Source organism: Pinus tabuliformis, chromosome 7, assembly GCF_031772625.1.
Source record: "Pinus tabuliformis cultivar Carrire ecotype Pingquan chromosome 7, CPIR1, whole genome shotgun sequence".
In the NCBI taxonomy this organism is placed as follows: domain Eukaryota; kingdom Viridiplantae; phylum Streptophyta; class Pinopsida; order Pinales; family Pinaceae; genus Pinus; species Pinus tabuliformis.
Genome location: NC_142293.1, coordinates 2,051,119,295 through 2,051,263,473, shown reverse-complemented (window position 1 = coordinate 2,051,263,473; position 144,179 = coordinate 2,051,119,295).

Here is a 144,179-nt window from a genome sequence, read left to right as displayed (position 1 = left end):
AAAACATCATGTGGACAAAATTTTGGATGACCAGATAGTTTGAGTATGATGGTGCCAAGCCCTGATGGCTTGAGTTTTAACTTCCTTGCAAAGTATACTGCTTCATCAACATTATCAGTGAATTATTCCAAGAAATCTCTTCTGAAATTCATATGGCAAGTTCCTCCTAAATCAAGAAACCAGGTATATTTCCGTGAAGAAAGTGAAGCATTGAATAAGTCTTCAGTTACTCCAACGTTTCAATGTGCCAGAACATAATGAGGGGACTCAAGTGCTTTTCCTTTCCCTTTGTCGGGTGCTTTACCTTTTCCTTCATTTCTTTCCTACTCAATTATGTCCCAAGGAAGCTTACATGTCAAAACACCATATCCATCTCTATTGTATCGTATGCAATGAATATCAGACCTTTCTCCTTGGAAATGTCTTCCCCCCTTGCCTTTAAAATTATTCCTTCCTCTTCCTCTTCGACCACCTCTTCCTCTAGAAGAATATTGTGCATGATTCTTCTCTTTTTATGCAAGGAACAAAACTTCTCCATTCACCTGAGGAATTGTATTCTTCCTAAAAGGCTTCTCTCTCTCAACAAACTTCTTCTCAATGGATTCAAAGATAATCTCCTTAAGAGTTCCACTTGCTTGCAATGGCTCAAGATAATGTGAATAGGAAGGATATAATTCCTTGACATAAGCTATGAGAGGAGTATCTATTTCAACGCAAGTGGATTTTATGTCATGAATAATGGATCTTACTTTTGATGTTAAGGCAAAAGGGTCATAATTTTTTAATTCAAGATTGAAAAACTTAATCATTAATTGAACAACTTCAAGTTCAGAGTGTGAGTCATATGATTCCTTCAACTTATTTAAGGCTTCAAAGGCATTTGAAAATGGAAAAACATGACAACTCACCTCTTCATTTACAGATGCTACAATCAAGGCATAATCCATCTTGTTCTTGTTTTCCCAAATGACAAGCTCATTATTTGAGGTAGGTTTTTCAGGTGCATTGTCTCCGTCTCCTTCATAAATTCCTTTCCAAATTTCATTAAAAATGAGGGTGTGTTTTATTTTCTTGGACCAACGTATTCAGCTAGAGATTAACTCACAAATCCATACAGTCATTGCAGAGATAATTCAACAATGCATTGAATGCAGAGAATGGTTTGTCCAAATGCAGAGATTTGACAAAGAACATAGGGTAGGAAACTAAAAGGAGTTATGATGAAGAAAACTAATTTTGGGGGTTTTGTTTGATACCATGTCAGGGCGAATAACTTGTTTCATTTTCATTAAGATAGCATATGACTATATACAAGGAGACTGAGACTATTGAGTTTCATATCTCAATGTCTCTTCATCTTCCAACTCTTATTATTTTTCTATTTACAATATTTACGTAGGATTCCTAATCCCAAAGATTAGGCGTTCAACATCTTTTTTATAAATTTTTGTTTTTATTTTGGGTTTCACAATGTTAGGCCGCTATAATACTAGTGATTCCCCCATTACTATTGACATTGTATCCCTTATTGTTATTATTGTGCCCCTATTGTCCCCATATTGTTATTAGTATGCCCCATAGAAACCCCCTATTGTTATTTTTGTGCCCTTATGTTATTATTGTTATGTTGGCTTGATTATATTGTGACCCCTTAGACTCCTATATATAGAAGGGATGTTTAGTCATTTGTATCGTCCAAGAATTGTTCATTTGTGTAATGTAAAGGAGGTTTCCCCCTCGAAGAGGTTGAATTCTAAGGCATTGATTTATCTTTTCTATCATTTTGTGAGCTGGTTTCCTAACATTTGGTATCAGAGCTTTGGATTCTAGGATTTCGCTGTTCCAAGCAGGTCATCGTGGCATTTTCGCTATAATTTTTTTTCAGCGACGTTTTAGAAGCTGCAAAAAAAACACCCATTTGAGCCGAACTTGTTTTGAACTTCCAGTCCGAATTTCAAAGATTGTCTCGCTATATTTGCGGAGATATGATTTGAGAGCGTTAGTGTTTTTGCAGACTCCCGAATTACATTACAAATAGGTGACCTGGGTAAAATCGTCATAACCTTTTTTTGAGCATCAGATTGAAATTTTTTACGAAGTTTCAGAAAGAGGACGACCTTTAGTTTTTTGTTTATCAGTTTAAGGTACTAAGGTCGAAACAGTGACGCGTGGCACGTCATACAAGTTCTCTCTACTGAACTAGTCTATAATCAGGTCACCGTGGGAGATTTGGCATAACTCTTCCTTGGAGAATCCAATCTTGATTAGACATGTGGGGTTAGAAAGAGGACTCAAAGGGCTATTGCAGGACAAGATTTCAGATATTCGAGATTCACAGTTACAGAGATAAAACATATTCATATCGAGCTCTTACAAAGTGAAAATAAAAGGTGCGTAGTTTTTTTAAATTTTGCATAAGATTGGTTTGAAAAATTAGTTTGAAGGAATTCAAAGGGAATAGTGAAGAATTATTAGCATTAATTAATGCCCTGAAGAAAGAAAATGGAAACATGTAGTAAGCAACTTGAAAGCTCTAGCATGACTCATGAAGAAGAGGAAGAAATGCAACATGATATATCAAAATTACAAGACCAAGTACAACAAATTTCAATCTTACTAAAGGTAAATGAAGCCAATATGAATGGTGTGGAAGATAATATGAATGGCATGGATGCTAAGATGAATGGCATGGATGATAAGATGGAATAATTGAAGATAAATTTGAATAAGTTCCTACAAGAAATGGTCACTACTCGTGAAAGGGTAGTAAAGGAAACCCATGATGAGAACAAAAGAAATGTTAATGATGATTTCATAGACTCTAATGTTGGATTGAAGACCCACCATGTTCTGAAAATTGATATGAGGAAGTTTGATGGCAATGATACCGGAACATGGATACTACAGATGGAGCAATTTTTCGATCTCCATAATGTGCAAAACACACAAAAGGTACGTATTGCAACTTTATATTTGGAACCAAGTCAGGTTGTATGGTATCGATGGCTTTTCTCTCGTAAACAAATTGTCACTTGGGAAATTTTTATAGAAGAAATGATATCACATTATGAGGATACAAAAAGCAACACCTTTTTTAGCCAATTGATAAATCTCAAACAAAAGGGTTCAATGATGGAGCACATTGAGGACTTCTAAAAGTTGAACATAAGGGTAAAATATATTCCAGAGGAGCATAGGATTGATGTGTTCATAGGGACTTTAAAGGATAATATCCAACATGAGGTTCTTCTTTGGGAACCTAATTCATTGGAGAAGGCATTCAAGTTAGCAAGAAAAATGGAAAGCAAAATTATGGCAACCAGGAAGCCTACCAATCACAACTATAAATATGGAAGTGTTGTTTCCCCTAGCCTTCCACAACCTACAAGGTTGACACCACGACAATTGCAAGAAAAAATAGAAAAATGGCTTTGTTACAGTTGTGATAGCAAATACACTGAAGGTCATAAGTGTGCTGAGAAGAAATTATTCTACATAGATTGTGAAGTGGAAGAAGAAAAAGAACAAGAAATGTCAAAAGAAGAGGATATACTCCAGGAACAAACCCTAGATAAATAAGAAATGAATCCGACCATATCTTGTAATGCATTTGTTGGAATTACCACTCCTCAAACTATCAAGATAGAAGGACATATCAGGAAGAAAAAGGTAATAATGTCGATTTATTCGGGAAGTACCCATAATTTTATTCATTATAAGATAGCAAAGGAATTGAATTGCTTCCTATACCAGCACCAGAGTGTCAAGTGATGGTTGCAAGTGGAGGAATCATAAATTACTCGGGAAAGTGCCATAATATCAAGCTATCCATGGGAGAATATGTATTGAATATCTCAATGCTTTCCATTCCAATGGGTGGTGCTGATGTTGTACTAGGAGTCCAATGGCTACAATCCTTGGGTATAATAGATTTTAATTTTTAAGAACTTTTCATGAAATATTGTGTGGGCGGAAAGGAATCTGAATTAAGGGGTATTGCAGGGAAACTAGGAAAGGTAGTCAGCTCTAACGGTATGACAAAGCTTCTAAAGAAGGAACAACGAGGTGTAGTTGCACAATTATGTTCGCTAGAGATTCCCACATCGAAATAATTTATTTCTCTAGATCTCCAAAAAGTCTTGGACAATCATTCCAAGGTATTTGAGACTCCCAAAGGTCTCCCCCCTATTTGTGATCATGATCATGGTATTCATTTGATTCCAGGAAGTGATCCCCCAAACATTAGGCCGTATAGATATCCCTATTCCCAAAAGAGTGAAATTGAACGTATGGTTGCAGAAATGCTAGAGGCTGGTATAATTCAACCTAGTTAAATTTCTTTCTCTCCTCCAGTAGTATTGGTGGACAAGAAGGATGGTTCATGGTGCATGTGTCCGGATTATAGGGAGCTCAACAAGCTCACTATTAAAGATAAATTTCCCATTCTTATCATTGATGAATTATTGGATGAATTGCATGGATCAATTTACTTCACCAAGTTGGATCTTCATTCAGGATATCATCAAATCAGAATGAAGACTGAAGACATTCCGAAAAAAGCATTTAGAACTCATGAGGGTCATTATGAATTTTTGGTCATGCCTTTTGGCCTTACCAATGCACCTTATACATTTCAAGGTTTGATGAATTCCATTTTCAAACCCTAATTTTTGTTAGTATTTTTTGATGATATACTAATCTACAACAAGTCTTGGAAGGATCATGTTGAACATGTTGATAGGGTGCTCAAACTATTGGAGGAGAAACAATTATATGAAAAAATCTCCAAATGTTTCTTTGGAGAACAAGAGGTGGAATATCTGGGTCATATTGTATCTCATGAAGGTGTTAAGGTAGACCCTAGCAAAATTAAAGCCATTAAGGAATGGAAAATCCCCACATCCATAAAGCATCTGCGAGGATTTCATGAGTTGACAGGGTATTGTCACAAGTTTGTTAAGAATTATGGGAGAATAGCAGCACCTCTAACAACATTATTGAAGAAATATGCATTTTCATGGACTCCAGAAGCAACAAATGCCTTCGAACATCTTAAAGAGGCAATGTGCCAAGCACTGGTCTTAGCTACGCCAGATTTCAAAAAAACCTTTATTGTGGAATGTGATGCTTCGGGAAATGGAATTGGTGTTGTTTTAATGCAAGATAAAAGACCCATTGCTTTCGAAAGTCGTCCAATCAAGGGAAAGTATTTACACAAAGCTATTTATGAGAAGGAAATGTTGGAAATACTACATGCACTTAAGAAATGGTGACCCTACCTAATGGGAAGACACTTCAAGGTAGAAAAAGATCATGATAGTCTTAAATACTTTTTAGAACAAAGATTATTCTCTGAAGAGCAGCAAAAATGGGTCACAAATATGTTGGGTTGTGACTTTGAAATCATCTACAAAAAAGGGAAGCAAAATGTTGTGGCAGATGCACTCTCAAGAAAGGATGAGGATGTGGAAGCATTGTTGTGTGTCATTTCTATTATCCAACCAGATTGGATAAACGAAGCAAGGGAGGAATGGAAGAATGACGAAGAAGTGTGGGCACTCATTCGAAAGTTACAACAAGATCCCAGTACATCTAATACATGTAGATGGAAAAATGATTCGGTATGGTACAAAGATCGTTTATACCTATGTAAGAATTCCCAACTCAAACAAAAGATTCTTATGGAATTGCACACTTCTCCCTTAGGAGGGCACTCAGGATTTTTAAAAACTTACCATAGGGTTAAGAAGGAATTTTTTTGGAATGGCCTTAAATCAGATATTCAAAAGTTTGTGGCAGACTGTTTGGTTTGCCAACAAAATAAAGTTGAAACAATTAAGACCCCAGGTCTATTACAACCTTTGTCCATTGCAAGCCAACATTGGGAGGAGGTTTCAATGGATTTTATCACATTTTTACCCAAGTTGGAAGGAAAGAGTGTCATCATGGCGGTAGTTGACAGACTTACCAAGTATGCACACTTTTGTGCATTATCACATCCAGTTAAAGCCAGTATATTTTCTACTATATTTATGGAAACTATTCAAAAGCTACATGGAAACCCAAAGATTATTGTAAGCGACAGAGATCCCATTTTCACTAGAAATTTTCGGACAAAATTACTTTCTTGTATCGGTACTCAGTTAGCTCATATCTCATCTTATCATCCTCAATCTTATGGGAAAACTAAGATAGTAAACAAATGTTTGGAAGGATATCTTTGTTGCTTTGTATTTGATAAACAGATACGATGGGTCAAATTATTGCCTCTGGCTAAATGGTAGTATAACACTTCCTTCCGTACTGTAGCAAAAATGACCCCATTTATGGCACTTTATGGATATCATCCACCATCCATCACATCATATTTAAGAGACAATTCTAAGGTTCAAGTAGTGGAACATCACATCGAGCATCAACAACAAGTTCTCAAACTCTTAAAGGATAACCTCACGTTGGAGCAGAATAGAATGAAACAACAGGCAGATCAACATCGCAGCGAAAGAAGTTTTGATGTAGGTGATTGGTTATTCCTATGGCTACAACCATATAAACAAATGTCCCTCAATCAAGCTAAGAAGGATAATAAATTATCACCAAAGCATTATGGTCTATACAAGGTGTTGTAAAATATTGGTAATATGGCATACAAATTGGAGCTTCATGTGGCTTCTTGAGTGCACCCAGTTTTCCATGTTTCATGTTTAAAGAAGGTTATAGGTGACAAGCTCCCAGTTCAAACAATATTGCTAGAACTTGATGAGGAAGGAAAAATCATATTGGAATCGGAAGTAGTCACAGAAACAAAGAACTCCACAACTACGAAATCGATCAATTTAGGAGTATCTCATCAAGTGGAAGAACTTATCTGCTGAATATTCCACATGGGAGGATGAGGATTTTATACAGAAGCATGCATAACTACTCAAGCGTTGAGGACAACACTCTTCAGAAAGAGATAGGCATGTTAGGCCCCTATAATACTAGTGATTCCCCCATTACTATTGTCATTGTATCCCTTATTGTTATTATTGTGCCCATATTGTCTCCATATTGTTATTAGTATGCCCCATAGAAACCCACTATTGTTATTTTTGTGCCCTTATGTTATTACTGTTATGTCAGCTTGTTTATATTGTGACCCCTTAGACTCCTATATATAGAAGGGAGGTTTAGTCATTTGTATCATCCAAGAATTGTTCATTTGTGTAATGTAAAGGAGGTTGCCCCCTCGAAGAGACCGAATTCTAAGGCGTTGATCTATCTTTTCTATCTTTTTGTGAGCTGGTTTCTTAACACACAATTTTATTTAATTATGAGGTGGCAAGGATATAACTTTAATGTTATATTTTAGAATATCTAATTAGGCTATTTTTTCTTTTTAATTAAATTGATTAATTAAAAAAATGTGCTTTAAATAAGTAAGTTTTTTTTTAGTATATGGTATTGAAAGGCCATGCTATTGACCCATGGTATTCTAACAAAGCCTATTTACATATTAAGAATCTACATCATAAAGTAAGGATAAGGTAAATGTTTAACTTCTGTATATAATAATAATAATAATAATAATAATAATAATAATAAGAAGAAGAAGAAGAAGAAGCTATAATTTAGTTAGTTTTTATGATATTTTTAATTTTTACCTGGGTGAGATGCATAATGAAGTGTTTGGATGTTTATTATGGATTGATGACTATATATGTTTATCAATGATTTAATTTAAATAAGTTTGTTTTTTTAGTATCTGGTATTGAAAGGCCATGGTATTGACCTATGGTATTGTAACATAAACAAAGCCTATTTACATATTTAGAATCTCCATCATAAAGTGAGGATAAGTAGATGCATAATGAAGTAAGTGTTTGGATGCTTATTATGGATTGATGACTATCTATGTTTATCAATGATTTAATTTAAATAAGTTTGTTTTTTTTAGTATTTGGTATTGAAAGACCATGGTATTGACCTATGGTATTGTAACAAAGCCTATTTACATATTTAAAATTTCCATAGTAAAGTGAGGATAAGTATTCTATATAGAAATCAGGTTCCATGTTTATTTAAATGTATAAATGTTTAACTTATATATTATTTTTTATAATTAATAATAATAATAATAATGAAGAAGTTATAATTTAGTTAGCTTTTATGATATTTTTAATTTTTACCTCGGTAAGATGCATAATGAAGTAAGTGTTTGGATGCATATTATGGATTGATGAGTATTTATGTTTATGAACGATTTAAATTATATAGCTATGCTAGTTTGTAAAATTTCGTTTACTGACCTTTAAAGGGGTGTAGGTATGAAATAATTGTCTATCAAACTAAAACTCTAACTCTGGTTGTTTCAAATGATGTCAAATGCTTATAACCCTTTAAAATTAAATTGTATAATTAAGCCTCTATATAAAAACATGTCATATATTTTGACAAATGGTGTGGAATGTAACCATATCTCTTCTATCACATTCTTTCATCAAATATTATTTGTGCAAGTGCCATATATACTTGAATGTTATATTTTCAAGATATATTCAAATAAGTTTGAAAATATTTAATAAACGTTGTGTACAAAAAATTCTATTATATAAAGAATAATATAGTTTTTTAAGAAATGTATACATATTGCTAAATTCAAGTTAGAGTTAAGGTTTAGAATCCAATCAATTTAAGTTTTACTGATTGGTAAATTGAGGTATTTTGTTAATTATAATTCTCCATTGTGGTCGTGGAGAATCCAATCCTATCAAGTGACAATAATAATGTCTTAATCATGTTTTCTAGAAAGTTTTGCATTTTATGTAGAAAGTATAGATAGATATATTTTAAAAGGTAAGTGTTCTTTCTGTGAAAGATTGATTCAATATATATATAGATATATATAGATATATATATATATATATATATATATATATATATAAAAGATTGATTCAATATATTCTCAATATATATATATATATATATATTCAATATATTCTCAATATATATATATATATATATATATATATATATATATATATATATATAGAGAGAGAGAGAGATATAAAGAGTTTATTTATTTATTTAGCCATTTATTATTTGAATTGATAATGATTTTAATTTATTATTAATATTTTTTACGTAAAATATATAATATTTTTTTTAATATAATCTAAATGTTTTTGTAATTGAGAAGAGTCTTTTTGTAGAAATCACATAATAGAATTTTTGCCAATGCATTTTGAACCAAGTAGTGTGGTTCATCATCAGGACCATAATTTAATTGTTTTTGTAATGTTTAAAATTCGAAATCTTTGAATAACTCTAGAAGAGTCATATATAATTTTGATAAATTTTCAAATAATGTGATTGTGGTATAACAGATATTTATTCTTATTCTTTTGATAAATTTTTCAAATAACGTGATTGTAGTATAACAGACCTTTATTCTTATTCTTTTTTTGTCCATGAATTTTTTTCTCTTGTCCAAATCCTTTGTCCATGAAATGATGTGAGTTGGAATAAAAAATAGATTTCATAAAGCATATGCGGAGAAAACAAAAGGAGGAGTGATTAAGTTAGTAAAAAAAGACTTTGAAAATGAAAGGAGGATCAATTAGGTTATAAATATATTTGTGATTGGTGGAATTGGTAACGCGCTGACACTCATACTCGCGTGATACAGGCTCAATCCTTGACGACTACCACTATAACCTCCAGGTGCAACTACACCGCTCCCAAGTATAGTGCACAAGAAAGGCGAGGTTTGAACTTGTGACTTGCATAGAGGCATGAACGCCTTACCAGTACACTTGATGGCCAACAAGCTACACCCCTGGGGGAACTTATATATCATTTTTTTAATAATAATAATAAAATTTATAGTTTAGTTAGTTTTTATGGTATTTTTTATTTTTAACAAGGTGAGATGTATAATAAAGTAATTGTTTTGATGCTCATTATGGAATATGGATTGATGCCTATCTGCATTTATCAATGATTTAATTTATATGACTACCCTAGTTTTGTAAAATTTCATTTTCCAACCTTTAAGGGTGTTAAATTTTCTTAGGGCAATATTGTTCTTTGCTTTAGATAATTGCATTATTTCATTTTCATATTAAATTCACCCCACAACATCATATCATTATTCAAATTTACATCATTATTCAACAACATATGCAATTATATAAAAAGAATAATATCATCATCAATGCAATGGAACATTAGGGAAAAATAGAAGAAAAACATTCACACATAGAGACACTAGGATTTGCCAAAGACTAGGGAAAAGCCCACTACAAGGAAAACCATTTCAAATTCTTCTTCTTATTAGATTGTCGTTGAATGATTCAACAAAACAGAGTCAATGATACATATCTTCAACCATAATCCTATCCAAAAAAAACCTAAACAGCATCCATGAGATGAATCCAACAATGTTAATGATCAAAACCATGATTCATAATCCTACAATCAACTGTCAATGTCTACAGTCAACTACTGAGATCTGTGGTCAACTCACGAAATCTTTGGTCTACTATAAAATTCAAACCCTAACATCCAACCATGCGCATAGAGTGATGTGCATGCGGCTGAAACCCTCCAACCACACACATGAGATTTCCTTCCTACGGTTGCAATCAAAAGTTTCCTGAAGCATGTATGTGTCTAGAAACCAAAACCCTAAACACATGTGCAAGATTTAGACCCTGCAATCTCATACCTATACGAACCAACCTTCGTGACCCAGCCTTAGACCTGTGTGAACCAAACTAAAAGAAAGAAGAATCATCATCATAATGATGATGTCTAAATGAGGGTCACTTGACTTGTATTTATAGCCATCCATGGATGTCCAATTTCACTTTTTCGCTGACTTGTCCTTTTGTTCACATGTGGGCTTCAATTCAAAAATGCATTTTCCCTTGTCCAAATTGAGTAGCTCAATAGTCAAAATTGGTCCTCTCGAAAAGAGGAATCTAGTCCCATGATTAGAATTTGTCACTAAGGTTCCAAATTAACACTCCCTCTTAGTGTTACAGGGAAAAGTGTCTATGCAGAACTGCTAATCCCACTAAGGCTAGTGGCTACCTTAGAAACAAACAAAGTAAAGACTACTTTCGTTTTCCTTTATGAGAGATAGATGAGAGAAGAATAAAGGAGACCAACCTCTGTCTTGCGCTTGTCTCCTTACTCGATTCCCCTCTCTTCTGATAGTCCTTTGCTACTTGCTTCCTTGTATACCCAGCTTCACAGAGTACCTGTAGAATCAAAGCAGCACAATACTATATGAGAACATGGATCTATTATCATAAACAATCTAGGATCAGATGTAAATTGACAATCAAATGCATAAAACATAAATCACAAAAGAGTATGGAGGAAAACTTGAATAGCTTTATTGATAATCAAGAAAGAGCCGAGAGAGTTACAACCAGTTGTTCTGACCCAGCATCATCCTCTTAGCAAGAAGAAGCCCTTCTTCACCTCATGACAAGCTTAGATCACCCAACACTATGATCTCACACCAATAAACCAACAGCAATTCCTTACAAGATGCAAAATTCCAGCCTCTGGATATCTGAGATGAGGGATCCATATATAGATATCTGTAAGGGAGATGAGTCAACTTGTAATTTGATTAGTGTCTTCCCTCTGATAGTTCTTGCTTCCACTTGGAGATTGATGATCTCTTACTCATCCCTGGTCGAATTCAGAGAAGCAAGTGTCACAGGAGAAGTTTCTGGAAGATTCCATGCTTTTCCACCTCACGGATTGACACTGCCATTTGTCTCTTCTCACCCATCGCACCCCATAGAAGGGCTTTTTGAAATGCAACGCACCCACTGAGTGTACTTAGGTGAGATGCAACGCACTTTGCCTATGGAGCAGGTGAAATGATCCTGTTTTGACCAGTTCTAAGTAGTTTTTCATGGAGAACTTCTGGGAGAAGCTATAATCAGTTGACCTTGTTCCTTTAGGGGTTGGAATAACACTTTTAGGGACTTAGGAGCCCTTGGTTTATGGACATTTTATGCTTGGGGTTGCAGTGCCCAAAAATGTCTATAACACTTAGCTAGGGAGAAATTCCAATCATGTCATCATATCATGTCTTCTCTCAAGTATCTCATCATCAAATATCATCATTGTTCATCTCAGTTCATCTCTGCTTATTCCTTCTTATCTCTTCATTGTCTCTGCTCATATGTTGAACAATCTCCAATCTAAAAGAAGAAGAATTTGAATTTGGAGGGAAGCCCAAGCTATCACCCTCTATCCATCAAGGTGCCACTGCTACCACCCAGAATCACTGCTAGTGAGGAACCCAATTCTACCACCCAGGAAACATCAAAGAGCATATCATTGGGGAACCTTATTCAACTTGGAACCACATCGGGGAGCTCATCTCAACATTAAATCTAATGACAGTGAGGAATTTCCTATTGGAGACTCTCACCTCATGTCCATGATAGTGGGGAAATTCTTATTAGACACTCTCTCCCCATGTCATCTCATCGAGCAATAGGCGAGATACAAATTACCAAGCAACGATCAAAACCATCCCTTGATGTAATCAGTGGGTGAGATACAACTTTCTATGCAAGGTAAGGATCACAACCATCATATTTCTTGTTGATCTTCCCAACAATGACACTCAATAGTCATGTGGTAGAACACTTGCATCATAATCAACTTGGGTAACACACCTCCAAGCACTCTCTCAACTTGTTGGCCAAACATGGAGCGGTAATCCCAGCAAGCCCAGCTTGTGGGTATCATGCCAACTGGGTTATACTCTGCATAGACCAATATAGGGGAGCAACATCTCTGACCCGATCGATAACAGATACGGGTGATTAACTATTGTCCATAGATCCCTTAACTCCAGGAGCCCTCCATCTCAATTCCTTACCCTGGGAGCTCAGAAAGAAGGGAAGACTTGGCCCAGTATCCTCGATCAGTTATGCTTTATATAGAAAAGAAAAATATCATTGTGCTAATATCTAGTATCAAATTAAAAAACTCACTATAGGTTTCAAGCATAATGTCTCAATAGAAACAGTCTCTTGTTAATGAAGGACATCAAATCAAATATTATATTAGAACAAATATATAAATCAAGAAAATGATACCTTATTCATCCTCCCTCTCACAGAGGCAACAACCAAAAGCCTAAGCTTGTCTCGTACCAGAACATTATCTATATATATGAAGATATCTTAGTCCCAAATATATATGGGATTCTCTACGAATTGGATCCCACTCTTTATCATCATAATGTATCACTGTCACATCTATAATTTGTTCAAAATAACTCTCCAAAGAGTTTCTTCAACCTACCTCATAGCTAGCCATGCGAGTAACATTGAACTCAACCTCAGTCGTGCTTCAATGTTAGGGTCCAATCCTAACCCCTTTATTTATGTAATAAGCCCAAGGGGCCTGGTCAGAGTCATATTTAGGTAGTTGAGTCAATAAATCTCGTAAGTGGTTATCCGCATTAATAATAATTGTAAGTGGTTGACTTGCATTATAGAAAAGGGAGCACAATTAGTTATAAATGAGCCATAGTTAATAAATAAAGTAGTTAAAATGTATTATGCAAGGGACTACTAGTAGTTAGGGTTTTGGATGTCATAAGCTATAAATAGTCTTTATACCCCCCTCCTCCCACATATACCCAAGCAACATGCCAACTAGGGTAAACATGTGACGAGAGGCCACTGTGATATAATTTGACATCCTAAGTCATGTTAAGCAAGTGGAGCCAATGGAAACATACCATAAAGACATTCAACATCAACATTAGGACCCTCAGGAACCAATCCATCTTTCAGCCAAACAACCCCTGGGTCCCACTAAACTTTTGGAACACTTGATATTTGGACATTCTCATGCTATGAGCATGCCAGCGTCGAGGGACCCCTAGAAACTCACATAGTCCTGCAAGCCAACATCTAGGTGTTATAGACCATTTTGTGCCTTACAGCATTGAGCATGAAATGTCCATAATCTAAGGGATCCAAAGTCCCTAAACATGTTGTTCCTACCCCTAGAGGAACAAGGCTAACAAACCACAGCAATTCACAGAAGTTCTCCACCAGAAACTGCTCAAAAACAAGTCAATTCAGGATCATGTCAATGGCTCCACTGGCTGTCTACGCTGAATGTCAATGGCTCCACTGGCTACCTGCGCTGAATGTCAAAGCCAACACTGGCTACCTGCGCTGAGCGAGAGTGGACATGTGGCAAGCTCATTTCTCAAGGTGTCAAAACCCAGGAAGCTTCCAAAATGACACTTGCCTCAGGGAATTCGACTGGTGATGAGTAAGAGGTTCCAAATCTCCAAGTGGAAGCAAGAACCTCCAAGTGGAATCAAGAACTGACAGAGGGAGAGGACACTAGTCAGATCTCAAGCTGACTCATCCTCTCTCCAAACATCTATATATGGATCTCTCCTCCATGAGATCTAGGGGGCTGGAATTTTGTTATTGTAAAGAATTGCTGTTGGTTTGAGACTGGAATCATTGGGTGCTTAATGCTTTGAAGGGAGGTGAAGATAGGAATTCCATTTTGCTAGGAAGGAGATGCTGGATTGGAGCCCTCTGGGTTGTATCTCTTCCTGAACCTTGTTATTCATCAATAAAGCTATCTTGGTTTCCCCTATATACTGATGTATCTTTGATGTATGATTGCATTAGTATGTTTAGTTTACTTCTAATCCTGAACTAGTTATGTTTATGAATCTATGTCTTTGCGTAGTGTTCTTCTCTTGTAATCTTGCAGAGACATGTTGAAGCTGGGCGAGCGAGAAGAAAAGTAGCTGTGAACTCCCAAAGAGAAGAGGATCTGGATCGAGGGACAAACGGAAGACACCGGTTAGTCCATCCATCTCTCTTCATTCTTAATTCATAAAGGAAGAATACTAGAATAGCTGTCTCTGTTTGTTGCTAAGGCACTGTCACACCTTAGGTGGATAGGATCGTCCTGCATAGGCATTTTTCCCCACAACAAATTGGCGACTCCGCTGGGGAGATTTGTTTTAGTCATTTTATTTGTGTCTCTATCATTGTTTGCTTCATAGACTCAACAGCAACAATCGAACTGCTTCTGCTCTTCTCAGATGCAAAGTAGACTGTTGCTGCCTTGATCCAATCACTGGATTTGTCTATGATCTGAACAATGGACTCACAAATGATTTGATGATCCTTTGTGATAGATCTTAGTACCCCCTCAAAGCATCCCTTTGATTATACCTTGCTTGTGGTTTTTATTTGGCTTGAAACAGTTGATTAATTAGCAAACTGTGACCCAAAACCCAGTGAGAAACGAGAGTTTCTCCTTCAACGCGACCCCTGTGAAGGCATTCTGCATTTCAACGCAGGTCCCGTGAAGGCTACCTACACTGAATGTCAAAACCCCAGTGTTGAGGTTGCGCTGAACCAGTTTTGCCTTGTGCAGCTGGGGTTCTCTGCTCTCTGTTGCGCTGTTCTGATCTCTGTTTTTTGCAGCCTGTAACCAGCCTAGGTACCAGTCTGATAACTCCTTTTCTCTGCTTAAATTCCGCCTCCTTTTGTACAAAAAGACTGTGAGTGTTTTTATGTGTTTGTGGCGTCATTTACAGTTTTCCTTTGCATGAGTGAAATAATCATCCTGTAGCCCTTGATTCAGATTTGTCGATTGTGATCTTAGGAGAGAGTTCATTGGCTATTTACAGTTGATTATACATTTGCTTTTGCTTATTGGTTTGAGTTTGTCTCTTTTAAGTGTCGAAACAAGTGTTCATTTCGAAAGTCGTAAAGTGTTGTATTCTCTTCTACCCTTTCTGATTTTGAAAAAGTAAACTTGTTTGTACTTGTCATTTAAAAGCAAATTCAAAGTTGTACAAAAAGCTTTCTTTGTAGGCATCAATACTAAGAAAGCGGAAAACAAACACCTGCATTGTGCATTGGCATTTTGATAGTTTGCATGTTTGATTTAGGAAAAGTGCATTAGAGTGTGCTGACTGCTCTTTGAGAAAAGATGGTGTCTTTCTTTTCCCTTAGTAGCTAGGATTTTCAAAGTTGAAAAGATATAAAGCTTGCTTATCATCTTTAGACTGCATTTAGGAATTGTATCATACATCTCGTGGTGATCCAGAAAGGCAAACTTCTAAAAAAGATCAACTTAAAATAAACTGAATGAACTTAACAACGCTTTGCAACATAACGCACAACATAGAGGTCTAGGCTAGAGACGTGTTCCAGCGTCGTTAAGCCTGGTGACTGTCGATCTCGTTGAAGGTGGGTGATTCCTCCTGAGGGACGATAGCGCCAGTATAGATTGTGCTCCCACGTACCGTCGCGTATATATTGGGAGACCCCTATAGGCATAAAACCTTTATGCTTAGGAAGCCGTGTCGGCCGCCCTACTGATTGCAATGCACTGAACACAGCATTCAGGAAGATCGACCGCCCGTACCCTAAAAAGTATTCTGCGGTTTTGCGAAAAGTTTGGCACACCCTCTGCCTAGAACTCCAGAGCAGTTTCTTTTGGCCTTTTTCAGACTCTATAACAGAAAAAGTCCATCCGAGCATTTGTCACTTCGGGCTCGTTAAAACATCGAAGGAGACTAGAGTCATCTTTAGCTTTTTCTCGACTCTTTAAAAGTGAAAAAAGCAAGTTGTGTCTAAAGCGTCGTTAACAATTTATTTTAAACGGAACAATCACCCTTTATTCCCATGTTGATCTTTAGGTTGAAAAGATGGAGCCCACCAACCAAGGAATTCCCCTTGGTGGAAATCCTAGTCCCTTCTCCTCTTGGGGAGATGTTGGTGTGCCCCATATGGCCACATTGTCGCTTCCAAGACTGACAATTGGCCTGCCTGTCTGGCTCTTTTCAACCAATGTCGTTCAGAACACCACTATTCCTGAACAGTCGAGTCAACAGTTAGACCAGACCAGAGTTTCCCACCAGCCTTCTACTTCATCTTCCTCTCCTCCTTCCTCTTCGCTTGACGGAACTGGTAAAACAAAAAACCGAGTTCCTAAGGAGAAGAAGGAGAAGAAGAAGAAAGAGAAGAAGAAGAAGGAACCAAAAGCGACTGGGGGCAAACAGGTGTCATCTGACAAAAATCCACACACAGCACTGACCAGGCCTAAATCGCCATGCGTCATATGCAAGGGAGACCACTTCCACAGAGATTTTCCCTGCATCCATCGGATACTAAGGTACTGGTCTCCCCGTTTGCACAGTTCGGTAGCATCGACCTCTGATAGCCATGTTGACTGCTCACCGTCAACCAGTGGAAGTGAAGCCCCAGGACAGAGAGGGAAAGCTAGATTTCCCTGCAAACTATGTGAAGGCGATCATGCCATCCACCGTTGTCCCTTCTTAGACGAGGAAAAAAGAGTTCTGGAAGATTGCCCAATTTTACGAGCGCAACTTCCTCCTGGATATCAAAGACTCCTGCCAAGTCCTTCGCTAGTTGAAAACCCGGCTGGCCCGCTCAGGTGGTCAGCCGAAGCACCTGTCATTGAAGATGAACCGTCTGAATCCATACCTGACGAAAGTCTAAAGGTTGAAACGGCAATTGACCCGGTTTTGCCTTCAGAGGCTCTATCTTCGAATGATACCATCACAGAGGAGAATAAAGACGACACCGTCCAAATTCTCTTCATCAACACTGACTCTGATGAACAAGGGGGCAATGCACCCATTCCTTTATCGGAGGAAGGAAGTTCGTCAGAGCGATATCCAGCCGTATACTTGGTCCCACCACCAAGCAACCTAGTTGTCTCGTTCGACTGGAACCAACTGGGCAGACCCCGCTTGCCAGCTAGCATACCATTCAGAATTATCATTCAAATATACAGAATGGCAATGGCTGGCACAGTTATTGATGAAGGGGCATCTGTGAGTATCCTTTCCTCTATTGCTTGGAAAGCGCTTGGTTCGCCAGCGCTTTTGCCTGAAATGAGAAATCTATCAGGCTTTGATAAAGGAACCAGTTGACCTTTAGGGATCCTCCCCAACGTGCCTATCACATTGAAAGGGAAGACCGCTCAAATGAACGTGATGGTCGTTCAAGGACCCTTGGATTATAACCTACTCCTTGGACGAGACTATATATATTGCATGGGAGCCATCGTCTCCTCACTCTTTAGAGTAATGTGTTTTCCGCACGAAGGAAGAGTGGTCAAGCTCATGGACCAGCTTTCATTTCCCGGATCACGCATCGCAAATAGTCATACACCATCCCTAAACGGTCTCTTCACGCAAGAAGTGTCTCAACCCACAGTCCGTCCTCCTGATGAGCGCGAGTAATCCGGGAGGATATGAATGGAACCTAGGGGGCATGCATCCTGGTCTGCTTCGGCAGGAAGACTTTGGGTATAGGATAGGTTTGCGCGGGAGAATATGACTAGTCTGTACCCCGCCCATGCTGGAAGAGGGTTATTCTAGAATAAGATTCTTTTGTCAAAGTTATGTGAGTTGACAGATGGAGTCTCTCACCGTTGTCTATTTCGGTAGACATCGCTGAAGAAGTGTCTTGTTTGCTGTGCAAATGAAACAATCTTTGGGTAACTTGAAAGAGGTAGGCCTCTCCCGGTTAAACAAATGTTTTCCTGCAAATTGAGGGGTAACCTTGAAACTCTATTTTATGCCTGGGGGCATGCAAACCTTTTGGAGTGCAAGTAAGGGGCGGCTATTTATTTTTTAAATTTCTAGGACCTCTAACCCTTTAAACTCGTAGGATTAGTCATTTCCGAACTTGCATAACGAAAGGATCCGGAGCAAAGCTTTGTAAGATCTAAGCTCCCTAAAAAATAGCATCTGCAATGAGACATTCTTATCATATGACTGGTATATTCGAGCAGTTTTAGCACACAGTTCATGCTCGTTAAAAAATAAACGCAAGATTCGAGCAGTTTTAGCACACAGTTCATGCTCGTTAAAAAATAAATGCAAGATCCGAGCAGTTTTAGCACATAGTTCATGCTCGTTAAAAAATAAACATAAGATTGAGCAGTGTTTTTCCGCGTTCAAGCTCGTTAAAAAATGAACTATCTTCCGGTAAATAACCACTGTGAATGTAACCTTATCCGCCATTAAAGCCTTGGTCGTGTTTGCACCATCACCTCCACTTTTCATTTGGCCGATCGTTCACATCCATATGATTGTTTACCCATTTTGAGGAACAGCTGCGAAGAGTGATTTCACCTAGCCATCCTTGTGACACTGCCGTGATTGGAAAATTCCAACCTGTACCTGGAATCAACTGCTAACCTTGTTTATCACTCGTTCCTCAAAAGACGAGTCTTATTTAAGCTCTTTTCAACTGACTCGTAAAATATGAAAAGATTGCCGAGTTTTGGCCTTCCAGCTCGTTAAAGTGACCGGAAGTGCTATCCCTCCTCTAGATTTTAGTCTTTTTGGACCTGAGGGATTATTGCACAAAAAGATCGAGTGCTTGTTTTGTTCGGCTCGTTAAAACTATCGAAAACTCATCCCTTTTGTATTGTTTTATACTTTTTCGGACTTAAGGGATTAGATGACGAAAAACGACTTCTGGAGTTAACTTTATGTACCTTTTCAGACTCTCTAAAAATGAAAAGGACCGAGTTATCCTTGTTGTTAGACTCGTTAAAATCACTAAATAGCGACAAACTTGTCTTTAGACGAGAACGAGTTTCACCATCGCTAGGCTCGTTAAAACATAGCGATGGGCTTGCCCGAAGGGCAGGTTATAGAACAAGCATATGTTATCCTCCTCAAGCTTGACAAAAATAAAGAGGTACTGGTCAGCAATGACTGGGGAAAATTTGGGAGAAACTAAAGAAAACTTTGATGGTAGCAAGTCGCTCTTGAACATGACACTTTTCCTCCGTACCACAATCGGGTTGGGTTGTTTCATTCACCGGTCACATCACCATGGTCTCGCCATACCATCCATATTTGGGGTAATGCTACCAATCCATCGCATCAGTGTCGCCATATGTTCAAGAGAAGTCGTTCAGAAAGATTCAACCGTGTCCCATCCACTGCCATACATTATCCTTCATCCTTTCATGACCGCCACCCTAAATCATATGTCACAGATCGTTTTCACCTCCATCAAAATCATTAGCCCCGTTCTGTGTCACTGATGTGGGATTCATTAAGGCCCTCCTTTGATGGATCGCTTCTTGTCGACATCAGCTCATTATCCAAGAAGTTGATCTAGGAACAACCCCTTCAGTACTTTGAAGCTTGCATGCCTCAATGGCAAGTTTCTCGCTTCCGACGACAGGTATACATCAATGACCTTTGACCAGAAGATTTTGCATGGTGTTCGACGCCAAGTCCTTTATTCACACCACGTGAATTGTACTGCAGTACCTTGAGGGTCATTATCATTATCGGTGATTCCTCTCGCGCTTGTTAACGGTTTACCTCATTGACCGGTAATCAAGCGATGTCTTTCCATGTTCGACTTCAGAACAATTCTCACATGGATCGACTTGTACTTAGAGTGAAGATCGAACGAGTTTGAAGACCCCGGATCTAGTTTCATCCATCCGGGCTGCGATATATATTCAGGAAAGATAAAGGCATTTGACATGTACATCATTGCAGCAGATGATCATCCTACTCAAAGGATGATAATTTCATCAAAATTATCAGTCTACCATCAGACGATTGTCTGTTCTATGTACAGAAAAATGAATTTATAAAGCTGAGCATGGGAATGCCCGCCTCAGCTAGATCATGAAAGCAGTATGAAAAATAATGTATTGTATTGTATCTCATTACAGGTCTCCTCCCAGCATTGGATGAACTTCGGACCCTCCTGGATAAAGCATTTCACCCGATAAACGGCCTCATACTTTAGGGGGCAACTGTTATAGACATTTTTGTGCCTTACAGCATTGAGCATGAAATGTCCATAATCTAAGGGATCCAAAGTCCCTAAACATGTTGTTCCTACCCCTAGAGGAACAAGGCTAACAAACCACAGCAATTCACAGAAGTTCTCCACCAGAAACTGCTAAAAAACAAGTCAATTCAGGATCATGTCAATGGCTCCACTGGCTGTCTGCGCTGAATGTCAATGGCTCCACTGGCTACCTGCGCTGAATGTCAAAGCCAACACTAGCTACCTGCACTAAGCGAGAGTGGACATGTGGCAAGCTCATTTCTCAAGGTGTCAAAACCCAGGAAGCTTCCAAAATGACACTTGCCTCAGGGAATTCGACTGATGATGAGTAAGAGGTTCCAAATCTCCAAGTGGAAGCAAGAACCTCCAAGTGGAATCAAGAACTGACAGAGGGAGAGGACACTAGTCAGATCTCAAGCTGACTCATCCTCTCTCCAAACATCTATATATGGATCTCTCCTCCATGAGATCTAGGGGGCTGGAATTTTGTTATTGCAAAGAATTGTTGTTGGTTTGAGATTGGAATCATTGGGTGCTTAATGCTTTGAAGGGAGGTGAAGATAGGAATTCCATTTTGCTGGGAAGGAGATGCTAGATTGGAGCCCTCTGGGTTGTATCTCTTCCTGAACCTTGTTATTCATCAATAAAGCTATCTTGGTTTCTCCTATATACTGATGTATCTTTGATGTATGATTGCATTAGTATGTTTAGTTTACTTCTAATCCTGAACTAGTTATGTTTATGAATCTATGTCTTTGTGTAGTGTTCTTCTCTTGTAATCTTGCAGAGACCTGTTGAAGCTGGGCGAGCGAGAAGACAAGTAGCTGTGAACTCCCAAAGAGAAGAGGATCTGGATCGAGGGACAAACGGAAGACACTGGTTAGTCCATCCATCTCTCTTCATTCTTAATTCATAAAGGAAGAATACTAGAATAGCTGTCTCTGTTTGTTGCTAAGGCACTGTCACACCTTAGGTGGATAGGATCGTCCTGCATAGGGATTTTTCCCCACAACACTAGGGACTCTTTTTCATAGTGTTGTGCCAACATCCCTAGGATCTGAGCCAGTTTTCAGGCCCAGATCCCAAGTCACTACCAAAAATTGAATCACATATTCAGAACAATAAAATAACAAGGAAATGATAGTATAAATGCAAGCACTTGAATGACACCTTGACTAGACCCCTACTAGCCATGACATGTATTTCGTCATACATATCACGAATATGTAATCTACAGGTATAAATAAAAAATCTGAGCTTTGACCTCTCATACTTAGTTGAGAGTCGCTAGGTAACATTGATGCATCAACACATCAACTGCCATTCCATACATTAGGTCATAGATACATTGTCCATTAATTTACAAATAAAAGCATGACGAGATCTAAGCTACTATCATAAAACACATACATAACCAACATAATAGTAGCATAAATACCAATGAAATCACAACCATATAAACCACATATAGTCCAGTATAATACTCATATAAATACAAGGATAAATAATCTCATGTTGATGAAGCAAAATCCAAACCCAAGATGGGACTTCCATGTTTCGCTTGACTGTAGAAAGGTCGAGCCAAATATCTCTTCAGCCATTCACCCTCGTGCCATATTACAATCATGAATGTGGGATCTCATAGAACACATCAATAAAAAAACCATCTAGTGCTTCCAGAGGCCATCCACCTCAACCCATCAAACATTGATTCCACCTCACGGTCCGGTATCACAAAACTATCACCAGACCAGTCTTTATCCAAGCTTTCCAGGGTGCCGGAGCATTTTTCCAACCAATGCTCCAAGACTAGTAACTCAACCCATAGCTTTCACCTGGCTCCAAAGAGTTTGTCCAACCAAGGCTTGAGGACTAGTAACTCAACCCACCAAGGGCTCCAGCGTGTTTGTCCAAAAGGACCTCAAGAAAAGAGGGAGGCTCCCTAAGTAGTTGAAGGAAAAACATGAGAGGTGAGGGAGAGTCGTGAAGGTATAATCAAAGTTGGGGAATAATGAAGATAGTTTAAGCGCAATAAATGCTTTATATAGGAGGAAACACAGGTGCAAAGTCTCTAAAAAAATTGCAAGAGCAGGACAACACAAAGAGCATAATTGAAATTAAATTCAAAATTAAGAGTTGGGTACCTTTGTAAAACCAGAGAGCCCAAATTGGCATGGAATCTATCACACAACAACTTCTATATGAGATAAACTCCTCTATATAGAGAAAGGAGGGATGGGAACACATAGAGTGGAAGAGGGCCCAAATTTCAATAGAAAGAACAATAAAGTTGTCGTGAAGGTCCCCAAAATTGTCCACAAGATCCACTTAAGATACCACCTGCAAGCTTATGAATAATAGCTCTCGAATCCCCTTTTAGTAATATAAATTTTTCTTGTCAAAACCATGTGGGAGAATCTCTAGAGATCCAAATCTTAAATTACCATACCACACTTGTTGCATAACATAGAACAAGAATCCCTTGTTAATGGAAAATTGCTCTATAGCTTTGGAGAATATTTGGCATCCAAAAAGGCACACGAGATTCTCATACAAACACCAAAGGTCAAAATCCTTCATATTGATCACCCTCCCTCGCTTCATGTATGTATCCTCAAGGCCAAAAAATTCACACTCACATAAATCATATCGACCTTGAATACAATGGACTTGCACCCCCTAAAGCTTTCATAGATCCTGGTACGAGGGACGAAAAATAAATGAGTTGTCATCCTACAGTTGAGATTACTACATGCAAGGATTAAAGGGACATGTGACCTGCATGCCCACCTCCATCCAACTCATCCATGGCAATAGACCCACACCACATAACCACTGATTTATAATTCACAGTGTTGAGGGAAGGGAAGGACTTATAAATGAAATTCATAAAGTCCACCAAAAAATGGATTTCTCAGTGTACATACCCATGTACTCTTTTTTTTGAAGCAAAGAAAAGAGATCTGGATAGGGCTCTTCAAGGAAAATTTTTCTATCCAAACTTATTGTTGATGACTATATTTCTAGCTTCTAAGAGACTAGCCTTATTTGCCAGCTCATCAGATTCCTTGTTTTGAGTTCCTAAAATGTGACAAAAGGCCTTGTTAGGGAAGGAATCCAATATACAAAGAATTATGTGCTCTAGAAGACTTAGATGGTTGTTCGTAGGGAGAGAGCCATTTTGTAAATATTTAATGGTAATAAGAGAATCTCTTAGGATTGCTATGCTAGAAATTTCCACATCCTTGGGAAATGGAAGACCAAGAAAGAGCTCATACATTTCAGCCAAATTATTCATCCTTTTTCCAAGCCCTGAGGAATATAATAGAATTTTTCCTCCTCCTACCACTCCATAAATATAATAGATTTTTTACTTGGATATATTTTTTATATTTCTAGGTTACATGTATGGGAAAATCTTGAGCATTTTTCTCCATTTCAAGGATTTTTTTAAAATGTGAACCTTCTTTACAGTACAAAGTCATTTAACTGTAAGACTCAAAGTCATTGTGATAATATACTCATTATGAGATCAACATGTCAGTTGTGGGAATTGAACTTTAGTGGGGAGGATAATAATCAGTCCTCCCAAACCCCAAAATAAACTCAATTGACATTTCTTTTTTTCCCAAGGAAAAATCGTAATCTTACATTAATTTTTGAAAAATTACATATAGTAGATGCCATTGGCATATGCATAACTGCTAGCCAAAGCCAGTTAAAGGATCTATCAAAAATAAAAAGTTTTGCTGAAGCCATACCAAAAGAGAGTTGTACATATTCACCTCGCAGGGTGATCCGTGTCTAGCATGCAGATACAATTAAAAAAATAAATATATACATATAATGATATTGTGTATCAACAAAAATATATACCCATTCAAAATTTAGGCCCTGTCCACCCGAGGATATGCTCTATCTATGTATGGCCAGTGGTAATACTGATATTGTTCTGCTCTATGTTTTTCTTGTATTATCCACAAGCCTCTGGGTTGTGTAGGCTGCCTTGGATAATTTGTCAGCAGACTCGTTATGTTCCCTGTAAATGTGTTGATAGATGATAGCGTTAAATTGGGCCTTGAATACCACAATCTCATCTAGAATGTTTCTAAGTGTATGAGCATGACAGTTATTTATATTGTTGAACCAGTTTATGATGATTTTGGAGTCTCCAAATATCTGTAGATTATTGCATGAGTGTGCCAGTGCAAAATGCAATAGGTGTCTGAGTGTAATCAATTCTGCAAAATTGTTTGTATCCTCCCCCAAAACCAGCTTAATTTGGTAATGGTGTTGTTCAGATAGGTATAATAGGATACCGACACCACATCCATGAGATTGGGCTGCTCCATCAAAGTATGCACATGGGACGGATCGATCAATAGTTTCAGTGGTATGAGATTGTGATATAGTAGTCTGGGGCTCATTAGGGATTTCATGATAGGTGGCAATGATCTTTGTTGTTATGAGTGGCCAATGTGTCAGAGATCATTTGAAAATGATATCATTTATGGTCAACCAGATCTTCCAGCAAATGAGGAGAGGTAAGAACCGAGTCTTCTTATCGTGTTGCTCAACAATCCAATTGTTCCATGCTTCGGTGATCAAGAGGCCATGCCATCTGCCCTGCTTGGAGAGGAGGTGTATTACTTGTTGCGACAACTGAACATTGAATGGGCGTAATAAAAACAGGTGTTCATTAGTCTCCTCCACCTGAATACATAGGACACACCAATGCGGCCCATAGTGAGATCTGTGCATAATATTTTCTCCGGTAGGTGTCTTGTTTTTGAGAACATTCCACATAAAGAGTCTAGCTCGTGGAGGTGCTTTGAGGTTCCAGATTTTTCGCCACCAGTCTAGAAGAATAGGTGGTTTGCGGTCCAAGAGGAGGTTTGGATAGCCTGCTTTGGGTGAGTATTTCCCGTGTTCAGTCGGGGTCCATATGAACTCGTCAGGTCCCTCCTTAATGCGTACATGTGCTTCATTAAGGGAATTTATATATCCTTCCCAGCTCTGGTGCTAGTGATCGGGAATGCCCAGGTGTCGTGCAGATAACCAGGCTTGTTCAAAAATGGAACTGTTCTCCATGTCTGCAATCTGGCCAATCACCTTAAAGTGCCTCTGGTTTAGGAAATGTATGAGTTCTGGAGGTAGCTGGTGCATGTGCCCCCACTGGACCCTCTCTGATGCTGGGCATAGAATGAAGTATAGTTTTCCGAACAATAGAAATCCTTGTGCGAGGCCAGATTGGGATGTGAATCTAGTCCATGAGATGTTGTGGCTAGATGTATTTGTGGTATGTGACTTCGGTCCAGAGGTTCTGTGAAGTGAGCAGGGACCATCCCATCTTAGCTTCTAATGCATAAGCAAATGTAGAGAGGTATTTTAAACCCCAACCATGCCAGTTTTTTGGTAGAGTGATTTGCTTCTGATAGGCTGCTGATCAGACTACCTCGGTGTAACTATTTCAAACCAACTTTTAGCTGAGGCTTAGCCTCCTCAGCCTGAGAGGGCTCTCTCAAAGGTTAATGATAATATATATGGCTAACTCTATCTTGGTTTTTTGTGTTTGTAGGTTGAAAAGATGAAGGCTTGCTACCATTGGGCTATGGAGTCAACAAGTCAATAAATTTAGTGGCAAGGTTTCTTGACATGAAAGATGAGGCAAATGGGGTTTTAAAACAAAGATAATTCACTCAATAACATAGGTCAAATGAGTCATTCCATTACTAAAGGAAGTCAGAGCATAGGGTTATGAATTTTGAGTAATAGTAATGAAATCTACTGCTGATGGTTCAAAGGTGGTTTACTCACAAGATTATGAAAAAACACAGTCATCTCATTACTAAAGGAAGTCAGAGCATAAGATTATGAATTCTGAGTAATAGTAATGAGATCTACTGCTCAACACAATCATTCCATTACTAAAAGAAAATAGAGCACATGGTTGTGAATTCTGAATAATAGCAATGTAATCTAGTGCTGGTGGTTCAAATATAAAACACAGTCATCTTATTGTTAAAGGAAGTCAGAGCATTAGATAATGAATTCTGAGTATTAACAATAAGATCTACTACAATTAATTAAAATAACATATAGATCAAGAAAGGATTAACCCCATGAGAACTCAGATCTGTTCAGGAAAACCTCTCTGCATTACTGATTATAGTTCATAGCATAAAGCAGCAGCTGGGCCAAAAAGTCTTCAACCTCTCTCTCATTCAACCTCTTGCTTCATATATAGCATTTACAATATGGATTCCCTCATCCCTCATCAAGAGAATTCAAATTTTCTATGAGTGACACCTATTCTAACCATAAAACAAACTATTAAATACAAATGACAGCTAACTAGCAGTCTTAGAGTCCTAATACAATTCGGAGTGTAACTCCTCATTATGATTACAACAACCTTATCTAGGAATAAAACATTCCTTTTGACACCTACAACTCCATGAATTCAAATTTGATGGTGCTCATAACCCTCCAGCTGGCCCTTGATGCCTCATCCTTTTACTGTTCCTGGAAACTAGGACACTGTTCCTTGCTCTGTTCTGGCTGAAAAATAGGTGTCGGGACAGAGCTTGTATCTTCTCATACACAATGTATTTTGAAAAATTGAAGGAGGCTTTTGTGAAACAATCCGTGCTGAACAAAAACCTTTCTTGGTTGTTTGAAATAACTTTCCTACTACCTAGAATATGTCTTTTAAAAACAGGTGTTAAACAACAAAAGTTTGTTTGTGAAAAACTGCACCTACAGCAGTTTTGTAGTGCAAGTTCAACTATAAATTACTCCCACCTCAGAATGAATTTAAAGACACTGAAAGAGGTTTTTGTAGTTTAGTATGTTAGGAAGAAAAACCGCTTTCCATTTTCCAAAATATGCTTTCAGTTGCTCAAGAGACCGTTTGGAAATTGACTACTTAAAATACTTTTTCTGCTGAAAAAAAGGCTGCTTCAGTGATTTCGTAGCACAAAATTGGTTTTTTACACTGTCTGCGCTACGAAAATGTGGATTCATAGCAAGTTTCAAATTTTTTTCAAAATGGCTAAACACATGACTTTCAAAACATGATATGAGATCCATAAAGTGTAAAACAAGGTTGTTGAGCTTTATTTAATGATGGAAATGAGACTCTAACCCTATGACTTTGACTCTAAAAACCATAAAAGTGACTTAACCACCATCTAACATTATGACTTAGGAAAAAATGTAAAATGTAAACCTTGACACAAGCTTGACACATGGAAATAATGTGTGATGTGGGACCAGTGATGGGCAAGAACGGAGTGTTGACCCTATTTGACCATACCAACAAGACTCTTTTCTAGATCTTAGACACTAAATCAACCATGGAAAGACTAGACCAAGAACAACACCAATCTTTTGGAATAGAAATGATGCTTTGAATTTAGAAATCATTTCTTAAGTGATAACAGTGGCTCCACTTGGGATAGTGTGCCCCTGTGGTAGACTAAGAACTTGTAGCTCCAGTGCCGCTATCCATTCTCTAGAATAAAACTCTGAACTTCTGCTCAATCTGCTCCTCAAGCCTTTAATGATTTTTTGCAAGAAGAGTTCAAACTGCACCTACTGAAATATATGCTTAGTCAACCTACCCTGAGCTTATTGGCATCTACCTACCTACCCTATCAGCTGCAATCTCCACTTGTAGCTCAAGGAACATGAAACTTCCAATGAAGCCAATCATCGATCTGATCTGACACTTGAATCTCTTGACTATGCTTGAAGTAAAAATAAACCAGATACTGAAATAACCAAGGTAGCATGAGGTGTAACTGTTCTTCAAGATGAAAATATAACTGGAAGCCTGAACAGTAAATCTTTTCCATGTAATCAGCTATAGGGTCAAAAAAGACATGATTAGTTTGATGATCATCATAACATTCTATATCTTCAGACAATTGATTCTCAGCCACACAAGATTCTTTTGATATGCTATCCAACTTCTTTTCTACATGATTTCCACAAACAATGTAATTTTCCTCATTATTATAATCATTCTTTGAAGTAATCTGCTGCAAGGAATTGCATAAATGATCAACCTTTTCCTCTGCCTGAGGGTTATAAAAATTTTCTTCTAGTGTTTCTTCTTGGTGTTTGCAATTATTTTCATCTTCATTATGATCCGAAGAATGAGAAGTCTGCTGCATCTCTACATCATTCTCAGAGGATGTAATATGATTTTCATAAGTATGCTCTTGTTGATTTCTATGTTGCATGTCTTGGGATGTTATCCTTTCTTCTAGTTGTTGAAAAGTTGTTGAAAATTATTGTTATGAAGAGCCTCTAAAATTTCTTCATCCATAAATTCATCATCATCATAACAATCCTCCAAATACTGAATAAGACTCAAAGAATGTTTACAGAAATCTTTGACCAGCAATAAGGAAGGATGACATTCTTTATACATCTCATAGAATTCATCATGAAAATTAGCAAGCGGATATATTGAACCATTTTCCAAGCTTTTATACCAAGACCATGCTTTTCCTTCTAAAGTGGTCATAAAAATCCTCATGAGACAATCTTCAGGGAACTGAACCTTAAGACTGCGTACATGCATATGGAACCTAACCAAATGAAGAGCAACATTCTCTTTCTTTTCATCTTTGAATATTGGAAGATCATCTAACCAATCAACCTTTGGCATAGGATTTGGAAAACCAGGGATATGAAACTGATTCATAGGGGCATACCTGGCATTCATTCTTGCAATGGAACTCATCTTGAAACTTCATCAAGCTATTGATCTTCTAGCAGTGGAGTCACCTTCCAATTTGTTATTTGATTTGTGGAGTCGCCAAGGTAGTTTTGCAGCCTTAAAAAAATTCTGAGCTCCTGCTACCTTCAGAAGTTCAGCTTCTTGATTTTGGGAATGAATAATCTTCAGACTCCTATTTTGGTGATAACATTTTGGTGCGTCTGCTGGGAGTCTGAAGATTAGTCATTCCCGAAATCAAGAAGCTGAACTTCTGAAGGTAGTAGGAGCTCAGAAATTTTTTAAGGCTCAAAACTACCTTGCCGACTCCATACACTCCAAGTAGAATTCATCTCCTATACCTTCCGTTATGAATGCCAATGTCTCAAAGGCTACAATGTAGTCTTTTATTGTGCCTGTTTCTCGGAGCTTAGTGAGACGGACCAAAAAAACAGATTCTCTGTCAAAGCGGTCATAAAGGGCTTTTGAGAACATGTGCCACATTATGTTCTCGGGATAACATTTCTGATGCCACTGCCACCATTGCCATCTTTCTTGGTCCAAGTAAAGGGCTCCCATAGGTAGTTTAGTTTGATCATCATATATATCATTCAGGGTGAAATATTGTTCCATTTGTGCTACCCATACTGTCGGATTAGAGCCATCAAATTTATACATGTCCAGCTTGGGTGGCTGAGGGTGGGAATGTTGGTGATTTCCATGGAAGTGAATATGATGGCTGGATTCTCCTTCAAGGTGTTCATCTATACTAGGCACCTCCTAATGATACCCCATCTTGTTCTTGGTGAATTGTTCAAGCGTTTTTGTAATTTTGTCCAGTTGTTTCCTGAACGAATCCAACGTTGTTTCAAGGTGCTTGATCTTCTCATTGACCATGACTTGAGTTGTTGTTTCTATCATGCACAGATCTTGGTTACTTGAAGTCACTCCAAAAAACTTTGGGACCGCCTGAAAATTGAGGCGGACCAATGAATGGTACCACTGCGATCAGTTCTTCATCCTGAATATTATGCGCCAAGTCTCTTGTAAGCGTTCTGGGGAGGACTGAGACTTTTTTTTTTTTTAACTCCGAACAAAGTTTTACTCCCCGCGGATCAATACTACAGTGGCCAAATTCAAGAAAACTTGATCCTGCGCAATGTCCTGCGAAAATCGGCCAAGACTATAGCAGCAACAAGCCTCACTGCGCAGAGTTAGATCTGCCTGCGAAACCCCAACTGCTGAATGTGTGTTGTACTGCGGTGGCAATACCCCAACTGGTGGATCTGATTGGTGCAGCGGCGACAGAACCCCAACTGCTAGATCTGAATTGAACTGCGGCAGTAGAACCCCAACTGGTGGATCTGATCTGGCAGATAAGATAATGGCCGATCTTCAGAGAGCCAAGGGAACTATGGTCATAAAGGAGTGTCAGGTGCTACAAATCGCAATATACATAAGGGTCCAACAATAGTACTTAGCCCAATCTTTCAGGGCACTAACTAAGGAGGATCAACCGTACCCTTAGTCGTACTACCCGACTACCCTATCGTACACGCGAGTAATCTCCCTGAGTGTTGTTCTTAGTGTACTGTAGCAGCAAGACGACTGACGACTTATCTACAGTGAGGTTTCAGGTGAGCCTAGGGGGCTTCTGATATACCCAAAAGGTACGTGGAAGTGCAGTCCGTGCATGGTTTTGTCTAATGCGCTACTACTTGAAGGGGTACCCACAGGGGTTACAAGGGAGTCCAACAAGCGTGACCACCTCTTGTATTTCCTGCATGCATGCCTCCCCAAATCTGTCGATTTATGTGCTCTACGACAGATCCCGTGGTTTAAAGACGCAGGAACACGTCTCTAGCCTAAAAAAAAAATGCAAAAATAGAGGTACCACTAGCCCTAGAAATTCGCTCTCGTACCACTTGTTATGCTCTTGACTTGCGAGAAATCCCAGAATACCAAATATGCGAAGAAATACAACCCAGAACATAGAACAAAATGAGAAAACCAACAAGTATTTTATTATTCAGAGATAAAAGAAATGTTCACTTGCCTCTTCGAGGGGGCAACCTCTTTTAGAGCAGAGCTCAATTACAAAATAAGACTCGGTGATATTTCCCTTCTAACTATGACTATTTATAGGTAAATGACCTTCAACAACTTAACAACTAGTGGTCCTTTGCATAAAATGGGTTAACCACTTTATTTATTAATTATGGCATGTTTGCAACTAACTGTGGTCCCCTTTCTTAAATGCTGGTCAACCACTTACAATTATTAATACGGGCTTTATTGACTCTTTAAATAACTATGACTATGACTTGATCCTATTGGGTTTATTACATAAATAAAGGGGCTAGGGTTGGACTCTAACAAAGGAACACAACTTCTTTAGTAGCTCGATGAATTGTCTTCTTCCTAAAATCCTTCTCTCTCTTAGCAAACTTCTTCTCAAGGGAGTCAAAGGTAATCTCGTTAAAATTTCCACTTGCTTGCAATGAGTTAAGATAATGTGAATAGGTAGGATATAATGCCTTGACATAAGCTATGAGAGGAGTATCTATTTCAACGCAAGTGGCTTTTATGTCATGAATAATGGATCTTACTTCTGATGCTAAAGCAAAAGGGTCCTAATTTTTCAATTCAAGATTAAACAACTTAATCATCAACTGAATAACTTCAAGTTCAGAGTGTGAGTCATTTGATTTCTTCAACTTCTTTAAGGCTTCAAAGGCATTTGAAACTGGAAAAAAATGTCGTCTCACCTCTTCATTTATAGACGCTGTGATCAAGGCATAAGCCTTGCTATTCTTGTTTTCCCAAATGGCAAATTCATTATTTGAGGTAGGTTTTTCAGGTGCATTATCTCATTCTCCTATGGGATTACTTTGTATGGGTAAATGTTTTAAATCAAATATTTAAATAACTTAAAAGATTAATTAATTTAATATTTTGTCTTATTTGTGTTTAAATTTTTTTCGTGGACATGTCACTTATATGTCAACTATACCTCTTTAATGTAAGAGGATACAAGCAATATGCAATATGAATGCAAGTCCATCACTAACTCATGTCTCTAGAATTTTTATGTTTGGAATTGATTTACAAATAATCTTACCCACTAGTATCAACCCTTTGACTTTGAGAGTTGAGTGGACTAGAGGGATGTTGTTTGTTTAACATCCTCTCAGTTGAGTGGGCCAGAGGGATGTTGTTTGTTTTCGGAGAGGCTAACATCCTCTCAAACCTAGAGGATCGTTGTCCGTGTTCACAAACTCCTCTCGACCCAAGAGGATGCCATTAAGTTTCAATAAAGTTATTTAACAATTTCCCCGCGCCTTCTTGTCATCTTCGCGCCCAACCCGCTCAACCGTCCAATTTTAGATGTTGTGATTGAAGATTCCTCCAAAGTTTTCATATCGGTGGAAGACCATCACATTCTTTCGAGATGTGGTCCCTTAAAGTTTTTCCCTGCGCCTTCTTCTCATCTGGGCGGCCCAAACTTCCAAAGTTTCTACATCTCGTGGAAGACCAGCAGCCACCATATTGTCGTAATACACAGAAAAAAACAGAAAATCCGCATCGCTTAGATGAGAAAATGGAGTTTTTCCCTATTTTCGTAATACATATAAATATGCATATCTTAGTTGATTCAAGATACGTCAGAAAATGGAGTTTCTTTGTCCACCTATTCAATAAAAGAAGACTTTTAAACAATGGTGCGATTCAGTTATTTAACAATTTCCTACCCACTCAATCCTCCAATTCGTCCAATTTTAGTTGTGATTGAAGACGACCCCTAAAGATTCCTCCAAAGTGTTTCCATCTTCGTGGAAGACCCTCATGTTGTCGTAATACACACTAGAAAACAGAAAATCTGCATCTCTGAGTCAGAAAATGGAGTTTCTGTGTACCTATATCGCACCATTCACATAAGAAAATCTGGTCCCTTAATGATCCATTAATTAATGATGATCTTTTAATACGAATTTTGATAAAAGTAATGACAAAGTATTGGGTGGACAAGAGGGCACTAGCATAATCAAAAGACAATCTCTCCGCCTCTGACTCTCTTAAACGTTCAAGTCAATATCACCTCAACGTTAAAAAAATTGACAAATAAATCGAAAAGTCCATAAAATTAGTAAAAACACTTTAATCTCCAATTTTAGATGTGATTGAAGACGACCCGTAAAGATTCTTGGCCCAACCTTGCTCAAACCGTCCAATTCTAGACGCCATTGAAGACTGTTCGCCCAACCGTCCAATTTTAATTTTAATCTCCAATTTTAGATGTGATTGAAGACGACCCGTAAAGATTCTTGGCCCAACCTTGCTCAAACCGTCCAATTCTAGACGCCATTGAAGACTGTTCGCCCAACCGTCCAATTTTAATTTTAATCTCCAATTTTAGATGTGATTGAAGACGACCCGTAAAGATTCTTGGCCCAACCTTGCTCAAACCGTCCAATTCTAGACGCCATTGAAGACTGTTCGCCCAACCGTCCAATTTTAATTTTAATCTCCAATTTTAGATGTGATTGAAGACGACCCGTAAAGATTCTTGGCCCAACCTTGCTCAAACCGTCCAATTTTAGACGCCATTGAAGACTGTTCGCCCAACCCGCTCAACCGTCCAATTTTAAATGAGATTGAAGAGGACCCGTAAACATTCTTCCAAAGTTTTTCCATCTCGTGGAAGACCAGCAGCCACAATATTGTCGTAATACACAGAAAAAACACAGAAAATCTTTTATGTCCAATCTTTTAAATATATTATTTTAAAATGTAAATTGATCTGCATATATGTAAGTTTTAGTTGAATTTCAAATAAGACATATTTTTTAAAAAATTTATGTCCAATCTTAAATATATTATTTTAAAATGTAAATTGATCTGCATATATGTAAGTTTTAGTTGAATTTCAAATAAGACATATTTTTTAAAAAATTTATGTCCAATCTTTTAAATATATTATTTTAAAATGTAAATTGATCTGCATATATGTAAGCATTAGTTGAATTCCAAATAAGACGTATTTTTTAAACAAAAATTTAAAGCAAATGCATAATTCAAACCAAAAGCTATAAGCTCATTTCCGCTCATTAACCCATATTTTTTTAAGACATTAAATAAGCTTTTTGTTAAATTATTTCAACCTGCCAACAACCCAGTTAGTTCATTTATGCGGGTGTCAAAACACAATGATAACTCAATTATAAGCACACAAAAATATGAAAGCACTTTGATTAAATATGAAACCATTTTGATGAAGTTAATGTAATCATTCATTTACGCGGAAGTTAATGTAATCATTCATTTACGCGGGTGTCAAAACACTATGATAACTCAATTATAAGCACACCAAAATATGAAACCACTTTGATTAAGTCGAAACCACTTTGATTAAGTTAATGTATTGAATGATTAGAAAGCAAATGAAGCAAATGATATGATATACCTGCAAGGAAAACGTAATAAAACTTAACGCAATGATAACTCAATTATAAGCACACAAAAGAATGATTAGAAAGCAAATGAAGCAAATGATATACATGCAAGGAAAATGTAACAAAACACTAAGTTTTAGTGATGAAACAAGTTTATCACTAAAATGGTTATCATTATTCAAAAAATATGAAACCAAAACGTTTGAATAATATTGAACTTATTAAAATGCAAATATTTTATTTTTGGAATGACAAGAACGTTATGCATGCGAAGAAAAAGCAATAAAACAATAAACCTTGTAAAAACATTCAAAACACGCATATGATTAGACTAATAACTTCATTCCAATAGCATTACATCACAAAATTGTCGTAATACACCCAAACTTCCAAAGTTTTTCCAACTCGTGGAAGACCAGCAGCCACCATATTGTCGTAATACACAGAAAAAACACAGAAAATCTGCGTCTCTTAGATGAGAAAATGGAGTGTTTCCATATTGTGGTAATACACACGACAAAAGGTCAGAAAATATGCATATCTGTGTTGATTCAAGATACGTCAGAAAATGAAGTTTCTTTGTCCACCTATTCAATAAAAGAAGACTATTAACTTATCTAACAATTTTCTGGCGCCTTCTTCGCATCTCGGCGCCCTAAAGATGTGATTGAAGACGACCCCTAAACATTCCTCGCGCCTTTTTCGCATCTCGTGGAAGACCATCTTGTTGTCGTAATACACACGAGTCTACTATTCGCATAAGAAAATCACATTAACGATCTTTTCGAGATTAATTAATGATGATATTTTAATAAAAAAGTATTGCTTGGACAAGAGCGCACTACCATAATATTAATCAAAAGCCAATCTCTCCGCCTCTCACTAACTAACGAGAGTCTCTTTTAAACATTCAAATCACATTAACGATCTTTTCGAGATTAATTAATGATGATATTTTAATACTAATTTTGATAAAAAAGTATTGCTTGGACAAGAGGGCACTACCATAATATTAATCAAAAGCCAATCTCTCCGCCTCTCACTACTCTCCGCCTCTCACTAACTAACGAGAGTCTCTTTTAAACATTCAAGTCAATATCACCTAAACGTTAAATATCACACTGTGGCTAAAATAAATTTAAATAAATCGAAAAGTCCATAAAATTAGTCCGGAAACTCTTCTTTAAAGTCAGTGAAGGACGTTTAAATATAAAATACGGCATTTAAAAATAATCTCTCCGCCTCTCAGTAACTAACGAGAGTCTCTTTTAAACACTCAAGTCAATGTCACCTAAACGTTAAATATCACACTTTGGCTAAAATAAATTTAAATAAATTGATAAATAAATCGAAAAAGTCCATAAAATTAGTCCGGAAACTCTTCTTTAAAGTTAAAGTCAGTCAAGGACGTTTAAATATAAAATACGGCATTTAAAATAAAATAATTTTAAAAATCCGAACATTTCATAAATTAAATTAAAAATTTCAAAATCATCTCCTTGGGGTATTTTAGTAATGTTTATATATATTATTTTAGTAATGTTTATATGTATATTATGTTTTTGGTATATTTTGGGTTTTAATAATTTTATTTAATTAGGATGGTAGAGGTTTAACTTTAATAGAATATTTTTAATAGTAGACACAATCCAATGTTGATATTTCTTTTTAAAGTAGTTATGTTCTTTTTCTCCCTTTTAATTAAATTGATTAATTAAAAAAAGGGCATTAAAATAAGTTTCATGTGAAATGAGTTATAGCTTTTTTGGGGTATGTGGTATTGATAAGCTATGATATTGTGAGAAAGCCCACATTTACATATTAAGAATCTCCATAGTAAAATGAAGGCAAATATTTTGGATAAGAACCTTGTTCCATGTTTTTTTAAATGTATAAATGTTTAACTTATATATTATTTTTTTGTTTGTTTTTTTTTGTGATCGGTGGAATTGGTAACGCGCTGACACTCATACTCGCGTGATACAGGCTCAATCCTCGACGGCTACCACTATAACCTCCAGGTGCAACTGCACCGCCCCCAAGCACAACACATGGGTAAGACGAGGTTTGAACTTGTGACCTGAACAGAGGCATGAACGCCTTAATAATACACTCGATGGCCAACAAGCTGCACCCCTGGGGGAACTTATATATTAATTTTTTAATAATAATAATCAAAGTTATAGTTTAATTAGTTTTTATGGTATTTTTAATTTTTAACTAGGTGGGTTGTATAATGAAGTAAGTGTTTTGATGCTCATTATGGAATATGGATTTATCAACGATTTAATTTATATGACTACCCTAGTTTTGTAAAATTTCATATACCAACCTTTAAAGGTGTTAAATTTTCTATGGGCAATATTATTCTTTGCTTTAGATAATTGCATTACTTCATTTGCATATTAAATTCAACCCACAACATCATATCATTATTCAAATTTACATCATTATTCAACAACATATGCAATTATATAGAAAGAACATTATCATCATCAATGCAGCGAAACGTAAAGGAACAATAGGAGAAAAACATTCACACATAGAGACACCAGGATTTGTCGGAGACTAGGGCAAAACCCACTACAAGGAAAACCCCTTCAAATTCTTCTTCTTATTAGATTGTCATTAAATGATTCAACAAAAGAGAGTACAATGATCCATATCTTCATCCATAATCCTATCCACCAAAATCAACTAAACAACATCCATGAGATGAACCCAACAATATTAATAATCAAAACCCTGATTCATAAGCCTACAGTCAACTGTTAATGTCTACAATCAACTGCCAAACTCTGCGATTAACTAACGAAATATTCGATCTACTATAAAATTCAAATCCTAGCTCCCAACCACATGCAGAGAGTGATGTGCATGCAGCCGAAACCCTTCCACTGCACAAATGAGCTTGTGTTCCTACATTTGTGACCGAAATTTACCTGAAGCATGTCTACGTTTGGAAATCAAAACCCTAAACACATGTGCAAGCTTCGAGTGTTGCAATCTCGGACATGTATGAAACAACCTCCGCGACCCAGCTTGAGACATGTGTGAGCCAAACCCAAAGAAATAAGAATGATCATAATGATGATGTCCAAATGAGGGTCACTTGACTTGTATTTATATCCATCCATGGGTATCCAATTTCTCTTTTGGGTCAACCTGTCCTTTTGTTAACATGTGGCCTTCAATTCAAAAATACACCTTCCCTTGTCCAAATTAAGTAGTCCAATAGTCAAAATTGGGCCTCTCGAAAAGAGGAATTTAGTCCCATTATTAGAATTTGTCACTGAGGTGCCAAATTAACACTCCCTCTCAGCTAGGGAGAAATTCGAATCTTGTCATCATATCATGTCCTATCTCAAGTATCTCATCATCAAATATCGTCATTGTTCATCTCATTTCATCTCTGCTTATTCCTGCTTATCTCTTCATTCTCTTTGCTCATATGTTGAACACCCTTGAATCTAAAAGAAAAACAATTTTACTTTGGAGGGGAGCCCAAGCTACCACCCTCTATCCATCTGGGTGCCACTGCCACCACTCAGAATCACTACCAGTGGGTAACCCAATGCTACCACCAAGGAAACATCAAAGAACATATCATCAAGGAGCCTTATTTAACTTGGAACCACATTAGGGAGCACATCTCAACCCGAAATCCAATGACAATGAGGATCGTCCTATTGGACATTCTCACCTCATGTCCATGAGAGTGGGGAAAGTTCTATTAGACACTCTCTCTGTAAAAATTTTGAATAATAAACACATATTCAACAAAGATTATCCCGATTATACACTATTGCAGAATACATGCATAATACATAACCTCCTCTACGTTGATCATCAATTTAGCAGCATCAAAAACAATGAAACATCAATCACATGCACACATTAACACAGTATGTAACCCAGGGAAAGATTATAGCTGAAAACCCCACACTATCTGTATATTAATGATTGATAACATGTAACAATACATAGTACAATACTCCTCTCAAGTATCCAACACTATCTCCACCTGTTACACACAAAACTAGCTCAGATCCGAACAAGCCATAGGTTCAAATCTCCTCCGCTGCTTTGCCTGCCTCTTTTGCACAATACCAAGTGAAAATCACTCACTCTGGAAATCACGTGAGCACAGGCTATTTCACTGGGCATATACTGTGCAATTCTCATGGGCATACTCAATACATTGCTTGTGCAAGATCTCATGCACAACTATAGTCACAACTGATAGCAATCTCAACCTCTAACACCTGTCTCCACTGAACTGTACATGCACTGAGTTAATTGATGTATTCTTCAGTTGCATTATGAGTTAATAATTAGTGAATTAATTTAATTCACATCAGTCATCACTAGTCTATTTGCAGTTAGACTAATTACAACTAGTTTAACAAAGTCAAACTAAACACAACTCCATCAACTCCACATCCAACTCCACAGAACTCACATGCATGAGTTCTAACTGATGTCATGCATGCAATAGCTCAACTGACTCATAAGAAAAGCATATTTCCTTTTGACAGTTGCATGTGCCACATCTGTAGCTCAAACTGAAGTGCTCCAAGAGGATAAGATAATGTTTATAGTCTAAATATTATTATGAGACAATAATATTTGACTTTTCTATTTTTGACTAGCAGTCTAAAAATAGACTCTGATCACTCTTGCTATGATCCAAAAATAGAAGTCCATCTATTTTTCCCAACATGACCAATCATCCATAAACAGCATCCCGCAATTCATAGACCATGATCCATATGTCTAAAAATAGACATAGTCTAAAAATAGACTTTGTGCTATAATTTGCCTGCGGCCCCACTTAGTGAAGGCGATTCCTTTCCACTAAGCTCCATCATCTTGTTGCATTCTCAACAATCCCTCTCAACAAGATATGGATTATCAGCAACCCTTGTCCTGCCTCGGTGGTATTCGAATTTGCTCCTGGTGAGCGCCTTCGTCAAGATATCAGCATCCTGATCCTCCGTTGGAATGTATGAAAGTAACATGATTCTCCGCTACAGACAATCTCTGATATGATGGTACCTTATGTTGTCCGTTGAGCTCCCTGCCCAATCTACATCCTCCTGTCTGTACCAAGATCCATATCTCGATGTGCCTCTCAAATAACGCAATACATGCTTGCCCGCCTTCCAGAAGAGCTTGGTAGGCTTAACCATAGCTTGTGAAAGATGGTTAATAGCATAGCATATATCGGGTCGTGTATTGACCAGATACATAAGCGACCCCACCAACTGTCGATAAACTGTGGCATCCACTTCTTTTGCCGAAGTGGAATCCTCTTTCCTCCAACCTCCAGCAAGAGGAGTATCAACAGGCTTGCAGCCATGCATGTTGAACTTCTCCAGTATCTCTCGAGCATACTTACCTTGAGAAACAAATATTCCATCACTACGATGCCAAATTTCCAGTCCCAGGAAATAATGAAGGAGGCCCAAGTCCTTTATCTCAAACTCCTTAGCAAGATCATCCTTGCATGAAAGTATCAATAGCTCATCACCCGTTAGAATCAAATCATCTACATAAAGTACAATGATAAGCAACTTACCCTCCACCACAATCTGGTATAGGTTAGTATCCGCCTCACTCTTGGAGAATCCAAGTCCGGTGAAATAACTGTCTATCTGTGTGTACCAAGCATGTGGTGCTTATTTCAACCCATACAACGCTCTCTTGAGCCTCCACACATGCGACTCGCTGCTGAATATTTCAAAACCTTTGGGCTGCTCAATGTACATCTCCTCCTCAATGACTCCGTTGAGGAACGTAGTCTTCACATCCATCTGATGAATGTGCCATCCCATCTACCTTGAGAAAGCAAGAATCATCCGTATGGAAGAATACCTTGCGACAGGTGCAAAGGTCTCCTCATAATCGATCCCCTCTATCTGTGAAAAGCCTCAGGCAACAAATCTTGCCTTGTACTTCTCCACACTCCCGTCAGCTGCTTGCTTAACTTTGTAGATCCATCTCGAACCCACCACTGATTTCCCTTCTGGTCTAGGAACAATCTCCCATGCACTGTTTCTGACAATCGAATCATACTCTTCCACCATGGCATCTACCCATGCGGGATCCTCCACAGCTTCCTCGAAAGAGGATGGCTCAGTCACAACACATTTGCTCATAAGATCCATGTATCCAGTATACCGATTAGGTGACTGTCTCTCCCTGCGTTGGGCTTTAGGTGGTCCTACAACTTTCTCTGCATCTTGAGCCAGTCGCTTAGCTTCTTTCAAGCACTTTCGCCCTCTAATGGTTGGCACTGCATGAGTGGTCTCTTCCACTCCATGAACCTCGTCCTGTGGCTGATCCATGTCCTGAAGCTCATCCTTAGGAACTAATAGCTCCTCATCTGCATGCAAGTGTGGCTCCCTCTCAAGTGAACACTTCATGGCTTTCTCCTCCTGAAATTATATATCCTGTCACACAACAGTCTTGGCATTGTCTGGCAAATACACACGATAGTTGTGGGGCGTATCAGTGTACCCAAAAAATATCCCAACCTCTGCGGTAGACTCCAACTTCTTCCTGGCATCCTTCGTCATATGCATGTAAATGTTAGCAACAAAAATCCTCAAATGAGAAAGATCAGGCTTCTTACCAGAATAAGCGTCCTCGGGTGTACTCATGCCAAGTATCCTGTGAGGACAACGGTTCTGCACATAAACTGTTGTATTGCATGCTTTCGCCCACAAGTGAAGGGGTAAGCCTTGATCATGCAACATCGCCCGTGCAGCACCCACAATCGTTCTGTTCTTCCGCTCAGCAACCCCTTTCTGCTGTGGCTTATGGGGAGCTATGAGCCCTCTTCGAATCCCTTCTGCACTGCAGAAATCCTTGAACTCGCCAGAGATGTATTCACCACCATTATCGCTCCGAAGAGCCTTCACCTTCTTCCCCAACTCCTTCTCAACCAGTGCTTTGAACTCACAGAACTTTGAGTATGTCTCGCTCTTCTTTTGCATGAAGAAGATCTAGCACTTACGAGAGAAATCATCAACAAAAATCACATAATACCTATGCTTTGCTGTCAAAGCTACTGAGAAAGGTCCACACATGTTTGTGTGAATTCTCTCAAGGATCGTCGTGGCGTGACTATCCTTCTCGTGAAAGGTGGCTTTCACAAACTTTCCCAAGGTACGCCCCTTGCACTAATCTAACTGCGCAAGAGTGCCTTTAGGAAGCCCTGTAGTGATCTGTTGTAGTATCTTCAAGGCTCCATGGTGAAGGTGACCCAATCTCCTGTGCCACAACTCGCCATCATCCTGGTGGTGGGCTCCAGTATTGTAGCAATAATGCTACAACTCCTGGGGCTTCCTATCTCTAATTTTATCAACCCGGTAGTTCGTACAAACTTGGAAGCGACGGTGCTGTATGCACAAGTACTAGCTCTTGTCACAGCTGTCACTTGGTCAGCTGGCACAAGTCCGCTAGGGCTCAAGCCAACTTCTATATGCTCTCAGAAGAAGCTTGCTAAATGATGGACGAGGGCTATCTCAAAGGAAATTAATCTACTTTGAAAAAATGAACTGAAAGTCAACCAAAACATGGAAACCCTAGTAAACCCTAATCTGACTAGCTTAACCTCTATGATGCAATGGTGGGAGTGCAAGTGTCTGGGAATGATGCCATTACTTCTAATGATGTGAAATGCATGAAATTAAACTACTTCTATTGAAAAGAACATGTTTTTGTATTTTTGCTTAAATAGTTGGAGTGATTATGATTTTGTTTCTTATAAGGGTTTGGTTGTGCAGAGGTGGTGCGAAAGGAAGGAAAGCTTGGGAAAGGTCAGGGGGGCTAGGAGAGGTCCCAGGGGATCCTTAGCATCAGTCCACAGAAGTCCACAACGTTCGGATGCTTGGCAACCAAGTTTGCAGGCTTCTACAGGATGTCTGCAGGGGATCCTACAGGAAACTCAGGAATTCTACAGGAAGTCTGCTAACTTCTACAGGATGCTCTACCATGGGAGTTTTAGGTGATGGTGAAGTGATGGAGTGGTATGGGTGGATAGGTAAGGTGGAGATGGAGCTGTGATGGCTCAGGGATAGAGAAATAAGATGGAGAAAGAGTGCATGAAGTTGGTTGGTGGATAGAAGGATGGAAGCAACGAAAGGTCAAGAAAATGGAGTTACGTGGACAATGGAAGAGTTGGAAGGCAAACGAGCTGAACAGAGGTCAAGTAGATGGCTTTAGGTGTGGTTAGGAAGAAGAAGAAGGAAGTGGAATGATACTGAGCAGTGTAAATAAAACAAATTGCTTATGTCTTGTACCAAAAACGAGAATCCATTAACTTATGCTACCTGTGCTATTAAACCTATGAACAGCAATGTAAACCATGAAAAGAAGTCGTGCATGGAGTGAAAATGAAGAAGTATGGTTCGAGATCAAAGTGCATGGATGGATCTACAATTAAAATGACTATGTTGCAGCTTGCATGGAAGTAAAAGACTGCGTTCTTTTTGGTGGTTGGTATAGACTGCACCCCAATCCCTGAACAGAGATGGCAGTGAAGGCACTAACAACCCTCTTCTTGGAGCTCCAGTGAATTACAAACCTCCTATTCTGATCTAAGCAACTGAAAGTGATTTAACCATAAGCTAATCCTACTCAATTCTCATTAACTAAATCAAATCAGCAGACTGTGTTCTTGAAATGCATAGCAAACAAAGAAACAAGGTGCTGGAAAAAAAAGGCAAATAACATTACAAGAAGAGGAGGTCTATTGCTCTCAGGTTGGGCCCTAACCTGAGAGCTATAGCTCCCTTAAAAGCTCAGAATTAGATCCAAATTTGCTTGCCTTTATTCATAATCAAAAGTCTAATGTCATGCCAAAACTAGCTTACAAAACAAACAAACACCGAGCTGTAACTCGTGCTCAGAGTTTACAATAGTAATTCAAAAGGTCAAAAAGCTCCTAACAAAGGCTACGACCTTCATATTTATACACAATGAAGATCAAGCTGGCTTCCTCCATTCGTGGAGCTTGGCTGTCCAACTGAAAGTCAAACTGCTGTAAAACTGCTGATCCTGTAGAACGTGTTGGCTGCCTTTAAGCTCGGTGGGGAGAGCTGTTGGAGCTCGGAGTTAAGGTGAAAATCACGAGGGAAGTCATTTAAGGCTATAGACAACCTCCCTATAAACCTGCAATGTCACCTTTGCTGTCTCCTTGTCTCCTTCTGCGTGGTTTTTTGCTCTCTTTAATGCCAAAAACCTGAAATCATCATGTATTAGCCACATAGATATAATGCCTGCTCTTCTTCCTACAAACAACACGAATATACTAAGAAATGAATGCATAAGTGATAAAAGATGAATGGTTGAGCAAGGTAAGTAGGCCAATATGAGCCCAAATTGTACCAAAAATTGGGGCTCATCATCACCCCCCAGCTAAAATATTTGCTCATCCTTGAGCAACTTAGTCCAAATCTTCATCCTTCATTGCTTTTACAGCTTCCCTTACATCCCAAGCCTCTGTGGTAGTGTCCTCTTTGCTGATATGAAACCCTGCTTTCCTGTTCACCTCTTCCCATTGTTCACTGTCATCCTCCTCTGTATTGCCTTCAGTCAACCCTAGCAGTAGTGGTGGGCTGAGTTTAAGGCCAATCCAGCTGGCCTGGAGGCTTTGCATGGATTTCTTGTAAAGGTCTACCCTTGCCAAAGCTTCCCTCATCCGAATTGGGGTGTGGTATTCTCGGATTTTCAAACTGTGTGCCAAGGTATTCCATCTGCGTGTACATGCTTGGGCAGCACTTTCTCCTAACAATCTTTCCATTTCTTCAAAATGAGCTATGGCTTAGGCCTGTTGGTCCATAAATCTCAAGGAAGCTGTGGGATCAGTAGACAACTGTTGGTGTGCTGAGATGAGTGCAACCGGATCCTCTGGTTCTGCTCGAATGAGCAGTGGCTCGCTCAATTCTCGGTTCATGACCGATTTTGCTTAAGCTGCTCTTTGATCCTCATGGTTCAGCCATGAAGCGAACGCCATCAATTGCATATCACCCAAGGCAATATTGGGATCCTAGGAGACTTCATTAGGCAAAGCCAAATTGTGGAGGTAGAACTCTGCTAATTTGGCTTTGTCTTCTGACGAACTAGTACTGCACAATTCAGAAAATTGCTGGGGGTTTTGTATCTGAGAAATACCTCTTTGTGCCAAGGTGTTTATTTGGAACTGCAGCCATTGGTCTTTCAAGTACAAAGCATAGGATTTTGCAGGTTGTCTGCACCTTATTGCCTCCATGGCCCAACTGGCCATGCAGGCCAATTGTGCTTCCTTTTGTTGTAGCTGTTCCTTTAGAGTTTGCACTTCAATTTGGCCTTGCTGTTATGCTTCCTGTAGAAGTGTCATTGGCCCCTCAAGACTGGTGGTCAGCTCCTTTTTGCCCTGTTGTTCTTCTGTGGTGTCTTTGGAGGATGTACCTACCCCTACCCTTAGCTCCTGTAGCTGCAATCTTAGCTTCTGGTTTTCTTCCTGTAGAAGCACACGTTGGCAATTAGCCACATGCTTAGCCATGGCGAATTCACTCATGACCTCCTTGAGTTGCTCTTGTAAGGGACCTATGTCCGCCATACCCTTTGACTTAGCGATCTGCATCCATGTGTGGGTACGAACTCTTTCCTCCTCTAATGCGAAAAATAGAGGCACAATAAATTTCTGCGGTATGATTTTGCCCGCCTCTAAAAAGGTGTAGTATGAACTCAGACTAGGCGAAGGGCTAGGTTCTGGTATATGTTCTCTTTCTATCTCTTTAGGTGGCTCTACCTCACCCTCCCTTGGTGGTGATGAGGGTCCTTCTCCTTCCCTCTTTTCCGTTTCCTGTAGCCGGGCCAGAGTGTCTTGTAGAACATTTTCAGCTTCCTGTAGTCGAGTTTTTTCAGTCAACAGGTCTAACCTTTCTTGCCATGTATTTTTCTTTGGACTCCCCTTTTCGTAGGTGACTGTTATCCTTGAGGGGGACTTTTCCTTGGGAGAAGAAGGGGTATCTTCGATGACAATCGGGCTGCTGGACGGGGGCTGTGGCTTGCCCGTCTTTATCCTAACACTTCTTCGAGCTTTAAAGTATAGAGGGGTCTCCCTCTTCCTCTTTTCTTTTGGCTTAGGTGGCGTGCTGAGGCCAGCTAATACAGCTGCTGCCTCCCTTGCCAGAATGTCCACCTTCTTCTCCTTGGGTTTCACCTTTTCAGGGCTTCCTGTAGAAGCTCCTGTTTTGGTAATTTTCGGGCTTCCTGTAGAAGACCCTTTTGCCAATTTCGGGCTTCCTGTAGAAGACCCTTTCTCTGTTTTCAGGCTTCCTATAGAAGCCTGTTTCTGCTTTCCTGTAGACACAGGTGTCTCCACCTTGCCTTGCTTTGCTGCCTGGGTTTTGCTTTTTGGTTTGGTTGCAGGTGCTGATGAGGTACCTGGGCTGATGTGGACCACCTCAGCTTTGTCCGTTCTTCTCTTCAACCTCTTTTCTCTTGCTGACAAGATGGGTGTGTCACCTTCTTCTTTGTCATCCTTTTTCTCATGCTTCCTCTTTTGTTCTTTCTTTTGCACTGTGGTCGGGGTCTTCTGGCCTGTTCTTTCTTCCCCTCGGCCTCTGAGTCTTTGTCCTCACTGCCGGAGGAACCACTTTCTTCAGTGAGCATCCTTATGTCTCCATCTCTTGTTAAATTCCTGAATGATTCCCATGAGAGGGGAACCTTATATGAATGAAGTGCATCCTCCACAAGAATTTTGATCAACCCATGGTGGGCTACCTGATCTGGTATGCCTTCTTTTAGCTTTGTAGCACACTCAATCAAAGACTGTAGCAGGAAATAAGGAATGCTCAGTTTCTTTTCTACAGGAAGATCAATCCGGTGCCTCAATTCAGTGAGCAACCAAAAGTGATACCCGTACACGATGCTATAACGGCCTTCACAGGTTATATATTTCATGATTTGCAGGCTAACTTCGTTCCATGGTGGCAACAGACTTGTTCTTCGCACCCCATTTTTGTCGTCCGAGAATTCCTCCTCAGGTGGAAAGAATTCTTTCTTGGCCTGCTGGCTCAACTTCCGTTCTTCCTTATCCCATGGCAGACCCATTGGAAGTTCAGTGATTTGACTGATATTTTGCGGGGTGAGCTTGAGGCTTAGGCCCCTGAAATTTACTGTGGCCAGTGTCTTGGATTTCGGCCTTAGAGCCTGCAAGAATTCTTCAGCCACTTCATCGTCGTAACCCTGCAGCTTATCACAAAAGGATATCCATTGTGCTCGTGTGAAGAGCTCCACCACCTCCTGATTTTCCCTTAACTTGGTTGAATCAGTGGGTTCTCGTCTAATAAACCTACCCGGCATGATAACACAGTTTCCTTAACCAGAGGTGGTGATTGTGGAAGAATTTTGGTTCACTTAGACAGAGCGTAGAATGTCATGCACATAATCCACGACTTATCCCTGAGGAACTTAACACAATTTAATTACCCTGACATCCTGTAGAATGACAGTATAGGCACAGCAGACAATAATTTCACCAATTTCCTATGACCAGACTGTGGATGACAATTCTGCCACCTTTAATAACCAGTTGCATGAGGAGTTGAGGGTTACCTTTTCAATTTGCCACCTTTTTACGTGAGGCACCCGCTTTCCTGTAAAAACTGTGTTCCTGTAGGATGACAGCGTTCCTGTAGAATGACAGCATTCCTGTAGAATGCAGCGCGCGAGTTTCGGGATGACTGCAGTCGGTCTGCGCCTTGGGTGTGCTTCACAATCGTTCTGATAGCCAAAGGCTCGACGTATCGAACTGCAGAGAGATCATGATAGCCGCTTGAGTTCAAAACGGTGGTTGATAAATGCATGAGTGCAATCTAGCCGATTAGATTTTGAATTCGGCAGAATCCGTGGCGCGGGGGGTGAGCTGTCCCCGCCAGACCGTTGGGTGACGTCATCCCATCATTCAACTGCGCGTTCACTTGCTGCCGCATCAATTCCCATAGATCTGCCGCCGCCTCTTCGGTTAAACTCATTTTTTTCAACGGGATTGCTCTCACGTGCGTGCTGGCCATTCTTTTTTTGTCATGGCCACCACCCACACATTCAACTAGACCATTAACTGGCCGACGTGGCCGGCCAAATGGCCATACGGCCGCTCAACCCATTCACCTTTACACTTAGCAATCAATCAAAGTAACATTCATGCAATCTGATGGAAGGAAGGGTCGAGACACTTACCTGCGCAGCTGCACACGATGTTTCGGTTCTTTGGACGCTGATGAGTCGACTTACCTGCTGCTGGCGAACTTACATAGGCCCGAAGGTCCATGTTCACAAGCTGCCGATGATGGATGGGATGCTTTAGTTGCATGCGCCCACGTTTCACTGCATATGGCCAGCGCTGTGAAGAGTATACACTCTAGCGGGCTCAACTGTTACAGGACTCCCGCGGGATGTCTGGTAACAGTTCTTCCTCCTTGGGTGCATGCTGCACGACGATGGATGGCCTCCCGATCACGCTCTCAGGACTTCTGGATGACTGAGATGGATATGGTATGAGATCTCCAACATTTTTTCTGGTTTACAATTTGCTTTTTCCTGAGAACTCATCGATCTGCTTTGCTGGTGCAGGTAACTTTGTTGCATGTCGACAAGGATGTTGGACCAATATAAGAGCAATGTGCAAGGATGATAGCAGTGGCTTGCATGCGTCCAAACCGATCCTTAGCCATTAGATCTCTTCACGAAATGAATTCTAGGCCATTCTGGGCTTCTACAGGAAGTTTCCTGTAGAAATACAGAGCTTCCTGTAGAAAATCTGCATCTTCCTGTAGAAACTCTACATCTTCCTGTAGAAAATCTGCGTCTTCCTGTAGAAGACTCAAGCTGTAATAAAATTGCACATACCTTGGAGAAAACGAGTATTCTTGGAGGGGGTGCTGGTGAGGTGTCCTAACTGCATGATGAGGACCCTTGGCTTTGAGTTGAGAGGCTTCCTCTCCTCCATAGAACACCTGCATGCAATTTTACATAATGAATCTGCTGACCTTGTTTTTTCCTTTTCTCTTTTTCTTTTTTTTTTTCTTTTTCTTTTTTCTCTTTTTTTTTGAAAGATAACAGGGGCGCCTCAATGAGGTTTTCACCCTTGCCATCTGCCCTGAGCGCCTCGGAGAGGTTTTCACTCAAGGATCTTTTCAAATCTTTACTTTTTTTTTTTTTTGAAAAGACAATAGGGGCGCCTCAATGAGGTTTTCACCCCTACCACCTGCCTTGGGCGCCTCATAAAGGTTTTCACCCAAGGATCTTTATTATTTATTTATTTTTCTTTTTTTTCTCTTTTTTTTTTTAGATTTTTTTTTTTTTGATCTTTCAGGGTATGCCCAAAACAGGGGCAGAACCCTTCTTTATGACCAACACTGCCTTCTCCATAGTTTTGATGAACTCTTGTCTTGAGAGAGGCTTCCTGTAGATCTTCAATCGATGCCCATTGACAAGCATGGGGATGGCTTCCTCATCAATGGTACGAATAAGAACAGATCCATTGTCATGACATTTTTCCACTAAATATGGCCCTAGCCATCTGGTTCTTAGATTCCCCTTGAAATCTTTGTATCTGGAGTCATACAACAAAGCCCAATCTCCCAGCTGAAATTTCTTGTCATGGAGATGTTGGTCATGCCACACCTTTCTCTGAAGTTGAACCACTTCCGAGTGAAGGAGGGCCTGCATTCGGTGCTCATCCAGTCAATTCAGTTGCAATAACCTTTCTTGTTGTGCATGGCTGAGATCCAGGTCCAGCTGAGCTGCCATCCTCAAAGTGTTATATTCAAACTCAATGGACAGCAAAGCTTTCTTCCCATAGACCAGCTCATAAGGTGTGAAGCGGGTGGTGGTCTTCCAAGTGGTGTTGTAAGCCCATGTGGCTTCAACCAGGCGATCTGCCCAGTCCTTTCTGCTGCTGCTCACCACCTTAGTCAAGATCCCTTCTAATGCTCTATTGGTGACTTCCACCTGCCCATTTGCTTGAGGGTGATAGGGGGTGGAAGTCCTATGCTTGATCTTGTGATGAGCTAGTAGATCTTCAACCAGGTTGGATGTGAACTGGCTCCCTTGATCGGTGACCAGCTCTCTTGGATAGCCAAACTTATAGAAGATGTTTTCTCTTAGGAACTCGGCCACCTTTTCTTCTGTTGCTACTTTGATTGCTTTAGTCTCTGCCCACTTTGTCAAGTAGTCAGTACACACAATGATGTAAGATCTTTGCCTCGAAGGAGGGTTGATTGGGCCCACAAAGTCCATACCCCACTTCTCAAATGGCTCAAGAGTCACTTGAGGTTGGAGAGGCATCTCATCCCTTTGGGTCGGTTTCCCCATTCTTTGGCATTGGTCACACTGGCTGACATATCTTCTGACATCTTGATGAAGTGTGGGCCAATAGTAGCCTGCCTGCAGGATTTTGAAGGCAGTTCTCTTTGCTGCAAAATGTCCTCCACAAGGCCCATCATGACAAGTGAGGAGGATATCAAAGACTTCCTCCTCCCTTACACAACGTCTTAAGATCTGATCGGGGCCAAGCTTGAACAGATTGCCCCCGATCCATGTAAATGAGGCACTTTTTCTGATGATTTTGCTCTTCTCTCTTGAAGATAGGTGCGGAGGGAACTGTGCTGAAACAAGGTAGTTTGCTATATCAGCAAACCATGGAGAGAGTACTGAAATAGCAAACAGATGTTCATCGGGCATCTGGTCATCCACTGTTCCATCCTCATCTGCAGACAAATCCAATCTAGATAAAAAGTCAGCAACAACATTTTCTCTACCTGGTTTGTCAACAATGGTCAAATCAAACTACTGCAATAAAAGTAACCATCTAATAATACGAGCATTCACATCTGGTTTATTCATTAAATATCTAATTGCAGCATGGTCTGTATGTACAAAGGTTTGGTAGCCAGTAATATAATGTCGGAACTTGTTCAGTGCATGGACCACAACCAAGAATTCTTTCTCGGTTACAGTGTAATTCAGCTCAGCTTTGGACAAGTTTTTGCTAACAAAGTAAATGGCATATGGAAGTTTTTGCTCAACTTGTCCTAAAGCTGCACCTATGGCTTTGTTCGAGGCATCAATGTGGATGTGGAAAGGTAGGGCCCAGTTTGGACCTCTCAGTATTGGGGCTGACACCAACTTGTCCTTCAATTCATTTAAAGCCCTCTGACAATCGTCAGTCCACTTAAACTCCACATCTTTTGCCAACAGGCCAAACAATGGCGAGGCTAGCTTGCTGAAGTCTTTAATGAATCTCCGGTAATATCCTGCTAATCCCAAGAAACTCCGGACATCCCTTACCTTTTGAGGAGGTGGAACCTTCTTGATGAGAGCAATTTTGTTAGGATCCACCTGTAACCCTTGGCAAGAAATGGTATGGCCTGGCACGGTCCCTTCAGTCATTAGGAATTCACATTTTTCAGGACTAAGGGACAAGTTCATCTCAATGCATTTGGTTAGGACTTTTCCCAGGTTGGACAATGCTTCCTGGAAGTTGGCCCCATAAGGAGTAAAGTCATCCATATAGATTTCCACTGCATCATGGACCAGCTCCGAGAAGATGCTCAAGACAGCTCTCTGGAAGGTAGCAGGAGCATTGCATAGCCCAAAGGGAAGAACTCGGTAGGCAAAGGTACCCCAAGGACAAGTGAAGGTGGTCTTATCTTGGTCTTCCAGGCTGATTTGGATCTGGTTGTACCCGCTAAACCTATCCAGGAAAGAGAAGAACTTCTTTCCTGCCAGTCCATCCAACACTTGATCTATGAAAGGTAGAGGGAAATGGTCTTTCTTGGTAGCTTTGTTCAGTTCTCGGTAGTTCACACAGATTCTCCATTTCCCATTTTTCTTGGGAACCAACACCAGAGGGGACACCCATTCACTATCTGAGATGGGGTAGATGAATCCGGCATCCAACAGTTTTTTCAATTCTTCCTTGACGATGTCCTTAAGGGCTGGATTCATTCTCCTCTGAGGTTGCCTAACCGGTTTACAATCCTCTTTGATGTATATATGATGGGTACAGATCGAAGGATGGACTCCTTTCATCTCCTTATAGCTCCAAGCAAAAGCATCTAGGTGGCTGGCCAACAGGCTACACAGCTCCTTTTCCTGGGAAGGAGATAGGGAGGAGCTGATCTTCAATGCTCTCTCAAGGCCGAACTCCACATTCTTGACTCTGGGAGTAACAGGGTTGGTTGTACAAAGATCCACTAAGGTGCTAGCTTGGGCATCCTCCACCAATTTCTCTAAGGGTAGTGCACTGGAAGGTGGATTCTGGATCAAGGTCTCGATCAAGTCATCCTCGGTTTGGGGGTCTCTTCTAGTGGTATCTAAGGTGCACAGAGGTGCTGAGTACACCTCGTCTTCCTCTCCTTCTTCCAACCAGAGTGGTAAGTCATGCTCTAAGGAGGGTTGGGCAGGAGGGTATAGGACTAGCTGCTTGGACATGGGACCATTTTTGATGGTCATGTTTCCTGCACGACAACTTATGTAAGCATCTGCAGTAGCTAACCAAGGCCTTCTCAAAATGAGAGGATATCCAGTAAGCTTTGCCTTTGGTTGCAGAACCAGGAAGTCTGCAGGGTATTCCCAAGTGTCAATAGAGACCAAGACATCCTCCACAATCCCTTCGGGAGTCACGGTGGAGCGATCTGCTAGTTGCAGTACTGTCGAGGTCTTCCTCAAGGAACCCTGAAGATTAAGTTTGAGCATGGTACCCCTGGTCATCACATTAATGGCAGCCCCCAGATCAATCAAGGTGTGAGGTATGATGGTGCCATTGATGTGGACATCTACTACAGGACTTCCAGGATCTAGGTACTTTGGGCAGATGACTTGTCCTAGCATAAGGTCAGACAGTTGTCCTATGACATTAATGGTTGAAGCATCTTTCTTCCGCCTGCCTGGGTGTTTGAAGCACTTTTCCTTAACCAGTTTGTTGTATATTGGCACATCCTTGATGGCTTGGAGAAGTGGTATTTTCACACACAACTGCTTGAGCTCACCCAGAAGCTCATCCTCCTCTGGGTTGGGTTGTGTGGTGGCTGTTAGTCTCTCAGGAAAGGGTGGAATAGCCTTTGGTTCACTTTCCTGTTTATCTTCCTCATCCTCTGGGGGACGAGGTTGGTGATCTGGAAGAGTCTTTCCAGATCGAAGATTGATCTCCTGGATCTCCACAGCATAGGTAGGGCATGAGGTTTCCCCAGTGTATACCTGCTGAGCCTGTCTGTTGTTGGGGTTCGGGTTCGGTTGAGCAGGCATTTGAGGTTGCCTTGGAGGAGCAAGAGGTAAAGGCTGAGGTTGAACTGGTGGTGGAGGCAAAATGGCAGGAGGAGTGTTGTATTGGGGCCTCCACCCCGACTGAGGTGCATTCCACTGAGGCTGTGGCTGGGCATGCGAATGATATGAATGAGAAGTAGGTTGAGTAGGGTACTGAGGTGGATAAGACTAGGGAGGAGGCATGGACCAGGAAGGATGAGCAGGGGGACCCCAGGAAGGCATAGGAGTCGATTGGTTGGGGCTGTAATAAGCTTGAGGTGCCCCTTGCAATCCCTGCTGATAAGGTCTAGATCCTTGTGGCCTCCTTTGGTTGAGGTAATAGAGAGGTTCAATGGGAGCTTCTGTCCCTTGGTACATGGTTTTAAACCCAGGTAAGGTTGGACACTGATTTGTGGGATGGTCCTCCTCACAAACGAAACACACTTCAACCGAATGCAATGGGCATTCGTTCTTAGGGTGTCTCCTTGTGCACCTAGGGCAGAAGACAGCCAAGGCTCTCTCAGCTTCTTTCTTCTGCTGGATCCTGAATGTGTCCAGCTGCATGGCAATGGTCTGTCTCACCTCACTCTTGAGATCTTCTAATTGATTTGCAAGCTCATGTTTGGAGAAAGGGACACTAGTTGAGAGGAGGTTTCCTCTACCTCGTTTCCGAGCTACCCTGGAGTGGTTTCTAAACACAGTCTTGATGTCCTCATAAGGCAGTTGGTAAATGTCCCCCCCAGCTAACATGTGAAGGGTATCTAAGAGGTCTTCATGGACTCCTCGGAGCAGGACCAACTTGAGGGATTCAGGGTCAAGTGTGCACCTAGCCCGCTTATAGCTAAGTTGGAACCTCTCCTCATAATCCTCTAGGAACTCATCATTTCCCATGGTCATCCGAAAGATTTCTCCCTTGGTTTCCTTGGACCTACAGTAATCCCTGTACTTGGTATTGAAAGCTTGTTGCATCTGAGCCCAAGTGGTGATACTATTCCCAGGTAGGCCCATGAACCATCGTAATGCTGCATCCTTAAGAGTTGAAGGGAAGAGTTTCAGCTTTTGCTCATCTTCAGTATAGTCATAAGTTCTACAAAGGACAACAAACTCAAATAGGAAGGTATCAGGATCTTTAGTAGTCAGTCCATGGAAGTGAGGTAAGGTGGAGGGGCTAATGTTCTTCATTTTCATCTCTCCAGTGGTCTCTCGGATGGGGAAGGCACCTTCTATTCTCCCATCTTCTCTTCTATTGTCAGCCATAGCTTCGGATGGAGTGGTCTCTAACTCTTCTTCTTCTATAGGATCTTTGTCTATCTCAGGATGTTCACCTATAGGTTCTTCTGGGTCACTGTCACCAAAGAAGAGAGAAGGGTGATTCAGTGATGTGGTGGGGGTGTTGGGTAGGAATTTGCCTGATTTATCTCGGTTCCTACGAGGCATGAAATGGAAAAGACTTTCTTTTTCTTTTGATTGCTTTTGCTTTTTTCTCTTTGGTACCTGCAAAACTGAAACAGATTGATCTACAACTAACTATAAAAGATGCAGAATTAAACTGAAAGCAGGAAAGAACTAATCTACTTTGCTCAAATGAAATTGCAGGAATGGAAATGCTAATCTACGCTTGTAGAAATGAAATGCTAATCTATGAAAGCAGGAAATGCTAATCTATGAAAGCAGGAAATGTTAATCTATGAAAGCAGGAAATGTCTATGATACTTTTGCAGAATGGAAATGAAATAAACTACTTAGCAGAAGGCAAGAGTAAGAAAATAGAAGAAAAGCAACAATTAATAATACTCTGACGCTTCCACGGCAACGACGCCAAAAAGATGGTGGGCTCCAGTATTGTAGCAATAATGCTACAACTCCTGGGGCTTCCTATCTCTAATTTTATCAACCTGGTAGTTCGTACAAACTTGGAAGCGACGGTGCTGTATGCACAAGTACTAGCTCTTGTCGTAGCTGTCACTTGGTCAGCTGGCACAAGTCCGCTAGGGCTCAAGCCAACTTCTATATGCTCTCAGAAGAAGCTTGCTAAATGATGGATGAGGGCTATCTCAAAGGAAATTAATCTACTTTGCAAAAATGAACTGAAAGTCAACCAAAACATGGAAACCCTAGTAAACCCTAATCTGACTAGCTTAACTTCTATGATGCAATGGTGGGAGTGCAAGTGTCTGGGAATGATGCCATTACTTCTAATGATGTGAAATGCATGAACTTAAACTACTTCTATTGAAAAGGACATGTTTTTGTATTTTTGCTTAAATAGTTGGAGTGATTATGATTTTGTTTCTTATTAGGGTTTGGTTGTGCAGAGGTGGTGCGAAAGGAAGGAAAGCTTGGGAAAGGTCAGGGGGGCTAGGAGAGGTCCCAGGGGATCCTTAGCATCAGTCCACAAAAGTCCACAACGTTCGGATGCTTGGCAACCAAGTTTGCAGGCTTCTACAGGATGTCTGCAAGGGATCCTACAGGAAACTCAGGAATTCTACAGGAAGTTTGCTAACTTCTACAGGATGCTCTACCATGGGAGTTTTAGGTGATGGTGAAGTGATGGAGTGGTATGGGTGGATAGGTAAGGTTGAGATGGGGCTGTGATGGCTCAGGGATAGAGAAATAAGATGGAGAAAGAGTGCATGAAGTTGGTTGGTGGATAGAAGGATGGAAGCAACGGAAGGTCAAGAAAATGGAGTTACGTGGACAATGGAAGAGTTGGAAGGTAAACGAGCTGAACAGAGGTCGAGTAGATGGCTTTAGGCGTGGTTAGGAAGAAGAAGAAGGAGGTGGAATGATACTGGGCAGTGTAAATAAAACAAATTGCTTATGTCTTGCACCAAAAACGAGAATCCATTAACTTATGCTACCTGTGCTATTAAACCTATGAACAGCAATGTAAACCGTGAAAAGAAGTCGTGCATGGAGTGAAAATGAAGAAGTATGGTTCAAGATCAAAGTGCATGGATGGATCTACAATTAAAATGACTGTGTTGCAGCTTGCATGGAAGTAAAAGACTGCGTTCTTTTTGGTGGTTGGTATAGACTGCACCCCAATCCCTAAACAGAGATGGCAGTGAAGGCACTAACAACCTTTTTCTTGGAGCTCCAGTGAATTACAAACCTCCTATTCTGATCTAAGCAACTGAAAGTGATTTAACCATAAGCTAATCCTACTCAATTCTCATTAACGAAATCAAATCAGCAGACTGTGTTCTTGAAATGCATATCAAACAAAGAAACAAAGTGCTGGAAAGAAAGGCAAATAACATTACAAGAAGAGGAGGTCTATTGCTCTCAGGTTGGGCCCTAACCTGAGAGCTATAGCTCCCTTAAAAGCTCAGAATTAGATCCAAATCTGCTTGCCTTTATTCATAATCAAAAGTCTAATGTCATGCCAAAACTGGCTTACAAAACAAACAAACACCGAGTTGTAACTCGTGCTCAGAGATTACAATAGTAATTCAAAAGGTCAAAAAGCTCCTAACAAAGGCTACGGCCTTCATATTTATACACAATGAAGATCAAGCTGGCTTCCTCCATTCGTGGAGCTTGGCTGTCCAACTGAAAGTCAAACTGCTGTAAAACTGCTGATCCTGTAGAACGTGTTGGCTTCCTTTAAGCTCGGTGGGGAGAGCTGTTGGAGCTCGGAGTTAAGGTGAAAATCACGAGGGAAGTCATTTAAGGCTGTAGACAACCTCCCTATAAACCTGCAATGTCACCTTTGCTGTCTCCTTGTCTCCTTCTGCGTGGTCTTTTGCTCTCTTTAATGCCAAAAACCTGAAATCATCATGTATTAGCCACATAGATATAATGCCTGCCCTTCTTCCTACAAACAACACGAATATACTAAGAAATGAATGCATAAGTGATAAAAGATGAATGGTTGAGCAAGGTAAGTAGGCCAATATGAGCCCAAATTGTACCAAAAATTGGGGCTCATCACCTGGCTCACCAATCCTTCTGCCTTGCATGCCATTGCTGCGCATCCATCTACATGCAACTAATAAAGGTTCCCCACTCGAACCCCTATCTTCCAGGTTTCTCTAGTTGTCTTGCTGCGCAGGAAAGCCTTTCCCTCGCTGAAAACAACATCATATCCCTTGTCTTCTAACATCACCACAGAGATAAGATTCTTCTTCAATCCTGGAAAATGCATCACTTCCTTCAATACAAAGGGTTTACCAGACTCCCTCTCAAAGGAATTGGTACCGATACTGGTTGCACTGTATCTACCATCATCGCCCATCTCAATGTGCACTCCAAGATCTTTGTCCTCTAGATCAGAAAACAAATCTCGATCTCCTGTCATGTGAAAATACGCACCACTGTCCATGAACCACACCGATCCCATCACACTTGAAACCAAGCATGCGATCAATGAAGAATCAAGCTCAAACTGTGAGGCTAGAGCCTCTCCTGCTACAGATCCATCAGCTTGCTTGTTCTTCTTCTTCTGTGGACAATTAGTGGCATAGTGTCCGTGCTGGTGACAGTGAAAACACTTCACCTTGGACATGTCCTGCTTCTTTCCTTTCGCACTAGACTGAGAAGCTTTCTTGTTCTTCCCCTTCTTTGCTTTGGCAGCCAAAGCGCAATTTTCTTCATCAGGTACCTTTGATGAAGATCTGTCCCTGGTATTCTGCCTAATCTCCTCCTGCACAAGATCTAACCAAAGTCTCTCCCATCCTGGAAATTTCTCCTGACCATTGATATAGTCCTGATAGGAATGCCAACTCTTCAGAAGGCCAAGGAGAGCCAAGCTCACCAAGTCCTCATCATCGATAGTCACCCCCACACTTCCCAGCTCATCCCTGCACTGAGTGAACTTCGTGAGATACTTGGGCATAATGTCTCCCTTCTCACATTTGATGTTTCTGAGTTTATCTTTGAGTGTCAGCATCCTTTGATCGCTTTTTCTTTGGAATAGATCTGTCAATGCTTTCCACATCAAGTATGGAGAAGCCTTTCCATGCAAGCTGGACACAATGTGATCCTTCACGCCCTCCAACAAAATCCTTCAACACTTTGCTGTCTTCTTTTGCCAAGCATCAACCTGCACAGCATCAGTAGGCTTTGGGACATTAGCCTCTATGAAATCCTTCAGCCCATTATCATCCAATACTACCTCCATCTTGTCCTTCCATGCAATATAGTTTGAGCTGCCCTCAAGAGCATTCTCCAATTGCAATCCGTTGAAAGACATTGCCACGTTGATACCAAGAAAACGCTGCTGCAAATTCGAATTCCACCAGCTCCAAACTCAACCGCCTCTGATCTAAGATTCGTGAGAATAAAGTATTTCTTGTACATAGATTGACTGTATGGGCTTTTACCAGATATCTCACCTTCCAAAGGAAGGATGAATCCAGAGGCTACCTGGCCCGATTACAGACTCTGCCTGAAGAAATAGAATGTAAACACACTCTGAATAGTAGATCTGATGATCAACACCTCTGATACCATGTACAAATTTTGAATAATAAACACATATTCAACAGAGATTATCCCGATTATACACTATTGCGGAATACATGCACAATACATAACCTCCTCTACGTTGATCATCAATTTAGCAGCATCAAAAACAATGAAACATCAATCACATGCACACATTAACATAGTATGAAACCCGGGGAACACTTACAGTTGAAAACCCCACACTATCTATATATTAATGATTGAGAACATGTAATAATACATAGTACAATACTCCTCTCAAGTATCCAGCACTATCTCCACCTGTTACACACAAGACTAGCTCAGATCCGAACAAGTCACAGGTTCAAATCTCCTCCGCTGCTTTGCCTGCCTCTATTGCACAATACCAAGTGAAAATCACTCACTCTGGAAATCACGTGAGCATAGGCTATTTCACTGGGCATATACTGTGCAATTCTCATGGGCATACTCAATACATTGCTTGTGCAAGATCTCATGCACAACTATAGTCACAACTGATAGCAATCTCAATCTCTAACACCTGTCTCCACTAAACTGTACATGCGCTGAGTTAACTGATGTATTCTTCAGTTGCATTATGAGTTAATAATTAGTGAATTAATTTAATTCACATCACTCATCACTAGTCTATTTGCAGTTAGACTAATTACAACTAGTGTAACAAAGTCAAATTGAACACAACTCCATCAACTCCACATCCAACTCCACAGAACTCACATGCATGAGTTCTAACTGATGTCATGCATGCAATAGCTCAACTGACTCATAAGAAAAGCGTATTTCCTTCTGACAGTTGCATGTGCCACATCTGTAGCTCAAACTGAAGTGCTCCAAGAGGATAAGATAATATTTATAGTCTAAATATTATTATGAGACAATAATATTTGACTTTTCTATTTTTGACTAGCAGTCTAAAAATAGACTCTGATCACTCCTACTGTGATCCAAAAATATAAGTCCATCTGTTTTTCCCAACATGACCAATCATCCATAAACAACATCCTGCAACTCATAGACGTTGATCCATATGTCTAAAAATAGACATAGTCTAAAAATAGACTTTGCGCCATAATTTGCCTGCGGGCCAACTTAGTGAAGGCGACTCCTTTCCACTAAGCTCCATCATCTTGTTGCATTCTCAACACTCTCCCCATGTCATCTTGTCGAGCAATATGTGAGATACAAATTACCAAGCAAGGATCAAAACCATTCCATGATGTAATCAATCAGCGAGATACCACTTGCTATATGAAGTAAGGATCACAACCATCATATTTCCTGTTGATATTCCCAACAATGACACTTAGTAGTCATGTGGTAGAACACTTTCATCATAACCATCTTCGGTAACACACCTCCAAGCACTCTCTCAACTCATTGGCGAGACATGGAGCGGTAATCCCAGCAAGCCCAGCTTGTGGGTATGATGCAAAATGGGGTATACTCTGCATAAACCTATATAGAGGAGCAACATCTTCGACCCCATCAGTAACATATAGGGGTGATTACCTATTTTCCATAGATCCCTCGACTCCAAAGCCCTCCATCTCAATTCCTTACTCTGGGAGCTCAAACAAGGGGAAGAGCTGGCCCAGTATCCTCGATTAGTCTTTATTTCTATAGATCAAAAAAATATCATTGTGCTCATATCTAGTATCAACTTAAACAACTCACTGAAGAGTTCAAGAATAATGTCTCAATAGCAACAATCTCTTTTTCATGCGTGACATCAAATCAAATATTATATTAGAATAAATATATACACCATAAAAGGATACCTTATTCATCCTCCCTCTCATAGAGGCAACGACCACAAGCCTAAGCTTGTCACGTACCTCAACATTATCTCAATATATGAAGATATCCTAGTCCCAAACATATATGGGATTCTCTACCAATTGGATCCCACTCTTTATCATCTCAATGTATCAATTTCACATCATTAACTTGTTCAAAATAAGTCTCCAAATATTTTTTTCAACCTACCTCATAGCTAGCCATGATAGCAACATTGAACTCAACCTCGGTCATGCTTGAATGTTAGGGTCCAACCCTAACCCCTTTATTTATGTAATAAGCCCAAGGGGCCTCGTCAAAGTCATAGTTAGTTAGTTGAGTCAATAAATCCCATAAGCAGTTATCCGCATTAACAATAATTTTAAGTGGTTGACTTGCATTATAGAAAAGGGACCAAAATTAGTTATAAATGATCCATCGTTAATAAATAAAGTGGTTAAACTATATTATGCAAGTGACCACTAGTAGTTAGGGTTTTGGATGTCATAAATCTATAAATAGTTTCTATAACCCCTTCCTCCCGCATCTACCCAAGCAACTGGCCAACTAGGGTAAACATGCGACGAGATGCCATTATGATATAATCTGATCTCCTAAATCATGTTAAGGAAGTGGAACCAATGGAAGCAAACCATGTAGACATTCAACATCAGCATTAGGACCCTTAGGAACCAATCCAACCTTTCTTCCAAACAACCCCTGGGTCCCACTAAGCTTTTGGACCACTTGATCTCTAAACGTTCTCATTCTATGGGCATGCAAGCATCCAAAGACCTATGGACACTCTCATAGGTCTACAAGCCAATGTCTAGGGACTCTTTTGCATAGTGATATGCCAACATCTTGGTGATTTGAGCCACTTTTTCAGGCCCAGAGCCCAGGTCACTACCCAAAATTGAATCACATCTTCAGAACCGTAAAATAACAAGGAAATCAAAGTATAAATGAAATCACTTGAATGAGACCTTGACTGGACCCATACTAGCCATGACATGTATTTCCTCAAACATATCACGAATATGTAATCTACAAGTGTAAATAATAGATCTAAGCATAGGGGTCTCATACTTAGTTGAGAATCGCTAAGTAGCATTGATGCCTTAACACATTAACTGTCCTTTCATCCATTAGGTCATAGATACATTGTCCATTCATTTACAAGTAAAAACATGACGAGATCTAAGATACCGTCATAAAACACATACATAACCAGCATAATAGCAACAAAAATACCAATGAAATCACAGCCATATAAACCACATATAGTCCAGTATAATACTCATATAAATACAAGGAGAAATAACCTCATATTTTTTAGGGTCCTATGATTCATAGGATCAAATTATGATTGGATATTTTCTTTCACTATTTCAAATTGTAAATAATATGTGTATTCCAAGTGATTTCCAACAAAAATATATATAAATAAAAATAAAAAATGAAAAGAGGGCATATATATTAAAAATAAGAAAATGAAAATGAAAAATTGATAAAAGAACCCCACAGAAAAGAAAAAATGTGAATGTGATGCCAATTGAAGTGCCATTGATAGTACAATAATTTTTGGAGAATAAATCCATGAAATTGTGTGCAGCTTGTTCAAAATGCCACAATACTTCCTCTTGCTTGAAACATATTGTTTAATCATGTTCAAGCAAATTTCAATTTATGTTAATTATATTAGAATGAATAACTTAGCCAAACAATGTAATTTTGGCTAAGAATAGATTAGGTAGATTAGGTGAATAAATTAATCCAACTATGTAATCTGGATTAATGTAATAGTTAGATTAGCTTAGGGGAAAATGGAAATTATCTTAAGGAAGGCTATATGTGATAGTGTGATTTGTCCAAAGTTCCAACCTAATTGTATAAAAATATATGCACGACATGACATTTTTTGTTGTTGGCATTAAACCTTGCACTTTTCCCCACTCCTGATCATGACCACACTCCATCGAATGGCTCCCAGGCATTTCGCTCCCCCCCCCCCCCCCAAAAGCCACGTTTCCCTTTAGCGGAAAGGGGGGGGGGGTCCGAAAAGTGGTTTCCTCCTTGCTAGTCCCACCCCTACATGTCACCACTGCAGCATTTCATAGCCCCCCTCTTAATACCATATACCACTCCTACCCCCCTCTGAAATCGGGTTTTCACCACTCCTGCCATAATCTGCACTCCCGGTTACATCACCCTCCACTTCTGCTCCACCTCCACTCCCCTACTGACACATATCTCCTTTCCACCAATAGTCCCACACCTCCTTCCATCTACCATTGGTTGCCATGTCAATTAACCATTGCACCCTCCTGTTACACAGTAATTTGTCACTGTCCTCATTTCATTCTTTCTACTGCGTCATGTGTCAAATCAACATGTTCATATATTCCCACCGGTGTAAGAAGATTAAGAAAATGCTCTCTGTTGCTGCAAATGACCCTTATTCCTTAAGTTTTTGCCTCATCATGAGTATATCCTTAATATACGTGACGTTCCCATGTCCATAATGGTCTCATCGCGACTCCGTCTTAGGTGTACATCCGTTTCCCGCAACGGTCAGATTTCTAGACCCGATGCGAGGTTATGAGTTGTCTCTTGCGACAATGAGTCTGCGTGCATTGCCTCTCACAATGCTGTCTCTAGTAGTCAGTCTATGTCCCGCGACAATCCTGTTTGGGCGAATTCGTTTCAACAGTCGGCCTTCTAGATGTCTCCAGACTTATTTGTTGACATAGTTTGTGTCGCCCTTCCTCCTCTAGTATGGTAGTTCCATCATTTGTGCTACCTTCCTTGAGGATGAGCTCTCTCTTCGACATTTCATGGAGATTAATTCTCCTATTAAAGCACTCACCTTTGATGTGATCAGCTAGTTGGTAATTCCTTGGATTGAGCAGCGCTGTTAGTGCTTTTGAGTTTGATAGATAGCTGGTGTGAGAGTGACAAGTGTGAGATTGTTGATAGCTTGTGGAAGGTTGTGAAGTGCCCTTAACTTTGTGTTAAAGCTTATGAGTGAGAGAAAGACATTGTATGTTGGGAGATCCATATTCAAAGAGTGAATGCTTGAGAAACATATTGGCTGGATCCTCTGAGAAGGCTTGCGACGTCAAGACTTTGGTTGTAAGCTTACTCTTATTTCATTATTAATACAATCAATGATGTTTTCCTATGTCTTGTATGTAATTTACTTGATAGCTCATGACTTCTTAAATTTGTGAGTAAATAAATCATTTTTGTTTTTCAATTACGTGCTTTGTTGTATTTCTTTTGCATTGTTTCAGGTTGATCACTCATTGAGGAGAAGGAAGTGGAAGCTGGAGCAGCGCAACGGAACTTCATCGACCACCAGTTGAGGTAGGCCTCCAACAATGACTGTTTAAGGAAATCTATTGTTGATCTATCCTTGCTGTGACTAGACCCACTCTAGGGCTAAAGGGGTTTCCTCTGTCTGCAGAGGGAACACTTTCCTGCATCACAAGTTGGCGACTCCGCTGGGGAGTCTATCCTATGTTTTTCTCTTGATTGCTTTTGCTTGATTTTGAGTCAATGTATTTTGGAGTTTGGGATTGAACCATTAGTCTTCTAGGTTACCTGGGTCAATCTGGGAAATCCCTTTATTGCCTATAACAATAGACTGGTCTTTGTTTGGGAGTTTTTATTCACTTTTCATTGTTTTTAAGATCGTCACTGAAAAAATTTAAACAGACGCACCAACGTTGCGTTGTCTCTGTTTTGTAAGTCTGTGAGCTGCTAAATCCTATCACATAGTTGCGACGGCATCCTGTCGAATGAAAGACGTGTACTTCTATGATGACGTCGCTCTATTGCTATGGCTAGTGGTTGATCGGCACTAATTGCTTGTGTTACACCTGCGATGATTGTTGTAGAATTGTTTTTTCAACTCTGCCTCCTGAATTCATTAGTCTAGTTAATCCCTTGCCACCTTTCTCTTATCCATTAGCTTGTTTTAATTGCGTTTAGTTAAGGTGCTCACTTTTTGGTTTCATCGAAGTGAATCTTGTATTTTTTGGCTTTGTGACCTAGGTTTTCAAGTTTTGAATTATTTGGCTTGGTTACTTATCTATTCAAGATTCATCCACAACCCTCATGTCGGTGTGCTTGAAGTCTTTTCATCGCTTACTACTTGTTGATTGATGTTTAGTGTTTGTTGAACCAATTCCCATATTGATTCGATTGTTTCACTACTAGACATAGATTACAATTGTTTGGGTCAATTAGTTTCACACTCGCTTGTTTGTTTCTTTAGAATTCAAAGCTATCAAAATCAAAAAATTGCATTCATTAGTATGCGAAAGTGAAAGTGTATTTTGCATTTCGAGTTTTTCATGTTTGAAAAATCAGAAGGCAAGTTTTAAATCTCTCATTAGTAGTATCTATGCACTATAGGGATTGATGTATTTATGCATTGTGGCTCTTGAGTGACTGCATTTGCTGATCTTGGTTTTGGCTTGGTTTGTGAATGATTTCTCTACCCTTCTGTAAGTAGGAGTTCATTGAAATAAAAGATGCTTTATTCATTCTAGTTGCATCCTAGGTTTTGGTATACATACGGCAAGGCCTGGATATTGAAACATAATTCAAGATCAACTCTAAAATGAACTAAATAAACCTAACAACGCATTGGAACATAACGCACATTATTTAGAGGTCTAGGCTAGAGATGTGCTCTGGCGTCATTAAACCTAGTCTCTATTGTTTTCACTTAAGGTTGGGTGATTCCTCCTTCTGTGATCCAATAGTTGCTAGCATGGACTTGCGCTCCCAATACCATCATGTATATGTTGGGAGACCCCACTAGGTTATCATCCTATATCCTTAGGAAGCCGTGTCTGTCGCCTTGAAAACCGTAATGCACTAAACACAACATTCGGGAAGATTGATTGCTGTATGGAAAGTCCTTGGTTTTCATATGATTGCCAAGGTGTATATGCAGTTTTACGGGTTGTTTGGTAAACCTTTTGCCTAGTTCTCCAGAGTAGTCACTTTCATTCCTTTTAAAACTCCCTAAAAGAAGAGGTCCATCTGAGCACTTGTCCTTTCAGGCTCATTAAATATTCGAAGGTGACTAGAGTCATATTTTTGTGCTTTTCTCGACTCTTTAAAGATGAAAAGGTCAATTTATGTTTCTGTATCTTAAAATTTATTTGGCCATGTTCACATTTACCCTGTTAGATCTTGTTTGCGTTTTAGTTTGCGTAGGGCTCTTTCCTTACTCGTTAGTTTTCCTAGGATTTTGAATTGAATCATCCTGGTGGAATCACTGATCCCGTCTCCTGTTCCAAGTGACCAAGGATCCCCATATTCTATCGCTTCCAAGGTACCGGTTGTTAGTAATACTCTTCTTGTTATCCCGAGTATCCAACTGCTTAACTCTCATGCTCCAGAGGACGAGTCTTATGACATCCGTTGGAACCCCGTTTGGGAGCCTTCCAAAGAAGACTTTCCCGTTACTCCTCCTAGTGTTTCGGTCCCAATGTCTTCCTCCGACATGGATGAGACGACCCCCATCTCAGGTGAAGAATCTTTTTTGGTAGGGGGTGAAATACCTATGCCTACAGAAACTTTGCCTTTCCGTGTTACTTCCCTTGGTGTCATGTTGCCTCTAAGATATAATGCTTTGGTGGACATCATCGGTTCTATATCTCCCCTTTTGAGTTCCATATGGTCTCGTACGGTCGCTCCGACTTCGGATCCTCTTACACCCCAAATTCACAATGTTACTGTCACATCTGTTCCGACCATTCCAACTGTTTGTGTGGCTTCTTCAACCCCTATCATCAGCGCTGTCACTGCTTCTTCAGTAGTAACTACTATTGCTAGGTCTTCTGTTGGTCCTACCAATAGTGGCTTAACGACAGGAGTTGTTAATCCTACATTAAGTGCCCCACTTTCTTCTGGTTCCGTTCCAACAGGGGGGGCATATGATCAATATATACAAGCTCTTTAGAATCCGGATCCAGAAAATCTGTTTCATTATTAGGATTCTCGAGGAACTCATATTTATTACCCCAGACCTATGCCATCTCAACTTGCGGTTGAGGTCTCGGTTCCATTGTCTGTTGCTTGGGGCACCACTGCTTATCATGGTGGCCAAGCACCGCCTGCAAATCTTCAAGGACCACCCTATCAAGGTCAGTCGTCTTCCGCGTAGCCTCCTCATGGAAAGCAGTATTATGGACAACCTTATCCAGGGAAACCTAGAGGCCCACAAGGACAACCCTTCCAGGGACAACCTTCGGCCTTTGGTGGTTCATCTTTTACCTATTTCGGGCAAGCTTTTGGTAATTCGGGACAACCTTGCATACAACAAGGCCAACTTGGTATCTAGCAAGGCTACCCTTCTGGGAAAGTTGGTCAGCCTCACGTTCAGCAAGGCCAAACCACTGTCCAACCTAGTCAACCATCTGGACAAATTGGTCAGCCTCAAATCCAACCAGGCCAACCAACTGTTCAGTCTGCCCAGCCATTCGGCCAGTCGGGACAACCCTCAGTTGTACATGGCCAACCCAATACCCAGCAAGCTCAACCTTCTAGGCAAATGGGTCAACCTCAATCTCAACCAGGTCAACCCTCTAGCCAGATGGCTCAGCCTCAATTCTCCCAAGGACATCCATCTGGGACTGCTCAATCGGGTGATCAAATGCTCATTTCTTCTCAAGCCCCACCCAGTTTCCAGCCCCAAACTATGCTCTAGATCCAATCTGGCCTTCAATCTTAAGTTGGGCCCCAAACCCAACCTGTTTATCAAGCACAGCTTGGCCCCCAGGCTCAGTTTGGGGCATAGGTTGAGAGTTCGACAGGCTCACCCTCACCCTGCCGGCTCTCACCATCGGAAGAGTGAGTGACTCCGTCCCTTGATGCTTATTGGGTGGCCCCTCTCAAATAAGTAACTAAAGGTTGGTCCCAACCGCCTTATAATTTTAAACAACCCCAAGGGCAAACTCAACTTGCCCCATACCAAAATTATCAACAACCACAGGTTAACCCTTATCAGAATTTTCAGTAGCCTTATGTTGTTCCTGTGGGTCAAGTTGGTAATCACTGGAATGCCGGGAGTCAAATCTAGGGGCAACCATCCAGTTACAGCTGCAACCCCTATGGATAAAATCCCTACGGACCAAATCCATCTGGACAAAATCAATGGGCGTAACAGGGAACTAGATGGAAATTTGGTGTTATTTCTTATCCGCGGCCTCAGATGTCCTTCAACCCTCAATTACCCTTTTTGGTGACATTGGAATTACCGGACGTGTCTAAACTGACTAATGATCCTATCCTTCATAATCCGTATTGGCCACCGGTTCCAACTAAGATTCCCGACGATTGTCCCAAATTCGATGGTAAAGCTGGAGAAGATCCCCAAGCTCATGTCATGACCTATCACCTATGGTGTTTGTCGAATTCATGGCTTGATGATTCAATCCGGCTCTGCCTATTTCAATAAACTCTCACTGGCTCTGCTGCCAAATGGTATATTGAGCTAGCTCACGGATCTTTTCAGGACTATAACTCGTTGGCTATGGCATTTTTAACTCATTTTCAGTTACCAATTCGATATGAAATAGGCACACATCTCTTAACATCCTTAAAACAGACCACAGCCATGCATATCTCTGATCATATCCATGAATGGAGATGACATCGCCATTTAATTAATTTTTGGATTCCCGATCAGCTTCTGACTGACTGGTTTATGACCTCATTTGTCGGTCCGATAGCCCAGGACATTGCTATGGGGGCATGTGTAACTAAAGAGTAAGCTATTGTGCGTGATCAGTACCTTGACTTGGTTTACTCCTAGTCCGGTACACTATATGATTATTTGCATGATGCTCCAAGACCTGGAACTTCCAAAGCTCCACTAACACTGTCTGTTGACGGCCTCATCAGTTCTGTCAATGCGTCCTCTAAGAAATCTTCCGTGAACCTTGGCTAGAAAATGTCAAATGTTTTGAATGAAAACACTTCTCAGGCCGTATCCAATGCTGGTAATACTTACGTGGTTAACACCGTTCAGTCCACCACAACGGACAAAGCTTAGAAAGGGAAAAAGAAGGGAAAAGAAAAGAATAAGGTTGATCAACCAAAACAAGATTCCCCTAAACCTCCACCCGAGGAAGGTGCCAAACGCAAGCTTAAGTATCCTTGCCTTATCTGTGAAAAGGATCACTATACCAAAGCCTGCCCGAGGCGGTCTGAAGTTAGTCGTTTGTTGAAAGGTGCCCTTGGGACTCCTACCGTGCTCAAAGAGCTTTTTCCCTCACAGCAAACTCAAATGGTGGCTGATCCATCTTAATCCTCTTCTCCCTTTGTTTCTCAGGTATTTATGGCTGGGACGATTCCCATCCACATTAGTACTCGGGCAAAAGAGTATCCGTCGCCTACCGAGAAGGAAACTGAGATCCCCTCTAGTGCTCCTTCGTCTAGTTCTGGTCCCCTCCATATCGAGTGGCCTAGCACTGAAACGGTCACCCGATCTCCTCCTAAAGGGGTGCTTCGGAAGTCTTCTTACAACCATAATTCTTGTGTTGGTCAGCACTATAGCATCGTTGAGGACTTAGCCCAGGCTCTGTTAGCTATGTCTGCATTAGAAGTTCTCCAGAGCTGCCCCTCTCAGAGGAAGCCCTTGCTATCGGCTATCAGTGGCATTGACCCAACCGACTCGGATTCGATCACTTTTGACCTGGACAGTCATATACTGAGACTGCCTCACCAAATTTCCTTCCTTATTCAAGTCATCATCAATTCTAAAACTATTCACCACATGGTCATTGATGAAGGCGCTTCTACTTGCATTATGTCTATTGCTTGTTGGAAGGCTATCGGTTCTCTGACTCTGAGCCAATCTCCTATGACCTTGCAAGCCTTTGATGGGAGAGAGTCTCGTCCTTATGGTATACTCCAATGCCTGCCTATTACTTTGGAAGGGAAGTTGGTCGAAGTGGAGGTCAAAGTTGTCGATGCCAATTTAACTTACAACCTCCTGTTAGGACATGGACATATGCCATGTGAGCCGTGGCTTCATCTATATTTCGTGTTATTCGTTTTCCTCATCAGGGGAAAATCATCACAGTAGACCAGTTGTCCTTCTTTGTCTCTTCTTCCTCCGATGGCAACGTGCCTTTCGTGGAGCATACCTCTATTCCATGTGAGAGTGTGGGTGCGGGACTCTTTAAAGATCCTGCCCTTATGGGTGTTTTTTTACTCCCACCTCCCAACATCGCTCCTATTAATGTGATTTCTGTTCATTCTGATCCTTGGGTTCTTCCTCCTATTGATTAGATAGAATCCTGGGGCGATGAGATGCCGTTGAGTCTTGCCGAGCTCAGCTACATCGAAATTGTTTCTGCATCAGCTTCGTCCCCTGAACCTGCTCCTTAGAACAAAACTCTCGACTCATATGTTCAATCCCCTTGGCTTGGAGATGGTGCTTCTTCGAACCCTCTAAAGGAAATTTTTCCTTTTGATGAACCGATTATTGAGACCATGTCTTTCAAGGAACTCCCTTGGTCTGATCATCACCATCATTCCTCATTTCTCCCTACCCATCGAGAAATGCTTACTTGTCTTGAGCAGTTTTCTCCTTGTCTCCCCTCCCAACCCCTTTCGATACCCATCCAGATCCATCAAGTGTCTTTTGAAGGGAATATGGGGAACATTACAGAAACTCAACCAATCGACATCTATGTTAAACCAGGGATTGTCGAGCACATCCATGTTGGAGTAACTTGTACTTCGGAGGAGATTTAGCTTTATACTGATCTTTTTCGTGAATTTCGTGACATGTTCGCTTGGTCTTACAAAGAGATGCCCGACATCGATCCTAGCATCGTGGTGCATGAAATACCTACATATTTGGGTGCCAAACCTGTCCGACAACGTCTATGCCCCATGCACCTCCAAAAGGCTACAACTATTAAAGTGGAATTTGAAAAGCTCCTTAAGGCTGGTTTCATTTACCCTATCCCGCTCACAGATTGGGTCTCTAATATTGTCCTTGTGACTAAAAAACAGGGCACTATTAGGGTATGTGTTGATTATCGTGACATTAATCGTGCCTATCGCAAAGACAACTACCCTACACCCTTCATTGACCAGCTCATTGATGAGTGTGCCGGGAGTGAGATATATTCGTTCATGGATGACTTTTCTGGTTATAACCAGATTAATATTTTGCCTGCGGATCAACACAAGACCACCTTTATCTATCCGTGGGGGACTTTCAATTATAAAAAACTCCCTTTCGGTCTAAAAAATACCAGTGCTACCTTCTAGCGCACAATATCATACGTGTTTCATGATATTCGACACATTGTGCAACCTTACCTGGATGACCTTCCAGCTTATTCAACGAAACGCCAAGACCATCCGAACCACCTTCGCGAAATTTTTCTTCATTGTCGACACTACCGTATCCGTCTTAATCCGCATAAGTGTGTCTTCTAAGTGGAATCACGCAGACTTCTTAGGTTCACCGTCTCTCGAGCGGGTATCCATCTCGATCCCCTTAAAGTCGAAGCCATCCTGAATCTCCCTCCCCTTGCTTCTTTGCAGCGATTGCAGAGTCTGCAGGGTAAATCAAACTTTCTGCGACGATTTATTTCAAATTATGCTGAAGTGGCCAAAGGCTATATGTAGTTATTAAAGCGAGACACCCCTTTTCTTTTGGATACCGCTACACAAGATTCATTCAAGTGCCTCAAGGCCCTCCTTGTTTCTGCTCCATTGTTATGTCCCCCTGACTATCACTGGGACTACCCTCTTTATCTAGCCGCTGCTGATACCACCATCAGCATGGTTCTAGTTCAAGATGATGATGATGGTGCTGAGCATGTCATTTACTATCTCAACTGCAATTTACTTGATATGGAAACTCGATATGCCTATGTTGAGAAGTTGGCATTGGCCTCCGTTTGCGTTGTCTAAGTTTTTGCCATTATATATTATTGCGCACTACGATGGTAATTTCTGATTGCAACCCAATGACGTACATCTTGTCACGTCAGTCACTGGGGGGAAAATACTCAAAGTGGATTGTCATCCTTCAAGAGTTTAACTTGGAGTTCACTACAGCCAAGTCTAAGAAGTCCCTCGTCTTCGCTGAGTTGCTTTGCTCCCTACCATCTGTTACGCGCCCTCTCGGTTAGAGGAAAATATTCCAGATGAAACTCTGTTCTTGATTAGTACCCTCGATCCTTTGTACGGGGATATTATTGTCTATCTTCAAATGTCCTCTTTTCGTCTAGATTTGTCCAAGGATGCTCGGTGACAAATTTTCCATCATTCTCAACCTTATTGCATTATTGGGGACACCCTGTACCGTCTCGGCGCTGACTCTGTTCTCCGCCGATGTTTAACGTTCGAGGAAGCTGAACAAGTTCTAAATGACAACCATTTCGGTGCCTATGGTGGTCATATGTCCGGGTATGCTACTGCTCAGAAGATCCTCCATGGCGGTTATTTTTGGCCTTCTATTTTTAAGGATTGCATTCTTACTATCCGTTCTTGTCATGAATGCGAAATCTACCAACGGAAGATGCGCACGCCTCTTTATCCTTTGCACCTTGTCATTATCGTCGGCCCTTTTTCCAAATGGGGCATTGATTATATGACTTGTAACCCTCACTCAACTGGGGGGCATGGGTATATCATCGTTGCCGTTGATTATTTCACGAAATGGGTCGAGGCGATGCCTACACTATCCGAGGACGGTCACACAGCGGTGCAATTTTTATTCAATCATGTTATTTCATGATTCGGAGTCCCTCAGGCTATCGTCATCGATCACGGTAAACATTTCCGTAATCATATGATGACCGAGTTAACAACCCAGCTAGGCTTGCGGCATGATAGCTCAACACCGTACTATTCTCAGGCTAATGGTCAAGTGGAAGCTGTCAACAAAGTTTTAGTCACAATGCTTCAACGCACCATCGGCATGCACAAGTCCAACTGGCATTTGATGTTGTTCTCCACCTTATGGGCCTATCAAACTTCAGTGAAGGATGCCACCGGGTTGACCCCGTTCCAATTGGTTTACGGTTTGGAGGCCACCCTTCCGATTGAGTGTGAGATCCCTTCTCTTAAATTAGTTGTTGAATTACTCCCCAACACTACTCCGGTAGAAGAACGTCTTCTTTACCTAGAGTGGTTAGACGAGACTCGTCGACTAGCCTCTCTAGCCATTGAAGCATAGAAGAAGAGAGTGAAAACTCAGTTCGACCAAACTATTCATCCCCGTTCTTTTGTTGAAGGAGATCTAGTCCTGCTCTATGATCAAGCGAATGATAAGCTGGGGGCAGGAAAATTCGAGCCCATGTGGCATGGGCCCTATATTGTGAAACGTGTTTTGCAAAAAGGGGCTTATGAGCTGATCGATTATGAAGGGAATCCCCTAGATAAGCCCCGAAACGGGCTTTATCTGAAAAAATATTATGCATGATTCCCATGCATCTGATTTGTACATACGTGTGTCTTTCAACATGTGTGTTTTTAGTGTGTGTTTGCTTGTATGGCTTGGTGTGTAGGCGTAATCGCCACTTATTGTGTCTTTTTACTTCTTTTGCAGATGTCTGCTGCACCTTACGTTGGTTTCGCTGATGGTGCCTGCTGTAGTACCTAGAATCTTTCCTTTGTGGCATGGGTGATCTACGATCCTCATGGTGAGTTAGTAGATCTTCAAGGAATTTTTCTGGGTTGCACCACAAACAATGTTGCTGAATACAGTGCTGTTATTGAATTGTTGACTGAGGAAATTAACCTCGATATTCATGCATTGGTTATGAATCTGGATTCTCAACTTGTTGTCCACCAACTCAATGGGCATTATTCTGTTAGAGATCATCAGATTTTAAGGTTGTATTTACGTGTTAAATTATTGGAAAGACGTTTTGATTTTATTACATATCAACATATTCCAAGAAGATTAAACACGTTAACTGATGCATTAGCAAATCATGTATTAGATAGACATTTACGCAACATGTAAATCAAACATTGCACAGAAGCATTCAGACACAATAATGAACCATAAGATAGCATATATATATATATATCTATATATATATATATATATATATATATATATATATATATATATATATATATATATATATATATATATATATATATATATATATATATATATATATATATATATATATATATATATATATATATGTCGTGTGGCACACCGAGGCGCTCAAAAATAAGTGTATATGTCAAAAATAGAGTCTGTGTACATCCGAGACACAAGTCTCTCAAAAAATCAATAGCAAATAAAACCTAGGCATCATTATGCTCCTTATAGCAAACCACTACTCGTGAAACTCATCTCAAGAGTCGATGCACTCTAGGTATCACCCCTATTGTATGTAACTGGTACTCCATAGGGACCTCTTCGATCCCCCTGTAATTTGGGATCCCCTCTGTCAGGCCCTCAAGGTTACGGGTTACTGTCTCCACAAAATAGCCAGCTGGAGGAACCAAGGCTAGCTCTCTGATGACTTGTGGTTCCCTCTGTGCCTCCCAAGCTAGTCCCACAGGTTGCTCTGGTCCCACATCATACGTCATTAAGACATATGCATGCAAAAATTCAAAAAACATCATAAAAGACAAAATTCAAAAAATAGTGCGATCAAGTGTTTACCTCCATCATCCCACTGCTCACTAGCAGGCATCATCATGTCGGGGTCCCTGCGAAAATTCATATCTGCGTATGGCCAATCCTTGACAAAGATCGTTTGGAAATTTAGCCACTCCCAGAATAGTGTCCCCCACGACACTGGTCAACCGCCACCCCCTCGCGGCATGACATGTGCCCAGCAAGTGATCCGGGTCTCCCGTGGTCTCGGATCGTCTAAATCCATATCCTGTAACTGAAGTGATGGGACTCGCTCCAGCATGAGCGGAATCAGAATCGATCTGTAACCGAACTGCTTCGCTTCCCTGCGACGGCATTTGGTGAGCTGCCTCTTCATGTTGATGGTCACTGCCTCCACCCAGTTGTACATGGTTGGGTTAAGGCACTCAAGAGCCAACCGAAGGTGGGTCTTTGTTGCCTCATGCTGGGCCTGGGAGCTCGCTACTCTTGTCACCATAAACAAAACTGAATGAAGAATCAGGTCCTCTACTGATGGAATCACCAATTTTCCGCTAGTACCTGATTTACGTGCCCCTGGGCACACTTGAGCTATCATCATGTCCAGTGATTCCTCGCCAGTCCGTTGGCCCTCTAAAATTGACCTCTCGCCATGATGGGATAATCCAGTCAAGAAGTAGATGTCTGTAGCATCAAACTCAATGTCTTTCCCGCAGATGATAAACTTTCCATTCATTGGATTCCAAGCACAAATTAGCAGCTCTAACAAATCAGGTTGGGCCCGAAGATGCGGAGTGAGGAAGAATTTTAGTAACCCGCAAGGACGCAAAGAATTTCAGCACCTAGCATCATCAAATGCTTGTTCGTCGTTGACATTGTTAGTTCTTTCTTTCCAAACAAATGCCATGTTTCCCTGCGTCAGAGGAGAAATGAATTAGAACTATTTTCATAAATTTAAATCCATGAATTATAAAAATTTTCAACTTCACGGTGCCATCACGACTGTTTTTAAAACGACGACGATGGCATGAAGACAACAATTCATTTTTCTCGAGATCGTCACAAGGTTACATTAGTATCTCATGATGATAGCGGAAGTGGTATGTATTATCACGCTTGGTCATTGCTAACCCGAGAAGCTTTCTCGCGACGACCAAGAGGCAGACCTGTATTTAAAAATTTGCCTAAAACCACCAATCTGACACTAAATTTCATAAAAAAATTACTGAAATATAGCACAAGGGAGAATGCACTTGCTTGGCGAAGGTTTTAGGATGAACCGTGGATGAATGGTGCTGAAATTAGCTTGAGGAATTCACTCAGCTTGGTGCTCCAAATGCCCAAAGATAAAAACGTGCAATGTGAATGGTAAAAAATGAATTACCCCCCACCCCTTTTTATAGTAATTTTTTAAAAAAATTAAAAATTATACTTTAGGATGTGGGTTTTTTCCATTTATATTGCATTTTTGATTAGGGTTTTCTGGGTTTAGACCATATTTTCCACATATATGATTTATTTATGTCGAATGGGTCTTATGTTTGACGTGTTTTATGTAGAACTACAGGTGGTGAGGTTATGTCCTACTTTATACACACTTGGTCCGTATTTTTCAAAGTCCTCTTTAAGCTCTTTTCAGACTTAAAATACGAAAAGATTGATGAGTTATTCCTTTTGACTCGTTAAACAAAATAAGAGGTGGTTTGATTTAAGCTCTTTTCCAACCATATAAATGCGAAAAGATTGCTGGAATTTTGTCGTTTCAAGTCCGATATTGGTTACAAAATGTTGTGTCTTCAATCTCTTTTCTACTCTTTCAGATCGAGATCACTAATTACGAAAATTACTCCTTGATCGTAATGATCAAGCGGTTCTCTCGAGTATTATTTTATACTTTTTCGAGCTTGAGGGACACATATCTACGAAAAAGGACCCCCCTGGAGTTTTATTTTTCGTGTCTTTTTCAAACTCCCTACACAAGAAAAAGACTCCAAGTTTTACCTATGTCGGACTCGTTAAACCCTGACGACATTGGACTCGTCACCATGACGAGACTCGAGCTTCTCCTCCCTAGGACTCGTTAAACTATTACTAGGTTGGATTCGACCGAAGGTCGAACTTATATTACAAGCATATGCTATCCCCTTCAAGCTTGTTTTCAAAAATAATTGGGGTACTCGCCAGTAATGGTGGGGGAAAATTTGGAAATCATCATTGATTGTTTATGGTAGCTAGTCACTCTTGAACATCGACACTTTTGCTTCTTGTTGGGTTGGGATATCCATACATCATCATTTGGCCTTCCGCGGGTTTGGGTTGTCATTTTTCCTCATTCCATCTGATCCATGTTGCTTCCATCAAGCCTCTGATCCCTTGGTATCAAAATGCTGCCGCATTCCGGAGTCATGTCACCATTATGTTCAAGAGTATAATCCTTCTGCAGTTTACACCCTTACCTCCTCCTCTGATCCTCTGTTCCACCATCTACCGCTTGTTCCTTATCTTGTTTCATTGTTGGGGCAAACATTATGGCCCTCCTACGACGGATCGTCTCCTGTCGACATCAGCTCATTATCCAGGAGATTGATCTAGAGATCCCTTTCAGTACCTTGGAGCTTGCATGCCTCAATGGCAAGTTCTTCGTGCCTAACAACAGACTTTCCTCATTGGTCTTTGATTGGGTGATTCCATGAGTGTTCGACTTCAGCTCATTTTTTCACACTTAGTGCACTCTACTGGGTAGTACCTTGAGAACCATTGGCATTATTGGTGGTTTCTCTGGTGCTTGTTAACAGTTCACATCACTGGCCGGTAATCAAGCGACTTTCTATCATGTTCGACTTCATCACATCCATTCACATGATAGAATTTGTACTATGATCGGTTGGGTTTCAAGACCTTGAGCTAAGATTATAGATGTTCAGGCTGTGTGGATTGTTTCGTGATTACATATATGACTCCATCATGGATGGCTATGACCATACCTTTGTCATTATTATGGTCTTATCAACTGGGTGGCTGCGTCCATACCACAGACCAAGTTTTATATGTGCTATGGATGGCTGCGCCCATGCCTAGACTATATGTATTTCACTATCACAGATATCAGTTGTACTTGTGCCTGTAGGATCTTCAACGTGGTTCCAAATCAGACAGTTTTGTAAAGCATTTCACCCCTCCCACTCTCTCGGGCTTCATGCTTTAGGGGGCATCTGTTACACAGTAATTTGTCACTGTCCTCATTTTAGTCTTTCCACTGTGTCGTGTGTCAAATCAACATGTTCATATCTTCCCACTAGTGTAAGAAGATTAAGCAAATGCTCTCTGTTGCTGCAAATGACCCTTATTCCTTAAGTTTCTGCCTCGTCGTGAGTAAATCCTTAATATACATGACGTTCCCGTGTCCATAATGGTCTCATCGCGACTCCGTCATAGGTGTACATCTGTTTCCTACAACGGTCAGATTTCTAGACCCGGTGCGAGGTTATGAGTTGTCTCTTGCGACGGTGAGTCTGCGTGCATTGCCTCTCGCGATGCTGTATCTAGTAGTCATTTTATTTCCTGCGACGATCCTGTTTGGGTGAATTCGTTTCAACAGTCAGCCTTCTGGATGTCTCCAGACCTAGTTGTTGACATAGTTTGTGTCGCCCTTCCTCCTCTGGTATGGTAGTTCCGTCATTTGTGCTACCTTCCTTGAGGATGAGCTCTCTCTTCCACATTTCATGGAGACTCCTTCTCCTATTAAAGCACTCACCTTTGATGTGATCAGCTAGTTGGTAATTTCTTGGATTGAGCAGTGCTGTTAGTGCTTTTGAGTTTGATAGATAGCTGGTGTGAGTGTGACAAGTGTGATATTGTTAATAGCTTGTGGTAGGTTGTGAAGTGCCCTTAACTTTGTGTTAAAGCTTATGAGTGAGAGAAAGACATTGTATGTTGGGAGATCCATCTTCAAAGAGTGAATTCTTGAGAAACATATTGGCTGGATCCTCTGAGAAGGCTTGCGACGTCAAGACTTTGGTTGTAAGCTTGCTCTTATTTCATTATTAATACAATCAATGATGTTTTCCTATGTCTTGTATGTAATTTAATTGATAGCTCATGACTTCTTGAATTTGTGAGTAAATAGATCATTGTTGTTTTCTGATTACATGCTTTGTTGTATTTATTTTGCATTGTTTTAGGTTGATCACTCATTGAGGAGAAGGAAGCGGAAGCAGGAGTAGTGCAACAGAACTTCATCGACCACCGGTTGAGGTAGGCCTCCAACAATGACTGTTTAAGGAAATCTATTGTTGATCTGTCCTTGTTGTGACTAGACCCACTCTAGGGCTAGAGGGGTTGCCTTTGTTCGGAGAGGGAACACTTTCCTGCATCAAACCTCCCATTCGCCACTTCCTCCAATTGCGATTTTCCATTGCAGAGTAAATGCTCCTCCCAAACAACCGTTCAGCCAAAAGTTCCTGCTCCTATGAGAACCTATAAATCCTCGCTTCCACCCTCAATTACACTCTTTCCTCACTCTCCTGCTCTCACTATGCTATCAATCCTCTATTTCTACTTTCCTATCAACTGTTGCTGACAGAGTAATTTGTTGCAAGCTCTTTTTCACGACAAATTAATAGCCATCCTCTATAATTTTTCCCTGTTATCACAATGGCCCCCAAAACCAAAATTGATACCACTGTGATAAACCCAATGATTTCTCCCTTTTTGGATTGATACTACATTCCCTTAGCTGACAGAGACTATAAAATTGATTAAATATAGTGTGAATTCGACCTCTTCGAATTACACTGCTGGTTTCATGACACCTACGTTGACCAGTCAGATGAAATTGGGCTATGGAAATCTAGACTACCCTTGTTTGTTTCTCCCCAATCCTATTATTTCCATGAATTCTTCCTAAAGTTCCATGCCTCTTATCTCTCGAGCAAAAGAGCCATCATTTCCCCTAATGGTGAAATCCTTTTCACGCTTACCCCTGAGAGTATAACTTGATGTTGTAGGTCCCACACAGTGAATCCTTGACTCCTCTTTCCATTGAAGCTCTTAAAGAAAATTACCAAAAGCTTACCTTTCCCCAGAGAGCAAGGATTTTTTAAGTTTTCTTGTCAGAATATTCTTAATTGCCCAAGAAGAACCCCTCTTATCCCTCTTCTATTTTCCCCCAAAGAACCAACCAGATCATCTATGTCTTGTCTTTCTTACTTGGGTAATTCTCAAATGAATGGGTAGATGAGCCTATTTTAGGCTTTCTATCCACCCTTTCCATAGATGAAGGATTGTTAGTCATCTTTGACTATGGTCACTTTCTTGTAGATGTAATACATGAACAATTCCTTCAGTTTTTAATTGAAGGAATGTTTAGATATTCTTCTGTTCTTATGCATATGTTTGTTTTCTTCCAAATATACATGTTTCCTTTTGCAGTCCAGAAACTCAATCAACAAGAAGATCCTTAGTCCATAATATTTTTGACTTCAATTATCAGAAAACAATCATAAGAGTATAGGTTCAAAGATTTTATAGATTAGTTTGTATATCCAACAACTTGTTTACTGAGTAATTAGTAGATTCCCATGATTAGTGAGGACATTCAAAAGGTGTTGCATCTCAGTGAGCAGGTGAAGACAGGAGATTGGTATTTGTACCAGTCATTTACATAAATGAGGGTTTATGGTTCCAAGTTGCTACCCTATAAACTACCAAAGTACCTTCCAATGAGGATATTTTCCTTAGAATACATCAGGAAAATAATCCAATGAGATAACATTCATTTTGTGGCAGCCAAGAAGAAGTCCCAATTCAGAATAAAAACACATATAGGGCCATTTATTTGCAACAATAGAGAAACAGGAGAGGATGCAGACCTCATACTAAAATAAATCAATTCTCTGCTTAGCTTCACGTGGTCCTATGACACCTTTGGGGTAATTTCTAAGCTGAGGGTGGAACAAAAGACAACCCACTATGTACATACCCAAAGACCAGAGATTGAGAAATACATGAATCAACAGGATTGGGTAGAGAACACATTGTAGGAGGCCAAAGAGCAGGTGTTGTCCATAACCGCCTCAGAGAATCCTACTGCTAGAGAGTGTTGTCATTCCATATTTTTTAGGGTGAGGGAGTAAACACATAGGACAACATCAAAAGCACTTTAGAAGCTGGGATCTAGCCTTGCGAGCTTCAGAGAAGGATCTCTCTATTTAATTTGGCTTTGTTTATGGATAAATTTTAGGCTAGCTATGATTGTACTTGTTGTTTTGATTGATTTATTTGGTTTATTTGAGTTTTATAATTCCAATGGGCTATGGAGTCTATAAATTAAAACTAGAGTTTGTTCATCAATTTTTAAAGGATTTCTCACAGGGCAAGCTAGGTTGCAGTAAAGGGATCTTTTCATAATTTAAATGGATGGTGGAAAAGAAAAAGTGTAAGGTTCAGTAGAGGACAAAGAGAAATTAATAATTATTTGTTGTGACTTCAGTAGAAAACATTAAAATTAACAACAACCAAAATAGGGTGCTCTTCACAACGAATCCTATTTATCATAGTTTATGTTGGTTAACTCAATTTTAGAAAAACATAGGAAAGAAATAACAACGTTTAAACAAATAAAGATAAGAAACACATCACCATTCAAGACACAACATGAATCCTATAAAAGGTCCCTGTATTATTGATGCTCTGACACTTCAAAATTACAATATGTAGTAGAAATTATGTTCAAAAAATCAACAACTAATACTTCAAACAGTGAAGTATTTATAATAAAAATTAAAATAATCCTTTACAAAAGCAGTTGTCAAACTGACAATGTATTATTAGCCTAATTACAAACTAATATCATCTAATCTTGGCAAAAGAATAGGCCACGTAGGTTGTTGAGGAAAGCGGTGGCCCTGTTTGGGTGGTTTTTGTTGTTGAGTCATTCAAAACAAAATGCAATGCTGAACTGAATCTTGCACTGGCTGATGTGTCAGAAAAATCTCTTACTAATCCTCAGTTACTGCTTAGTCCAGTAAATCAAGTAACTCTTCCCATATCTTTTCATCTGGAACTGTTAGCTTTGTCACGCTGCGGTAGATTTCACCTACCTCTGTATACTTAGCAAAAGTTGGCTTCATGGTAAAGATGTGTTTTACCTCATTCTATACATGGAAGTCATTTGACATGGTCTCCAGAAAATCTTTTGTTGTCATACTCCCTTTGATTCCACTAAACTTGATGCTCCTCTTGGCTACCTCTTTCATCTTCTAGATGTAATAATCCTGAGTGATCAGCTTGTGAGTGATGACATGAATACTGGACAACCCTTTCTGCATCAAGGCTTCAATCCTATTTGTGTATCTGTTTACCTGCAGCTCCAAGGTCGCACACCTTTCCTCCAACTGGTCAATAAGATTTGTCTAAGTCAAGACCTTCTTGACCTCCAGAATGGTGGTATTTTTGTCACTGACTCCCACTTCCTCCAGCTCATATCTGGACTTCGAATTTAAGAACCTGATAATATTTTCAGCATCAGTTGGCATTTCTCCCAGCTTTTTCCTTCCTTATATAATGGTCTCAATGGCCTTCTCTATTAACTCTTTCTATTCATATAATATAAATGGAAGGCCAAATCTTATTCATTGAGTAAGTATGTTCATCCAAATTATCTCCTTGGTGTGGTCCAAGGTCTGGCCAATAGATGTGTCTCTCTCTACTTGGCGCAACTTTTCCAGAAGCCTTTGATTTTTGTACAATTCGACAACCCGAGCAGTTTCGACTTTGGCTTTCTGGACTTCCATAGATTTAAGTTGGATCTGTAAGGTATCAATCTACTTTGATTGCAAGGACATGTTTTGCAGTGTCTATGCTACTTGTTCAACACTGGGAGTCTGAGTAGAATTAGAAGGTGTAGTAGTTGTTCCTTCTCCTTTATCGGCTTTTCTAACTCTGTTTCCGTCTACTTGATTTGTATGTTTTGGTCAATAAGTAGTTTAATCATGTTAGCTTTCTGAGCTTCACCTTCTACAATGTCCTTGGTCATTGGATCCTCTATAGCTAGCAGCTTGAGCTGTTTCCTCATTGCTGCAATGTCTAAGTTTTCCTTCTTAATAATTTCTTCAACAACAATAACATCCTTAGGGTCAAACCCTATCTTGATCACCAAGTCTTCTAAAGATTTGATCCCGTTGTCTTTAGCCAAGGACGAGACCTTCTCCATATTCAACTTTGACTGTACATTAGCAAAAGAAACCAAAAATTTGGATAAAGACATGGGAGTGTTAGTGAGAGTGGAGGATATCATCTCACCAGTTTGTTTGTGCATCTCCATTTGATCAATGAGATGTATGTCTTTTGTGTTGAACTCAAAGGTGGTGCTCTTGTAGTCAGTTGTTGATTTAGGTTGTGAAGCCTTGGCCTTAAGAAAGTCCATCTGCATTTTTCCATGTTCAATATCAAATATTGACAGAAGTCTGCTTTGTGAACTGGAAGTTTGTTTCCAGATTGGTTGTAGGTGTTATTCTTCAATATCTCATTCCTAAGCTTTATTTCCTTGTACTTATCAAACATTGTTTTCTCCTTTTCTGTCTGGACAATATGTGTTTCCAGCTCGGTCTCCTTATGACCTTGTGAAGATGAAGGTTCAGAAGGAGAAGTAGTGAACTTCATGGTTGCTAGTGGAGAATCCGTGATAATGATGGCTACCTGGTCTTCCATTTATTTATCTATTTCTGGTTTGTGAGTCACCTTGGCCCTCTTTCTGTAACCGATTCTAAATTCTCTGGCTTCACCCCTGGTTTTAGATGAAGACCCTTCCTCTCTCTGTCTTTTTTTGTATTTCTCCTGAGGAACAGGAGTTTGTAAAGTGGAAGTGGAAACCAGCTGCTCTTCAACTTCTTACAGGGTAGTTTCTGCCTACTACAACTAATTTTCATATTGTTCTATCTCTGGCCTAGAAGTATGAATATAGGGAGTATTCTTATTGTCCACCTTGAGTTTTGAAATAATGCCACAGGGGTCATAAGAACATGTGAATCTCAAATTGAACTTCATCTCCTTCAATATATTATCTGCCTCCTCCCCTACAGTTCTTGTGTTGCAGACAAATGGGCCTACCTATGTTTTAATCCTAAATTGTGCCTTCTTCTTTGCTACTACAAAATGGATTTCATCTGAGTTTAACATTTTCCTGATGTATTCTAAATCAAAGATCCTCATTGGGAGGTACTTGGGAAGCTTTTAGGGGGGCAATTCACATCCATAGACTCTGATCTCTATATAATTTTGGTACAGGTACCAATCTCCGGTCTTGCCTTGGTCTAATAGATGTAGTATTCATCTGATATCCTCATTGATCTTGGGTTGCACTATACTATAGAGAATGTTCATATATGAATGAACAAAGTCTTCTATAAATTTCTTGTAGGTGAATTCTTGTTGTTCCTTCATGACCAGTGAGGTCCAAAAGATCACTGGTTGTTGGTCATCTGCATCATCTAGTCCTGCAATGCAATAGTAAACTTGTCTACTTGATAATAGATGAACATGTAAATCAAAACTGAAGTGTAGCTGAACACCTTCTCTGTGGGAAACTTGATGAATTTCTCATGGATATTTTCAGTAAATAATTGACTAAAATTGAAAATAGTAGTGGGCTTGCTGTCTGTGGAAAATGTGGAAAGGAATCCTAAGATAGGCTCATCCACCCACTGATCAGAATGGTGGCCTAGAATGTGAGAGAGGATGGAAATAATCTGCTTGGCCTGATCAGGAAAATGGAAGAAGGATAAGGTGGATTCTTCTTGGGAAATTGGGAATTCTCTGGAAAGAAAAATTCAAAAATCCTAGCTCTGGTGGCAAAATCCAACTTTTGATAAAGCTGGGTGAGGGCTTCTAGGGAGAAAGGGGCAACATTTTCCATAGAAGGGGCCAACATCATTTGGTCAATTGATTTGGCTGTGATGGTGAAAAGGATGTCACCTGTAGGTGAAATTATAGCTCTTTGAGCAGGGACATAGCAAGCTTGGCATATCCTCCTGAATTTTGGGGCTTGAAAGGTCACAGGAAAGATATAGTGGGGAAGGTTTGACTCCCAGAGTCCTATCTCATATGTTTTATCAGTGTGTTTCTCCTCTGACCAACAGTATAACTCGAGGAAATCACAATCACAAAGTGTTTCAGTGATCCGGTAATCTATGTCTAACAATGGTGTGTGATCCAGGTCTATAGAAGGCAGAATCAATGGGTTAATCGCTTGGTCCTGGGTCTTGGCTTTAGGAGGCATGGCTGGAGCAGTTTCTGAGCAAAATGGATAGACAAAGGAGGCTTACTGGGCTCTGAAACAATAGTTTGTCAGGTGAAGAGAACAGGGATATTGGGGAATGTCGGGATGCTGGTGGCGAGGACGCTCTGATAGATACTGCAACAAGCAATCATGAATGGAAGAAAGAGAATGAGAAGCGAAATATGGAAATGACGGGCTCTGGATATTTTAAACACAGAGGCACATTTCCGTAGGAAATGGCACGGGGCCATTACTGAACGGTTACCGGGAAAATTAAATGCGGAATGGGTATCATGCGGGAAAGCATTTAATTGGAGCAACGGTTAGGACAGGTGGTGGGCAGAGAGTGGCAGAGGAGGAGTGGTGGGGGTGCGGCAGGAGCGGATGCAAGACAGGAAGTTTTCAAAGGGGGTGAAGGGTGTTAAGTGGTACCAACAAGGGGGGTACAAAATCTTTGGGGCACGCCATGTGGGGAGTAGGGCCTGACAGAAGAAATTGTCTTTCGAACCCCCCCGGTGGTAAAGGGATAATGCGAAGGGGGGACCGAAAATGAATGTTGGCCATGGATGAAGCGGGGGACCTAATACCAAAGTGTCAAAGGTGACGAAAATTTAACCACAAATGACAATATTCTTTGTCCACTTGCACTCACATAATTTTGTTTTCAAACTTAGGATAGGGGAAAAATAGGGAAATGAAATACTTTATCCCTGCACATATTTATCTTCTAGACTTAGGATAAGGGATTAAAAATAAACTTTTTGAAATAGATAATGCATAGCATTCACTTTCTCCTCTTTCCCTATCCTCAAACTTAGGATAAAATATATGCACACTGACATTTAAGCAACCCACCTAATCTACCTACCCTTAGCTAGACTAGCATTCTTTATTTTAATCTCTAGGGTGCACTTAGACTAGCAAACCCATTTTTATTTTCTTTTATGCAGAAAGAAAAACTATCTAACCTATCCCTTATTTCTCCTATTGACCTAGATTAAACAGTTGGGTCAATGTCATTTTCTACCTAAATAATGATTTATCTAGATTAAATTGTTGGATAAACCTTCATTCTCTATCTAATTTGCAAAAATTTAAAGAAGTCTAGTGATGATTAAGTAGTATGACCAAACTAAAGCAAGTGATTGTGGCATTTTGAACAAGCTGCACACAACTTTATTTTACAGAAATGAAGCAAAAATTTGTATGAGTAGTGGCATTTAGACTTGCACACTTTCATCTTTATTCTCTTTTTGATTTTCTTTTTTTCCTGGTGGGTTTTGATCTCTTCTCTTTTTTCAGTATTTTTGTTTTTCTCTTTATTCTTTTTCTTTATACCTTCTTTTCATTTTTTATTCTATTTTTCTTTTTATTTGGAAATCATTGGAAGATGACAAGTATTTACACAATAAGATTCATGAGATACATCACTCAACTACCTTGAGATCCTATAAATTATATGACCCTAACAGTTGCTCCAACTGGGGATGGCACTCTCCTTGTGAGGTGTCAAGAACATATGATCAGTAGCCTTGAGTTGTTATTTCAGTAGTATCCAACTCTGATTTGTGTGTAGCAGTATTTATGATAACTCATCAAATAGAAGCTCGGGACCTTCTCTGCAGGCTTCAACTTTTGCTAACAGGTTACCCAATCCATACAATAAAGACAATGATATATACAATGATAAATGGTAACAAAATGTCTAATGATTAGAAAAATAATGTTTGAGAATCCTTTCATTTACATCTCCACCAGGTAATTCTGTCGTATCCAAATTTCTGATAAATAATGCATTATTTCCTCTGAAAGCATAAATGACATAAGGACCAATCCATTGGTTATCAAACTTTCCATGCTTCCCTTTATCTTCTCTTCTTGAATCCCACTTTAAAACTTTGTCACCAATGGTGAAATCATATGCTTTTGTTCTTCTATAAAAAACTTTTTTAATATTCTCCTAAATGACTTGAGCCTTGTTATAAACTTCTTCTCTGGATTGTTGCAACTAGATTATTTTATCAATCCTTCTTTGAATTTCATTGGGCTTAGCCTGCAATTCCTGAATCAACTTCATGACTGGGACTCCCAAAGAGGATGGAAAAGCAACATCCATTCCATAAACCAATTGGTATGGTGACATGCCAATTGATTTCTTTGTAGTGATCTTATCAACCCAAAGTGTATTTATAAGTTTGTTGTGCCATGACTTCTTGTTTTCTTCTAGCAGCTACTTATGATGGAAGATTCAACTAGCCCATTACCTTGTGGGTAATAAGCAATTGAATACCCCAAGGTAATATGGTATTTATTGTAGAAATCTATCACTTTCTTAGACTTGAAGGCTGCAACATTGTCTATAATGAGTTTGTTTGGGCAGCGAAATCTAGACAGGATGTTGGTTTCTAAGAATTTGATAATCACAACATTTCTGGCTAGTATTGAAGGAATAGCCTCAATCCATTTAGTAAAATAGTCAGTGTCAGTAAGGATCCATTTATGTTTAGTAGAGGATGGAGGATGGATTTCTCCAATGAAATCCAATCCCCACTGTTGGAAAGGGCTCTCAACAAATATGGGCTTCAGAGGTAAAGGTAAAATTTCTCTTTTTTCCCTTAAAGATTTCACACTTATGACAAGAGGTTACCTTCTCATGGACATCTCGAAAAAGTGTAGGCTAGTAAAAACCAACTCTAAGGATCTATTGGCAGTGGTTTTCCAATAGAGATGGTCACCACAGTCACCTTCATGGAATTCCTGCATTATTCTTTCTACATCATCACTCAAAAGACACTTTAGGAGAAGACCACCAACATCTTTCCAATATAAAACATTCTCTAAGATGCAAAATCTAGCTGCTTTTAGTTTCAGAAATATAGCCTTTGTTTTTGTCAGACCAGGAGGAGCATTTGAATTAAATAAAACATAAATAAGGTTTGCATACTAGGGTGAGGTCAACAAAGCCTCATCAAGTTGTGGAGTCGCCTGTTCCTCTTGATCATCCAATTCATCTACAAAGTTAATATCTAAATCATTAAAATTAGATTCAGCCATCAATTTGGCTAATCCTTGTCCTTTGATGAGCTTGGTTGGCTTGATTTCCATGTCATATTCCAGAATGATTGCAATCCATTTACTTCTTTTTCCATCTGGTCCATTCTGTGTCAAAATATCTTTAATAACAACATTAGGTACATAAGCAATTATATGGGAATGAAGAATGTATACCCTAAAATCTTTAATTGTTTTATCAGTGAAAAATCCTACTTTTTCATTATGTTGTACTTGAGTGCAGCATCCCTTAAATCTTTGCTAAAGAAAGCAATGGGTTGTTCATATCCATCAACATTTTTCTGCAAAAGGACAGTTGCAATAGTATGTTCAAAGGAAAAGGAAAAAATTATAAAATCTTTGGTAAAATCAGGACTAATAAGGACTGGTGCTTTTGTTAATGCTTTTTTAAACTGGTCAAATGATTCCCTAGCTTCGATGTTCCACCTGATATTAGAGTCTCGTTTTAGCATGTTTGTGATATTTCTGAGAAGTTATGCAAGGTTAGGGATAAATATTCTTAGGAAGTTTATTCTCCCAATAAATGACTGAAGCTCTTTAATATTCCTTGGATGGTTTATTTTTAGGATAGGTTCAATCCTTTTGGAATCAATTTTGATTCCTTCCTTAGATATAATTTGACCAAGAAGTTTTCCTTCTTCAAAACCAAACATTGTTTTCTTAGGATTTAATGAGATCCGAAACTTTCTGCACTTTTGAAAACCTCTTGTAAGGTGCATAAGATGTTCTTCATCAGATTTAGAATATACAGTTATGTCATCTAGATAGATCACAATAAATTTTCCAATTTCATCAGCAAAAGAGATATCCATTGCTCTCTAAAAAGTGGCTCCAACATTCATTAATCCAAAAGGCATCTTCACATACATGAAGGAGTAGTAAAGGCTATTTTTTCTTGATCCTCTGGATGAACTAAGACCTGATTATAACCTAAGAATCCATCTAATAAGGAAAGCCTAGAAGACCCAACTACCTTTTGCAAAATATGATCAATTTTAGGTAAGGGATAGTTGTCTTTTAGGGAAACTTTGTTAAGGTTTCTGAAATCTATGCACAATCTGATTTCACCTGTTTTCTTCCTAGTTGGTAGAATGTTGGAAACCCACTTAGAGTACCTAAGAGGAACTATGATTTTGGAATCATACATCCTTTTTATTTCTTTCTCAATTAAATGAATCATAATCGGATTTATCCTACGAAGTTTTTGTTTAAAAGGTTTCCGATCTTCCTTGATTGGAATTTTATGTTGTATGATTTAAATGTTATATGTTTTAAGATCTTCATAGATCCAAGAAAAAACATCATTAAATTCTTTGAATAAAGCAATATACTTTTCTTTTTCAGCTACTGGGATTGATTTAGATAGTTTTATAACCTTTGGGTCTTTTTCAGTACCTAAATTACAATCTTCAACTGTTGTTCCTAAGGGCTCAATCTTAGGTTTTTTAGCCACATCATTGAAATCAAATAGTTCTTATAATGGAGTTAAAACCCTAGGAAAAATATTATCTTTAAGCTGGAGTGTTTCAAATGCTTCTTTTTCTGGGTCAATTTCAAGTAATTCTAGTTTATATACAACTTTATCTAAGGGAGTATTTACATCTAAATTATGTGGTTGCCTTTCTGGATCAAAATGTTCAATAATTTGACTATTTTCTTCAGATTCCAAATCAATACTGACATCTTGAAAATCATCTTTGGATTGTATGAAACTCTCAATCTGCTTATCATTTCCAAATACTTGCCAATATCTTACGTTATCATGTACAACTAGTCTGTGTTTTACCTCCAATACATATTCTTGATTTGGATAAGGAATTTTGCAAGAGCTAGCTGAAAAAGCCAGATTGTTTGGAATGATGTTTTGTTTCCTAGTAATTGCAGAAAGGTCATATTCAAGGAAACTTTCTAGGAAGTCCAACACAACATTTTTGTATGCTCTCATCCTAGGATGTTTGGTCGAATATTCTCCTTTAATTTGTTTAATAATCAATTCTGCATCTCCCCGAATAGAAATTCTCTTAGCACCTAACCTATTTAACAATTGCAAACCTAGAATAAGGGCTTCATACTCTGCTATGTTATTAGTGCATTGAAATTTTAGCCTATATGAGTGACCCTCAACATGATTATTTCTAGTATTAACCACCCAAATTCTTGCCCCAGGACCATCTTTGCTACAAGAGCCATCAAAACTCAGGTTCCAAAGAGGTTCAGGAGGAGTTTTCATTTCTGTTATTTTTGTTTGGGCTAGGTCTGTTTTAGGAACCTCATTCTCAACAGTGATTACTTGATTGTTGATATCCCCATCATTGTAAAGAATAAATGAATCTAAATCTGAATGCACAGAGTATAGTGGATAATTTTGAGGTCTGTCTTGAGTACTCACCATAAATTTCATTAAAATTTCCCTATACAGTCTCCTTTTCTGCCCAAAAACTGGAATGGTGGCAAAGGTCATGTCCATTTGTAGGGTTCCTTGTAATTTTTCTCTCGATGAGCATGAAAAATGCATGCCATAATTAGGGGGAATATCTACAACCACTATATCCATCACTAGACTTTTGGCAAGGATTTCGGATAAAGTAACACATAGGTCTTTGATAAGACCTAGGCATCTAACTTTGCTAGAATCAAAGGAGTACAAGTCTTTGTAGGGTCTAGTAATATCAATTCCTAGTTTCTCCATCATAGCCTTAGGCATTAAATTATGGGATGCATCTAAATCTAGCATAGTATTATCGAGAATTTTATCATGAATATTCAAATTAACATAGAATGGAGGGACTCCTCCTTCTTGAGGTTTGCCTTCAACTTTTGGCCCAAATAAGACTTCAGGCTAATCATCATTCAAATTTACAGAGTCATTGTTTTCCCCAGTGTTCAAGGCTTTCATTACTTGGGTTCTATACATGTTTTTGTTCATTAACTCTGTGAGAGGAATAACGATTTTAAATTTTTCCAATTCATTCTCAATATTGAAAAATGTTTGATTCTTACTTAAGATGGGAAATTCAGCTTGCTCTGTAATTTGTTTTGTGATAGGATATTTTTATTGATTGGTGGTCAGGACATCCGTTTGAGTAGTTTTAGATACACTGCTAGTAATATTTTTGAGATGGATTTCTACCTTTTTCTGACCAGAATTATCCAAAGTTTTCTTAGGAAGACTATCTGTGATTTTCCTAGGTTCATTTTCAAATGACTTCTTAGTAGGTTGTTCTGAGATTTTGACATTGGGAGTGTCTGTATTCTTTTTTCTTCTAAGTTTGTATTGCCTATGGACTTCCATTATGGCATTTTCAAATCCGTGTTTATATTAATCTGTATTTTCAGAATTCAATTCAGTCTGGTCTATGATAAAACTTTCCCACTCCTCTCGAGTGAGGAAAATTGTTTCATCATCATTTATCCCTAGAAAATTTATTTGATTATCATCCAAATCTTCCACAATATTCCCCTCATCATCTGTGTAATCTTCCTAAAAAGGAGGCTGAACCGATTGGTGTAGACCCTTTTGTTGTCTTTGTTTAATTTTGGGAACAATCTTTCTAAAGTTTTAGTTTCTAGTTTGAGGGACATTTTGGTTTTCTCTTGCTTGAGTTTGGTCATTAATGTGTTAGAAAATTATATATTACAAATCAATGGAACACAAAATATATTGTAGAAATATAAACATAGAGAACACATAAAATAAGAGAGACACAGATTTACATGGTTCACCCAATTTGGGCTAAATCCATGGAGAAACAACTAGTCCTTCCTTTTATATTATCCAACAAACTGAATAGATACAACCTACAGCAGATTCGATGTAATTCCCTCTTTTCTCTCACACAATATCCTCTATCTTTCTCACTCAGAATACAGATCTACATAGCACAATACAATTCCCTCATATGTAGTGAGGGGTTGCATTATAGGAAAAAAACCCTAATTTAAACATAACTTCTACCGTTAGATCTCCACTTAATGAATGGCGCTTGACTATGAAATTAAAGCATTTTACAAGGCAATTTTACATCTATTTTTAGCTTCAGGGGCATTGCCCCCGATCCCCCATTGGGGAGGCCTCCAAATAATCATCGTCACCCCTCCCCCTCCCCTGGACCACCCTGGTGGCGGACATTTTATGGGCGACATTGTTGCCACATTACAAACTGGGGTCCAATGTGGCCATACCTCTAAATAAAGAAGATAATCAAGTTCCACACCCAACATAATGTTCACTCTTTGCATCATTTGATTCACTACTCTGATTAAGTTATCAATCTTATGATCCATAGTAGAAGTAGAAGGTTTTCTTTTATGGTAACTCTACGCTTAGACTTTATTTTGGCCTTTTTGGCCAGGATGTTAGCTTCAACTTTAATTTCATTTGCTTGCATTTCTTCCAAAGTTGTGGGGTCTCTCTCTCTAATTTGATATTCCATATCTACATCGAAACCATATGGAAAATCAATTAGATCTAGACCAGGGGAGGGCTTGATGTCTTGTGGAATGGCATTGCAAACAGTATTAAACTGTTCACAATATTCTTCCACACTTTCATTTGGATTTCTTTTTAGTCTTTTATATTCATTTAGGAGTTGAAGTGGATCCTTCTTGATCTCCCACCTAGCTAAGAAAGTTTGATGGAAAGCATCAAGGTTGGCTATACTTCCTGCAGGTAAACCCCTAAACCATTTCTTGACATCACCTCCTAAACTTTGGGCAAACAATCTCATTTTGACATCAGCTTCAACTACTTCTTAAAGGTCAAACACATCATTTATCCTATCTGCATGTTTCTGAGCAGTATAAGCATTAGTGTTATCAAAGGTCACAATTTTTTATTGATAATCTCCAGGCATAGCATTCAACTAGGCTAGCAACACCAAAGGTGCATACCTTCCTACCATAACTATTCTGGAATATTGACTTGAAGGTATGGACCTAATGTAGGTGTAGTTTTGATAACTATAGGGATAGTAGGCACAACAATTTGGGAAACCAAAGGTGAAGAGGTTAATACTATGGAGTGAGTAGGACCGGGATGTTGTAGATGAAATGATTGGGAGGATTGACTAGACAAAGAGGCTGCTGCAACTGTTAGAGCAGAAAATTCAACCAACTGTTGAATAAAGGCTTCTTCAATAGCTTGGTCCAACACTGAAACTAGACCTTGAAGTTTGTCAAATTGTTGTAAAGTTTCAACATCAGGATCAGTTTCAAGGAGTTGGGTTTGGGGTATATATGGTTGCAGTATGGATTTATCTATGATAGTTTGATCTACAAAAGCCTCAGACTTTGATCTAAACAAACTTTGCTAGAAAGATAAATCAAATTCTATATCTTGTAAAGTTTCAAATTTCTCTAGGAGAGAATTAGACCTTGACAAAGGAATATTCTCAGGGAGAGAATTGAATCTAGACAGAGGACTATTACTACCTTGACTCTCGGTAAAGCTTTTCTTTCTCACCAATTTCTTAGGATTGTCTACAATCTCAGCAGGGTTGGGATCAAGGTGAGATCTAGTGTAAATTCTTTTGGGAACCAGGGCTATTGGTGAGCACCAGTATTGTAGCAATAATGCTACAACTCCTGGGCTATCTACTTTACTCTTATTAACCCAGTAGTTCATAACAAACTTGGAAGTGACAGTGTTCTATTCACAAGTACTAGTTCTTACTGCAGGCAGTCACTTGGTCAGCTGGCGCAAGATCACTAGGAGCTCAAGCCAAATTCTATGGATTCCAGAAGAAGCTCTATATGTGATGAAAGAAAGGAAAGCTTACTCTACAGAGGTTACTCTAATTGCAGAAAGGGAAAATACTGAAATGTAAAGTAAACCTAGCAAACCCTACTTAACCAACTAATCCTACTTTTACAGAAAGCACTATGAAAACCATGAAATGAATGCCATTACCTACTCAAGGAATTAAACAACATCTACTCGAGCTATTTCTAGAAGTAAATGAGCAAAAAACATCTTTTTGGATTTTATGTATTTTTATGTGAATTTGACATGCATGTATTTTATTGTGTGTGAAGGTGGAAGCGAATAGATGGTGTTGAAGGGAGACTTTGGGGTTTGAGGAGATGTAGGATGGTGTAGATGGGTCCTAGGAGGTCTCAAGTGGCCTTCTGGAGGCTTTTCCAACACTCGGCCTTGAAAAGAAATCCTACAGGAAAATCTACTAGAGGACACAGGGGATCTACAAGAGGTATACAAGAGGATGCCGAGAGCAGTTTTGAAGGTTTTGAAGGTGTGAGAGTGGGTGGAAAAGTTAGATGAAGGTTGGGATGTTGTGTTAGGGCGTCTAGGGTTGAACAAGGATCACTAGGGGAGGGAAAGATGATTGGGAGAGAGGAAGAAATCCTATGGAAAAATGCAGAAAACTAAGGTAGATTTCAGGTGAACTTTGGGCGACCTATAGGGCATGGATCAGGGAGAGAATGTGATGGTTGATAGGCTAACCTATTGTGAGAAGAGACCTACTGCAAAAAAACTGACAGTGAACCAATGAGATCAAGCAAGCAAGGAAATGAGTACATCAAAAAACAGAATTTTGCATCAAGCTAGTCTAAATTATGAGCTATGGAAGTAAATGTTAAAAAATGCTACAAGGAGAGAAAGCATGGAAGAAGACTTATTGCAAAGACTGAAATGAGCATGGTGGAAGATATCTAAAGCAAAGAATTAACCTTCTAACAAACTGCGAACACTAGAAATCCTGTGGAGAAGGAAAATCCGTGTTTTTGGGGCAACAAGAGGGTCTTTGCCTTAGTTCATGGTCCTAGAGGGAGGAAAAGAGGCCCAGGCACTGTTGCTAGCCTTTTGAATCTTCTTTCTATCACTGCTTAAATTGCTATAGAAAACACAAATGGAAACAACCTTCTAAATCACCAAAAACAACCTATTCTTAACCAAGAAAGAAATTCATCTAATAGAAACTAATCCATAAACTGAAACAAAGAATATAAATACAAACAAGAGGAGCTTGGTTACTTGGATTGGACCCTATCCCAAGAGCTTCATCCCTTTGAGGTAACTCAGTGCTAGCTCAAAAATGATCTCATCTTTATTATCAAAATAGTGATAGGATTACATGAAACTGTCACCAAAAGCAAGCTCGAAGTTGAGCAGAGTTTTAAAATAGCAAATGTACAACAAAAATCCAACAAAAATTTTACCCTAGTGAGGCCCTAGGCCTCTCTACTTATAATATTGAAGCTCCCAATAGCTTCCTGAAAATCAGGGAGGCTTGGCTCCCAAAACTCGAGATAAAAATAAGTTATCCTCCACTTGCTAGGCTGCCTCCTAGTGCATTGATTTGGCTGTTTGTTCTTCGAGCTGCATGAAGGGGAATTCGAAGTGGGGAGTAATAAATGAGGGGCATTCCATCCTATAAATACTCTCCTTTGTCCACTTCGAATTATTCCTGCCAATTGTCCATTGAATCTTTGACTTTGTCTTCAAAATTCAACAAAAATCTACATTAAACACATATTAGACCTCATGGCATCATAACTAACTCAACTCACTCCATAAGCATAAATATAATTAAAAAACATGCAATAAGCTAAGAGAATGGTTGATTTAACTATGTTAGGAGGCAAAATGAGCCCATATAATCACCCATTTATGGGGCTCATCATCACCCCCCTAATGAAGGTGTTGCTCATCCTTTGAGAAGCTTAGTCCATCTCCTCATATTTGATGGCCCTGGTCGCCTCTCTAGCATCCCAAGCTTCTGATGTTGTTTCCTCTTCCTTTTCATAGAAGCCTGATTTTCTATCTATCTCTTCCCACTGCCTTTGTTCTTCTTCTTTGGTTCTCCCTTCTAGCATGCCTAACAGCAGTGGTGGACTTAGTTTGAGGCCAATCCAATTGACCTTTAGCCTCTGCATTGAGTGCTTGTAGATTGGCACTCTCGTTAGTGCCTCCTTCATCCTCATTGGGGAATGATATTCCCTGATCTTCAGACTGTGTGGTAATGTGTTCCATCTCCTCATACATGCATGCACACAGTCATCCCCAAGTAACCTTTCCATGTCCTCAAAATGTGCAATGGCTTGTGCTTGACCACTTATATATCTAGGGGCAATTTGAGGATTATTTGCAAGCAACTGGTGTGTGCTGATGAGAGCCATGGGATCTGATGGCTCAGCTTTGATCATTAGTGGCTCATTCTGCTCTCTTATCATCAACCTTTTTACTTCAGTTGCCCTTAAATCCTCATGGTTCATCCATGAAGCCATGGCCATTAGTTGTAGGTCCCCTAGCCTAGCATTGGGGTCCCACACATTCATGTATGTGAGGGCCATATTATGCAGGTAAAATTATGCCATTTTTGCCTTATCTTCTGTTGTGCTTTGGTCACATAGGTCCATAAATTGTCTCTAATCTTGAAAAGTCATTTTTCCTCTTTGTGCCAAAGTCTTTATCTGAAACTATAGCCATTGGTCCTTGAGGTATAATCCATAGGATTTTGCTGGTGTTCTACATTGCAGTGCCTCCATAGATAAGTCAGTCATACATGCCAGCTGGGTTCTTTCTCCTTTAGTTTCCTTCTTAGCAATTCATTTTTAGTTTGGATTTGGCTTCTTGCAATTGCCTTCCTATGTCTTACATCACTTAACTCCCTGCCCATTTCTCTAAGCTTGTTCTCCATGTGGCCAACATCCTCAACTCCCTTGGATTTGGCTATTTGTATCCACCTATGTTTTCTTATTCTTTCCTTTTCTAATTCAAAGAATAGTGGGATTGCAAATGTTTGTGGAATAATCCTTCCTCCTTCAAGGAAATGGTAATAGGAGGCAAGGTTGGGCTGGGGATCAGGTTCTCGTGGCTCTGTAGCTTCCTACTTCCCCTTTGGATTCTCTTCCATTGTTTTCTCAAGCTGTTGGGGTCTCTTGTCGCCTTGACAGTGTCTCCTGTAGAACTGTCTGTGCCTCTTGTAGGACTACTTTTGGGTCCTATAGTTGCAATTTTTCCTTCCAGGTGGAAGATATAGGAGTCCCTCTTTCATATGTGATAGGGGTTTTAGAGGGAGATTCTTCCGCTTTGAAATGGGTGAATCTTCAATTTTAATGGGCACTATTAAAGATGGTTGGGGCTTTCCTGTTTTTATCCTTGTGCTTTTCCTGGCCTTGAAATACATGGAGGCTTGCCTTTTTCTCTTTTCTTTTGGTTTAATTAGTGTGCGCAGGGTAGTGAGGGAAACTTCTGCCTCTCTTTCCAGAGTCTTAAGGGACCCTTTGTTATGAAACCAGCTCACAAAAAGATAGAAAAGAGAGATCAACGCCTTAGAATTTAGCCTCTTCGAGGGGGCAACCTCCTTTACATTACACAAATGAACAATTCTTGGATGATTCAAATGACAAAACCTCCTTTCTATATATAGGAGTCTAAGGAGTCACAATATAACCCAGCCGACCTAACAATAATAATATAAAGCCACAAAAATAACAATATAGGGATTCTACGGGGCACAGTAATAAAAATATGGGGACAATAGGGGCACAACAATATTAATAAGGGATACAACTACAATAGTAATGGGGCAATCATTAGTATTATAGGGACCTAACATGCCTGTCTCCTTCAAAAAAGTGTTGTCCTCAACGCTTGAGTAGTTATGGATGCTTCTATATAAAATTCTCATCCTCCCATGTGGAATCTTTAGCAGATAAGTTCTTTCGCTTGATGAGATACTCCGAAATTTATCGATTTCGTAGCTGTCGAGTTCTTGTTTTTGTGACTGCTTTCGGTTCCAATATAATTTTTCCTTCCTCGTCAAGTTCTGGCAATATTGTTTGAACTAGGAGCTTGTCGCCTATAACCTTCTTTAAACATGAAACATGGAAAACTGGGTGCAGTTGAGACGCTGTAGGAAGCTCCAATTTGTATGCCATAGTACCAATCTTTTGCAACACCTTGTACAGACCATAATGCTTTGGTGATAATTTATTATCCTTCTTAGCTTGCTTGAGGGACATTTGTTTATATGGTTGTAGCTGTAGGAATATCCAATCACCTCCTTCTAGCACCAAAAATGTTGATGACCCAAAAATCGTTGCATCAAGATTGGGGATAACCACCCGGTCCGGACCTTCAGACAACTCCTTTTCCGTTTGGGATGGTGGCTCCGACTGGATATAATGGGACCAGTTTCCCAATAATGAATAAAAGGGGTGGGTGAATGATTGATTGTCTAATCTAACGATAGGTGGATAATTAAATCTATCAGCACAATATAAAAACTACTACTACTCCCGGCAGCTGTAATCTTTTAAGTATAGCACTTGATGATCTTTGTTTATTAACAGGCATATAGATGACTCTATCCAATAAACAAAGACATTTACTCATTCAATGATTCACTTTGTTCAAATAGTTGAACAAAGTAATTAACACAACATTGCTACACTATATCATTTATATTATCGATATATACATGATTTAAAAGGGAAGTATGCTATAAACATCCAATAATGGAGAGAATAAAGAATACTGTAAACAGTGCATGCATATATCAGATAATAGCAAAAGTAATCAAACAACAATTTATATGGAAAGAATGAAATCAGACATAGATAAAAGTACCATATGAGCTGGTGATCACTCCCAATATCAATCGCTATTTGTAATTCTTCTTCAGACTTAGAAATGCTTTCAAATAAAGGTAGTAGTGCATATTCACATAAAAGCTTCGTTGTCAAAATCAGAATAATTGGCCCTGTTTTATAAAAGAATATTCCTGAAGTACAGTAGTGTAACTTCAGGTTTATATGTCATATACAAAACTTACGACCCTTTCTAAATACATGAAAGGGTCTATAAATACTTGCTCTAATCTAACCGACTATGAAAACTAAAATCCTACTTAATTGGTATAACTTAATGCTGAATATCTCTTTCATGGCGATCTGGCAGTCGGTGGCATGAATCATCACTTAGGCTGTTTGCCTTTAGACTTAAGTTGGCATATTGCAAGCATTGGTTCCACTTCTGGTGGTCGGTTGAGACGAGAATTGAGTTGGGCGGCGTAGGTGGCATCCTCTATATTGGGAATGATACACCTGATTGCATCTATGAGACATTTGAGGGCGGCTCACTGGCTGTATGGTTTGACTAAGAACAACCAATAGGTGTCCCATGTCAAGCTATTAATTCCTGCGATTAATCTCCCGTTTTTCTCCAGCTCTGGATAACATGATTGTTCCAATGTCTTTGCCAATGTTAATTTTCCTGGGGTACATTGAGAAATCATGTTGGATAAATACAGAGTATCATTAATTAACTCAACCAAATTACTTGTGGTTAGTTTACAATTGGAAACTGCTCTCTCTGCTTTCATTAGCTAGGACTGCCATTCCGTAAATAATATCTCTTTATGAGATTCTAGGATTTTTGGCAAACGAGTTTCCTGTCCTTCGTCAGTGTCTTGGCACTCAAGAAAATTAGTCAAAGTCTCATCGGCCTGCTCCAAGTCTATTCTAGCATCAACCGATTTATCACTTAGAGATGCTGTTAAGTCACATAAAGGTTCTGCTTGGATGATTTGTTGACATAACAGTTTTATCTGTGTTCTCAATGCTTTGTTTATTTGTAATGCCTCTGCTCTGAATTCGGCTGGCTGTGGAAGATTCTTGGTTTTCTCTATTTGGGCTGATAGTTGAGCATTTTGCTCATCCTTTGACTTCAGCATTTGTTCATTTATTGTCTTTAATTGTGCCAATGCTTCTGATAACTCTTTCTGCCTTTGAACTGCACTATAATCAATCCTCTGTTTCTCCTCCTGCAATTGTTTATTTAATTGATTATTTATTTGTTGTTGTGTAAACAACAGTTGTTCTGCTTGTTCTACCTTCTACCGCGCCTCCGATAGTTGTGCTTGTAGCGAAAAGATCTCTTGGTCTTTTCCTTTCAATAAATTACTTACCTCTGATGCCTTATCTATAGTGGCTGCTGAATAAGCTCCAGCATATTGTGATAGTTTTGGTAGGTCATCAGAGGGGTCAAATTCCTCCTTCCAAACCACATTGCCCGTCACTGTTTGTTCAGGGAATAGGGAAGGTTGATCAGTCCTTCTCCTTTTCCTCTGTCGTTTCACTACAGATTTGTGTTTTGGACTGTAAAATACATCTAAGGGAGGAATTTCCTCTATTTGCAAAATAATCTGATCGGAGGGATACTTAGGAATTATCTCTGTTTCTCTAGAACTGGGTAGACCGCTGGTTTCACTTGGAACCTGTGTTGATGTTGTTTCCTGCATATTAGCCGCTTTTGATGTTTCGACTTCTTTCAGAGATTCAAGATTGCTGATGATCGAATCGAATTGTTGCCATTCCTGGAGCAATTTCGGGTCAATCTGGGCGTCAACATTCATTTCCATGCTGCTATGTTCCTGTTCTTTTGTCTGGGTTTCTTCTTGCTTTTTCATATGCACTTCCTCCTGCACTTCTGATGTAGTCAAAGTTTCCTTAGTGAGTCACTGCTCAGGCTCGATTGATTCTGTCATTGGGGTTATTGATAACAGATCTAGAGGAAGAGTTTGCAACCTATGTTCTCTAATTCTGTGAAATTCAACCAACTTGTCATCCTTATATTCTGTTTTGGCCATTGATATAACTTGAGACATTGACTCAGCTAAGGAGAACAGGTCATCGAGCATATCTTCTGCATGATGAAACTTAGTCAATTTTTCCTGTTCAAGTGCATTGTAGGCGACCTTATTTGGATCAAATCGCCTATTAGGAAGAGTTGCTAGACTGAGTGCTTTTATTTTTTCAGCTTCTTTCTCTGCATGTTTAAAGTCACGCGGAGAATAAACACCACATCTAAGAGGAAAAGGAGGCCAAACCTGCTTTTTCTTATTCCTCAAAGTCTGTGTAACTCCTTCAAATGTAATTTGATAGGCTATCTCCATGGCTAACAATTTATCAGGTATGTACAGAGGGAGGACATGAGGATTGGCATGGCTTCTGAAAATTATCACATAAGTGAACTTTTCCTCTCCGAACCATCTTCCTATGGATGTCAAGTCAACCCCGGCTTGGTACGAAATCTTAGGAGCATGTTTATCAAAGATAGAATAGTGAATGGTTAGCATAAAATTGTTGCAAACTTGATACAAATGGTGCTTATAGTAGGCTTTCCACAATTTGTGATGGTATATATGAATGGGTGTGGGGTCTTGCGGAGTCCATCTCCATCCAAGAACAGGAAATTCAGAAATAAAACATAAGGTGTCCAAGATATAAGCACTATAGTAAAATGGGGGAATAAGTCTTTCAGTGATGTGGGTTTTGCTTCTAAACTGAAGAACTGCAATTGCTAGCTTATCCGACAATACAGTTGCCCAATCAATTATTTCAATATTACATGCCGCCTCCATCAAAGGAACCATTTCTATAGTAAAGTTTGCAGAATCATGCAATCCCCATAATCTACACATCATTATCCTGGCATAGCAATAAGGAGAACATAAAGAATCGACGGAGTACTTACTCAAAGATTCATGCTTGTGCTTTGCTGGATTTTGCCTCCAATCCCGAATGGGTTCAGATTCAATTTCATTCTCTTTTGAGAATTTCTCCAAGAATGCCTTGTTGTATTTCTTCTCCGGTCTGGGCAAATGATACATTTGCCTCAAATTATCAGGTTGAAATGAACCAAAGATTCTCCCATCTATAGTGCAAAAGGTTCTGTTTGTGATTGGGATTTCTTCAATTGCCCACCTCACTACATCTGTATAGGGGAGAATTTGTTCCCGGGCCACAATTCAATGGAGAAAAGAATCGGCTAAATCTTTTAAAGTAGCATCAAATTTTCGAGTTGAGTCTGCTAGGGCTTGTACTGCTGGCACCTTGGGTCCTTCGGCTTGAATCAAATTATAAGTACTTTGCCAGGTAATTCTGCCGAGTCCTAGACATGTAGTGTCGGATATCAATCCCTTTCTTTTAGTTCCTGGATCAGCGATGGGTTGTCCTGTGGCGGGCGAAGCGGAAGCTATTGTAGTCTTTTTGGACTTCTTCCCCATTCTGCTTGAATTTACTACTTTGGAAGAGTTCTGCACAGGAGTAAAATGAACGTAATGCAGAAAATTGATAGCGCAAACCAAATATAAGCAATATATTAATCGACACCTGATGGAGGATTAACTTAAAAATGGCCGCGGATATAATCTATGAAAAGATCTTTTAAGACTTGCTATTTCATTAAATGGCCATCAAAACCTGTCAATCCTTTAAATGCCCATTGCATCATTTATTGGCTGAATGATTCGTTTAAGCGTGACTTGGATGTTTTGACAGTTAAGCGCAAATGAACCACTAGCGGGAATACAGGGCCTTTAATGCAGATTAATCGTAATACCCCGAGTTTATCAATTTTTTGAAATCTGCGCTTTTAACTTTATCGCAATTGGCCATTGGGGAAAACTTAAATTGTTATATTGGTTCCTTTCGGAATCCCCAATTTCCGATAGCGATATCGCCAATTCGCATCGGGAGTATTCAAGTGGGGGCTTTTAAAACATGCATTGATTACCTACGATCGTCGATAGCGATATCACATCACATCGGAGCAAGAGGGACTTTTGTTATGCCAACTTATTATTGCCGATATCTGATAACCTTTTGCGCCTTGTCGGGTCGGAGAAAACCAAGGGGTGCTTTAAGTTATGTTTCTTTAGTCATTGCGATATGCGATCTTACGATCGCTTTATCGCAATAATAAAAGATTGCTTATTGATATTTAAAAAGACCTATTAATTGGTTTATCGAAAAAGTTTTGTAATATCTTCGTTTTATTATTGGTCTTTTTGAATAATGCTAAGTTAATACCAATTAAAATAATAAAATAAAAAGGGACCCATTTCATATTAAAGTTTTGAAATTAAAATTGATATGAAATGGGGGGTTGTTGTAGAGCACAACAATTGGCGATTTTCTGGAAGAAACAGTTATCTCTGCAAAGTAATAAAATACTTAAACTTTCTTTAATAGGAATCTCATCAAAGAGGAAAATTCTAATATAACTAAGTATATATGCATTCAAAATAAAATAAACTCTCTTTGCTAATTTCTTCCCTTTGTTTAAAGTCAGATACATTCTAAGTTTTAAACAGGCCTTTATTGGTTAATAATGATAAAACAGAAAGCCTTTCCAAATCAGCTTTTAGAGTTAACTTCGTCTATTACAGGTAGAGCCTTTGCTGCCAGCAAACGTTCATAGTTTCGACATGGATACCTTTTAACCATGTTATTGTCCATTATCCCATTCATTTCAGAGTATGATTAACAGAGTGAATTCAAAACATGCTTTCATATTTTGTACTTCTTTTTACTTTTCTGTTATTTTGTAAGATAAAAAGCCATTGTCCTAGTTTGGTGGCCAGCTGAGTGACAATGCCATTCACTGGTAGTAATTTAACCGAACAAGTTGGCTCGTGATGAGACCTCTTGTCTTATAATTTTTTAAGCCATTACCCTGTTTTGGTATGCAGTATTGGTAATGTCAGTTAAATTATTTCCCGATGATCATGGTAAGCAGGCTTGTAATAAGACCTCTTATCTTTTATATCAGATATTTTAGAATTACACTCTGAGTAATTATAAACTTTAATGAATGGGATAGACAATTTTCTCCTTAAGAGTAAATGGATGACAGGGTATGAGTTGAAGATGTTGAAGTTGGATTAGTTTCTGCTTTGATATTGATAACCTTTTTTGTGACCAATTTGAAAATGCAAAATGATTTGTAGTACTTTTAAACCTTGAGAAGAGTTCACAAAAATTGAAATATGATTTCAGAATGAAATTATACCTAGTTTCCTAGAAATTGTCCCTTTTGTCTAAGGCTTCTATTATTTAAAAGTAAATATTAATACTACCTGTTTTTGAACAATTTCTAAATACAACAAAGGTCAATGGAACATACTTCTCAACTTTATTTCCTACAAACTACAAATTTTCCTAAACTAAAAGGGAGAAGGGGTTACCTCCTCAATTAAAGATTTTCTTTAAGACAAGGCCATTAACAGGGAGAGACTCTCTCAAACTTGATAAATCTTGTAATATGAAGGTCGAATGGCCTATCTTCTCACAGATCTGAAATGGCCCAAGCCACATTTCCTGGAACTTAGTGTGTTTTCCTTTATCTTCATGGGCTTTGTCCCATTTCAGAACTAAATCACTGACTTGAAATTGTTTTGACCCGGATGAAACTAAATCAAAGGATGACTTGATTATTTGTTGATGTTTTGCATGAATAACTTTGGATTTCTCTCTTTCTTCTTCTAATTTTAGAATTTGATCATGTCTAAGTTGAATAGAAGAAGAAGGGGTTTCCTCAATAAACTGAACTAGGGCTAGAGAGGGAAGAATAACATTTGTTGGTAGCACTGCTTCTTTTCCATAAACAAGATTAAAAGGAAAAGAACCTATGGAAGCTTTCTGTGTTATCCTATCAGCCCATAGTGCAAATATTAAGGATTTATACCAATTCTTATGATTCTGTTCGATAGTTCGCTTAATAATCTTGATTAGATTTTTATTTGTCGATTCTGCTAAACCATTACCTTGGGGATAGTAATTAGCAGAATATTTCAATTTAAATCCTCTTTTAATAGCAAAATCAAACATAGCATTGCCTAAAAAGTAAGATGCATTATAAAAAACAAGAGCATTTGGGACACCAAACCTGGTAATGATGAATTGATCTATGAATTCTATTGTTACCTCAGAATTTGTTGTCTTTAAAGGAATTGCTTCGACCCACTTAGTAAAATAATCAGTGGTAGTAAGGATATACTTATGCTGTTTGGAAGAATGTGGAGTAATTTCTCCAATGATATCCAGTCCCCATTGCTCAAACGGTTGTTCAATGTTGACTGGTTGCAAAGGGAATGCTGGCTTTCTTTGTCTTCCACCAGAAGTTTGACAGTTTCGCCATTTCCTTACATATTCATGAGCATCTCTAAATAGAGTGGGCCAATACTATCCAGCATGAATGATTTTGTGGGTTGTTGTGTTAGCTCCAAAATGTCCTCCTACTGGTCCATCATGTAATTCCTGCAAAACCTTTTGTGCTTCAGGTTTTTCTAGGCATCTTAATAAGATTGAGTCATATTTTGCCTAAAAAGCACATCATTAATAATTGTAAAATTTTTTGCTTTTAATCTAATGCCCCTTTTGTTTTTGTAAGACAGGTTAGGAGGTGCGTATCCATTTTTCAAATAAAAGATGAGATCTGCATATTGTGATTCAGAATCAGTAGTACTTATCTAGTTGATCTCTTCAATGTGATCTGTATCTCCTGGTTCTTGAATGTTGGATGCTCTTGCCAATAACCTGCAAAAACCTTGGCCCCTAACAAACTTTGCTGGCTTGATTTCCATGTCATATTCTTGAAGTGCTGTAACCCAGTTTGCCCTTTTCTCGCCTAATTCCCTTTGGATTAATAGTTTCCTTACTGTAGGAAAAGGAACTATAACTTTTGTATGGGCTTTTAAAAGGAAGGGTCTGTAATGTTTGACAGCTTTATATACAGCAAAGGCTTGTTTTTCTACGTCGGAATAATTCAGTTCAGTGCCCTGAAGATTTAAACTATAAAATGATATGGGTGCTTCCAAGTTGTGATCATTAACTTGTGTGAGTACTGCTGCATAAGAGGAACTGGATGCAACAGTATATAATATGAAATGATTAGAAAAATTAGGAGTATTTAAAGCGGGGGCATTGATTATTGATTGTTTGATTAAATCAAACGTTTCTTTTTTTGCTGATCCCCATTTAAAAACTGAATTTTTCTTAATCATAATTTGAAGTGGCAAAATGATTTGGGAAAAGTCTGGAACAAATCGTTTGACAAAATTGATTTGGCCTAAAAATGACTGCATGGATTCTTTATTATGAGGAAGAGGGATTTCAGAAATTTCTTTAATCCTATCCGGATCAATATAAATGCCATCTTTAGAAACAATAAAGCCTAAGAGCTTTCCTTGATCGAGAGTGAAGAAGGATTTTTTGGGATTGAGTGAAATTCCGTACCTTTTGCAGCGTTGAAAGATTTGATTTAAATCATGCAAATTATTGGATATCTTTTTAGAAAATACAGTAATATCGTCTAGGTAGACAACTACTGTTTTTTTAATCAATCCTTTAAAAGCTATATCCATCGCTCTTTGGAACGCAGCTCCTGCATTAATAAGCCCAAAAGGCATTTTATGATAAGCATAAGTTCCCCACTTTGTTCTGAATGTGGTTCTGAGTCTGTCATCAGGATGGACCAAAACTTGGTTATATCCTAAAAAACCGTCTAAAAAGGACATCAATTCAGAGCCTGCGACTGCTTGGAGAATCTGCTCCATAGTAGGTAATGGAAAATTATCTTTTAGGCTTGCCTTATTTAGATTTCTGAAATCTATACAAATCCTGATGTCGCCATTTTTCTTTCTAACAGGCACCATATTGGAGACCCAGTTTGAGTGTCGAACGGGAAAAATAATCCTAGCTTTCAAGAGTTTATTGAGTTCCGATTTTATTTGACTCTCTAAATTTGGATGTATTTTTCTTAACTTTTTTTGAACTGGTTTCTGTTCGGGAATCATTGGAATAGTATGCTGGATAATAGACGTATCATATGTCTTTAAATCGTCATATTTCCAAGCAAAAACATGTTTATTTTTCCGTAACAGTCTAATGAATGATTCCCTTTCTTCTACAAAAAGTCCTAATCCTAAATTGATGTTTTGGGGATTTTGATCAGTACCAAGGTTTATCAATTCAGACCTTAAGGTGGAACTTTGGAGCTTCGTATTGATTACAGGTTTAAACCTGTCTTTAATATCATAAAGATCTTCAAGCTTCACCACAGGTTTTGGTATTGAGTCTTCCTCGAGTTTTCTTCCCATTTGAAAGTCATGCTCGCTTTCTTCAATGATTTGATCATCATAGGACTTTTCGGAAGTCCAAAATTGTAAAATGTCTTCATCGTGATTAAATACTCTCCAATTAGTGACATTGTCAGGAATTGACGGCCTAAAAAGTAATTATACTGAAAATCTATCTGGGCTATAATCTTCAGAAGGTAGGAGTTTGGAAGCAACGTTGGCCAACAAGTCAGCTGCTGAATTTTGAGATCTGGGGATGGAAGAAATATTGAATGCCGAAAAGTGGGAGGTAAGTTCCTGTACCAGTGACTGATAATGTTTGAGATGGTTAGAAAGACAATGAATTGTATTTCTGACCTGGTTAATAATAATTTCGGAATCTCCAAACACTTTCAAATACTGAACTTTGAGGCCGATTGCTTTATATAGCCCTTGGACTAGGGCTTCATATTCGACTGCATTATTCGTGCATTCAAACTCCAACCAACAGGACAACATTGTTTTTTCTCCTTATGGGCTAACCAAAATACATCCTGCTCCTGATCCTTCACTAGATTTAGACCCATTGAAGTATAATGACCAAAATAAAGAATTATTAACAATTTTATTTACAGTTTTCTCAGTGTCATTAAAACATCTTGACCTATCTGTTTGTGAATAATTTTCAATTTGGGATGTTGAATTTTTCGTTGAGAAAGGGGAGGATTGGGAAGTGAAATTTCCAAAGAATGACTCAGATGAATAATTTCCTAAGATATTATTATTGAATGCTATTGGTTGATTTTCTTGTTCAAATTCTGTAACTGTATGAGTCATGTGTTTCTCCCGATCGATTTTTATTTGATTTGGCTTTCCCTTATAGGGAAGCCACATATGGGACCAATCAGTAGAAATATACCCATGGAGCTTTTCAGACCAATCTCTACTTAGAATCAACCCATAAAATTCAGGTATATCGACGATCAGAATATCAATTCTTTGGACTACTCTAGGATCGGTTGATAACCTGATAGTTACTGAGTTGATTTCCCCTAAAACCTGGACTTTAGTCCTATCCAACTGCACAATGTGAATTGCAGACTTTTGAGGTTCAATGTTCAGTTTGGAACAAAATGAAGCTGGCATAATATTAGAGGATGCCCCTGAGTCAATTAAACAGTTGTGTAGGTTTCTATTGTAGATCTCATAGGTTAAAAGGAAGGGTGGAGTATGAGAATTAGACCTATCTCCGATCAGAGCTGCATCAGTGGCTTCGACCATACCAGAAGGTGGTTGACCTGAATCATTTGCAGCTTTAGCACTGGGAAGGGGTGAAGAAGGAACAACATTCAATTCTTTGAGAAGTAATTTCTGTTGATGTTTTAATTTACTGAGTTCAAACATGGTGATGTTTGCCTTAGTCTTTTTCATGTCATCAACAATATTGTAATTCATTGAATCACATACTACCAATGTTTTAGATGTTGAAGGAATATTTGAAGTTTAAGGTTGGTTTTGCGGGAGTGTTGCAGGTGACTTCTTCGTGGGTACTTTTTCCTTCGTGGTAGTAGCACCTGCGCTCCTTTTCTTTGAAGTTGTTTGAACTAGTTCAGGGGTACTCCTACTCCTAGTAGTGACAGGAAAAGCTTCTTCTTCATTTTCTGTATCGGAGTTAGGCAATATGAAATCCCACATTCCATGGCATTCAACAACTTCCTCTTCTTCATCAGTTGGTAGGGTTGTTTCATCTTCTTCTTCTTCTTCAGGATCTGAATCTGCATTAGATATGATGTTCGGTGGTTTTGATTCAGTTTTCTTGTAATTCTTAAAGGGCCTTTTGGTTGAAGTTTCAGCCACTTGTTTTTTTATTTCAACCATTTCATTTGACATAGTTTTTAGGACCTTTTTTAGACCCTTCATGTTGTATGGATCCTTTGGGGTTTTCTTCTTTGAATCATCTTTAAAAGCAACTTTTTTGTTTTTTCTTTCTTCAAGAGCAACTTTCTTCTCTAGAGCATTAATACATTTCTCGACGGCAAGTGCTTATTTCATGTTTTCAGCTAAAGTCGGTTTTCCTGCCCTATCTACAAAAATAGCTATATTGGCAGGTAGAGCCATTATATACCACTCGCTTTTGATTTTCTCACTTGGTTTGGAGTCCGTTGGGATTTTATTCAAGAGTTTATTGAATCGAGCATTGAATTCTTTAATGGGTTCCCTTTGCTCTATCATAAGATTGGAGAGATCATTTATTAATGTAGCTAAAGACCGATCATCCCCATACTTAGTGAGAAACTATTCTTGGAAAGTGGCCCAATTGGTAATGGAACCAAAAGGCAGGGAAAAATACCAGGATCCTACTGATCCTTGCAAAGTATAAGGGAAAAGCCTAGCAACAACATCTTGCTCTGTTACTCCCTTCAGATTAACTGCTAACATGAAGTTATTAATATGTTGCTCAGCTTGTGTTCCATCATCTGGATTAAACTTGGGTAACCATTTCTCAGGAGCATCGGGTAATGCATGCAAAGGTGCAGGCATGTTGACTGCACCAGGCCTGGTCCATGGATCTGCCATTATGACACTAGTAGTAGATTATACTACTCTTGAAATTCCAGATGTTTGGGAAGGGATTGATGTTGAGGATTGAGCAGGTTGGGATGTTGAAGTTCCTAATCCCTGATGAACAACAATATGTAATGAGGGAGTGGATGATTGACTTCGCCCTGGGGAAGATGAGATGGAGGATGTGGATGAAAGTGTTTCACTGTCAGATCCTTCAGTGTTCTTCTTTGCCCTTTTCCTTTTGGGTAAAGGGAACTCAGTAGGTTCAACACCGAGTTTTCCACTCTGAAGTCTGGTGAGATGGTGAGGTGGATTGAATTGCGAAGTCTCACTGCTTTCAGATACCTCAGATTTCTGTGGTGATATCGAGAAGCTCTGAAGTTTATGGATGAGAGACAGAACTTCAGGGGATTCAAGACTTAATTGTTCTGGAGTATTATGAGTTTGAGCAGTGGTAGTTGATTCCTCTTCTTCTTGTTTGGATACTGGAGAACCAGCATGCAATTGGGAAGTACGAGGTGATGTGGAGGGAGAATTACTCTTAGAATGGTCTGTGGATTTGGGTTTGCTGGCCATTTATAGTTGATAGCCCTCCTTCTAGTGCCAAAAATGTTGATGACCCAAAAATCGTTGCGTCAACATTGGGGGATAACCACTCGGTCCGGACCTTAATACAACTCCTTTTCCATTTGGGATGGTGGCTTCGACTGGATATAATGGGACCAGTTTCCCAATAATGAATAAAAGGGGTGGGTGGATGATTGATTGTCTAATCTAACGATAGGTGGATAATTAAATCTATTAGCACAATATAAAAACTACTACTAATCTCGGGAGCTGTAATCTTTTAAGTATAGCACTTGATGATCTTTGTTTATTAACAGGCATATAGATGACTCTATCCAATAAACAAAGACATTTACTCATTTAATGATTCGCTTTGTTCAAATAGTTGAACAAAGTAATTAACACAACATTGCTACACTATATCATTTATATTATCGATATATACATGATTTAAAAGGGAAGTATGCTATAAACATCCAATAATGGAGAGAATAAAGAATACTGTTAACAGTGCATGCATATATCCGATAATAGCAAAAGTAATCAAACAACAATTTATATGGAAAGAATGAAATCAGACATAGATAAAAGTACCATATGAGCTGGTGATCACTCCCAATATCAATCGCTATTTGTAATTCTTCTTCAGACTCAGAAATGCTTTCAAATAAAAGCAGTAGTGCATATTCACATAAAAGCTTCGTTGTCAAAATCAGAATAATTGGCCCTATTTTATAAAAGAATATGGCTGAAGTATAGTAGTGTAACCTCAGGTTTATAAGTCATATACAAAACTTACGACCCCTTCTAAATACATGAAAGGGTCTATAAATACTTGCTTAATCTAACTAACTATGAAAACTAAAATCCTACTTAATTGGTATAACTTAATGCTGAATATCTCTTTCATGGTGATCTGGCAGTCAGCGGCATGAATCATCACTTAGGCTGTTTGCCTTTAGATTCAAGTTGGCATATTGCAAGCATTGGTTCCACTTCTGGTGGTCGGTTGAGACGAGAATTGAATTGGGCAGCGTAGGTGGCATCCTGTATATCGGGAATGATACACCCGATTGCATCTATGAGACATTTGAGGGTGGCTCACTGGCTGTATGGTTTGACTAAGAACAACCAATAGGTGTCCCATGTTAAACTATTAATTCCTGCGATTAATCTCCCGTTTTTCTCCAGCTCTGGATAACATGACTGTTCCAATGTCTTTGCCGATGTTAATTTTCCTGGGGTACATTGAGAAATCATGTTGGATAAATAGAGAGTATCATTAATTAACTCAACCAAATTACTTGTGGTTAGTTTACATCTGGAAACTGCTCTCTCTGATTTCATTAGTTGGGACTGCCATTCCATAAATAATATCTCTTTATGTGATTCTAGGATTTTTGGCAAACCAGTTGCCTGTCCTTCATCAGTGTCTTGCCACTCAAGAAAATTAGTCAAAGTCTCATCGGCCTACTCCAAGTCTATTCTAGCATCAGCCGATTTATCACTTAGAGACGCTGTTAAGTCACATAAAGGTTTTGCTTGGATGATTTGTTGACATAACAGTTTTATCTGTGTTATCAATGCTTTGTTTATTTCTAATGCCTCTACTCTGAGTTCGGCTGGCTGTGGAAGATTCTTGGTTTTCTCTATTTGCGCTGATAGTTGAGCAATTTGCTCATCCTTTGACTTCAACATTTGTTCATTCATTGTCTTTAATTGCGCCAATGATTCTGATAACGCTTTCTGCCTTTGAACTGCACTGTAATCAATCCTCTGTTTCTCCTCCTGCAATTGTTTATTTAATTGATTATTTATTTGTTGCTGTGTAAACAACAGTTGTTCTGCTTGTTCTACCTTCTGCTGCGCCTCCGATAGTTGTGTTTGTAGCGAAAAGATCTCTTGGTCTTTTCCTTTCAATAAATTACTTACCTCTGATGCCTTATCTATAGTGGCTGCTGAATAAGGTCCAACATATTGTGATAGTTTTGTTAGGTCATCAGAGGGGTCAAATTCCTCCTTCCAAACCACATTGCCTGTCACTATTTGTTTGAGGAATAGGGAAGGTTGATCAGTCCTTCTCCTTTTTCTTTGTCGTTTCACTACAACTTTGTCTTTTGGACTGTAAAAGACATCTAAGGGAGGAATTTCCTCTATTTGCAAAATAATCTGATTGGAGGGATCCTTAGGGATTATCTCTGTTTCTCTAGAACTGGGTAGACTGCTAGATTCACTTGGAACCTGTGTTGATGTTGTTTCCTGTATACTAGCCACTTTTGATGTTTCAGCTTCTTTCGGAGATTCAAGATTGCTGATGATCGAATCGAATTGCTGCCATTCCTGGAGCAATTTCGGGTCAATCTGGGTGTCAACATTCATTTCCATGCTGCTTTGTTCCTGTTCTTTTGCCTGGGTTTCTTCTTGCTTTTACATATGCACTTCCTCCTGCACTTCTGATGTAGTCGAAATTTCCTTAGTGAGTCGCTGCTCAGGCTCGCTTGATTCTGTCGTTGGCGTTATTGATAACAGATCTAGAGGAAGAGTTTGCAGCCTCTGTTCTCTAAGCCTGTGAAATTCAACCAACTTGTCATCCTTATATTCTGTTTTGGCCATCGATATAACTTGAGACATTGACTCAGCTGAGGAGAACAGGTCATCGAACATATCTTCTGCATGATCAAACTTAGTCAATTTCGCCTGTTCAAGTGCATTGTAGGCGACCTTATTTGGATCAAATCGTCTATTAGGAAGAGTTGCTAGACTGAGTGCTTTTATTTTTTCAGCTTCTTTCTCTGCATGTTTAAAGTCATGCAGAGAATAAAGACCGCATCTAAGAGGAAAAGGAGGCCAAACCTGCTTTTTCTTATTCCTCAGAGTCTGTGTAACCCCTTCAGATGTAATTTGATAGCCTATCTCCCTGGCTAACAATTTATCAGGTATGTACAGAGCGAGGACATGAGGATTGGCATGGCTTCCGAAAATTCTCACATAAGTGAACTTTTCCTCTCCGAACCATCTTCCTATGGATGTCAAGTCAACCCCGACTTGGTAGGAAATCTTAGGAGCAGGTTTATCAAAGAAAGAATAGTGAATGGGTAGCATAAAACCGTTGCAAACTTGATACAAATGGTGCTTATAGTAGGCTTTCCACAATTTCTAATGGTATATATGAATGGGTGTAGGGTCTTGTGGAGTCCATCTCCATCCAAGCACAGGAAATTCAGAATTAAAACATAAGGTGTCCAAGATATAAGCACTATAGTAAAATGGGGGAATAACTCTTTCAGTGATGCGGGTTTTGCTTCTAAACTCAAGAACTGCAGTGGCTAGCTTATCCGACAATACAATTGCCCAATCCATTATTTCACTATTACATGCCGCCTCCATCAAAGGAATGATTTCTATAGTAAAGTTTGCAGAATCATGCAATCCCCATAATCTACACATCATTATCCTGGCATAGCAATAAGGAGAACATAAAGAATCGACGGAGTACTTACCCGAAGATTGATGCTTGTGCTTTGCTGGATTTTGCCTCCAATCTTGAATGGGTTTGGATTCAATTTCATTCTCTTTTGAGAATTTCTCCAAGAATGCCTTGTTGTATTTCTTCTCTGGTCTGGGAAAATGATACATTTGCCTCAAATTATCAGGTTGAAATGAACTGAAGATTCTCCCATCTATAGTGCAAAAGGTTCTGTTTGTGATTGGGATTTCTTCAATTGCCCACCTCACTTCATCTGTATAAGGGAGAATTTGTTCTTGGGCCGCTATTCGATGGAGAAAAGAATCGGCTAAATATTTTAAAGTAGCATTAGATTTTCAAGTTGAGTCTGTTGTGGCCTGTACTGCTGTCACCTTGGGTCCTTCGGCTTCAATCAAATTATAAGTACTTTGCCAGGTAGTTCTGCCGAGTCCTAGACATGTAGTGTCGGATATCATTCCTTTTCTTTTAGTTCCTGGATCAGCGATGGGTTGTCCTGTGGCGGGTGAAGTGGAAGCTATTGCAGTCTTTTTGGACTTCTTCCCCATTCTACTTGAATTTACTACTTCGAAAGAGTTCTGCACAGGAGTAAAATGAACGTAATGCAGAAAATTGATAGCACAAACCAAATATAAGCAATATATTAATCGACACCTGATGGAGGATTAACTTAAAAATGGTCGCGGATACAATCTGTGAAAAGATCTTTAAAGACTTGCTATTTCATTAAATGGCCATCAAAACCTGTCAATCCTTTAAATGCCCATTACATCATTTATTGGCTAAATGATTCGTTTAAGCGTGACTTGGATGTTTTGACGGTTAAGCGCAAATGAATCACTAGTGGGAAGATAGGGCCTTTAATGCAGATTAATCGTAATACCCCGGGTTTATCAATTTTTTGAAATCCGCACTTTTAACTTTATTGCGATCGGCCATCGGGGAAAACTTAAATTGTTTTATTGGTTCCTTTCGGAATCCTTGATTGCCGATAGTGATATCGCCAATTCGCATTGGGAGTATTCAAGTGGGGGCTTTTAAAACATGCATTGATTACCTCCGATCGCCAATAGCGATATCGCATCGCATCGAAGCAAGAGGGACTTTTGTTATGCCAACTTAATATTTCCGATATCCGATAACCTTTTGCGCATTGTCGTGTCAGAGGAAACCAAGGGGTCCTTTAAGTTATGTTTCTTTAGTCATTGCGATATGCGATCTTATGATCGCTTTATCGCATTGGTAAGGCCAAAAGGCATAACCAAAAATTCATAATGACCCTCTTGAGTTCTAAATGTTGTTTATGGAATGTCTTCAATCTTCATTCTGATTTGATGATATCCTGAATGAAGATCCAACTTGGTGAAGTAAATTGATCCATGCAATTCATCCAGTAATTCATCAATGACAGGAATGGGAAACTTATCTTTAATAGTGAGCTTGTTGAGCTCCCTATAGTTCAGACACATGTGCCATGATCCATCCTTCTTGTGCACCAATACTACTGGAGCAAAGAAAGAACTTTGACTAGGTTGAATTATACCAGCCTCTAGCATTTCTGCAACCATACGTTCAATTTCACTCTTTTGGGCATAGGGATATCTGTATGGCATTATGTTTGGAGGAACACTTCCTGGAATCAGATGAATAGCGTGATCATGATCACGAATAGGTGGGAGACCTTTGGGAGTCTCAAATACCTTGGAATGATTGTCCAAGACTTTTTGGAGATCTAGAGAAATAGATGATTCCGATGTGGAAACATCTAGCGAACACAATTGTGCAATTACACCTATTTGTTCCTTTTTTAGAAGCTTTGTTATACCATTAGAGCTAGTTATCTTTCCTGGTTTCCCTGCAATACCCCTTAATTCAACTTCCTTTCCTTCAGTAGAAAATTTCATGAAAAGTTCTTGAAAATGAAAATCTATTGTACCCAAGGATTGTATCCATTGGAATCCCAGTACAACTTCAGCACCTCCCATTGGAATGGAAAGCATTGGGCTAGTCAATACATATTCTCCCATGGATAGATTGATATTATGGCACTTTCTAGAGAAATTTATCATTCCTCCATTTGCAACCATCACTTGACACTCTGGTGTTGGATATAGGAAGCAATTCAATGCTTTTGCTACCTTATGATGAATAAAATTGTGGGTGATTCTTGAATCAATCAACCCTATTACCTTTTTCTTCTTGATTTGTCCTTCTATCTTAATGGTTCGAAGAGTGGTAATTCCAGCCAATGCATTACAAGATATGGTCAAATTCATTTCTTCTTTATCTAGGCTTTGTTCTTGGAGTATATCCTCTTCTTTTGACCTTTCTTGCTCCTTTTCTTCTTCCTCTTCACAATCTATGTAGAATAATTTCTTCTCAGCACACTTATGACCTTTAGTGTATTTGCTATCACAAATGTAACAAAGCCCTTTTGCTCTTCTTTCTTCCAATTGTTGTGGTGTCAACCTTATAGGTTGTGGGAGGCTAGGGGTAACAACACTTCCATATTTATAGTTGTGACTGGTATGCTTCCTGGATTCCATAATTTTTCTTTCCATTTTTCTTGCTAACCTGAATGCTTTTTCTAATGAATCAGGTTCCCAAAGGCAAACATCATGTTGGATATTATCCTTTAAAGTCCCTATGAACACATCAATCCTAGGCTCCTTTGAAATATTTTTTACCCTTATGTTCAATTTTTGGAACCCCTCAATGTGCTCCATTATTGAACCCTTTTGTTTGAGACTTATCAATTGGTTAAAAAAAGTGTTGCTTTTTGTATCCTCATAATTTGCTATTAATTCTTTCGTAAAAATTTCCCGAGTGATAATTTGTTTACGAGAGAAAATCCATTGATACCATACAAACTGATTTGGTTCCAAATATAAAGTTGCAATGCATACCTTTTGTGTGTTTTGCACATTATTGAGATCGAAAAATTGCTCCATCTATAATATCCATGTTGTAGGATCCTTGCCATCAAACTTCCTCATATCGATTTTTGGAATATGGTGGGTCTTTGATCCAACATTAGAGTCTATGGAATCATGATTAACATTTATTTTGTTCTCATCATGAGTTTCCTTTACTACCCTTTCACCAGTGACCATTTCTTGTAGCAACTTATTAATATTTATCTTCAATTCTTCCATCTTATCATCCATGCCATCAATTTTAGCGTCCATGCCATTCATCTTAGCTTCCATGCCATCCATCTTAGCTTCTACACCTTTCTTTAAACAATACATCTTAGCTTATACACCTTTCTTTAAACCATCCATCTTAGCTTCTACATCTTTCGTTAAACCATCCATCTTAGATTTTGTTGCTTTTTGTGCAAGTGACACTTGTTGCACTTGGTCTCGTAATTTTGATATAGCATGTTGCATTTCTTCCTCTTCTTCATGAGTCATGCTATAGCTTTCAGGTTTCTTACTAGGTGTTTGCATTTTATTTCCTCGGGGCATCAATTACCGATAATAATTATTTACTATGCCCTTTGAATTCCTTCAAACTAATTTTTCAAACCAAGCTTATGCAAAAATTTAAAAAAAACTACACACCTTTTTTCAGTTTGTAGAAGCTTGATATTAAATTTGATGTATCTTTTCAATTTCGGATCATCTAGTTTTGAAGACCTCCGTGTCCTCTTTCCAATGCCACCAGTTTGATCCAAATTGGATTCTCCAAGGAAGAGTTATGCACAATCTCCCAAGATGACCTGATTATAGACCTTTCCAGAAGAGCGAATTTGTATGAAGTTCCACGTGTCATTGTTTAAACCTTTGGCTTTGAAAAATATATACAAGAAACTACAGTCCGTCGTCTTTCTGTACCTTCTTACAAAATTTGAATCCGATGCTTAGAGAGAAATATATGACGATTTTCCCCAAGTCATCTGTTTGGAATGTAATTCAGGAGTCTGAAAAAATACCAACTTCCTCAGATCATATCTCTACAAATATAGCGTGAAAAGCTCTGAATTTCATACTCGAGGTTCAGTATGATTTCGTCTCAATTGGGGTTTTTTTCGCTTTTGAAACATCACAGGAAAAATTTATAGCGAAAATTCCATGATGACCTTTTTGGAGTAGCGAAACCCTAGAATCCAAAGCTCTGATACCAAATGTTATGAAACCAGCTCACAAAAAGATAGAAAGGAGAGATCAATGCCTTAGAATTCAGCCTCTTCGAGGGGGCAACCTCCTTTACATTACACAAATGAACAATTCTTGGACGATTCAAATGAAAAAACCTCCTTTCTATATATAGGAGTCTAAGGAGTCAAAATATAACCCAGCTGACCTAACAATAATAATATAAAGCCAGAAAAATAATAATAGAGGGATTCTATGGGGCACAGTAATAAAAATATGGGGACAGTAGGGGCACAACAATATTAATAAGGGATACAACTACAATAGTAATGGGGGTAATCACTAGTATTATAGGGACCTAACACCCTTCTCTTTGTTTTGCCTCTGCTGCCTCTTTTTCTCCTCCTTCTATCTCTTTTTTTATCGTTGTTTGCTCTGTTTCTTCCTTTTCTGTCTCTTCATCCTTTTCCTCTTCTATCTTAGTTTCTTCCTCCTCCTTTTCTTGTCCCACTGAGTCATCAATTGCTTCACCTTCTCCCCCTTTCTTCTCTTCTTCCTCACTGTCAGAAGGACAGATATCATAGGTGAGGGCCTTTATGTCATCTTCTGTTGTCATGTTTCTGAAGACTTCCCATGCTATAGGGAGTGTGAATGTATGGAGGGATTCTTCCACTAAAATTTTGATTAACCCATGGATAGCCAGCTGATTTGGAATCCTTGCCTTAAACTTAATGCTGGAGTCTATGAGGGATTACAGGAGGAAATAGGGGATGTTGAGTTTCTAGGGTGCTGGAGTGTCCATGCCATATCTTAGCTCATGAAGGATTCTAAAATGGTAGCCATAGAATATGCTATACCTCCCCTCACAAGATATATATTTGATGATTTGATAACTAACCTCATCCCAAGGGTAGGGTATGCTTGTCCTTCTAATGCCATTTTTATCTTCTATAGGATGTTCATTGTTTTGGAAGAAGTTTTTCTTGGCAGCCTGTCCAATTGGTTTTTCATCTTTGCTCCAAGGTAATCCAAGAGGAAGGTTAGTAACCCTAATGATAAATTCTGGGGTTATTTCCATGGAAATACCTCTAAAAGTGACAGTGGCATGGGTTCTTGAGTGAGGGACTAAAGAAAGGGCAAATTCCTGAGCAATTTCCTCATCAAACCCTCAGAATTTCTCAAAAAAGGTCATCCAATTTTCCCTTGTGAATATGGCTACTACTTGGGGATGTTCATGGAGCCTGGTTGAATTCGTGGGCTCCTTCCTCATGAATCCTCCTGTCATTGTGCTTATACCCCTTTTGAACACCAAATATAGAGATGGAGACAAGAATTTTGAAGAAAACAGGAAAACAAAGGAAAACTGTGTTTTTTTTTTTAATAGGCAGAAATTTTTTATGTAATTCCTCTTCTTCTATGGACTCAATTCCTGCTTAAAATGATATCATTCCTTGCACATATTGATAATCAATGTGGGTATGCATGGAACCTACCTCCTCAAGCTAGAAATCAAGCAAAAAACTTGTGTTTTCTTCTTGAAAACATCTCACTGCCCCTCCTGTAGAACTGTCTGTAGTTGCTCCCGTAGAACTTGTAAGTGCTCCTATAGACAATGCCGAGAGTAGGAGGATGGGTGAGATCGATGGAGAGTGATGGTTTTGAGGTTGTGGGGTGACAAGGAGCTTGTTGCAGCTAAGTTGACGAGGATAGAATGAAAGAAAAGGTCGTGAGAGTGCTCGAGGAGGAGTACTTATTACCTCTTTTAGATATTTCCGGTGATGAGGGTGAGCTGGCAGAAGTGTACATTGGCCATATTTGGACCGTTGGTCCCTACCTACCTTGTCATCATGGTTTCTTCCCACAATCACCTCTCATTTTTTAATCGGAATTTGCATACCCTCCACTACCTGTCCTTGGTATCTTTCTTTGAATTGACTATGCGCACGTGTGGGTGACATCTTTGGATGAGTGCAATCAACTAGATGAAGGTGGCCAAGTTAACTAGCCACCTTTTCCTCATTCAACCTGAACCATCTCATTTTCTCATGAATATCTTTCAATTACACAAATGCAAATAGAGGAGCGGGTTAGTCACTTACTTGTGAGTTGAATGTATGTGCTGTGAGGTATTTTGGCTCCTTTTACTGCTGCATGCTTGTATTTCCTTTGCTGCATGCTATCTGCTTTCTGATGTGTGGCTGTTTTCCTTGTCTTGGTTTCCTCTGGCTAGATCTAAGCTTAAGATGTCTCCTTCGATTCTCATGTTTGCACTTCTTTTACTGCTGTAGCTTGATTTTAATGGGATCAATGGCTACATGAATTCCTACAGGAGCTCTTATAGCTGCTTCTCCCTTAGAAATTTTAGCTTATTTCTATGATAGGAGCTATGAGGATGATGCTAGAGATGTAGATGGAGATGGAGAGATACTAGGTAAGCTACAGGTGATATTTGAGGTGCTGCTTGCTCTCTTATTTTTCTTTTTACTAAAAACTGGTTTTCTGTGTTTTTCTGTGTCAGGAAGGAAAAGAATGATGATGATGATGTGATGCAAGTGTGGAATGGATGGCAAGGAGGGTTGATAGCTATAGGGGGGTTTACATGTCCTTTATAAAGCGTCCCTACCCCTCAAACTACTTTTTGGAACCATTTCTGTCTCTCTATAATCCCTACAGGAGCCTCCTGTAGAACACACAGTTTTTGAAAAAAGAGCACAGTGGGGTGGAAGAAAGGTCAGAAATGAGGGAGAAGAGTGTGGAGGAGATGAAATAGGTGCTGGTGTGAGTGTTAGGGCTCTGTGGCATCTTCTCTTTCTCCCTGTGGTCCTCCTGCAAACTTGCAATGCACATTAAAATTCAATTTTTTTCTTCTTTTTCTCCTTTTTTTTTTTGAAAACAACTAGGGCACCTCAAGGAGGTTTTCACCCTAATTGCCTGCCCTGGGCGCCTCCAAGGGAGGTTTTCACCCAGGGATCTTATTCTCTTTTTTTGTTTTTGGCATCACTAGGCCGCCTTAGAAGAGGTTTTCAACCCAATGATGGGACTCAAGCGCCTCATGGAGGTTTTCACTTGAGTCCTTATTTTTTATTTCTATTTTATGTTTCTTCAGTGAGTGGGTGAAGTGGAGGCTAAGACATGATCCACTACCATCACTATCTTATTCAGATATTCAATGAAATCTCTCTTAGAGAGGGGTTTCTTGTAAATTTTCAACCTATTTCCATTGACAAGCATGGGGATGGCTTCCTCATCAATGGTTCTAATCAGAATTGAACCATTGTCATTAGATTTTTCCACAGTGTAGGGTCCCAACCATCTTGTCCTCAGCTTGCCTTTGAAGTCTTTATACCTTGAATGATAGAGAAGTTCCCAATCTCCCTCTTGGAATTGCTTCTCCTTGATATTTTTGTCATGCCATATCTTCCTCTGAAGCTGAACTACCTCTGTGTGGAGAAAGGCCTGCAATCTTTGTTCATCCAATCCATTGAGTTGAAGTAATATTTCCTTCTGTGCATGATTGAGGTCTAGGTCTAGCTAAGTTGCCATCCTTAGTGTATTGAAATTAAATTCTATTGACAGCAAAGCTTTCTTCCCATAGACTAGTTCATAGGGTGTGAACCCTGTGGTGGTCTTCCATGTTGTGTTGTAGGCCCAGGTGGCCTCAACTAATCTCTTTGCCCAATCTTTTCTACTGCTGCTCACTACCTTGTTCAGAATTCCTTCCAAAGCTCTATTAGTGACTTCCACCTGCCCATTGGATTGTGGGTGGTAAGGGGTGGAAGTCTTGTACTTGATTTTATGATGTGTGAGTAGGTCTTCAATCAAATTGAAAGTGAACTGACTGCCTTGATCTGTGACCAATTCTCTTGGATACCTGAAATTGTAGAATATGTTTTCTCTCAAAAACTCAGCTACTTTTTCCTCTGTTGTTGCTTTGATTTCTTTTGTTTCTACCCACTTTGTCAGGTAATCGGTGCACACAATGATGTATTGCTTCTATTTTGAAGGAGGGTTGATAGGATCCACAAAGTCCATGCGCCACTTCTCAAATTTCTCAAAGGTCACTTGAGGTTGCATGGGCATCTCATCCTTTGGAGTAGGTTTCCCCATCCTTTGACATCGATCACATTGGCTAGCATATCTCCTCACATCTTGATGAAGAGTGGGCCAATAGTAGCCTGCTTGCAATATTTTGAAGGCAGTTCTTTTTGCTGCAAAATGACCTCCACAAGGCCTATCATGACAGGTCAAGAGAATGTCAAAGACTTCCTCCTCCCTGACACATCTTCTCAAGATTTGATCTTGGCCAAGTTTGAAGAGATTACCCCCAATCCAGGTGAAAGGGGTGCTTTTCCTTACTATCTTGCTCTTCGCTTTTGAGGACAGATGTGGTGGAAACTGTGTTGAAACCAAGTAGTTTTCTATATCAGAAAACCATGGAGAGAGTACTGAAATAGAAAATAGATGCTCATCTAGCATTTGGTCATCCACCATTCCTTCTTCACCTACAAGCAGATTTACTCTAGACAAAAAATCAGCAACAACATTTTATTTACCAGGCTTATCAATAATGGTCAGATCAACCTGCTATAATAGAAGCAACCATCTAATAATGCGAGCATTTACATCTGGTTTGTTCGTTAAATATCTAATTACAGCATGATCAGTGTGCATGAAGGTTTGATAGCTTGTGATATAATGTCTGAATTTGTTTAAAGAATGCACAACAGCTAGGAGTTCCTTCTCGGTCACTATGTAGTTTAACTCTGCCTTTGACAAATTTTTGCTTATAAAGTATATGGCATAAGGTAACTTTTCATCAATTTGTCCTAAGGCTGCTCCTATTGCTTTGTTTGAAGTATTTGTGTGAATGTGAAAGGGTAGAGCCTTGTTTGGGCTTCTGAGAATTGGGGCAGTTACTAACTTTCTCTTCAAGGTATCTAGGGCCTCTTGATAATTTTTAGACCATATGAACTCAACATATTTGCCTAAAAGGCCAAACAAAGGAGAGGCTAGCTTACTAAAATATTTAATGAATCTTTTGTAATATCTAGCTAAGCCTAGGAAACTTCTGACATCTCTCACCTTTTGAGGAGGTGGGACCCTTTGGATGATGGAAATCTTGTTGGGGTCCACCTGCAGTCCTTGTTGAGATATTGCATGACCTAACACGGTCCCTTCGGTCATAAAAAATTTGCATTTTTCCGGACTGAGGGATAGATTCATCTCAATACACTTGTCTAGAACTTTTCCTAGGTTAGATAAAGCTTCCTGAAAGTTGGAACCATAAGGAGTAAAATCATCCATATATATTTCCACTGCATCATGAACCAGTTCAGAAAATGTACTCAATACTGCTCCCTGGAAAGTGGCTTGAGCATTGCAAAAACCAAAAGGAAGGACCCGATATGAAAAGGTACCCCAACGACAAGTGAAAGTGGTCTTATCTTGGTATTCCGGGCTGATTTGAATCTGAGTGTACCTGCTAAACCCGTCTAGGAGGGAGAAAAAAAATTTCCCCGCCAGACCATCTAACACTTGATCTATGAAAGGCAAAGGAAAATGGTCCTTTTTAGTGGCTTTGTTCAATTCCCGATAGTTGACACAGATTCTCCACTTGCCATTTTTCTTTGGCACTAGCACCAAAGGAGAGACCCATTCACTGTCAGAGATGGGGTAGATGAATCCTGCATTAGGTAATTTTTGCAATTCTTCCTTAACAATGTCTTTAAGTGTTGGATTCATCCTCCTTTGAGGCTGCCTAACTAGTTTGCAATCTTCCTTAATGTATATATGATGAGTACATACTGAAGGGTGCACTCCCTTCATCTCCTTATAACTCCAGGCGAAGTAATCCAAATGTTTTCTCAATAAGCTGCACAGCCCCTTCTCCTGGGAAGTGGATAGGGATGGATTGATTTTCAAGGTTCTTTCTGGGTAGAACTCTATATTCTTAACATGGAGAGAGGTCGGTTAGGCCACATAAAGATCAGTTAAGGGGTTGTTTTGAGTTTCTCTCACTATGTCCTCTAATGGTAAGATACGGGGGGGTGGATTCTGAATCAAATTTTCAATCATATCATCCTCATGTGGTTTTCCCCCTATGGAAGTTTCTAATGCACAAAGTGGTGCAGAATAGACCTCATCCTCATCCTCCTCCAACCAGAGAGGTAGATCATGTTCTAGCAAGGGTTGAGCAGGAGGGTATAGGATTAACTGCTTGGACATATGCCCGTTCTTTATGGTCATGTTCCCAACTCGACAGCTGATGTAGGCATCGACAGTAGCCAACCCAGGTCTTCCTAGGATGACAGGATACCTAGTGAGCTTTGCCTTCAGCTGGATAACTAAGAAATCAATAGGTCACTCCCAAGAATCAATGGACACCATCACATCTTCCACAATCCCTTTAGGGGTCACGGTGGAGCGGTCTGCTAGCTGCAGTACTGTCGTGGTCTTCCTCAAGGAGCCCTAGAGGTTAAGTTTGAGCATTGTGTCTTTTTTCATCACATTAATGGCAGCTCCCAAATTAATCATGGTATGTGGGGTCATGGTGCCATTGATGTGGACATCAACTACTGGGCTTCTAGGGTCCAGATATTTCAGATAGATTACCTGTCCCAACATCAAGTCAAATAGTTGTCCTATGACATTGATGGTTGGGGCATCTCTCTTGTGCCTTCCTGGATGCCTAAAGCACTTATCTTTCATCAACCTATTGTAGATAGGTGATCTGAAATCACCCCTCGGTGACCTCAGGAAATTAATGAAGGTATTACAGACTCATGCACTGGTGTGTGTGTCTATGTTATCTTGTGCAACGAATTGATAAGATTACGAAATACACAAACACTTGAAACAGTAAGAGATCACAGTAAGCAAAACATAAACATAACAAAATTTAATAAAGAGTTCACCCAATCGTCATGGGCTACGTCTCCTGTCCAGTCTTGAGTGGCGGTCTTTTTATTATGTTTTTTAAAAGCAGAGTCTTACAATAAGGAGTTCAATTTGAGTCTCACTTGATAGAGGATGATCAGTAGGATAGCACTTGGAATTCCCTAGTCCTTAGAGTTCACAGACTCCCCTTACCAAATTTCGACCTCAATTGGTCTTTGTGTGCTCAATGATGCCCTTACTCTGATGGTCAGCTCCACTTCTCTCTTCTCTGCAATTTTACCTCTCTTTCTGTTTCTCTTGGCCTTCAGCTTCGTCATTGCTTCACTCTGCCTCACTGTCTCTGTCAGTTCGTGGCTTTAAAGCAGTTCGTTCCTTCAACTGTTCGTTTCAGCTTCCCGGCTCTCTAGATTTCCTGCCTTTTTCCTTTGGGACTCCTCTGCCCTGCATCATCATTGCTGCGTAACGCTTCGCAGAGAGGTGGCCACCTATCTCTTTGCGAACTAAGTTTCAGTTCTTCCTGAACGGTTGTTTTTTTTCTGTTATTTCCTAGATGCCTGCGAAATGGATCCTTCTGTCGATTCATCGGTCAAATCAAACTTCAAATCTTATGTGCCATAGTTTATTTCTCCCTTGGGTCTGGTCATCCATCGGGTTGAACCTCTGCCATTGATCTAGAGCCCCCAGATCCTACGGTCTTAGCTTATATCGCTCAGTTGAGTTGCTTGACCGTTAGTCCATGATGTAAGCGGTTTCTCTCTCTCCCCGCCAAACACACATCACTCAGTGTATGGAATCACTTGGTCCTTGGCCAAACCTGCTTACTGCCCAAAATGCCTCCGATATTCCACCGATTTTGAGCACGGGACCTGCCTTATCGGTTTTAGCGCTTTCCCACAGTTTTCTGGTTTCCCTTGTGACTGAGCGCTCGGGGCTTTTCCTCTTCGAGGGGTTTTGCCTAGCGATACCTGATTAGAACTTTGCACACTAATTGCGTATCAGAAACAACCTCCATTTCTAGATCTGAGCTTACCAATTTCCATTTTTGCGCCATGCGCAGTCTCCATGGTCCAACAGTTAGCACGCTTTAACCAAAGGTCCTCGTTGCTCTGTGCTGGCTGCAAATTGCCATTATTTAGAGGTTATTCCTCATAGCTATAATGTTTGTTGAAGTATGTCATTCATTCTTAACAATCATGGAATTTTCTGAGGATCCAATTCGGATCACGACCTTCCCACTGAAAAAGATTTTGGACCACCAAAAGTTGGTTTTCAAGCATCAACTAAGTGAGGATATAAATTTCTCACTTGTCCAATCTCTATCCATTTTGCACTGCTTGGCTTTCAACCTCTGAACCCAATTCTGAGGTACTCAACATCTCCCCTGCGCGTCGTTCTCACCTTCCTATCCAGAACTGTGTCTTCTTGCAATTCATTAAGATATTTAGGTAACAAGTCATCAATAGAAGGAAATTGACTTTGCTCTTTAGGATCTTCAATTAACAAAGGTTCAAATAGTCTCAAGCTGTCTGCATTGACGACTAAGTAAATGTGCATATAAGCTAGCAAACCAAGGAGAAAAGCATTCTCACCAATTTTCTCAAGGATCTTGAAAGGTCCATACCTTATTGGTTTTAGCTTTTTACCTTCACCTTGCATCTTGTCTTTGCTGATATAAAACCTGACTTGATCACCAACATGGAAACTATGCTCCATTCGATGCTTGCCATGCCTTGCCTTGTATTTGGCTTGGCTATTTTCCAGCTATTCCTGTACTGCCTGATGGATCTCTTGGATTTTTTCAATGAACCTAGTTGCCTTGTCCACATCGCTGTGTCCCTTAATTGCTATGTCCTTACCAAAGACAAAATCCAAGGGAGACCTTGGTGTGAAACCAAAACAGGTCTCAAAAGGAGATCTCTGTGTGGAAGAATGTTTGGCTCAGTTGTAAGCATGCTGCACATAACACAAATGTTCATCCCATAGCTTGGGATGCTTGCTGTAATATCCCCTGAGAAATTGGATCACTGTCTTGTTGACTACTTTTGTCTGGCCATCGGTTTGTGGATGGAAAGCTATGCTTTTCTTCAGTTTGGTGTCCATCATTTCCCATAGACCTGACCAAAACTTCCCCACAAATCGGGTGTCTCGATCAGATATAATGGAAGTGGGTAATCCAAAATGAACCCATACATGCTGAAAGAATAGTTTTGTAGTTTGTTCAGCTGTAATCTGTTTATTACAAGGTATCAAAATACACATTTTGCTGAACCTATCCACAAAAACATACAGATAATCATGACCTTTCCTAGATTTAGGCAGTCCTCCAACAAAGTCCATGGAAACACTTTCCCAAGGATGAGAAGGAACTGGCAATGGAGTGTATAAGCCTAGTTTCCTATTGTTGGGCTTGCTTTTAGCACACATAGTACACCCTCTTACATATCTAGAAACTGTCTCATTCATTTTTGGCCAATAACAAAATCTTTGTAGCTGTGCAACTATTTTACTTACCCCAAGGTGACCTGATATTAGAGAAGTGTGTGCTTCTCAAATTATCTTTACTCTTTCAGTTTGTGGAATGCATAGCTTCCCACAATGATACAAGAGTTGGTCCTTAATATGATAATCCAATTCTTCTACTCATTTGCCTTGACTTAAAGTTGCATATACATCTTTAAAGTCCATATCTTGAGCATATTGTTCAATGTAGCTCTCATGCAATACTGAGTTATGCTTAAGTATAGTAGATGCATTTATAATAGGTCTAGATAACATATCTACAATTTTATTGTGTATGCCCTTTTTATATCTGATGACTAAATGAAACTGTTGTAGAAAACCCATCCATCTATAGTGTCTTGATTGCTGCAACTTAGTTTGGGAGTGCAGATATTGAAGTGGTTGATGATCAGTATGTATAATTGTCTCTTTTCCCATTAAGTAATGTTTCCACTATTTCACACTCTGTACTAATGCATACAATTCTTTATCATATGTGGGACAGTTAACTACTACAGAATTAAATGTCTCAGAATGATAACATATGGGTTTACTATCCTGTATCAACGCTGCTCCCATGGCATAGTCAATGGCATCCGTTTGGATCTCAAATGGTCCTTGAAGATCTAGCAGTGCTAGTACTGGTGTTGTACTAATCTTTTCTTTCAAGGTGTCAAAGGCTTTCTGCTGTTTGCCTCCCCACTGAAACACCTTTTTCAATCCTGTTAAAGCATGTAAGGGAGATGCAATTAAGGAAAAGTTAGAAATGAACTTTCTCCAATATTGTGCTACTCCTAAGAAGCTCCTAACTTCTGTAGCAGATTTGGGTTTAGGCCAGTTTACAATGACTGCCACCTTAGAGGGATATATCTTCAATTCACCACCCCCTACTATATGTCCCAAATAATTCAAAGATGTTTTTCCAAATTCACATTTTGAGAGTTTAACATAAAGTTTTTCTCCTTTCAAAACATCTAGTGTCTGCTTAGCATGCTTTAAATGTTCTCCCCACATTTTGCTAAATATAAGAATGTCATCTAGATATACAATAACAAAATCATCAAGAAAAGGTCTGAGTACATCATTCATTATTCTCATGAAAGTAGCAGGAGCATTAGTTAAACCAAAAGGCATAACCAACCACTCATACGATCCCTGCTTTGTTTTGAAAGCAGTCTTCCATGCATCTTGTTCTGCAACTCTGACCTGATGATACCCACTATGCAAGTCTAACTTGGAAAAATAAACAACTTCTTTCAATTGATCTAATAGATCATCTATGCGAGGAAGGGATAACGATTTTTTATTGTTATCTTATTCAGTGCTCAGTAATCAATGCACATTCTCCATGAGCCATCTTTCTTTCTCACCAAAACCATTGGTGACCCACATGGTGATATGCTAGGTTTGATGAACCCCTTCTCGAGCAACTCCTGCACCTGCTTCTTGATTTCTGAATTCTCTAAAGCGGACAACCTGTACATTCCAATGTTAGGCAATGGAGCATCTTGCTGCAAATTAATATCATGCACTATTTCCTTTTTGGGTGGCAGACCTTTAGGTTCTTGAAACAAGATATCATACTCTGAAACAACTTTTTCTAAATCAGCTTGCTATTTAGCATCACAGCCCTCAAATACATTGGTTTTATCAGGTTTCTTTTCCTTTACAACCATCAATAAAAATTGTTTGCATGAATTTACAATTTGTTTCATCTGTGCTGAGTTTATGAGAGTATAATTATTCTTGAGCTTATGAGCCCTTACAAAGTATTTGATTCCATCTTTAACAAGTAGATACTTTTTCTTAGCTCTATAGAAAATAGCTTTTCTGTCATACAAGTAAGGACTTCCTAAAACAACTCCACATATATCCAAAGGAATTATATCTAACTCAACCTCATCTACAAATGTTGACCCAAAAGAAAACTTAAGTTTGCATTGTCTAGTCACTTGTAGTTGTGCTTTATCACTTAACCAACCTAATGGGTATGGTTTCTTGTAAGGTGTGGTCAATAATCCCAATTTCTTTACAATTGCTTCAGAAATTAAATTTACTTGTGAGCCACTATCAAACAAAGTATCAATCTTTTGATGCTTGGAAATAACTCGAATATGGAAAAGCTCACGTCTTTTTCTCTCATTTTCTTCATCGTTAATAGATTGTGCAGAATTATTAGTAGATGCTTAAGAATTCTTACCTTTTATACCTGTGGCTGCAATGGTTGTTTCATCTCTCAAGTCTGACCCAAAATCTTTCTGAATAGCTGCAACAATCTTCTTCTTCTTGCCCTCAAACTTCTTAGGTCTCAGCTCTGGATGCAAAATCCAACAGTGCTCATCATCATGCCCATCCTTCTTACAGTGAGTGCATGAAGACTTGATTTTCTGTGCAGTGTTGGCCTTCCTCTCTTTCCATTTATGTTTTCTTTTCTCCTTATTCTTGCTTTCAATGAGCTTGGATGATCCTCCAACTTCTGGGTTCCCATTCTTTCCTCTAGCTTCTAGATGCGTAGCTTGAACAGATGCCTCATCTATACCAGTGGGATTAAACATGAAGATAGTGTGCCTCATGTAGCTGTGTAGACCACCGATGTACTTCAATAGAGTCTCAGGTGAGTCTAATGAGATTCCTAGAACCAAAGCTCTCTTCCTAAATTCTTGGGTGTAACTTTGTACACTTTTCCCTTTCAATTGGCAAAGAGTTTTCTAGCTCATCATGGCTTGCTGCATGTAGGCCAGTGGATATAACTACTTTTTGATTGTAGAAACAAATTCACTCTAGATAGAAAGAGTCTTACCATGTCTCTTCATGTCAGCTTGGGTCCAGCCTTCCCACCAAACCAAGGCAGTGCCCCCAAGGTGTAGGTTAGCCAGCTGAATCTTGATCTTGTCTGAGTCGATACTCTGCACTCTATAATAAACATTAGTTTGTCTGATCCAATTGTCTAGCTTTTCTGCATTCAACTCTCCATCATATATTGGTAAATCAAATTCAACATCGAGTTTAATCAAAGATGTCTTCTTTTTATAATCATGGCTATTAGGAGGTGTGAAAAAGTTTTCTTCTTTCCCTTTGCCTTTTGAGTGGTCATGGAGGAGAGACTCTTCTTCTCCTTTATCTTGTTTGAAGCCTGATGAATCTTCATCTTTATGTTTTCTAAAGTCCTTATACATTTCCTCTACCATGGATCTCATGGCTAGGAAACTATCTATAAATTGAGGGTCTGGCCCCACAGAACCTTCCTCTGACATTTTCTTCTGAGGATAGACTCTTCCAATTTCAGGATTAGTTTCAACCAACTCTCCTTCTCCTAATTTGAGCTTTGATCTAGTTAGCATTCAATAGCTAAATCCAACACAAGCTTGTCTAACCTTAACAACCTATAGCTTTGATACCACTTGATCTGAAATCACCCCTAGGTGACCTCAGGAAATTAATGAAGGTATTACAGACTCATGTGCTGGTGTGTGTGTCTATGTTATCTTGTGCAACGGATCGATAAGATTGCGAAATACACAGACACTTGAAACAGTAAGAGATCACAGTAAGAAAAACATAAATACAACAAAATTTAATAAGGAGTTCACCCAATCCTTGTGGGCTATGTCTCCTGGTCCAGCCTTCAATGGTGGCCTTTTTATTATGTTTTTTAAAAGCAGAGTCTTACAATAAGGAGCTCAATCTGAGTCCCACTTCACAGAGGATGATCATTTTGTGTGTGGAGCATGATTGTTTATAGGTCTTTGTTTCAGCCAGATGTATACCCCAAGAAGTTTGTACACCACTCCACGCAGGGGGCTGTGGGGGGGACTTGTCCCCCCCGCCGGGGTCCAGGGGCTAGCGGTCCCTCGGCGGGGGCTCAGGGGTAGTGCCCCCGAAGCTAAAAACAGATGTAAAATTGCCTTGTAAAAGTATCGTAATTTCTAGTCAATTTGGGTCGTTTATTAGGGGGATGATCTGACGGTAGAACTTATGTTTAGTTTAGGGTTTTTTTCCCTAGAAGGCAACCCCTCTCTTTGTATCAGGGCATTGTATTTTGAGGCTGTGTAATAAATGTGTATTCTCTGAGTGAGAAACAGAGAGGTGAGACTGTGAGAGAAAATAGAGGATATTACAGCAGATCTACTGTAGGTTGTGTCTCTTCATTTTGTTGGATAATAGAAAAGAAGGACTGGCTATTTCGCATGGACGTAGCCCAAACTAGGTGAACCACGTAAATCTGTGTCTCTCTTGTTTTATGCATTTTATGTGTTTATACTTCTGCAATATTTTATGTGTTCCATTGCTCTGTAATATATAATATTCTAACAACTGGTATCAGAGCCGAAGGTCTATTTGGCTGATAAACTCCCAGGAAAGAGGGGTTCCTCGTTCGAGTGGGAGCAATGGCGGAAGATGGTAAGTTTAGGGTCGAGAAATTTAATGGCCAAAACTTCTCACTATGGAAGATGCAGATGGAAGATTATCTGTATCAGAAAGATCTGTACCTACCATTGAGCGGAAAAACAAATAATCTGACAACGATGACAGATGAAGAATGGAACCTTCTTGATAGAAAGACACTCGGAACAATACAGTTGTGCCTTGCTGTGTCAGTCGCCTTCAACATTTTGAAGGAAACAACGACAAAGGGTCTGATTCAGGCGTTGTCGAAACTATATGAAAAACCCTCGGCCTCAAACAAGGTATTTCTTATGAAACGATTATTTAATATGAAGATGTCGGAAGGTGGATCTATTGCAGATCATTTAAATGATTTTAATACAGTTACAAGTCAGTTAAGTTCTATAGGGGTAAACTTTGAAGATGAAGTTAGAGCTCTGTTATTCTTGTGCTCATTGCCAGAAAGTTGGAATGGTTTAGTAATGGCCATTAGTAACTCTGTCTCTGGATCTAGTACTTTAAAGTTTGATGATGTTGTCGGTGCTATCCTTAGCAAGGAAATGCGACGGAAAAGCTCTGGTGAGAAATTGGGTAATGCTTTGAGTGCAGAGTCTAGGGGAAGGAAAATGGAAAGAGGAAAGAGCTCAGGATATCACAGTAAATCAAGGAAAGGCAGATCCAAGTCCAGATCGGGGATAGTGTGCTGGAAATGCGGAAAGAAAGGACACCTAAAGAAAGATTGTAGATCTCGGAAGGGAAAAGAAGGAGATGCACAACAAGAAAACAATCATGAAGCAAATGTGACAGGTGAGGTGTTACAAGATGCTTTGATTCTTTCTTTCGAAAATATCACTGATTCATGGGTGGTAGATTCAGGGGCCTCATTCCATGCCACACCTGATAAGAAATACTTTCATGACTATGTTTAAGGAGATTTTGGACAAGTTCGTTTGGGTGATGATAAACCTTGTAAAATTATTGGAATGTGTAAGGTTCTTGTAAAACAGCAGAATGGAAACCAATGGCTACTAAAGGAGGTAAGGCATGTTCCAGATCTAAAGAAAAATCTGATTTCAACAGGGCAGTTAAGCAGTGAAGGTTGTGTGACAACTTTCACAGATAAAGCTTGGAAGATCACCAAAGGAGCCCTCATAATAGCAAAAGGCGACAAGGTTGGTACATTGTATTTATGCATTGGTATTTCTAACTCTGTTAATGCTTTCACTTCCAAAGGTTCAGATGCAGCATTATGGCTTCATAGGCTCGGACACATGAGTGAAAAGGGGATGAAGATTCTTCACTCAAGGAATTTGTTGCCAAGTTTGAAGAATGTTGATTTCGAATTCTGTGAGAATTGCATTTATGGAAAACAGAAGAGAGTCAGATTTCTCAAAGTTGGGAAAGAAAATAAGAATGAAAAATTAGAGCTTGTGCATACAGATGTATGGGGACTTGCTCAGGTATCATCTCTCGGTGGCTCTCGTTACTATGTTACTTTTATTGATGATGCAACTAGAAAAACTTGGATTTATTGTATTAAGAATAAATCTGCTGTATTTGATACTTTCAAGAAATGGAAAGCTTTGGTTGAGATTGAGACAGGAAATAAATTGAAGTGTCTTAGATCAAACAATGGAGGTGAATATTGTAGCAAAGAGTTTGATACGTACTTTTCAGAGCATGGAATTCGCAGAGAGAAGACAGTTCCAAGAACACCACAAGAAAATGGTGTGTCTGAAAGGATGAACAGAACAATCATGGAGCATGCAAGGTGCATGAGATTGCATGCAGGATTGCCTTTACAGTTTTGGGCAGATGCTGTAGATACTACTGTTTATCTAATAAACAGAGGGCCATCAAGTTCCTTGGATGGTGGTGTTCCAGAGGAAGCATGGACAGGTAAAAGGGTAAACTACTCCTTTTTAAATCCTTTTGGTTTTGAGGCCTTTGTCCATATTGATAAAGAAAATAGAACAATACTTGAGGCAAAGTCAAAGAAATGTACCTTTATTGGATATGGTGTTAATTATTTTGGTTATCACTTATATGATTATGAAAATCACAAAATTATTAGGAGCAGCGATGTAATATTTAATGAAAAGGTCTTGTATAAGAATCAGTTGCAGGAAAAGATGCAAGAAAAAGAAAATAAGGAATATGCAGTTCTTGACAAAATCACTGAAAAATTAAAGGTGCCTAAAAATAATAATAATCAACAACCACAACAATAGCAACCACCATAACAGCAACAGGCACCCCAAACACCTAAAAGTGGTGTTAGAAGATCTACCAGGATAAGTCGACCCCCTGAACGATACTCTCCTTCATTATATTATTTATTGTTGAATGATTCTGGTGAACCTGAATGTTATGAAGAAGCAATGCAGGTTGAAAGTAGGAAGAAGTGGGAGATAGCCATGGAAGAAGAGATAGACTCTTTAATGCATAACTAGACTTGGGACTTAGTCAGGTTGCCTGCAGGTAAAACTACATTGCAGAATAAATGGGTTTACAGGCTGAAGGAAGAAGATGGAGGAAAACAGAGGTACAAAGCTAGACTTGTGGTGAAGGGGTTTGCACAGAAGAAAGGTATTGATTTTGATGAAATATTTTCTCTTGTTGTTAAAATGACTTCAATCATAACTATTTTAAGTCTAGTGGCAGTTGAAGATTTGCATCTTGAGCAGTTAGATGTAAAGACAACCTTTCTCCATGGGGATTTGGAGGAAGAGATATATATGCAGCAGGCACATGGATATGAAGTGAAAGGGAAGGAGAAACTAGTGTGCAGGTTGAATAAGAGCTTGTATGGCTTAAAACAGGCTCCAAGGCAGTGGTATCTAAAATTTGACAAGTTTATGTCTGAACAAGGTTATACTAGATGTCACTCTGATCATTGTGTTTATCTGAAAAAGCAAAATGATGATAGCTATATTATATTGTTATTATATGTAGATGACATGCTTGTTGCAGGGTCTAACATGCAGGAAATAAATGTGCTCAAAAGAAAATTGGCAAATTCATTTGCAATGAAGGATTTGGGAGCTGCAAAACAAATCCTTGGTATGAGAATCACTAGAGACAGGAAAAATCGCAAATTAACATTGTCTCAGAATGAGTACATACAAAATGTGTTGAAAAGATTTAATATGCACAATGCAAAACCAGTTAGTACACCTTTTGCTAGCCATTTCAAACTTAGTAAGGAAATGTGCCTAAAGACCCAAGAAGACATGGCTTATATGTCTAAAGTTCCATATGCATCAGCAGTTGGAAGCTTAATGTATGCAATGGTCTGCACAAGACCTGATATTGCACATGCAGTGGGAGTTGTAAGTAGGTACATGAACAATCCAGGAAAGGAACATTGGATGATAGTGAAATGGATTCTCAGATATTTGAAAGGTACCACAAATCAAGCATTATGCTTTGGTGGTTCAAACATTTCTCTAAAGGGATATGTTGATGCAGATATGGCAGGTGACAGAGATAACAGGAGGAGCACTACAGGATATGTATTTACTATTGGTGGAACAGCTGTCAGTTGGGTTTCAAAATTCTAAAGTGTTGTTGCTCTTTCAACAACAGATGTAGAGTATGTTGCTGCTACAGAGGCTAGTAAAGAAATGATTTGGTTACAAAGGTTTATGGGTGAATTGGGTAAGGAGCATGATATGGGCACATTATACAGTGATAGCCAAAGTGCCATTCATCTTGCAAAGAACTCAACATTTCATTCCAGGACTAAACACATACAACTCAAGTACCATTTCATACGATCAGTGTTGGAAGATGCAGAGTTAAAGCTGGAAAAGATACACACTAGCCAAGATCCTGCAGACATGCTAACAAAATTTGTAACCAGGGAGAAACTGAGAACATGCTCAGTTTCAATTGGTCTTCAAGGATGACGATGAAGATGAGAAACAACCACGTCCAAAGAGGAGTCATTGTCCAGCAAATGAAGCAGCGGTGGAGTTGCTACAATCATTCTCCAAGTGGGAGATTGTTGTGTGTGGAACATGATTGTTCAGAGGTCTTTGTTTCAGCTGGATGTATACCCCAAGAAGTTTTTACACCCCTTGGGGGCTCGGGAGTAGCACCCCCGAAGCTAAAAACAAATGTAAAATTGCCTTGTAAAAGTATAGTAATTTCTAGTCAATCTAGGCCGTTCATTAGGCGGATGATCTGACGGTAGAACTTATGTTTAGTTTAGGGTTTTTTGCCCCAGAAGGCAACCCCTCTCTTTGTATGAGGGCATTGTATTTAGAGGTTGTGTAATAGATGTGTATTCTCTGAGCAAGAAACAGAGAGGTGAGACTGTGAGAGAAAATAGAGGATATTACAGCGGATCTGCTATAGGTTGTGTCTCTTCATTTTGCTGGATAATAGAAAGGAAGGACTGGTTGTTCAGGGTGGACGTAGCCCAAACTGGGTGAACCACGTAAATCTGTGTCTCTCTTGTTTTATGAATTTTCTGTGTTTATACTTCTACAATATTTTATGTGTTCCATTGCTCCGTAATATATAATTTTCTAACAAATCAATATGATGGAACTTGGAATTCCCAAGTCCTTAGAGTTCACAGACTCCCCTTATTGAATTTTGACCTCAATCGGTCTCTGTCTGCTCGATGCTGCCCTTACTCTGATGGTAAGCACAACTTCTCTGTTCTCTACAATTTTTCCTCTCTTTCTGTGTCTCTTGGCCTTTGGTTTCTTCATTGCTTCACTCTGCCTCATTGTCTCTGTCAGCTTGTGGCTTTAAAGCTAGTTCGTTCCTTCGACTATTCGTTTTGGCTTCCCAGCTCTCCGGATCGCCTTCCTGTGTCCGCTGGGACTCCTCTGCCCTGCATCATCATTGCTGCGATGCTTTGCAGAGAGGTGGCCACCTATTTCTTTATGAACTGAGTGTCAGTTCTTCTTGAATGGTCATTTTTTTCTATTATTTCCCAGATGCCTACGAAATGGAACCTTCTGTTGATTCATCAGTCAAATCAGACTTAAAATCTTATGCACCATAGTTTATTTCTGCCTCGGGTCTGGTCATCCATCAGGTCTGGGCTGGGCAAGCATTTGGGGTTGCCTTGGTGGAGCAGGAGGCAATGGTTGTGGTTGAGAAGGCGATGGAGGAAAAAGAGTGGGAGGAGAGTTGTACTGGGGCCTCCACCCTTGATGAGATGCATTCCACTGAGGTTGCGGCTGAGCATAGGATTGAAATGAATGAGCGGCTGGTTGAGCATGATATTGAGATGGAAAGGACCAAGGAGGAGGCATGGACTAGGAAGGATGAGCAAGAGGGCCCCAAGAAGGTATGGAAGTGAGTTGGTTGGGGTTGTAGTATGCCTAAGATGTCGCTTGCATCCCCTGCTAGTATGGTCTAGGTCCATGTGGTCTCCTTTGGTTCATGAAATAGAGTGGTTCAGTGGCTCCTTTAGCCCCTTGGTATACAACTTTAAGTTCAGGCAAGGAAGGGCACTTATCTGTAGAATGATATTCTTCATAGACTGAACAAACCTCTATAGAGTTCAATGGACATTCATTCCTAGGATGCCTCCTGGTGCATCTAGGACAAAAGATGGCCAAAGCCCTCTCTGCTTCCTCTTGTTTTCTTTTGATATGCAAGGTATCCATTTGCATGGCTAGAGTCTGTAGCATCTCACTCTTGAATTCTTCCAGCATGTTTCCGATTTCACCTTTGATGGATGAATTGGAAGAGGAGGTACTGGCTATGGGTTGACTCCCCCTACCTTTCTTTCTAGCTGCTATAGAATTGTTTCTAAAAACAGTCTTTATGTCCTCATAAGATAGTTGGTAGATGTCTCCCCCGGCCAGTAGATGGAGGGTGTCTATAAGGTCTTCCGGGATTCCCCTGAGCAGGACCAACTTCAGAGATTCAGGGTCAAGTGTGCACCTGGCCCTTTTGTAATTGAGCTGGAACCTCTCTTCATAATCTTCCAAGGATTCATCACTTCCCATGGTCATTCGGAAGATTTCTTCTTTGGTATCTTTTGACCTACAGTAGTCTCGATATTTTTCATTAAAGGCCTGTTGCATCTGAGCCAAATTTGTGATGCTATTTCCAGGTAACCCCATGAACCAGCACAATGCTACATCCTTGAGAGTAGAAGGGAATAGTTTCAACTTTTGCTCATCTTCTGCATAGTCATATGTTCGACAGATGACAGCAAACTCAAACAAGGTGGTGTTAGGATCTTCTATAGTCAAACCATGGAAGTGAGGTAGGGCTGAAGGACTTATATTCTTCATTTTGGTGTCCCCATTGGTCTCCTGAATGGGAAAGGTACCCTCTATTCTATCTCCATTTCCCCTAGCATTTATGTTTTTAGCCATTGGCTCAGGAGGGACGTTTTGTTCTTCTTCTTCCCCTATAGGTTCTTCAAATATCTTTGGTTATTCACCTAAAGGTTCTTCTTGATCACTACCACTGAAGAAGAGAGAAGCTTGGCTGTGTGATGTAGTGGGGGTGTTGGGCAAGAATTTTCCTGAATTATCTCTATTCCTACGAGGCATGAAGGAAATATTTTTGGTTGGTTTTTGTTTTTTTTTTTTGTTTTTTCACCGATTGTACTTGCAAAACTGAAATGGATTGAACAACACAAATTGCAACTAACTGAAATGAACTTTCTGAAATGAAATTTGCAGAATTGAAAAGGAAAGCAAGGAAATGCAGAAACGGAAAGAAATGACTAGTCTACTCTTGCTTAAATGAAATTTGTAGAATTGAAAAGGAAAGCAAGGAAATGCAGAAATTGAAAGAAACAATTATTCTACTTTTGTTGAAATAAACTACTTAGTAGAATGTTGCGATAGAAAATAGAAGAAAGCAGTGATCACAAAATACTCTGACGCTTCCCCGGTAATAGCCCCAAAAAGTGGTGAGCACTAGTATTGCAGCAATAATGCTACAACTCCTGGGCTGCCTACTTTACTCTTATCAACCCAGTAGTTCATAAGAAACTTGGAAGCGACGGTGCTGTATGCACAAGTACTAGTCCTTACTGTAGGTTGTCACTTAGTCAGCTGATGCAAGATCACTAGGAGCTCAAGCCAACTTCTATGGATTCCAGAAGAATCTCTATATGTGATGAAAGAAAGGAAATCTTATTCTATAGAGGTTACTCTAATTGCAAAAAGGAAAGAGACTGAAATGTAAAGTAAACCTAGTAAAACCTACTTAACCAACTAATCCTACTTTTGTAGAAATCACTATGAAAACCATGAAATGAATGCCATTACCTACTCAAGGAAGTAAACAACATCTACTCAAGCTATTTCTAGAAGTAAATGAGCAAAAAACATCTTTTTGGATTTTTATGTGAAATTGACATGCATGTATTTTATTGTGTGTGAAGGTGGAAGTGAATAGGTGGTGTTGAAGGGTGACTTTGGGGAATGAGGAGACGTAGGATGGTGTAGATGGGTCCTAGGAGGTCTCGGGTGGCCTTCTGGAGGCTTTTCCCACCCTTGGTCTTCAAAAGAAAGCCTACAGGAAAATCTATAGGAGGACACAGGGGATCTACAAGAGGTCTACAGGAGGATGCCAAGAGCAATTTTGAAGGTTTTGAAGGTGTGAGAGTGGATGGAAAATGTAGATGAAGGTTGGGATGATTTTTTAGAGCTCCTAGGGTCCACCAAGGATCACTAGGAGAGGGAAAGATGATTGGGAGAGAGGAAGAAATCCTATGGAAAAATGCAGAAAACTAAGGTATATTTGAGGTGAACTTTGGGCAACCTATAGGGCATGGATTAGGGAGAGAATGTTATGGCTAATAGGCTGACCTGTTGTGAGAAGAGATCTACTTCAAAAGAACTGAAAGTCAACCAATGAGATCAAGCAAGCAAGGAAATGAGTACATCAAAAAACAGAATTTTGCATCAAGATAGTCTAAATTATGAACTATGGAAGTAAATACTGAAAAATGCTACAAGGAGAGAAAGAATGGAAGAAGAATTATTGCAAAGACAGAAATGAGCATGGTGGAAGAGATCTAAAGCAAAGCATTAACCTTCTAACAAACTGCAAACACTAGAAATCCTATGGAGAAGGAAAATCTATGTTTTTGGGGCAGCAAGAGGGTCTTTGCCTCAGTTCATGGTCCCAAAGGGAGGAAAAGAGGCCCAGGCACTATTGCTAGCCTTTTGAATCTTCTTTCTATCACTACTTAACCTGCTATAGAAAACAAAAATGGAAACAACCTTCTAAATCACCAAAATAAACCTATTCTTAACTAAGAAAGAAATTCATCTAACAGCAACTAATCCATAAACTGAAACAAAGCATATAAATACAAACAAGAGGAGCTTGGATGCTTGGATTGGGCCCTAACCCAAGAGCTTCATCCCTCTGAGGTAACTCAGTGCTAGCTCAAAAAGGATCTCATATTTATTATCAAAATAGTAATAGGATTACATGAAACTATCACCAAAAGTAAGCTCGAAGTTGAGCAGAGTTTTACAATAGAAAAAGTACAACAAAAATCTGACAAAAATTCAACCCTAGTGAGGCCCTAGGCCTCTCTACTTATAAAACTGAAGCTCCCAATAGCTTCCTTAAAATCAGGGAGGCTTGGCTCCCAAAACTCGAGATAAACATAAGTTAACCTCCACTTGCTCGGCTGCTTCCTAGTGCATTGATTTGGCTGTTTGTACTCCGAGCTGCATGAAGGGGAATTCGAAGTGGGGAGTAATAAATGAGGGGGTTTCTGTTATGAAACTAGCTCACAAAAAGATAGAAAAGAGAGATTCACGCCTTAGAATTCAGCCTCTTCGAGGGGGCAACCTCCTTTACATTACATAAATGAACAATACTTGGATGATACAAATGAAAAGACCTCCTTTCAATATATAGGAGTCTAAGGGGTTATAACATAATCAGAGCCTACATAACAATAATAATGTAAGGGCACAATAATAACAATAGTGGGCTTCTATGGGGCACAATAGTAACAATATGGGCACTACATGGGTACATCAATATAATAAGTGGGTTATACTAATAACAATAAGGGGTTACACTAGTAGTATAGGGGCCTAACAGTTTCCATCCTATAAATCCTCTCCTTTGTCCACTTTGAATTATTGCTACCAATTTTCCATTGAATCCTTGACTTTGTCTTCAAAATTCAACAAAAATATGCATTAAACACATGTTAGACCTCATGGCATCTTAACTAACTCAACTCACTCCATAAGCATAAATATAATAAAAAAACATGCAATAAGCTAAGAGAATGGTTGATTTAACTATGTTAGGAGGCAAAATGAGCCCATATAATCACCCATTTATGGAGCTCATCAGCTATGAAAAATCATCACACAAAAATTAAAATTAGAATCAATGATATAATGAATATATACAAAATAACAGCCTTGGATAATGTATTTCATAATGATACAATAGTTGTTCGTTGAAATTGATTTAAAACTAGGGAATAATAATGTTTTGGATTAAAATGTATTCTTCTCGAGTATGGTCGCCACTATGTTGTTGTTTTGTATTTTTGAGGTTGAGGGAGTAAACACATAGGACTGCATCAAAACCACTTTGGAAGCTGGGATCTAGCCCTGCCAGCTTCAGAGAGGGATCTCTATTTAGTTTAGCTTTGTTTTATGGATAAATTTTAGGCTAGGTATGATCGTACTTGTTGTTTTTATTTATTGATTTGGTTTATCTGATTGTGATAATTCCATTGGGCTATGGAGTTTATAAATTAAAACTGGAGTTTGTTCATCAATTTTTAAAGGAGTTCTCATAGGGCAAGCTAGGTTGCAGTAAATGGATTTTTTCATAATTTAAATGGACGGTGGAAAAGAAAAAGTGTAAGGTTCAGTAGAGAACAAATAGTAATTAAGAATTCTTTGTCCTGACTTCAGTAGAAAACATTAAAATTAACAACAGCAAAAATAGGGCGCTCTTGACAACGAATCTTATTTATCACAGTTTCTGTTGATTAATTCAGATTTAGAAAAATGGAGGAAATAAATAACAACGTTTAAATAGATAAAGACAAGAAACACATCACCATTCAAGACACCACATGAATCCTGTAAAAGGTCCCTATATTATTGATGCTCCAACGCTTCAAAATTAAAATATGTAGCATAAATTACATTCAGAAAATCAACAACTAATACTTCAAACAGTGAAGTATTTATAATAAAAATTATAATAATGCTTTACAAAAACAGTTGTCAAACTGATAGTGTATTATTAGCCTAATTACAAACTAATATCATCTAATCTTGGCAAAATAATAGGCCACGTAGGCTGTGGAGGAAAGCGGTGGCCTTGTTTGGGTGGTTTCTGTTGTTGAGTCATTAAAAATAGAATGCGATGATGAACTGAATCTTGCACTGGCTGCTGTGCTGGAAAAATATCTTACTGATCCTGAGTTACTGCTTAGTCTAGTAAATCAAGTAACTCTTCCCATCTCTTTTCATATGGCACTGTTAGCTTTGTCACCCTGCGTTAGATTTCATCTACCTCTGTATACCTAGCAAAAGTTGGCTTCACGGTAAAGATGTGTTTTACCTCATTCCGCACATGGAAGTCATTTGAAATGGTCTCCAGAAAATATTTTGCTATCATACTCCCTTTGATTCCACTGAACTTGATGCTGCTCTTGGCTACCTCTTTCATCTTCTGGATGTAATCATCCTGAGTGATCATCTTTTCATTGATGACATAAATACTGGGCAATCATTTCTGCATCAAGGCTTCAATCCTATTTTTGAATCTATTTACCTGCAGCTCCAAGGTCTCACACCTTTCCTCCAACTGGTCAATAATATTTCTCTTAGTCAAGACCTTCTTGACCTCTAGAATGGTGGAAGTTCTGTCACTGACTCCACTTCCTCCATCTTATATCTGGACTTCAAATTTAAGAACCTAATAATATTTGTAGCTTCAGTTGGCATTTCTCCCAGCTTTTTCCTTCCTTGTACAATGGTCTCAGTGGCCTTCTCTATTAACTCTTTCTGTTCAAATATAATCTGAATGGAAGGCAGAATTTCATTCATTGAGTCAAGTATGTTCATCCAAATGGTCTCCTTAGCTTGGGCCAAGGTCTGGCCAATAGATGTGTCTCTCTCTACCTGGCACAGCTTTTCCAGAAGTCTCTGATTTTTGTCCAGTTCGGCAACCTGAGCAACTTCAGCTTTGGCCTTCTATACTTCCATAGCTTTAAGTTGGCTCTGTAAGGTCTCAATCTCCTTTGATTCGAAGGAAATGTTTTGCAGTGTCTGTGCTACTTGTTCAACACTGGGATTTTGAGTAGAAGTAGAAGGTGTAGTAGTTGTTCCTGTGGAAGGAAGTTGAGAAAGAGGCACATCATCCAAGGGAACAATGGCCATCTTCAAGCTGTCTTCCTTATCCTTTATCAACTTTTCTAACTCTGTTTCCATCTGCCTGATTTATATGTTTTGGTCAATAAGTAGTTTCATCATGTTAGCTTTCTGAGCTTCACCTTCTGCAATGTCCTTGGTCATTGGATCCTCTGTAGCTGGCAGCTTGAGCTGTTTCCTTAATACTACAATTTCCAAGTTTTTTTTCTTAATAATTTCTTCAGCAACAATAACATCCTTAGGGTCATACCCTATCTTGATCACCAAGTCTTCTAAAGACTTGATCCTGTTGTCTTTGGCCAAGGAGGAGACCTTCTCCATCTTCAACTGTGACTGTAGATTAGCAAAACAAACCTGCAATTTGGATAAAGACATGGCAATGTTAGTGAGAGTAGAGGATATTATCTCACCTATTTGTTTGTGCATCTCCATTTGATCAATGGGATGTATGTATTTTGTGTTGAACTCAAAGGTGGTGCTCTTGTAGTTAGCTATTGATTTAGGTTGTGAAGTTTGGGCCTCAAGAAAGGCCATCTGCATTTTTCCATGTTCAATATCAAACACTAACAGAAGTCTGCTTTGTGAACTAGAAGCATGCTTCCAGAATTGGTTGTAGTTGTTGTTCTTCAATATCTCATTCCTGAGCTTTATTTCCTTGTACATATCAAACACTTTTTCTCCTTTTCTGTCTGGACAGTGTGTGTTTCTAGCTTGGTCTTCTTATGACATTGTGAAGATGAAGGTTCAGAAGGAGAAGTAGTGAACTTCATGGTTGCTGGTGGAGAATCCGTGATAATGATGGCTACCTGGTCTTCCATTTCTTTATCTATTTTTGGTTTGTGAGTCACCTTGGCCCTCTTTCTGTAACTGATTCTAAATTCTCTGGCTTCACCCCCAGTTGTAGATGAAGAACCTTCCTCTCTCTATCTTTTGTTGTATTTATCCTAAGGAACAGGAGTCTGTAAAGTGGAAGTGGAAACCAGCTGCTCTTTAGCTTCTTGAAGGGTACTTTCTACCCACTCCAACTGATTTGCATATTGTTCTATCTCTGGCGTAGAAGTATGAATATAGGGAGTATTCTTATTGTCCACCCTGAGTTTTGAAATAATTCCACAAGGGTCATAAGGCCATGTGAAGCTCAAATTGAACTTCATATCCTTCAATATCTTATTTGCCTCCTCCTATGTAGTTCTTGTGTTGTAAACAAGTGGGCCTACCTATGTTTTAATCCTGAATTGTCCCTTCCTCTTTGCTACTACAAAGTGGATTTCATCTGAGTTCAACATTTTATTGATCTATTCTAAAGCAAAGATCATCGTTGGGAGGTACTTGGGAAGCTTGTAGGGGGCCAATTCACATCCATAGACTCTGACCTCTGTATAATTTTGGTACAGGTACCAATCTCTGGTCTTGGGTTGGTCTGATAGATGTAGTATTCGTTTGATATCCTCACTGATCCTGGGCTGCACTGTACTGTAGAGAATGTTCATAGCTGGATGAAAAAAGTCTTCTACAAATTGCTTGTAGGTGAATTATTGTTGTTCCTTCATGACCAGTGAGGTCCAAAAGATCACTGGTTGTTCGTCACCTGCATCATCCAGTTTCTGCAATGCAATAGTAAACTTGTATGCTTGATAATATATGAACATGTAAATCAAAATTGAAGTGTAGTTGAACACATGCTTTGTGGGAAACTTGATGAACTGCTCATGGATATTGTTAGCCAAGAATTGACTGAAATTGAAAATATTAGTGGGCTTGCTGTCTGTGGAAAATGTGGAAAGGGATCCTAAGATAGGCTCATCCACCCACTGATCAGAATGGTGGCCTAGAATGTGAGAGAGGATGGAAATAATCTTCTTGGCC